Raw genomic sequence first — 121,896 nt, 5'->3', positions numbered from 1 at the left:
GTCCCTGCTGGGGCAATACAAGCTCAATAGCACATTCTGATCTGCTGCAATATCTCTTAATAATGAGTTGATACAAAAAGTAAAACAACACATTATTATTCTTTGCATGCTAGAATAATTCAATAGACAATACTGTACAGTACACATCATTGTAAGTCAAGATGGCAGCAGAGGCATCTGGAAAGTGAATTCATGCAAATTCAAGATAGGCATGCATTATGAAAGAACTGCAAGGATGAGGCTGCACATCAAAAGATTTTTTTTTAAAGTGGGGAAGGGGGACGCAAAGGAGGTAGAGTAGACCAAGAGGGTGCCTGTGAAATGCGCTTGTGTAATTGTAGTGACATCTTCATTGAGAGCCCTCCATCTCTTTCCTGTGGGCTCCAAAGGGCGTCGCTGACGCCGGTCGATGGGGAGAGCAACCGAGGCGCTGCGTTTAGCATAATCCCAGAGGCCATTGTGAGAGCAGCTAGTGAACGACTCACAGTTGCCAGCTGAGATTTCACCAAAACACAGCAGATCGCAAGGAGAAAGGGATGAGACAGGAGAAGCAGAGGTGGTGGAGGGGTCGGAGCGGGGGGAAAGACTCAGGCCAGGGACAAGAGGGTTGGTAGCAGCAGGGAAGAAACAAATGCAGATGTGTCAAATATTACATGATATACGACATGGAATCTAATGAGTAGTATTTGGTGCATCTTTTGTATAGTATTTTGTTAGAGAGACGGCAGCAAGACTGTAGGATCAGGGTGGTAGTGAATGTCTGTGGTGAGCGTGCAGCTTGCACAGCATCAAAGAGTATAAACTGTGAAACGCGTTTTCTCCCAGGTGGACTGCACCTGTTGGCACTCATTCAGGACTGTAATTCAATAATCTTCCCCTTTCTCTGCTCTTAAACAACCCCTTACTGTTTTGACTTGTAATAATGAGGCATAAAAAGATTAAGCAAAAGTGTCACATGGCAACATCTCGTCTATTGTGCAACGATCATTACCTTAAGCTACAGCGTGAAATCCTCTTTGATCACTGTTTCACGTAGGCAGTTTTTGAGCTAACCTTTGGTAAACAATTTGGTCTCCTCCTGACATGTTGCAGAACACACTAAGGTGAGAAAGGAGATTTGTTGCCCAGACAATACAACAGGGTTTATGTTATTGAGTTTTTAAGGCATAAACTGCAGAATCTCTCCAGGTGATTGTGAGAATATAAAGCACCATCACAGTTGCCTGCAGAGATTACCCAGTCAGCCTTCAGATCCCTCACTCGTGCCCAGCTGCTCTGTCGTGGTTAGTGTTTATATCCATAAGAGTAAATTGGCAGCAGACGGTTAGCACTGATCAGGATAAAGACCAAGCATTGACCCCCACCCCCACACCATACCAAAAGGTCCTATGTTACCATGGAGACAAGGACAAGGCACGTGCCTCCCATTGTTGAGCTGTATCCTCCAGGGTCAGCCGTACACCCAGTCAGAGGTCAGATGTCATCCGGCCTCTCGCTCAGGTCAGCACTCACCAGCCCTCAGCCCTTGACCCCACCAAACACTGAACAAATTGAGAGAAAGTGGAGAGGGGTGGGGGGGACAAGATGGAGAAATCAAACATATTAGCTTTACAATTTGGCTTGAACATGTGACAGTTAAAGATATTCTGACAAAATGTGTATATTTATTGTGCTTCAGGCCTTTGGAGTGCAGATTAGTAGTGTAATCCTGTGTAGGACATGTACAGTATGGTCAGGATCCCTCTGTTACAGTATGTCTCCCTCTTGTGGGGAAATAGGATGATTGAATTTTCAGTTTATACAGACTTCATTCAACGCTTAGCATAAAAATGCAGAATATGTGGCGTTTAGGATGAATACCATATAACCACAAAGACACTGGTCTGATTGTCCTCCATGCAATCCCCTTTACTTTCCCAGTGTTTCATGTCTAGTCTGTAAACGATTTTAAAAAGTGCAAAGTTCCCAAAAAGGCCTGATGCTATATTTATGCTGGAAGTTGCTGCATTAGTGCTTCATAAATATAAAGATACAAACTATAGTGTAAGGTCTTCTACCCTTGACACAATGATTTAATGTTGGATTTAAACAATGTCTTTATAAGTTTGATAAATATCCACATATTTATCATGGTCATTCATACATCTTGCTAAGGAAACCCCTCGACCAAACCTTTTTTTGTTTATAATAAACAATACACTGAGAGCTGTTGCAGTTTTGCTGACCACACATTTTGGAAAGTCTTTGGCCAGAGGTGTGATCTTCTCCATTGAGCCTCGACGCATGTTGGGATATTCAGGTCATCGAGTTGCTAAGTGTTGCTCAGGCGCTGACAAAAGAAAAATCTTAAGTTTATTAAACGGAACAGGCTGACAGTCCACACTTTGTTAGCCGGTGAATGAACAGAGTGGTTTTGACAGGCCTAACCTCTTAAGCTTTGGGTCCCACTGAGCTCGGCACAGCTAGAGCTAAATGCCATCTGTCCCAACATCATGAGGCCCCCCCGACCTGTCCCCCAACAGTTTAGCATAAAGAAATCATGCAATTTTAGCTGTTAAGGGAGAATTTATTTATTTGTAAATATGATTAATGACCATAAGAGACCTAAATGATTTTATGTTGCATCTCTTTCTGCCCACACCTGTCGGGGGTTTCCACCAGCCGTGTCTTTAACTTAAAAAATAAAGAGCAGAGCAGGCAGACCACTGGACGGGAGGAAGTTAAGAGTGAGTAGGACGAAATGGTGAATCTACACTTATACTGGTGACCCCTGAAGTGTCTTTGCTTCTCTATAACTACAAATTACCAGTTCGTACTCAATTAAGAAACTTTTTCTCTGTGAAGTTTAACTTCAACAGTGCTACACATACCCTGTACTGTACCATATAGAGATGGCATGGGAAGGTTAGGGTCCTGAACTTCCTACTGGTCTGACACTGACAACCAATTTAATCCACAACTCATTGTTTTCGTCCGTTAGTCTCTCACTGTGACTGGTCAATGGCCATTTCAAAATTCAGTTTTCAACAAATTTGTTTTACGCTTTACTGACTTCCACACACAATCTGAACAATAAAATAATGATATCAGCATATGAACTTTAGTCCCCAGACTTTCACAGCATTGTCTGCTCCGTTAGCTGTCATCTAATGTTAGAGCAAAAATCGACCTTTGTGCCCGGTAGCTTTAGCACTTCATTAAGGCCCTGGACCTTCGCTGCACCAGTTATTGTCTTCCCCTAACAAAAAGACTGACGCATTGTATCAGTTGGAGGTAAATTATCAAAGGAAGTCGATACAATGGACAGTACAGCCCAATTTATGAAACAGGTTTGTAAGGGGCGTCCTGCTGAGCCATATTGTGCTGTTTGTTGATGGTTCAGCTTGGACTGAATGACATGTGCTGAGATTCATATAGAAAAAAAATAGTGTGAGGGTGAGAGGACTGCAAATGTACATTGTACAGTCTTTAAATCTGAGTGCATTGGCAGCATGGTGTGCAAGAGTTGTCTGAAATAATGCGGGGTAGTGTTTCTGTATTTGAGGCCATACTGAGAAACACAGGCAACCCGAAGACTTCTGTACACTGGCTAAAAACAATTGGGATCTCCATGAAGTGATGTGACATGTGTATTTGTTCCAGCCTTTCCATTAGAGGAGGAACACTGTAGAGGTGAAAGAAAAAAAAAATGCACTAAGAAAGGGAGGGAAAGAGCGATAGTAGGATGAGGAGGGGGCACAAAAGTCTTTGGCATAGTGAAAGGCATTAAAATGCAACTGTCCAAGCCATTTATGCCACGTAAAACATAAAAGGACTGAAGAAGAAATGTATTAAACTAAACATATTATCACTGATTCAATTCTGATTCAGTCTTTCACATTTCTAGTTATTTTTTTAATGAATGCATTCATACACCATTTTTTTATTCCTTAGGGTCGCAATGATTGGTCGATTAATTGGCCAAGCAGCAACTTTTTTTTTTAATTACTAAGGTCTCTTTTAAGCAAGAGCACTAGACATTTTCAATCCTCTTCAAGGTGAGAGTTCACTGATCCATTTTGATTTTCGGACTGTTGGTCAGACAATTGAAGCGTCTGAAGATTTCTTTTTTTGAAGACATCATCTTAGACTTCTTACTATATTTTTGACATTTATACAGACCAAGTGATAATCAGGAAATTAATAAGCAGATTGATCAATAATAACAATTATCATTAGCGGCAACACTTGATTTACACTAGCTATCATTTCTTAAGCAACCCTTCTCCATGGTCGTGTGGAGACCAGGTTTGATTTGCTATTGGTTTCGCTGAGGGCCTGTCTGCCATTTAGCCCTGCACTGCAGTCCTGGGTGAAATGGGCCGATAGCACATCTAACTACTGACTGTCCTGACCATATTTACATCCCATCTCGGTTATTGGACACATAATTCCTCCGCACATCTCTTCAGTCTTATATCACCCACACACACACACACACACGCGGCTGACTACAATTATAATTTCATATGCCCCAGTGTATCAGCCACCCGAGCAATTTTCAGCAATTTAAAATGTGAATTTATGTCTCATGTAAATGAGTGGGGAGTCGATTTAGGCCCAGTGGAGGACTGGCCTTTTCCCAGGGAGCATTGTGCTATAGCCCTCTGGTCATTTCAAGGTCCCCGTTCATCACCTTGATTTAACAGACGGCACTGGAGGAGGCCTCACCGTCTTATCAAGTTCCCTCCTTACTGAAATGCAGTATTAGCAAACATTACCTGAAGGAGTAACTCTTTTTTAATAGCATGATAAATTGAATCTACCGAAAAGAATATCCTCCTATAACATATCTCCCTACGCTCTTCAAAGGGCCACCTTTAATAAGCTCCCTTAATGAATTTGAAAAGGAATCACTTCCTATGGTATTTCTGACTCACAGAAACAAGGGGTGCAATATTTAACTTCAGAAATCTTTATCATTAGGTTGTTTTCACTGTATGTAACAAGTAGCCTAACTGCACCATTGTGTGGGTGTACTACTGTGTGTGGCCTACTGTTCGCCTCAGTGTTAGCACATGGCTCACCTCGGAATATGGGGGTAGAATTTCAGACTTGCAGACCCCAACATAAGAAGAAGGAACTACATTGATATATAATCTTTGGTTTGTCAATCAAGGTCTGCATGTACAAGGTTTAATATGTGTGAATAAAAAGTGCGTAGTTTCACTGATCCATGAACAGTCTGAAGGATTATTTGATATTTCTTGAAATGGCATATTTCCAAATCGTGAGAATAAAACCCTTGACAAAACATTCTAATTAGTGCATGTTTCACAGGGTCAGTTATTGGCTATTTTATAGACCGCATCACAACATAACAAGCAGTAATATGTGACCTTTACTGAGAGCATTTCTTGACAACCCGGGCAACACATCACTTCAGTTAGAGCAGGTTTCTAGCCACACTCGTACAGGGAACTTCTGTAGGTGTCTTAATAGACACTTCTTCACTATAAAAATAAACATTTTATTTATTTGTATACTTTTCTCTACTTATTTGCTGATGCTCTATACATTTTAAGAGGAGAAACAACAATTAAAATATAGTATGCACACTTAAAGACTGTATACACCTAAGAAATGTACTCAACCTAAATGGCTCCTATTTAAGTATACGGTTTGCTTTTTTCCCCACATTTAAGTTCGCCACTATTGTAGTTCAGGGAAGAAACATGAAGTGAACCTTTCAGCTGATCAAACTATGTCTGGAAAACAAGACCTTGACAGCATGATCGATCACCTGCTCTTATCACAACAATAACCAGTCCACCTGCTGATTATCACACGCTCTCCGCAACCGCCGCCAGTATTGCAAAATGCACAGAGCAGTCAGCTTACTCACCCTCATGTCTTATCCAAAGCCCAAGGCCTTTACGTCCATCTATCAAATACAGTTGGCTTTTGCCCGTACCATAGAGCTTTAGTTCATTCGATTGTGACTTTGCTTAGTGTGATAAAATATTTTTCTAGTTTTCTACATAATTCCTAACTAAGAATGGGGGAGTTTAGGAAGACGGTAAATAAGAAATGTGCCTGTTGAAAGTATTTGTCAAACATAAAGAGAAAAGAAACAGGTATTTGATGAGGGTGAGGCGCATGTAGAGCTCTTTAACAGCTGACATCAGGTACCTGCAGGGAAACGAGATGTCAAGCGGTCGGTGAAGCATCGTTTTGAGGCTAATAAAGGAGAAGGTGCAGCAAGGAAAGGGCCTTCAATAACATACGCTGTACTCATACCGGTGTTTTAATCCAGCGTGGGAGCCAGGAACATTACAGACTTCCACCTTTACTGCAACTACAGCATCAAAGAGCTGCTAGAAACAGTGTATATGTGCCTGATTTATAACTCACACCCTACAATTTCACCTCTAGGCATAGTTTAAAAAGACATGGCACCGCACAAATGTGTTGCTTGAGTTACGGTGCAGGGTTAAGACACAAGTCCAGAAAAATGCAGTGTTGCAGGTAAAGTGCTGTGTAATTCCGGCCCCGAGAAAAGGACTTGAGGGACCAGGAAAAGAGCAATGCGGCTCACAACGCGTTTGTGATTGATGGCCTCTGTCGGTGCAATAGCTGACTGAGCAACATGTACATCTCTCTTATTCACACACTAAATGGCATGCACACATCCTATGGTGGACTCAGTCTCAACATTTATACACCCCAACCTATATATGGAACGTGTAGCCTTCCTTAGTGTATTACACTTCAGGTCTGTCATGGTGGCACAAATGACAGAAAGGACATACCATGCATGTACCTCATCCTCTTCTGGAGTCAACCTGGGATCTTTGTTGCATGACTTCTTTCCTCCTCTGCCCCCTCCGCTCGTTCATCCTGCTTCAGGATACACTGTTGAAACCAAAAGAAAAAAACAGGGGGGAAAAATCTTTAATTTTTTCATCCTTCAGGGATGTGCATAATATATATATATCATTGTACTTTGCTGGTAGTATGGATCCACAATACTGCATGGGCAGATTTTTCCCCAAATTCTTGATACTGTCACGTCTCTATTGTCTGGTGCAAAGACATGTCTGGTTTGGCTTCTGGCCAGGCTGGGCCGGTCGCCACCACAGCCCAACAGCCGAGCATGCAGGCCTAGCTTAATGCTGACACATCGCTAACATCAGCCAGGGAGAGGAGACCTCTGGGAGATGCTGAAACATCAGCACAGCACCATTTCAGATTTACAAGGAGGGATACACTTGCTCATCTGCAGTCCGAACATGAAAGAAAGTCACACTATCATGTTGGTGATTATATTGGTAACCTCCTCTCAAAGGCTGAGTAATTAAATGTATTTAAAGACACCTGTGAGGCCAAGATATACGAGCACAACATTGTGCGAAAGCACTAAAACGGCCACACCCCTAAAAATAAATCTTTGATCATTCGCATAAAGCCACCATAACACGATCATTGCAGTTTTTCCCTAACAAGCGATCACAACAAAATATTGATAGAGTCCTTGGTTTTCAGCGGGTCACGTTCAATGCACCATGTATTTAGGGTGTAGCATGCAAGAGCTACAAACAAACAAACAAACAAACTCCATTTTGAAAAAATAAGTATATTAGTGGCTATATTTTCTATAATTTATCAAATTATAAGCATGAACAAACATTCAAGGTAGTAATAAAAATAAAACAAAACACCCGAGTCTTGCAAAGAGATTTTTTTTCCTAAGGAGAATTCGACTGAGCAGCGCAATCATTTTGCAATATTAATCAGAAGAAAGGTTAAAAATGGATTATTGTACAAGCTGTATCAACATCTGACACCACACAGCCTTTTCACAAAACAAATGCTTTTTTTCCATCCCATTTACATGATGATCATAATGACGGCCCTTTGTGTTTAGAGAGCAATGCAAATGAGATCGTTTGAAAGGAGGATGTGCCATCGATACGCGGAGATATAACCAGGAGTGCCACTGATTGATGATGCAAACCTTCTCCCTATTGCCTTGTTTGTGACCTCTGACTTCTCACCCCTCAAGGGGTTAAACTTATTACCCTTTGACTCGTTCGACCTCTGCTGTGAAAGGAGGCTAGATTGAAGGATGACCACAGCTTAGGTCCTATTGGCTGCTTTCTGACCAAACTGTGGCCAGAGGGCTGACCATCCAAACCCTAGAGGGATGTGACCCTGGCCCTGCCACACGCTCTGAGGATAATACTATTAACAGGTCAATACAGGCCGAAAACAAACGGGGGAAGAGAACACTGCTTTAAACCAAAAGGATGAGCTAAAGAAAGAGATGGGGGGAGATATAGTGGAAGGAACAGATTTAGCAGGATGGATTTGGAGGTTATATGTCAGGTCTGTTTGAACAAATGATGTCACCAATGCCATTTCCAAACAGGGATGCAGTGACCTGGATGCATTTTGAATTCCATGGATTCAGAGCAAGGCGGTCCTGAAGAGTTCGCATTGTTATAACTCTGCTGATTTACAGAACGTACGGTCATTATCTTCCTGAACAAACACATAAGGAGCGCAAGTGAGCCCAAGTCGGGGAAGACAAACAAATAATAAGACGAGCATTTAGCCTCGTCATCACTGTAAATATCAAAATAAATAAAATAGATGTTGTAGAATTATATCAAATTTGAAACTTAAGATACTGTAGCTTTTAGAAATCAAATGTCCATAGTAAAAATTAGTATCAATATGTTAGAAGAGTGCTGCTCCTGTACCTCCATCTGTACTATGAACAGAAGAGGGGTGTATTGGGTCGTCGCCCATACAGCACGTTACACGAGAGACATGTGCTCCCTTCCTCACTCCACGTTTTAGGATTACAAGCCTTTCTCACTGCCATTTCCCTTATTTTCCTCTATCAATGAATACAATACATTTCAGCCTTGGACTATTTAAGTTTTTATGTGACAAATAAATCGACTCTTTTATGATGAAAAGACAAACAATATGCAGGCCACAACTCACTGTATATTCTGTCAGAACCACTAAACACAGGAAAAACTTCCTCTTATTCACACACTCAAGTCTTATGTGTACTATCACTTCCAAAAAAACATAATACCTGGCTTGTAAAATTTCCTCCATGCTTTTTTACTAGATTTGATTTGAAAGCCTGTACCAAAACATCATGAATACGCATATATAGGCTGTACACAGAGTATTCATGCGCGTTTTTTCCATCTCCACCCTTCACAGTTGAGCACAAATACAAAAAAAACCCCAACTTAGTAATCTTACAATCAGCCGAAGCCGTGAAGTCCGTTAAATCTGTTTGAAAAAGGGAATTACATCTAAATAAATAAAGTCAAGCTCAATCACATGCAGCTAACAGAAACCACTCTTCTAAAGTTGTCAGGTCTGCGGCTACATCAGAGCTTGTAAACAACCATGCATCCAGTCTCACACTAACGCACATGCAATCTCACACACACGTATAAGCAGCAGACGCTCACAAATTACTCTAAAAAGCGAAGAGACAAAATCTGCTAGCTAAGGAGAAACTGCAGACCTGATAAAACTCAAGAAGACTTGGGCGAAATCGCAGAAATGAAAGGAAACAAATGGAAATAGTACCTTCTAAAGCATCTGTGTGATGAGAGAAGGGTGGGACACCTGCAGAACCTCGCATGGTCTATCCAGAGCTCTTCAGCGACTGCTCCCTCACGGAGCAGAGTGTGTGTGTGTGTGTGAGCCAGAGAGAGCATGTGTGTGTGTCAGTGGCTGAGGGAGGGGATCCTACCCCTCCTCCTTAGGACTGTGCCTCTTTAACAGGATGGAGGGGTAGGTGGGGCCACTGCAATAAAGCAAACACACACATTTTTCTATGGTTGTTATGTCCTCGCTTCTTTGGCTGTTTCCCGCCTCCAGTCTTCCATCTTTCCTTCTCTTTCCAACACTTACTCTCAACCTCATCTTCTTGCAGACTTGCTCTCATTCCTCCTGCTTCGTGCTTCCCTCTGATTCTCGTCTGTCTGCAAGGCTCTTACACTCTCCCTCTACCTTTCATACAACACCCCCTCCTACTCCTTGCCCCTATCCCTCCCTCACCGACTGTACAGTAATATTAACATGCTCCCATTAATCTGGAGAGGAGAGGGGCATATGTTGTTATTGGCTGGTGGTCCACAACCCGCTAAACTCCTGGCGCGCGTGTGTGTGTGTGTGTGTGTGTGTGTGTGTGTGTGTGTGTCGTTTGTTTTTCGTCTCATAATACTACAGCGCTAAGATTAGGCGGGACGGTCAGAGCATGGTGTGTTTGAAAGATGAAAAGAGAGGAGAGGGACAGCGGGAAAAGGAGGAGTGGTGCCATGATGAACAGAAGGGAAGCACTTTTTTTTTACATTTTAGAGTTCTTCTTGCTCTGGCTCTGTGCGCCACCCCCCATCCTCCCCTCCACTCATCCGGCCACCAAGCACAAATCCCATCGGATTCGAAGAGTAGCCATCCCATTATAAATCATTCCCTTATTCCATTGGCCGCATGTTACATTGAAAGTATTGATTTCCCCCCCCCCCCCCCCCCCTGCCGCAGCACTGATTGCAAGGAAACCCTTCACAACAGTCACAAACAGGAAGTGGAAAAACAAACCACGGGTGTATTTCGATTGACCACAATGGCGGATCACAAAGCTTCGGTCATAACACTCTAGACAGGAGATATCTGCTTTCCTACACATAGCACTTTTTACATTGTGTAAAAATAACAAAAATGGCGGCTAAATAACAAAGAATTAGTCTTTAAAATACAGTGAGCAGTAATTGCCCCAGTATCCAAAAACAACCTAGGAAGAAAGAGTACGACAAAAGCAACCATTACATATCAATATTCAGTTTATCTAAATCAAATATGAGTCCAAAAAGATTCATATCTTAAGTTTAGCTTTACAGTATTAGAAAAAACATGGTTGATTTGGGGGTTTAAAGGCCTAAACACCAAACCTTCCAAAAAGGTGGGATAAAAAACAGAAAATGTAAATATGGTTTTAAAATAACCATCGTCATAAATAAACTGACCATCAGAAGAGCAAACACTGCTGTTTCCATGACAGCACAGCTGAGGATACTTTGAACTCTGACCTTATACCCCTGCCTGTGCTCTGAAGCAGTGACCAAACCCAGGGTCAATCAAAATGAAGGTCAGCAGGGGTCAAATGGTAATGACGTCTCTTTGGTTATGCAACCACACCGTATCGAGGCATCTTAGCATCATTCATCCTAATCAGAGCGGTGCTCCTTCCAGGGGTTCGAGGTGATGCTCCGTCTGTATAATGAGATAGACTTTCACCTGTGATGACGCATGTAAGAGCAAGAGCAATATACGCTAGAATAAGAAGAGATGATGAAGATACACAAGTATGAAGGATTGAAAAATATGAAGAATATAACATAATTGCATTCTTATGGTTAATTTGTATTAAACCCTAAACTGTATTGATAGCAACTTTGTTATTTACCTTAAGCTTTCCTTTCGGGGCAACTTCGATAGAATTCATTATTTCACAATGATTTACTATCAAATTCAGCGGCAAAAGTTTCTCTTTAGGTGCATTTTCAGGAGGAGGCCTACTGGATGTCCGATGACTCAGCACTAAATAGAGAAGGGTTAAATGACTAATGAGATAATAGATTTATCCACTCCATCAACACAATGTACTACAACTTTCAAAACAGCTGAATTGTCTGATAAAGAATGTATTTACAAAACATCCCAAGAGGAAGAGGGGACGATCTTTAAGAAAGGATGACACTGTCCTGGAGTAGAGAAACTGGGTTGGAGGAGAAGGGGGAAAGACAGATGAAGGGGTGGAGGGGATGATCAGAGGGGTGCCAGACACAAAGAGGCCAGGGCCATGGCCGGTGGCACGCGATGGGCAGATTAACCAGCGTTTCCTCCCCTAACTGAAGCATTAGGACACCTGACTGAGTCCCGCCAATGGCAGCCAGCCAAGGATTTGTGTGGGGGGGGGAACAAGCTTGGGCTCGCCTTTCAACACTCAGGCTCTTCAACAACACAAAGAGGGGTGGGGTGGTGTTCGTGGGGGGGGGGGGGGGGGGGGGGGGAATAGGGAGTGATGGGCTGGTGGCTTGGAGTTGGGAGGGGGGCTACAAGCCTTGCCCCTCACCATCTGCTGCCCAGGCTAAGTGAGGACAGGGGTAGGGCCAGAGTGCAGGGTGGGGTATACAAGCGCGTGCACAGAAAACACACGTGTATTTGCGTGCACGCACCTGTTAGTGTGTCAGTGGGTGGGTGGGTGGGTGGGTGGGTGGGTAGAGTGGCAGATGGACAGGGCAAACTCCTGGCATCAAAGCTTCGATGTTAGTCATCCTACGTTAAGGAGTATCCCCCTTCCCCCATATTCGTAACCCCTGCTACCTAATCCACAGTGCCAGCCAATTCTTTAGGTTTTGCTCCGTTTGATTAAGACATCGACGATGAAGAGACATTATGGGTTGGGTGAGAGAGGGTGTGTGTATGTGTGAACCGCTTATCCATGCGGCTGTTTACTGTAATCAAATCCAAACAGACGCTGCCCCTTTGGCCCCCACACAATTAGCAATGTTTACTATTAGACGCATTTTAACAGTCACTAATCCAGCTCTTGAGAGAGTGACGCAAAATGTTAAGAGGAAAAAAAATACTAAACCCTAAAGGGTACTAGAGCAAATACCTACATATGCCAGTGTTGCCCCAAACAAACTACACCCACATTCTTAGACATTATTTGACACAGTTTCCCACTGTGTTGCATGTTTATCTGTACATCAGTGAGCTTTTTCACCCTGTGAAAAAAGGGGTCAGAGCAGCAGACAGTTCAGTCTTGCTGAGCAGTAATCTGAAAATGCCTGTAATCCTCCATTGCAGTGCCCTTCTGGAGACTGTGGTAGCAGCTAGGAGAGGTGTAGCCTCATCTCCGTTTAGCAGCCATGTGTCTGACCAAGCTTGACACGCAACCAGAGCGTTACAGCTGCCAGGACACACACTGAGAGATGAGGCACAGTAAAGCTGCCCTGGTCACTCACTGGAATAATTATGCCATTTTTTTTGCCTTATACAATACATTGAGTGAGTGCAGGTCACTGAACTTATTCAATTTGGTGTTAAAACAAGTGGTAAATCTTAGAACCAATGAAATCATTGGTTAGTAAACAAAAATACAGGCTGTGGACCGTGTATTAATAAGCTCAATTTATGAAACACACCAAAACACATTTCAGGAAAATCTGTTTACTTGGCAACACCACCAGCGGCAAGCATAAGTCAGTCAATTAGGTCGTTGACACTTTGTTCGTGTAAGTACACGTGAATCTTCCCAAGGAATTTCTGTAACAATGAAGTGGAACAGAAGTTCCTGAAATAATTGTCAAAATAATTATAGTATTATTATACTAACTTCAAAATGACCCATTTTACTGGGGCAGCAAATAGGGAGCACACTTTCAAACTTTTCTGAGGTATTTTGGTCAGTTTTTTTTTTTTCAGTTGAGAGTGCACCACTTTCAATGTAAAACTTGCCTTGGAGTCAGAGTGAAACGCACATGGTGTACTGTCTGCAGTGTTGTTTCTCTTGCACACCGCACGTCCCAGGTGCATATCCAGGATGTAGTTTATCCCCGCGACCAACTATCAAACACAGCGGGACTCATTACCGACATATTGTTTATGGCATTTAATGTACATTGACCGTGACACAGTGAATTAAGTTTTACCTGGATTTTGGCAGACGTAATGTTCACAATAGTGTATGCAAACTGTTCTTCTGCTGCGTTGGCTCTGTTGAAACGTCGGTGCTGTTTACCGGGACTGTGTGAGCCTGACCGGTCATCACATGTTGTGCGGTTACAAGACGACGGGCCAAAGCACAAACGAAAATAACAAAACAGACGAACATCCTGAACCCAGCAACTTGCTTTGTAGTAGCTGATAGGAGCTCACTTTGCCGCTTCTGAGACGTGTAGTTCGCGTTCAAAGCATCAATAAAACATGCTAGAAACGCACACCTGTGTCCCATGTGTTGATTGACGATCCGAACTGAAAATACTCCGACCAGAAACTTCTGTGTTGCGAGGCAACCGCGTTGCTAAGGTGCCGTGAAGCTGCTGCTGCTGGAGGAAAACAAGAACATACATGTTAATAATAGTCGTAGAAAAATAAATACAAACATGTAATGATGGGACCAACAAGAGGAACAGAGCAACAACATCGGTCTACAATCAACTCTATCAGCCAACCTAAATAATAATAGTATGATAAATAATCAAGAACAGGTGTGCCCCCTTTGTAATAGTCCATGGTGTGATCACATTTGATCATTAAGGTAGCACCTTGCCTCCAATACTGCCATTTATTGTTATTAGACTGCCACATGTGTTATTTTTTTTTTATTCTACACTTATGAAGAACAAACAACAACTTTTAATTAGAAAAGTAACATAAACCTATTTTTCTGTATGCCGAAATCACCAATTATTTTTTTGCACCCATGTATTTAAGATGAATAGAGGTCACCTGTGTGGAATGCAAGTGACCTTACACACAGTCCTGCAGCTGGTTAGTACATTTCTCGGCAAAAACGATATTTTGAAGCCATATTAATATTCAAACCATTACATAACAATGCTACTGAAAAGTATCAGTCTGGGGAATGATATAACAAATTCCCAAAGCATTGAATATGCCTTGGAATATCCTTATGAGAGAGCACTGCTGTAAATCTAACTAGAGCAGGCCTTTCTGGATTCTGAGTGACAAGGATACTTATGTGGCAGGCAGCTACCACTGCAAAAAGTGTCTACAATCTCATAATACTAAATGCAATATTTGGCGTTAGTTAAATACACAATTAATTAACAGAATCACAGCATGGAGCTGGGTGGTAGAAGTGATATGTTGCAAGAATGATTTCTATGCAGCAGACCTTTTTCGACAAAATAAGCATTTAACCTTTATTAATGCCAGTAATGTCATTGAGACACATGATTTCATTCTAATGAGAGAACTATGAACTATACGTTTGAATTAATGACATTAAGAAAAGTCATTGTTTTTTTTAAAGGCAGTGAGTTATATATATTTTTTGCAATTTAGAAATCTTGATTTTCTTCCAGAGCAGTCAATTTCTGTACCTGTCTTTGTAAATGTCAGCATTTAACTTATTATTTGGGTCTTATGTCTGACAAATGTCTGGAGCTTAAGTTTACAGAGTCACACTGATGAGAGAATCTTGCAGTCAGGCAGCATCGATGGGAAAAGCAGGAGGTGCAAAGTACTGCGGGATGGGCAATAGACATGGGGATTACTAAGAAGCATTATCAGAGTTTGTTATTTGGATCTTTTTTGCACAGTAAAAATGTTTTAAAAAAAGACAGGCATTCATGTGTTGTACTTTAAGCATTCGTTGTTCACAATACTGATATCTGTGTAGCGTGGGTGGGAGTAGGCATACTGAAGGTGGGTGCAGGGTTTTGTTTGTTTTGTACACTAGAAACAGATCTCTTCATGGCCAGATTGGACAGAAGGATTAATTACCATAGTTCTGCAAACATTGTTTCATTACTAATAAATGATTTCCTTTATTAACCTAATTTATAGTTAAAATATTAATTAATTGAATTAATTAAATAGATTAAAGAAATTCTGTTTACTGTTTATGTGACAAGCAGCAACTCCTCTAAAAAGATCCTGTTTGGCATATTTGCTTGATAAATGACTTGAACAATTAAGTGGTTAACAAGAATTCTCTGCAAATTGAAAGGAGTATCTAATTGATTCAGCTCTCAATTACAGCAGATAGCTCTTTCAATGCACATTTAGACATATACATATTGTCAGGAGATTGATTGTGGGTTTATAAACAAATATTTTTGATAACTTTAAAGCAAACTCATCTCAGGTGTGTTAACAGTTAATTGCAATGATTTAAATAATTTAAATTACATTTCTTGTGTTCAGCATTATAATGTAGCATCAGCTGGGGGTGAAGCTTATTTGAACAACGTAATGTACATTTGGGTAGTTTAGTCCTTAAAAGTAGGCCTACAATATATTTAGTAAAAATCTAAAATAACAGATTTTAAATGCATATTTCTTTAGCTTTGAAGTAGCCTAACTATACAATTAAGATGTGAAACAAATGTGGAGTAAAAAGTCAATGCTAAAATTGGTACACAATACGAATTGTTTAAATGTAGTGGAGTAACGTAACAGTAAAACTGTGCAGTAAATGACAAATGTGACTTAAAGTTACCTGTTTATACTCAGGTATACTCTTACATGTTTTTTGCTGCCAGGTCCTACATCAAACTTTTTCTTACCAACATTTTAACTTTAAACTGAGGATGTTGGTTTAAAACTTCGAGGTATAAAAGACTGCCTGTTGACTGTGAATATTTATAATTTGCTCATTCACAATCTGTTTTACTATAATAAAACATAACATAGCGGTAGACAACAAACCCAGTTCTTGTTCATTGCGCTCCTTTCCAATATTTCTACGGTAGTCGGTAATAGCATATTGGAAGTGATCGCCACCTTCCGGTATGGAATGTGAACTGCTTTTACCAATATATGATAACTAAAATGTCCCTCGCTCACTAATGAAATATCCATTATAATGTACCAGCTTAAAGAATAAATTAAGGTTCTGGAAAGATGATGGTACAATTAATTTAATATAAATTATTTTTCTGCAAATATTGGTCTTTCCATAAGAATTTTATTTCACCCAAATCTGATTTTACAAGTATTATTACTTGACTACTATTTAGATGTTGGGCCGAATGTGCAAAACAAAACAAATATTAAGAACCAGAAACAAAAACAAATATTAAGACCCAGATATGTCCATCAGTATCAACTGTGTTTTTCATAACTCTAAAAAAATATTTAGACAAAAGTAAATCAAGATCAATATTGATTCATTTATTTAAAAATGAAACAAAGAATAAACCACACTAGACTTTAAAAAAACTCCAAAAAAAACAATGCTTTTGCCCTTTGCACAGAACATGTTAGTGTTGAGTACTTTTTCTAAATGACTGTATGTACACAATCATCACAAAGACAGGAAAATCAAATCATTGGACATCCAAGCTTCACTCATTTTTAATTTCACTGGGGAAGTAGGATGTGAACCCGTTTTCAGTAAATAATCCAGTCTATGCATTCAAAAGGGGCTCACTCAAAGCCGAAATATCTCGCATTTATTTTTGGACTGAATCTTCCCAACTCAGTTCTCATCATATCTAGCATAGCAGCTCTATAAGAGTAAAATACATCCACCAAATCATGATTTTAAACAATCCCTTGAAAATGGAGGAATGTATGGCTGGTTCACCATTTCTTTTTTATGTTTAGCATTCTAAATGTTGGTAAATGTACAGATACAAAAACACATATGAGAAAACGAAAAATCATCACCAAATACAGTTGGGAAAAAAACAAAGACTTGGATTTAGCTACACATTATTTGTTGAGTTCATCCATAAACAATCTTTATGAAAACTATATCTTGTTGTTTCTCAGAAATGATTGTATGGTCACGTTGGTCAAACAGGTGTTGGAACAACATTTGTAGTATCATACATGCCTGCTTTAAAAAAAAGCAACAAAAAACCAATCGTTGCCTAAAACAACTGCTGTGTAATATCTGCATACTAAAAAAAAATGTTCATAATTACTTTTCTTCTTATGGTATGTTCCTATGATGCATGTTTACCCCATCTAAGGGAGCATTGTATATGAGGTACCTTTCAGTATTCTTTCAGAATCAGAGGCATGGCATTCAAGGTTGTCGGGTCAAACGAAATTATGCCAAAAAAAAAATCCTAAATGTTTCTTCTTCTGGACCAGCCTCGACAGCACCAGCGTGGTTGCACAACATATCTGCTAACACTAACATCAGAATTTGTTTTACAAAAAAAGTACACACACACACACACACACACACACACACACACACACACACACACACACACACACACACACACACACACACACACACACACACACACACACACACACACACACACACACACACACACACACACACACACACACCTTTTTTATGTATCATTAGATGCCAATTTCTATTTTAAATGTCAAACCACAGCTGAATTCTTGCTGTCTGATACCACAGTCCTATACATCGGACATGATTAGTGTGCATGATGCTCGTCATTGAGCAAATAACGGCACCACAATGAAATAGGTCCAAAGTGAAATGGCTAAATCATCCTGTTAGAAAATAGTTTTGTGGCTCAATTAAGCTTCTGCTGAAGATAAAATAATGGTTAGTATGCTATTTTGAGATTGTCTCTTCCCACAATACGACAAAGAAACATACTTTAATATAAAATCCTTACTACTACTTCTTCCATACCACATTAATTGGTACGAGTAAAGGAATCAAGACAAAATGTTTTTGCAATAGGATTTAAAAAGGAATCTACAGTTATATACTTGCTTGCACAAATTACTGGTGAGACGATTTTATGACTGGTGTTGTGGTACATCAATGGTAAAATAAAGATGACCTATTGAGAAACAGAAGTGTGGACAGTCATGTTAGGGAGAGCCGCACTGCCCCAGCTGGAGGAAAGTGACGGAAACCCCTGTTTGTACACATAACTCTCTGCAGTCAGTATGAAGTCCATTAGAACCACTGTGTTCCTACAGGGTATTCTTCTCCGGTGCAAAGAGAGCTTCCAGGCCTGTTGCTTCACTGTTCAGCACTATATCCTTGTCCGGCTTCGGGTTTTTATAGAGCGATGGAAGATTCCGGATATGAACCTCCTTCCTGAACTGCTGGCACAGAGCTTTCTGTTGGCGAGAGACAAGAGAGGAGGGGTTAAACAGAGCTATGGGAATTTCATTACATTGTAGAGCCCTGTTGAGCTGCTGCATTTCTTTTCTGGCGAGCACAGAAGATTTACAGCACAGCCAGAATCACACACTGCTGAGTAATGACTTGCATTCTGAGGCCAGGGTGTCTGGTCACTTCTGATGAGTCTACAGTGGGATATAAAAGAGAAGCACTGCTCTCTAGTGGCTAAATGTGGCATTACCCCAACGGTTCCTTCGATGAGCTTCCTGAACTGGTCTTTCCTCTTCTTGTCTCCAACCTTTTGGGCATTAGGGTCCAAGAGCCGGTGATCATACTGGTCCAGAGCCTCCACACTTATGTTTGGGATCTGGGTCATCACTGCTCTCAGCTCTGGATAGCGAGCTCGCTATGGCAGATAAACAGAAGGTAAGGATATTAACAGCAAAGCATTCTGAGGAATCAACTAAAAAGAAATACAACTTCTATATCATACTGATAAAAATGTAATATGGGACTTAACAGCAGAAACAATTAGTCATTTGACTGCCAATGAATCAGAGGCTCGTTTGATGTTATTTTTTAGCAGCGCCATTCTGGGTCCACAAAAATATCCAGTATTTCTCACTTGAAGGTTGAAACTTGGCATGGATGTCAAGTTTTTGTGAGGCTGTGTGTGAATGCATAAATGTACGTGGTCGCAGCTTTTACGAATTTGTGCTTGTTCATGCTTCTTCCATTTCTGACAGTCAACTGAACAGTTTTAAAGTTTTGGACTGCAAGTTAGATAAAACCTGCATTTCAAGACGTCACTTTAATCATCTTACAATAAAAACAATCATGAGAATAATGGGAAGGGCAGTCATGGTCATTTGCAGCATTAGGGACATCTTAAACTCAACCAAACAAGGTTGAAATAAAGAGAAGATATAGCAGCACTTATCGCTTTTAGCCTCACCAGGTTTTCATAGATGTGCATGGCCAGCTGAGATAGGGTAGAGTTGCAGACTTCATGCTGCCCGTGAACCTGAAGGGCCCTGAGAACGCTGGTGTAAAACCATGTGACTGCCTCAGGGAGAAGATTACCCCCTACAACCTGAAGGGGCAAAGAGTAGATTTGAGAGGAAAACTTTAGAAAAACTGAACATAAAATGATACATTTAACAGCCACTGTTCACAGGCAATGAGTGAACCACCTGAAATCTTCAATCAATGAAAAAGCCTGACACGGTAGACAAGAAAAAGTGCATTAAATGGTAAGAAAGGTGTCAGAAAATACTTCCGGTGTATACAAAGCTGTATCAAGCATAGTCTTTTCATCCTTAGACTTCCGTTGTATTGCATGACATTTGTGGACACTTATAACAAACTATATGCCTGACTTCTATTTGGTACGTTTGTTGCTACCTGCCGCAGAAGAGTCCAGCAGACCATGGAAGCAGTGCGGTGACAGTTGGTGGTGTCCCTCCACGACAGGGAGGTAAAGGAGAGGGTCAACATGTTCATGTAGATGTTCTGGATGAGAAAAAGAAAGGTATTGAGCCTGTAAGCAGTATTTCATTAATAATTATACTCGTTTGTATGTTATGCATCTCAGGCTGACCTCGTGTTTCATCAGGTGTTTTCCCAGCTCACTCAGCTCGTCTGTGGGCTGGGCAGGAGACGCCGTATGCGCTGAATCCATCATCATGTCTTCCTCTATGAGAGAACAGTTCAAGCAAAGTGATAAGACTAGAGGTGTCCCAAAAGGAATAGGAAAGGAAACCTATGATTCAAGCATTATGGGGGTGCTGAATGTCTGATTTTGCATATAATTTAATGGTTTCTACAAGAAAAGCATGACATGAAGGCATAAATATCAGCCTGATCCAAATTTGAACCATGATAGACTATGCACTTTCCAAATGTTTTTGACAATCACAGAAGTACCATGGAGATCAGAATACGTTAACAGAAAGCGACAGTTAAATACAACTAAAAGTGATTTGACAATAGGCAGGAATAGACGAATCCGACTCAACTATGTAAATGATTATATATAAATTAGGCACACAATAGTCAGAAGTCCTGCCATCTTGTCATTGGGAATATTTATTTTGATGTGTATATTGTGAGGAATCCGACTAAAATCTTATAAATCCAAACAACAACAAAAAACATGAAACATCTGTTTTTAAAGTTTTATCTTACCATCTATTTCCTCTTTATCTGCTGCCGGTTCATTTCCTTTTTTGGAAATGCAGCTCACAACTATAAGAGAAAGAACAGAAATGATATGACCGCACGATAACTCAACTCCTCCTCCTGAACATTCAGTTGCTGCTCAATAAACACACAATATTTGTTTAGCACCTTCTCAATATGCATCACCAAACATCACCCTCATGGCGCAATATATTGGCTATTGTCGTTTTTGCATTCACAGTGAGGGTTTGTTATTTAATGTAGACTCTCTGCTCTATACAGGAATTATGGCTCACATTTGAATGTTGCTGATGTGTTTTTAGTTTGCCCATCTGGAACATACACAACATGACTAAAAGTGCATTAGCAGTAATAAGCTGTGATTTTCACCGTGCGCATGGCTTTAAAAAAAGGATACGTCAGGGACATTAAATCGCTATCATAAAACAAGTGCAACGTCATTGTTATAAAATATCCTTCTGCAACAGATATTTTACTTTGTAATCAATACCTCTGCCAGCAAATGCAAAAATAGCCGGCTCATTGCAATGCTAGTTAATACACTGCTGTTATAGGTGCATTCCTTAAGTCCAGTTTAATTAAAAAATAATCAGTTAACAGCAACATTAACATAAGAGTTCACTTCTCATTCTGAAACTTACAGAGAAGATCCAGCACCTCCCTGGTGAGCAGGCGGACCAGCTGCTCCTCCAACATCTCCTGCGTCACATGGCTCTCCTGACACACCACCTCCTCATCCTCACCACTACAAACCGGGAAAAATATGAAATAAAGATTGTATTTAAGTAAATGTATGACATTTATTTAAATACTGCCATTATTCTGTGGACCTGGATTGTAAATCTAAGGGCAGGGGGAACTACCCGTTCTTTACAATTTCCAGCTTATATACACAAACAAATACAGATACAAACATGAAGCCCCGTATAGAAAACGTACTTGACAGAGGTCCTCTGGCTGATGACCTGCCACTTGGCATTGAGTCTCTATAGTATGAAATGGAAACAAGAGGATTAAGCAACCAAAACAACACAGTCCGAGTGTATTAAATGTATGTAAATGGTGAAATTAGTGATAAATGTTTCAGAATGGGTTGGTGTGGAGATCTGACCTGCTGCATGTAGGCAAACAGAGGTCCCAGCAGGGGGCACAGTAGACTGTTGTAGTACTCCTGAGGACATGATAGCACCAACTGCCTCAGAAACACCCGTAAAGTTATTAAGGAAACTCCATGTCAACATAGAGCAACAGCTCAGCTTAGTTCCTTTACAATGATTAAAACTTGAAAATCAAATAAAGCCAAAACGAGGATATGAATCATAGGGCGAAGTCTGTGGTCCGGCATATGGTCCAGGGAGGAAAAAGCAGAGCCAGCTATTTCTTCACTCAACCTCTCAATGGTGTAAAACTCCTGCTGCAGGGAAACACCTGCGCTTCCTAGGATATGGAAGCTACAGAGGTAAAGAGAGTGTAAGTTACATTTAATCTGCAACAACATGTTAGGTTCAAACAACACCAAACATTTGGGGATATTTCTCACCAGTTATCATACAATGTGGAAAAGAATCCCTGCATTCGCTCCAGGCTGGTTCTATACACAGCAGAGTCATAAATGTCCAGAAGGTTCTGAGTGAGACCTGGAGAGAGCACATACTTAGAAAGTTTAACCATAATCCATTAGGATGATGGCTTACTGATGGTGAGAAAAATCAAAGCATGTGCTGGAAGCCCGTCTTACCAAGAACCACATTTTTCTCTGCGTCCATCACATCATGCGCCCTGGAGAAGGTCTCACTCAGACGAGCCATGTTCTCCGGTGTGAACAGACTGTTTTGAGTCCTGCCGTGAGGAATAGAGAAAGAGACGGGTCACACATCAGCATAATAGCAGGAAGTATAATTGGGACACTGCTAGACAAACTGATTACCAAACACAGAGTAAAGCACTGACCTCATTTTATCAAACGTTTTATGTAAGTGTAATTAAATATAGTAACTGCTAAACTATGTAAGTAAATTACATTAATTAAATAGAGTTGCTTATCAACATTTGCAGGAATGCCTTTTTTAAATTTGCACCACCTCTCAGCTGCCAATCAAAATCAGTGTGCATTGCTCTAAGCAGGCAAGTCCACCAAGCCTGCGGCCAGCTGATCATGTGAAGGCCTTTCCTCTTTATTTTCCTTCTGACATCAGAAAAAGGCTCTTACATGCCCTCATATACAGTGTAAAGCTTATTATCAGCTGTGACAACTGCCCAGGTTAAGACCTTGTTGAATGACAGAAGTAATACAAAAAGGATTGTGCTAAATAAAAAAGGCAAACCTGATTAGAACCAGCAGGTTGGGCAGAAAGGCCAGAAACTGGGCAGTGCAGGGGTTTCTGTAGATGGGAGCTCCTGCGGGGGTGAGGCCCACCACAAAGCCACCAGCTTTGGCTTCCTCCAGGTCGGCGGGCCAGCGCACCCGCTTCACCACCCCCATCATGGCATACAAGCAGAAACTCAGCTAAAAGGGAAAAAAAACAACAGATTAAGAGTTATCAATTGTGACATTATGTAGCTCACTACAAGCAATTTGTACCCATACTAGCAAGATGGCTCTAAGAATTTGTTGCAACAAAAATGACCCACATACTAAGAACACATACCCTCCCTCTATTATGTCCAGTTGTGCCTGCATCTTTATTCTGCTCAGTGACAACCTGATCGGCCCCAACAAAGGACAGGTACACGGCAGGGTTGGAAAGCAAACTGGAACACAAAGAAGAGATAACAGTCACGTTTTGTTAATGACTTTATAGCACATGTACAGATTGAGGAAAATTCATACGCACTGCCTCATCTCCTCCGAGGTCCAGTCTGCAACCACTGAAGCCATCAGTTCGTCTATAAAAGCCTTCTGCTTTTCGAAGTCTTTGAACTCGTTACTGATGAGCACCAGAGCCTCCATTAGCGAACTTTCCACCTGAGAGAGCGTGGCTAGGCTCGAGCACAGCTTCTTCACATGATTGTAAAACATGTCAAAACAAGGCTGGGGAGGAGAAAATAAATCATGTTAACTAGAGTATAATCCATGTCAGGCAATTTGACTTAAACTGGGTTAATTGGACACTTACCAAGAGGACCCTAGGGTAGTCCCTGCATATTTTGATGACTGAAGAACAGGCGTGCCTCCTCACGTTCTTCACAGCTCGGGACCGAGGTGCCTAAAGATAGATTTTAGGTTTAAGACATGTAGGATATGGAATAATCCCCGGTTATGTTTGATTAATTGGTTCTGTGAAAGACACTCACCTTAGTTTCCTGACCAACTTCAAATGTGACTGCTTTAAACAGCTGTAAGGACAAAATAATAAAGTACTGTCAGGTCAATGTTGAATATAATACCCGTTATAAACTTGATTTTAAAGGTTGTAGAAACTGGTGGCACAGCAACATTATGTGACATGGGATATTTAATTACACAGACAAACCACATTTGAAAAGGGTGATAAATATCATATTAAATAGAGTTTTTATCTACTTAACTATCTTCAACAACCACCAACAGCAAACCATCATAAAACTACTACATACTGTATTTATATCTATCTATCGATCTATGTATCTATCTATATAGAGAGAGAGAGCGATGATAAATGATAAAACATATATGGAAGTTACACATAAATAATATGCAGGGACCAATGAGGACTCGGCTGACCTTGTAGAGGACCTGTTGCAGGAAGTGCGGTCTATGTATGACAAACGGGAAGAGGGCAGAGACGTTGGTGAGGACACAGGACAAGATGAGCGGGTCTTTGGTGTCGTAGTTCAGCACGGCTTGCACCAGCTCCATGCTCTGATCTATGGGCAACTTCTACAGAGTAAGAGGCAGAAGGAGGGGGGGGGGGTTAACTTTTACATAATTAAAGTCCACATTATTTTTATCACTCCGGTTGTTCCGCAACTTCAAACGGATCCTCTTACCTCCTCCGCTACATTTTTGAAGATCTGTGTGGCCATACACTCCATGAACACGGTCATTGCATCCCACTGCACCACTGATGGAGACAGGAGGGAGCACAGGCCCTCTGCAGTCTTAGCTAGTGAGGTTTAGGAGGTACAAGGCAAGTTAATCAGCTGCTTTTAGGAATCTATGATCTAAGTAAAGCCTAAAGCGAGGTATAAGTTAGAATCAATTCAATGCTATGCGTTTTAAGTGTTAAATTATCCAATATCCACCACAAATGTACAAATAAGAACCTCCCCATCATTTGTCAACAGTTAGGACACTTACATGTGATAGCCCCAGTATCAATAGGGCTGCTGATCTGATACTGTAGCCATTCTGATGCTATCTGGAAAGCCTCCAGAGGGACAATGCGACATGCAAACCTCACCACCAGTCCCAGCTGCGCTCGATAAGCTGTTAAACATGAACACACACTGTTAAAGGGATCAGACAAAGACTACTGATTTTAAATGAGGTAATCTGTAATGCTTACAGTTGAAAAAGAAATTAAAGTCCTCGTCACTGTCAAAGTCCACACAGGAGTACTGGCAACTTGGGTTATCGTTTCTAGATGGAAATCCAGCCTGAAGAGAAAGACTGAAGAGTTAAACTTAAGACCTCTTGAATTATACCCTAAATATAACACTGAAAATCTTTACACCTGGTTGGCTTCCATGTACCCTGGGAATGGTAGCACTTACGTCCGTGTCTCACCTTGACTAGGTTGGTCATAGACGTTCGGAGGAATTTGGTGGCCATCTCTACAACTACTGCGTCCTTAGACAGAGTCTCGTGTCTGAACAAAGCTCCCCAAGTAGGCAGGGTGGTTTTCTTCAGAAACTGCAGAATATCAAACACAGAAAGAACAAACAGCTGAAGGATTCACGATCTACAGATTCAAATGCAGTGTACAACATGAGGGATTTAGAGGTCAACGCCATCAATCTATCTCACCTGACTGGAATGTGTAGTGAAGGCTAAAAGGGCTTCAATGTACTTGCTGAGATTTGCAGGTACTTCAACCTCTACATCTGAACCCTGTGAAGAGAATATATGATATGCTTATATGATCTTACATAAAATGTGTTCATGGCCAGGATAAAAGTCCATGTTAACACAGGAATTGATGCGCAGCCAGATTAAGTCACATTTACCACTAAACAGCAGAGCTGGCCTCCCAGAGCGCACAGCACCTGACACAGCCTCTTCAGGAAGATGTAGCGTCGTTCCACCACCTCCACTGCTCTGAAAGCAAACACAGGATAAAAGTCACAATACTGAAAAAAAATGTCTATGTTCTTTTATAGCTCTTTTACATCTTTTTGTGCTACACAATATGCAGATGCATCATATTACTTACTGTGATTCAGAGGATTTCATACATATTGCCAAACCATCTGCCGATCTGCAACCAGACAATCCATGGGTTAACAGTGACAGTGGTACGTTAAAGCCAGTAAAGTGGGACGGTGGAGAAACATGTACTTACTGGGCTGCAGAAAGTATGTAGTGGATGGCCACATCATCAAACAGCAGCATGAAGGGCTTCCTATCCTCCAGCTTGCCCTGTGGCAGAAAGACATGGCGTGTTATTGTTAATTTAATATAAAACGTATAGGGAGAAACTGAGCATTTTGTAGCATGACTCATCTGATCTACAGTTCTAAAATAAATGATAAGGCACTTTCATATTCCAACTCTAAATCAATTACTTTCACCAAGGCTGCACAACCCCCTAATTTATTTCCTGTATTTTTTTTATTCAGCATCTAGATCATCGTCAAATAAACATTGATATACATTAAAGATGATTGGCTGATGACTTATAGGCGTTTAAATGTATAATGTAGCCATAACATCATCAAAAGATTTTCCTTAAGACTTTAAAAATGATCTCTAAGTGTTGAAGGGTGCACTCAAAACTTGTTTGGACCTAACAATATATAATGTATATATTATAAATAATCAACTAAGAATCATTGTTAAACTAAAATTGAAAAAAGGGTAGTTTGTCTACAAGTGCGTTGAGCCAAAATAGTTGTATTTTCTTAAATAACCACAAGGTGGCCCTATTGCTCAGGACATGCACCACATCTTTCCATTGTCCAATTTTCCAATAAATTCCATAAAATATGTCTAGATGTTTCAAGCATATCATATAGTAACAACTATCGGAGATATTAAAACAATGGGATTTACAGCTAGCATTATAGCTTAAGCTACAGTCTATGGGCTTAACAAGGACCTTACATTGCTGTGTTTTGTCTGCGACTCACCTTCCGACTGATAGCGATGAGCAGACACTCTGCTGCCTCCAGCTGCAGCTCCGGTTCACTCAGCAGTAAACACAACATCTCCAGTAGATGACAGTTACCGGAGGTGATGTGCACCAGAGACACCCAGTCTATGTAGCCTGCGAGTGTATTCAGCGTAGCCACAGCAACTCTGCAGTGAGCCCTGGCCTGTGTATGGAAAATCAAGGTAAGTAATCAAGTTAATATGAGGTTCATTTTAAAGCAGAGAAGCAGTCTCGTGTACTGACCTGCAGTTCATGTCCGGAAGACCCTTTCTGGAAACAGAAATAAGAAAAAAGAAAGTCAGACAAACATTCATATCAATACTTGATTGCTACTCATTTCTACAAAATATAAAAGGTAAGGCCCCACTGACCAGTTTGCGGTATTCCTCCACATTAAGATGCAGAATGGCCATCATGAAGCTGAAGATGCTTTCCATGTTTTGGGTGAGTGTCTGCTGGATGTCTCTGCGTCGCTGGGTTGGCAACGTCTGGAAAGTGATCACATCCTCCGCCAGTCTCAGCAGGATCAACATCACCAACTCTGTCTGTGCCTCCTATGAAAAGACAGAAGTGCATTTTAGCTTCAACTTTATTTATTACATTCAACTTAAAAAAAGTCAAAGAACAACATTAAAGGACAGCAACTTTTGGTAAAGAAAATACTTTGTGCTCTACTACAATAACCAAGTGGGAAATATGTTGTTTAGGTTCATAGTTAATTATTTACCCTGCAATTGCTACAATCTTCAACTAGCCCAGTTGACACGATGACGCAGTTATTGCACAATGTTATTCAATTTGCATGCAATCTCACAGAGGAAACGACACATATGCAATAACAAACCATATGCACCCTATGAATTACTCACCCCGTTGCTAGTGAGAGCCTCCATCTCTTTCAGCATATCTGGCCAATGTTGAGGCCATTCTCTCTTTATCATTTCCACAGTGATTCGTGACAGGCCATCTTTGATGTGGCTCTCTTCCTCTAGGATAGAATGAGTACCCTGATAAGACGCAATAACAGCGGTTAGATAAGTATCCACACTGTGACAGTAAGATTCAGGCTAATTTAAACCAAAATACAGATAGATATGTTTTTAACAGCCTATTAATGTCACACACGTACAGTTGCTAACAGGTGCATGGCACATTCCTTCAACTGGACCTTCTCTTGTTGTGGCATGTTGTTCCATCTGAACCTGCAAGAAAAATAAGGTTTATTTAGCTTTTAGTATGTAATTATTTGTTATAAACATGACGTCTCTTTTGCACTCACTTGATTACGTGTTCCAGGATTTGTAAACCAAAGTGTCTTACAACAGCTGGCTGGGCTTTGTCAGCCAATTGCAAGGCACATGGGACACAGAAGGAGCTTGTCTCTTTAAACTCCTCGCAAAACTGAAGCAAAAAAACAAATAAAGCTTGTTATAACACAGACCCATATATAAAGTTATTGATATAAATGTTAAACATACGATAGTATTACCATGTTGGTCTAGTGAGTAAGTAAGAACGTGGTTTCAACAATAGCTGTCTTAGCAACTTTTCATTCAATACTTAATAGCCTAAAGCTAACAGACAAATTCGGCATTTAAGCTAGATACAGCGTTGCCATGGTTTATTGGACTTGTTAAACCGGGCTCAGTATTTAATAACCCTCTGCAGGACAGTAAATAACAATTTCTTTGAATGAATGCATGTCTTCAATGGATGTGTTGGTGAGATGACACTCATGGCATGCAGGGGCTAGCTCGCAAAACATCTGGCCATCATTATTTATAAGCGAACGTAGACAAACTGTGTAAGCAATTGTGTTAACACTAGACCTACAATTAAAATATTGGGTTTTTGTTATTCAGCTACGCAGTTATTTGAGTCTAATTTCACAACAGCTACAACATATGACATTCTCAGCGAGCTAGCAGCTAGTTAGCAACCCAAAACGATGCTACCTTTAGGGCCTCCAGTCGGTAAACTTGTCCTGTTTCTGCATCCATCATCACATTCAGAGCTTTGATAAGCTGATCACACATGGCGGCCACCTGGTCAGCCATGACTTCGGGTAGCGTCTTGAAAAACGAGGATCTCCCTTATGCAAAACACCTGCACAACAGTGAGCTGCGTATACAGGGAGGTACCAACGTGCAAAAAATGTGATGTCCGCGTGTTTGAACTGTTGGCTTTCCGTTGAATTAGAATGCTGGGAGTTGTAGTGTAACCGTCATGTTTGGGTTTTTTTTTTTTTTTACAAAAAAGATCGTCTATATACTGCAAGAGTTATCACATCAGGGTTAAAAAAAAAAGTCTTTGAACCTTTATAAACCAAAAGTGTTTTTAATTATTATTCAACACCATTGAATAAATGATCATAGGAATACCCAATCCATGTTCATTCATTTCAATTGTATTTATTTCTTAAACAAGTAAGCAGAAAAAAGCCACTGCCATGCTTTTGATTTTATCATTTATTCAACATTATTATTAATTGATTCATAACCCTAGCTACCACGAAAGCAATGAAAATGCAATGAAGAAAAACACACAAGGGTAACTTCTTTTGTGTTTTACTATGCTCGAAATCATTTTTAATTTGACATGATATCTATGTCAAATCCTGTGCCTACAGTTTCCTACCCTTAATACAACTCAAAATATTGCCCTTTTGATTCCTTGGCTACCACCAATGAGGCTTACTTATAATGATGATTTAAGTAAAAAACTTTATGACAGGGAAGTTATTTAATGTTTTGTTTTTATCATTTTTCGGCGTTGCCCTTTTTAGACAGTCGCACTCAGCAAATGGGAGTTTACCATCTCAGAGGACACTTTACAGTCTATGGGAGGACGGTCGGCTTGTTGTGATAGAAATGCGGTTGAAGCTTATGAGACGACGTTTGTTTATTGACAACTGTTTGTGTTTGAGTATTATTGATCAATCAAGCTTCAATCTAAATTAAAAAATATATATATTTCTAACTTAACCGAACTAGGAAAGCAAACTTTAGCTTTCATCTTGTGAAATACGAGCAGTGTGAGACCTCTTGCTTTTTTCTGTTCTACTCAGGTTGATCTTCACTTTTAATGCAAGTTTAATTTGCATCCAAAACATATTTCTGTCCAAATGAAGGATTTGATAGAAAGCTTAGGCAGATATTAACTTTTATTTCAAGCGACTGTAAAGGCATGTATGTACACCGGACAGGTTTAGCCATTGGGGGTGTTTTCTGTTCCAAAAGGGGGCGGAGCTTGAATTCCAAACTGGAATGAGTTTCCTCCCGATACGTCACTCTGGGATAGGCTGTGAGCTGCGGAGCAACACTGTCTGTCAACGGGGTTTCGGGCTGATTACCTTGGCGTCTCCGGGTAAGCAAAAACTAGAACGTATAAAATAATCTCTGAATAGATTTATGATTAGTTTTACCTTTACTTTATAATAAAAGAGGAGTGTTTTACGCTTCATTACCTCTCGCAACGAGCAGTTTCAAAGTTCGATGCTCACTAAACTACAAGGGAAACTTTTGTCGTCAAGGCCTTGTGTTATTTGTTGCAACAGGTCCTCGACACGGGATACCATTAATGTATTTTATATGTTGTGCATTTTAGTTGGACTTGTGAAATAATTAAGTGTTGTGTTTTGAATGCAGGACGGGACCCCCAAGCGAGAGAAAGTAGCCTTGCCCATCGCGGCTTTAGGCTCTGAGATTAAAGTGATCGCCAGTCCCACAGCTTTCGTCGAAACTGCGAGTTGGGGATTCATGCTGTGTTGGTTAGCTAGATGCGGTACGAAGCTAAAATGATGCCGGTGAGTTCATGTTTTAATTACTTGACTGCAAGTTTCAACGTTTTCCTTTCGCATAGTATTTCTGTTTTCGACACTATATCACCGCAATAACCCTGCATTGTTTCCACTGTGTATTACCTGGCCATTTAAATGGATGTTGTAAGTTGATGCGGTTGCTACTTTTGTGTTGGTAATTTGACAGCACAGGTTTCTGCTGCGAAGTTTACCATGTGTGACAGCAGTGTGTGATCTGTGGTTATGTCATATATTTGCTTTCCATGCATACGGTCTCTTACCGTAAGCTACCTACATGTACAGCAGACAGAGTCCCCTGCGTCAAACTGCCTTTTATAACCTGTCTCGGGACAGTTTACATTAACCTGAAAACATAGTCATTAACTTAACTCTGTAAACCCATTTATTATACGCTTTGTTAGTTTAATACACATCCATTATCCTGCTCAGAACACACAACAAGCAGGGGGCACCTGCCAAGTCTGGATGACACTAAACTAACCTCAGCTCTGGACTCCTGCCATGTCATCACCATCATCACCATCACCATCATCAGGGCTCCATTCCTCTTGCTGCAGTCAAAGCCTCTTTCTCTCAGCACTTCTTTGATGTATGTGGAGAGAGAACAGCAGACAGTGGTCTGTCTGTATGTGCTCACAGTAGACAAATAACCTTCCCAACAAATAGAATTTTAGACACGTTGTTCTATTTTAATAATGCAAGTAAGGATTCAAAGAAGTAGTGGATGAATTTGTAACTAGTAAGCATTCAGCCCAGCAAAATAATTTATTTTTTAAATCGTATGAATTAAAGTTCCCTTCTCAACTTTGTAGACATCAAGGATAACATTTGTTTTCATCATTTAATTGTACCAACAAAGAATATTAATTGCATTATCTAAAACAAAAAAGTAGCAACCTATGCTCAGCATTTCGTCATCTTAACTGACTTAAATGATTAATCTGTTGTCGAAATATTTGCTGGTTAAATTTCTTTTGATCGGCTAACAGTTTAATAAACTAATCTTCGAAAAACCAAAACTGGTTTAGCATTAGTTGCAGGGCTTTTTAGTTTGTAAAGAAAAGAACAGCCATTGTCTGAATGTTAACACTGCAGTGTTTTGTGTTTTCAGCTTTTCTGGTTATTTCTAGATCTTTGCGTTGTTAACAGATATTTTAAATCACATGCTGTACACTTTATTGACAAAGATGTAAACAACTAAGGACAAATCCAGCGTAATCCTCTGTGGTAGTATACTCAGGTTCTCCTAATGATACCCCTTCTGTGCTTCAACCTGCGCTTCCAGTAAAACAGCTTGATCAGTGAATTAATCATCTTAGCTGTGGAGACGGATTCCTATCTATTTGGTGCATGACCTCAGTCTGCTCCAGGCACATGGTTATTTGTTATCACCAAGCTCCCATCTTGTCGAAACTAATATAAATTGTCACCCTTAAACCCTTTCAAACAAGATTTGTTTCTTTATATTCAACATGAGACCTTGTTAACTGCCCCCTTTATCCCTATTCTGACTCCCTGAGAATATCTGTGTGTGTGTTTTGTCGCGTTTGAATGGGACACAGCTTCTGGTGTTGGTCTGATAAACACAAAATGGCCTCTATATATCCATGTTTGATGTGAGGTATTGTCTTAGAAATTACGCCCATAGCCCATGACCCCGCTTGTACATGCCAGGGGCTCAGGGGGTAGTGAGAATGTAGTGTCGTAATTACTGCTAGGATGATAAATAAGGGGTCACTGTTTTCTGAACACAATGAGCTGCAGGGACTCTTTAACAGCTTGTTGTGGAGAGCACATTGTGTGTTTGCCTGACTGAGTGTTGTGGCAGCACCCTGATAAGGGTTGCTCACCCTCTGTTGAACCATAGAATACATTAATTCATTTCTAACTAAGCTTTGTTCTGTCGCTACTTAGTAATGACACATTTAGTCTGGGATTCTCTGCTGGTTTTTAAGCTTATATTATGTTGTCCTTTTTGTTAATATTGATTTATATTCAACACATTGCTCTGGCAAGATACAGTAACAGAAACCCAAACCTGTTAACATCAATAGGGAAAGGTTTCTGCATTATTTTTGATGCAAATGTTGCAGGTATAAGGCACTTCCTCATTCCTCTCCCATGACATAAGTTGCTTGCTGTGTAGATTTCCAAGCAGATAAACTCTTTTGTGCCCATCCTGCATTATTGAGTTTTTTGTTCTTCGACCACACACATGTCTCAATTATACCACAACAAATCTCTCTGTTGCTAGACTTTGTGGTGGGAAAAAAATGAATTGATGCTCTGGGAAGCCTGATTTTGCTTTGTCTGTCAACAGAAACCTGAGAAAGCTTTCTCTCCGGCCACCACAGGCTTTGTGTGTAGCCTGTGGGAGAGTATGTTGTTGTTACGTAAGCAGCCTCATTGGTGATAGCCAAGGCCTCACAAGGGCAATGTTTTGACTTTTATGTTAATAATTAAATAGATTTGACTGTATAACATCAAAAGAATTGTGCAAAAATACACTTATCCCCCAATTTAACAAGCTGGTTATTTTATATAGTTTTTTTTTTTTTTAAGATAGCTTAGAGTAATAAACCAGAATGTAAACAAGCATGATTTTTCATGACAAAACAAAATATTTGCTGAGTCAATTGATGATATTTCAAATCATTTCTTTGATGCACCCTGTTAGACTGCTGGATACTTATGTTATCAGCCTCACATTAGCTAGGTTTCTGAGAGGAAGCACACATGAGTCACCTGAGCAGGTATTGACTTACCATAGATTATTGAGTGACTTCCATCTGGGGGAATGGAGGTGAAAAGCAGAACTACACACTGAAGTGGTACAACTCCAGAAAGATTCAAGCAGCAACAGGATTATGTACGGTTCAAACAGTCTAGCTACTCGGAACATGGTGGCCATGGTTCAGACGTGAAGCCTAGGGAATCAGGGTGGGACCCTTTACCATTAAATATTCCCAGGAAGTAAGATAAAGCTGGGACTAAGGTCGGGGTCGAGTTTACATTTTTGCTTAGTAGTTCTTAACTGAGTAAAATGTTCCGGAAGTACTTAAGTGGCATCCATGATTAGAGCATTTAGGATTCTCTGGATGCTTCCTTTTTAATCTGCTTTAGTTTAGGACACTTTGGTCCATCCTTCACAAAAGGAAACAAGCTAATGCGGTCCAATTCCTTGTGGATGCAAAATATATCGGGACACAATATATGACTGTTCACAGAAACAACCTAAGTATCTAGATGCACTTATTGTATCTCGCAGTGCAGAACTTTGTAGTTTCTGACGGCAGAAGCACATCAATAATATCTTGTTTCCCCTCCTGCCAAATCTGAAGAGCCAATGGGATATGGTATATTAGAATAAGAGCAGTAAGCAGTCCATTTTTCCATTTAACAAGGTATGATTGCAGTTGATGCATTATTCTGTATAATTTACTGCTGTGCAACCCTGATGTTTTGTTGTTTGTTTGTTTTGAATGTCCGACAAGTATTGACATTAAGGCATATGGGGTCCAGAAATTGATACTCATGCTCTGGGAGTTGTACCCCTGGCTCACAGACTTTTGTCCAGGAACTAAATTAAGCTCTAGCCCGTTTGGTCAAAAAGTTCCTGGAAATGTTCCTTCATTGGAAAAGACCTTTTGTATGATGCCTCCTCCAATCACCCGCTGTCCTGCTTCAACAAAGACTCTTTAGCACATGACAACAAAGTGTGTGTTTTTCAATTAGTGTCACATTTTGAATTGCTGGCTGAAGTGTTAGAAAGATGAGTTTTGCATACAGTAAAATCTTATACCACGGACAGGCAGACAAACTATTTAAATAGCAAAGTCTGGTATCTGAAATAGCCTCAACTTTGCTGCGGCCTGGTTTTTACTGTGAATTATCTCATCCGACTGTCGAGCAAAAGGATACATCCACTCCCTTCTGGTTCCTTTTGAATGCCATTTCCCCTTATCTGTCAGATAAGCACGAGTTGGAAAGGTCTTGTAGGCCAGGAATGGAAAGGTATTGTGCAGATCGTAAATGATAGGCTAAGTACTGCAGTGCAGACGGAGAGAAGGGGTTGTCCTGATCGAACAGTCACAGCTCTCTGCAGCTTCAGTGCGTTGTAAAAACGGCTTGTATTTTTTTTCCCTCAATGCCGCAGCTGAATGAGGCTACTGTGTATTCTGATTACGCCCGTGTCCTCGTGTTTGTTACCCCTGACCTTTTCTCCCTCACCCCATAATCCCTCCTAATGCAGCATAAGAAAGTGAGAGAGATGAAGAGGAATAATGCATAATGCACATTTCTGCTGCCTCGTCTTTTTGAAAGACTGCTATGCTGGAACTGTGTCAACTTTTGAGGCTGTGGCAGAGAGAACGGAGACGAAGATGATGCTGCAGTGTCTTACAAACCCGGTGTAATCAGATTCAGAGGTGACTCCCTTCAACAACACCTAGTGGCATCGTTTGCTTACCACAGCAGAACGTGTAATTGAAGTGTGTCTGGACAGAAGGCCCCTAAGGTGAAACCCCTCAGGCATGGTCGGAGATATAGTCCCTGTTATCTTCTGCTGCTGCCACCCTGCCTCACACTACCCAGTCTCCTCGTAGTCCCAGTCCTCCTCCAGGCTTTAGATCAGATGTTTTCTCTATGGTAGTCAATCTCACGGTATCATATCAAGCCTGTCTGACACTCTGCCTCATTGGATCTGACTTCATCCAGGCTCCTTCAAGGCAGGGATACATCTGGAATTTGCTTAGCTGTTTATAAAGTGTAGGTATATATAGTAAAACTAAAGGACACTTAAATATCGGGCTCTTTATTGAGCATAATGCAGGTTTTCCACAGTTGTTGTTCCCTTGTGCCTCCAGCAAACTGTATTATTATACTATACTGTTGCCTTCACTTTAAGGCAAAGTTTTACAGCCTAGGAAATTAACATAACTGATAAATATTTATCACTCTCTCATCAGCAGGGAGTTGCAATCAGGTCAACCTGATTACACGCGACGCATGGGTTTACAGGTTTCTTTGTTTGAGATTAAACAGACTTTGACACTTTGACAAGCCGAAAAAACATGTAAATGCTACTTACAGAGAAAGATAATCCTTTGTCTTCCCCTTTACATCACGTTTTCTTTCTATCTGTTTACTTTGGTTGGATTAGTGCTCATTGGAATGACAGAAAATTATTATTATAAACACTTTATGTTCCTCACTTATAAGTATTTACCTTTAAATTAAACTTTGTGCATATGGTTATTTTGGGTCTTAGTTAGATTATTATTAATGTCGGGCTGTTCTTTGAGTTGTGAGTCAGTTTCTTTTAAATCCATGCAGTATACTCTGAACAATTAATCAGTTAATTACATAAATAATCTGATGCTTTATCCGTAATTAAATGAACATTTTAGCTTTTTTAATTCAAATCATCGTGTTTAGGTAACATTTCTGAAATGTCAGCGTTGAACAAGTTATATTTCTATGAAAAAAAGCTATTATTGTAAGGAGATTTGAGAATAAAAAGTCCCTTGCTGATATTACAGCAAACATCAGTAACCATATGTTATCGGATTTCGTTTAAACAGCAAGCTCAGATAATGAATATCTAACATATTGCAGTATTGACGGGAGTTCTCAGTAACAGGACGGTCTTTCATTTGCCTGTTATCCTGACATTGCAGAGTAATTCCATTACAATCCCTCGTGTTTGTCTATTCCTGGAAATGGGAAACTGCAAAGGCAGACAGTTTGGATCAGTCTTAACTCAATATGGGACCAATTGCATTTAGACAATGATCTTGACAGCCTCATGCCGACAAATTGAGCCTCAAAAGGAGAGAGTGGACAATCAAGGTGGGACACAAAACATCATTCTATTTTTTCTTTCCTTGGGACGGTACACGTGCATCAAGACTTTTTCCACCCACCTTATCTGGGCGATCAGTGGGAGTGTCGCTTACACTCCAGCAGGGCATTCCTGCCTGTAATTGGCTACGGGTACAGTGTTGATCTTTAAACTCAAGACTCATCTCAGAGTCCTCTGTCCACACAACTCAAGAGGCTCGAAAAGCCTGTTCCCTGTTCAGGTGTGCAATACATGGCATCTGCTTCATGGCAAAGAGATCCAAGTTACACAGTAAAGAGCCGCATCAGCAACTAAGAGGCCCTAGGCTTTGATATCTTCAGTGTACAGTGTGTGGCTTAATAGTTCTGAACCTCCCCACAGGGACGCCTTCTTGTTCAATTTCATACAGGAGAGAACTATTGACAAAGAGCCCTGTTTCCTTGCAATAACATCTGTTAAAGTACATCTTTGTTTGTCTTTATTCTCAAGCTCTCTACCTACAGGTCAAGTATGTGCTGCCAGCTGCAGTCACTCTCTCTCTCTCAAAGATGTTCTTATTACAATGTCTTTGGTCTGAGGGTTTGATGTTACTGCCTTTCATCTCACACACACACTGTGTTGTTGTGTCCAGAAAAGATGTTCTTAAGCACGACAACATCACAACGGCACCTAATTTGATTTAAAAAGCAGAAACCAAGCACTTAAATGTGAGTTGTGAATATAAACAAGTGCCTACTCTTGGGCTTTGGTTACCCAGAAGAATATTCTCTTTTAAACTCGAGATGTAGCGTCTGTAGCCTGGCTGCAGGCGATTGAATTTAAGCTGATGATAGTTATACTGAGCCAGTGGGTCTGTTGAAAGGCTATATTTTTATATAGCGGATTAACTTAATCCCTGAGATATAGCCCCAATGACCTAGCCTTATAGCTGCTCTGCTGTTGAAAGTATCTACAGTGCTGGCTGCAGTGTTAACAGCCACATTTCTGTCCAATACATACAATTGTCAGTTTGCAGTTCTGAGCTGTCCCAGTGCCACACTCTGAGAGACAGCTTTGGTTTAGCTGAAGCTGTGATCGAATTAGAAATATATTTTTATAATAGGCAGCAGCCGAGGCAGCCCGTCCCCCTTCTCCTTCCCGAAGGCTCTCTCTTCGCCCTGTCTCAGGTAGGCAGGAAGTGCAATTCAGCAGCTTCTGTCACCCTCTGTGATAGACGGAAGGCAAGCACAATTATGTCAAACATCGGGACACTGCAGCTCCCCGTCAGTGTAAGGTTACCTGAGACGCACTTTCTGGTGAGATGTTGTGCGACTGTTTTGTAATATCAAGTTGTTATTGAACTGTTTAATTTCACTCGCTGTTGTATCAATGAATATTTAATGAACTCTCAAGTCATTTGGCTCAGGCAAAACGGGGGTGGGGGGGGGGGGGGGGGGGGGTCAGGACTTTTCTTACCTGTTTCTCTAAGAAGATAATTTGAGGAAATTCCCCTGCAGTATGACAGGGCATTATGGAGACTTTTTCACCTATTAATATATTGAAATAAACCTTTTATGAGTAAAAATTCACATGTGAAGTTGTATAACACACTAGTCTGCTTACAATGGAAAGTCAAAGTGGGCGTTCTGCCGATAATAATTCAATACTAATGCATTTAACTAAGCAATGTGCAAGATGAATGCAAATATTCCTGATTAGTTTAAATAATTCTGAATAGGGTAACCATATTGGAAACTTTCCATTGGAATTATGGGAATTCATGGGAACTAACTGGGAATTAATGCAATGGCTTGAACAGATATATCAATAGTTAGGCTAGCTAAACAACTGGAATGATGTTCAAAACATCTTGCAGGAGACGGATAAAAACAGCATCACATTTGAGGGAGGTAGCATCTTTATAAGAGTGCCTCATAGATGGTTAATGAAGTGATGCTAGCTATGGCTTATTTACCATTTAAGTTATCAGCTAGCTATCTACTAGATGAATACATTTGTATGTGATATTTGCAATTTAAACATAAATAAATATATTACTCCATAATATCATATTGTTTTTTGTGTTTTGTGCTACGTGTTTTCATCCATGTACAGCACTTTGTTTCAGCTGTGGCTGTTTTTAAAGGGCTTTATAAATAAAGTTGCTTCAATGCTCTTGTGCTTTGGGCTCAAAAGTGTGGTCCAGTCTTCTAGAAATCATATGTGCATGTGATGGAGGAATGCACAGTGCCTGTAGGGGGTGTGGTCTCAATAGCCACGCAGTAAGCAGTGTGCTATGTACATGAGATTGAGGAATGGCATGGATATACTCGATCGATTTGGCATCTGTTTGTTTTAGTCAAGATTATGCTAAGATATACTTTCCCCAACTATATTTAAGTTCCATATGAAGAGCCAACCTTCAATTTAGAAAATTCCCAGTTTATTCCCATAATTTCCCGTTAATTCCCATGGAAAGTTTCCATCTTTCAAAATTCCTGGAATTTTGCAACCCTAATTCTGAATATGTTGCACGTGTGTGCGTGTCCCAGCCTATAAGCAGCACCCGCACGCATTAGGTGGATGAAGGTCGGCAGCAGAGTGCTAACTCATCCAGATGGAGGCTGGGCCTGGGTAGTGCTGGACCTGGATCATTAACTTTAGTGCTGAGGAGAATTGGCTTTCAGTGTAGGTATTGCCACCCCGCAAGACTCCAAACCCCCTCCCATCTCACTCTCTTTCAGCCCCGTTCTCCCCCCTCCTCCACCCCTCTCACTTTGTTGTCTCTCTTCCACTCTCCAAATATAAACAGGGTCATTTGAATGTCCTGCGTTGCTGGGAAGTTGTGATGATGTCAGCTGCTCTGCGCTCATCTCTGAAGGCGTCATGAAATGGATGCCAGTTGAGGTTTTATTTTAATTACTGGCCCCTGACGGTGTAATTCATTATGTTTACTGATTCCTGTTTGTTCCCACCTTCCGCAAACAGTACAACTACTCTGATAAGGGGACAGGAAGTGAAACGTTTTGGCTTTATTCTCCGGGGTGGTCTCTCACCATAGAGCTGTTAGGTCCTGTATGGCCTGTGAGGAACACGGGGGAAATGTCTGCCCTGTAGATTACGGACGGGATGACTCACTGCTGATTCGCTGTATTGATGGGGATCTTCAATTTGCATCACTATGGAACAAAACAGTTGACTCAGCTCCTCTGAGTCAGACTGCTGCCCGTTGTTTGCACCTTTACCTCATCACCAGGAAAAAAACCACCCAGTTCGGTAAGGTTCATTTGAAGAAGAAAAGGGGGATAAAGCCACTCATCTTCAGGCTGCTGTGCTGCTCAGTGCAACCTACAGTTCAAAAGCTACTCTTTGGCTGCAGCTGCTCCGCATGCTCGCCCCCCCGAGCCCTTTGTGCTCGTGACCCTGTTGACCTGGTGTTCCCACAGTGGCCCCTTAGGCACAGCAGTCCACGGCAGCGCGCTTAGAAAAAAAAACCTGTCAGTCCAACCTGGAAGTTCAGGAAGCTAACAATACAATTCTGACAATGACACACTTTCCAGGTGATTCTAGCTCTCTGGCTGCAGCTTTATTGGAGTCACTGTGTAGACACAGGGCCAAATACAAACGTTTAATAAGTGTGTGTTCGTGTGACATGCCCCAGGGCACCCATGTTATGTCACAATATTAGTTTTATTACAGCCTTTTAGAGCCCTCCCCCTCCTTTCGTGTGATCAGATTACAGATGGGAGTATATTCCAGCTTGCCCTAAAAGCCTCTTAAACAAACATCTGTATATCATCAAAGAGACAGGGTTTTTCACTTCCTGTTTACTGACCGTGTTTGTGTATTTATATGGTATTACATAGGCAGACTTTTGACTCCCAGATGTGCATTTTTAAATTGACTATCAAGGGTTTAGTTTGACATAAGCCTTCTTTCTTTCATTAAACTGGACTCCCAACACCTACTATGTAAATATAAAGTATTTTTGATGAGTATTGATTTGAGAATCCTTTAAAATGTTTTGTTTTAATACAGAAGCGGTTTTATTGGAATTGAGAAATGAATTCCACCTTTGGGAGGCTTGCTGTAAGACGGATCTATTTCCTGCTCAGTGTCAATGTCTTTTTTGCTGCAGTAGCTAAAGGCTTTCACTCTCCGCTTTTAATGACATCTCAATAGATTTCTTGATAGTCCTTGACCATTCTCTACTATCGGTCAGTCTAACACTAACATACAGCTCTGGAAAAAATTAAGAAACCACTCCAATTTTTTTCTTAAATCTCAATCTCTACATGTATGGCAGCCATTGGTCTCTTAATTTTTTCTGTGACTGTACACATCCAGCGTTGCCAGGGTCCTCAGTGGGCTGTCTGACATGACTGTGTGTGTGTGTGTGTGGGGAGAGGGGGGGGATTGAGGGATCTCTCACAGTGGTGACAGCACTAGTTAACAGTAAGATGGCGTTGGGCGAAATAGAATTCTGGGCGCTGGCCTGTGATTTCTCTGTTGACACAGAGGAATGAGGACTGGGGAACATACTGCTCTCTGTAGCTACTATCAGACATGCACCCCCTTTTCTAACGAGAATTTAACATGTCGCTCTTAGGTCTGAATAAGTATGACAGTCCTTTTAGGCTAGACCTGGTAACATTTCTGTGTAACTTTTAAACTCGGTAACATTTGAAGGCTGATGGAATAACAATGACTGCAGCAGTTAAATGTTAAACATGCAGAGAGAAACATTCAATACATGTATTTTAATGCCTCTTAAAATGACTGCATTAAATGTGTTAACTATCAATAACAAATCTGGCTCACGGTCTCTATTCTTATCCAGTATTCACTCCTGCCAAATGCACTCAATGAATAGCTAGCAAAACTCTTTACATACAGCATGTGAGCTTAGAGAAATGAAATGAGTGTCCCAGCTTGATGTCTTGCCATGTAATGCTGGTGCGCTGTGAGATATTCTAAAAGAGGCAGCAGAAATGAGTCTTGAACAACATTTTTATACGAAAACAAGCTGTGAAAATGCATCTGTACTCTCACTGTTAGGAATGGTGTCACGGTTTTGCTTACAATGGTCATTAAATGCTTAAAGACAACATGTTTTTTTAAATGTAATTGTGCTGAATAAAGCAGTTTGAAGCTTAAACATGAAAATCTACTATGTATGAATGACAAACTTATACAATTAACAGATGAGGACTAATGTTACTCCTTCCCTGTCTGAAAAGTGATAGTTCGACCAGATACCACATACACACACACACACACACACTTGTCTCTTGTATTGTCTCTCTATCTAATGCCTCTCTCTCTCTCGCTCTCCTGCTGTCCCCAGATGTTCCTGACAGTATACCTCAGTAACAATGACCAGCATTTTACTGAGGTCCCCGTTACCCCGGAGACACTGTGCCGGGACGTGGTGGAGTTGTGCAAGGAGCCGGGGGAGGCCGACTGCCACCTTGCCGAGATGTGGCGTGGATCTGGTGAGTGTCAGTGCCGGCTCACGCACCTGATCCGTCTACACACGAGGAACGCCATGAGAGGCTCAGTAACGGCGTGCTGAGGAATATGGATGTATCCTCAGGGACCGTGGGCGGACACTTGTTTGTCCTCCTCCATTTAATGAGAGGGAAATTGCTTTTTCTGAAGTAGACCATATATGGAGATTAGCTTTGTGGTCAACTGCTTGGAGATTTCTTTTTTTGGGTCTGCAATGCAAATGAAGCCCATAATCCCCGTAACAAACACAAGCATCCAGACATCTCCCTCATCAGGTGAGAGGGGACGGGTGGGGGGAGGGGGGTTAAGATGTTCCCCCTTTTCCCCCATTCTCTGTGAGTCAGGAGGTTTTCAGAATCAGAACTCAAGGAGCCTGGCTTCGTAGCTGTTTCCATGGTGATGCTGCCATAAGAGTGAATATAGTACCAATCATTGAGTACTTCCACAAGTAGTTGAAAAGATTGTCACATTTTGCAGCCATGGCTCTCCTTGAAAACACAGCAGTGACATTTTTGCACGAAGATGTAGATGCAAAGCTATAAATAAGCTCAACATTACAGTCAGCGCAGATTTGTTTTGCAGGCACGCCATCACAATAGATCATTGTCATTGACCTCTACTTGACTGTAATGTGTCAGTCCATTTGTGTAATGAAATGGTCTTAAGCAGGCTGAACAATATGTCTGAGGAATGGATGATGAGCTCTCTGGCTCAGTACCAGCCAGAATAATTGACAAGACATCCCAGTTGCTTCCCCCCCAAGGTCAGAAAGGTCCACTAGATGTCGAAGGTGCTGGTGAAATACAAATGGTACCACATTACAATAAGACTACCCTTATAAAGGATTCATAAAGTGTTTATAATTAGGTTATTAATTAGGTTGTAAACACATTATTAATCATGAAGAACCATTTACATCAACACAGGCTCACTATTTGGCAAGATGACTAACTCTCGTATTTGCTACCTAGCTTACTTCGTCTTCTTCATCAAGCAAAATCCTCTTTATCTGTTGTTCACTGAGTTGATCCCCCCCATCCACCTTGATGTTTTTTGGCATCAAAGTGTGCTAAGTAGCCAATATAAGGCTTAGCAGCACAGATAAAAGTGGGCTCACTATTTGGCAAGCAACCATTCACAGTTGCCCTGTTTATCTCCTCTTATAAACGCTTACTAATGATTTATAAAGTGTTCACAACCTAATTAATAAATGAATTACAAATGATTCGTAAACCCTTTATAAGGGTAGTCTAATTGTAAAGTGGTACTGTAGAAATAATGTCAGTGTAGCCTAGCTGTGTTGGGCTAAAGTGTTTGCGCAAGATTATACAAAGCGCACCTGTCTTGTGCACTTACATCCCTATTGTCACATGTTTCCAACCATGCCAAACTAAATATAACGAAAACGTTTCAATATTGATTTTGTAGGTGCGTCTTTTCTAGTGTGCTGACGTAACTCTGTATTCTGTCTGCAGAGCGAGCTGTAGGGGACGGAGAGAGGATGCTGGATGTGCTCCAACGTTGGGGACAACACAGGGCCGAGGTGCGCTTCTTTCTGCGTCACAATCGAGCCCCGAGCAGGGAATCCGGTAAGTGTCCTAGCCCCACCACAGATACAACAGATTATGAAGCAGGAGCAAGGGTTTCTTAGTCCTCTCACTCAAGGGTCATGGTGCAATCCCCAGAGAAAAGACATTTGACACCAACGTAGTAAACTCCAGAGATGCCTGCAGCCTCCAAAGGCAAACACAACTCTGGTGTTAAGGGTTCATGAAAGGCAGTTAACTTAAACAGCTGAGAATAAACCAGACCACCTCAGCTTGTACTCTACAGAGGGTTTTATATTAGTAGGCCTTAAATCAAGCTTTATTTAGCCGTACCGTTTGAGGCCAGGGCGCCCAAGGTACAATGTCATAAGCCTGTTACTTCGCAGTTTTCTTAGGAACACAGAAAACGCTAGTATTTTTGGTCGTGCGCTATCCTTTCAGCCCCCAGTTGCGTAACTAAGTCCTTTTACCCCTCACAGCTTGAGTCAGGCCCGGGGATTAGATGGCTGTTTTCCCTTCCTGTTATCTTAGTCCGCTCTTGTTTTCCCACACTGTTAACTTAGCTCGGCTCAGTGTTTGCAACCCAGTTGAGCATTACCTTTTTCTATGACTACTTTTTTTTATTAAGGACTGGTGCATTTGGTGTCCTGTTTGTCCATGTAGTAACACAGAGCTAGTTAATTGTTAACCCTTCCTGATTCTGTGCAGGCTCTCCCCAGGTCAGAGAACAATTATTCTCTGCTGAATTGAGCTAGCAAAGTCATGTTATATTCAATGTTGCTTATAGAGTCTTACCATGGTGTTATATTTACAGCAACACTCAACCAGTGCATGTATTTAACATGCATACTGTATGTCAGGGGTCATCTAAGACCATTATGGAAGCTAAAGGGCTTTGGTAATGGGTCAATGCTTTAAGATCTGGACTGTCAGACCCCCACCACTCTGAGCTGTTAAAAGCCAGTAGCATGTTTGGATATTAGTGCACATACAGTAAATATACACACTGTTGTGGAACCCGCTGCCAGACGGTTATGTATGAGGTATAATCCTGAGATTACTGCAAGTCACAAAGACCACTGATCCCAGTTGTTTTCCCAGGGCAGCTTAGATCATTTGTTCTGTTGTGCCGAGCCATCTACTGATCTACACTCTCTTCTGCAGCTAGTCCAGAGAAAGTGGTTCAGTAAATGGCCAGAGAAAGCTCCAGTCATTCTCACAGTTGTCTGTCTAGGCTGATAGTTTTCATGGTTTGGACTTAGATGAAGATCCACACTAGATTTTGATGTCTGAGGAAATGTTCTATGTTGTTGGTTCCTCAGGCGGCTCAAGAGGCTCAGAGCAGAAAAGGAATGGAGTGAAGGCACCCCCAGACAGACGCATGGAGAATGGGGTGAGTTTGTATATGTTTTATTTTTAAGTTGAAATGCATTCAACAGCGTGCTTACAATTTAACAAACATTTTCTTACCTAAGAAAAACATCTGTTTTAATGCATCTCATTGAAATAACATTTACAGAATTACAGTCATATATTCCTTGGATCACTGCATTTCTTTTGAAAGAAATGTTGATGCAGTACGAATAGTTTCCATATATTTGTTTTATTCTTGTTGCACAGTTCATAGACTTTATTATTTAATAACCTATTTAATAACCATATGACCTGATTTGTTGTTCCCTTTTAAACTGAACAACAAACCCACTTTGCTGAGGGGTTATCATTAATTCACTTCAAAACACCCTGAAGTATATAAAAGCAAATGAAAAATGAATCAGTGCATCATAACATGGACTGTTTTCTTGAATAATCAAGTAGAAAATGTAACTTGTAAATAAATGTTGTGCTGCATAACTTCCAATCATTAATGTGTTCTCTTTTATCCTTGTCCCTTTTATTCATCCATCCATTCCCAGGTGGTGACACCGCGGATGGACATGACACTGGCCGAGCTGCAAGAGATGGCTTCCAGGCAGCAGCAACAAATAGACGCTCAGCAACAGCTCCTTGCTTCCAAGGTGAATAAAGAGGAAGTGCAAGATGAAAGGAGCGATGGTAGAGAGTCGGGTGGATACTAGGGACACGAGGTTCAAGTGGTGGAGATGAAAGTAAAAGCCAGAGAGACGGAATAATAAAGCAAGATGAAAGGGGAAGTTATTGGGACAAAGTGGACAGATAATACAAAGGTGCTATAATAAGTCTAGTGCACTCATGGATATAAAGATGCTTAGATAAGAACACACATGATGGTTGTGATAGACAGGTGTGATGAGTTGTGTATGGCTGCAGGTGTAGTGTTTATAATTTGAGAAGCCTGAGAGTGCAGAGGGCCTTGGATTCTCACACTGCTGTATTTCAAAATCTTGGTTTTTTTCTTAGTTAGGACTTGTCTGTTTTTCTCAGGAGATTTTTGTGACAGCAGGAAAGGCATTTGACAAAAGCAGGCGTGATGATAAATATTGTGACCATTTTTCCTCCTCCTTTAGTCCTTGCTGATCTAAACCACTCTCCCTAGCTGATTTTTTAAAATAAATATGTTTTAATAATGCCCCGCAGGCTGAAACTTGTCTGTAACTCACTGTAGCATTCTGATCGAAGCAACTGTTGCCTGAGGATGATTTAGGAAGCCAAGGAATGCAGCTACATGCAGTCATAAGCACTTGCACAATCCAGAAAACAAACATTACAATCAGCACACATCACCTGGTACAGGTAGAGACGCTGCTGTGTTCATCTCAGAACCGGTTTGAATGGTCAGGTGCACACACTGTTTCATTGTTCAAGACTTATGATTGAACTTCTCACTCTTTGTCACCGCACGCAGAGTTTTCTTGGCTCTTATAGATATTGTCCCATGAGAAAAAGCGATGGGATTTTTCCTCTGGATTTTGGAATATTGCAGAAAATAAGATCTGTGCTGGAACTTTAATGTTACTTAACATATTTTGATCAGCAGGATATTTTCCACATACACTGCCCGGCCAAAAAGAAGGCTCACAAGCCTGTGGGGGGCAGTGCTATGATCTGGGGTTGCTGCAGTTGGTCTGGTCTAGGTTCAGCAACGTTATGTGCCCAAAGAATGAGGTCAGCTGATTACCTGAATATACTGAAGGACCAGGTTATTCCATCAGATGGATTTTTTCTTCCCTGATGGCACGGGCATGTTCCATCGGGCTCAAATTGTGAAAGAGTGGTTCAGGGAGCATGAGACATCATTTTCACACATGGAATTGCCACCACAGAGTCCAGACCTGAACCCGATTGGGAATATTTGGGATGTGCTGGAAAATACTTTGCTAGACAAGACAGAAATAAAAGTTGTGACATTGCAGAAGCTTGTGGAAACGATGCCACAGTGAATGCGTGCCGTAATCAAAGCTAAAGGCGGTCCAACGAAATATTAGAGTGTGTGACCTTTTCTTTGGCCTGGCAGTGTATTATCACCACTATATGATTTTGATCTAAAGTGAATTGCTAAAGTAGCTATAAATGATCTGCATCATGGTCACTGAGGTGCTTGTCACCACCTCAAAGTTAATCCAGACTCGTTTTTAGCAATTGCCCCTTTGTAAGAAACAGAATTCAGTAGTGGGGTTATTAATGATAGATTGTATGTCTTAAATTAAATGTCAAATATGTTTTGCTTTTGTCACAGATTTTATTTCAGGCATCTAATCAAAGACGATAAAAAAAAGTGTTAAAATGCTCACTTATTTCAGTGTTTTGAGATCCATTATTCTACCAGTCTATTTAGCCTGCGCGTTGATATAAAAAGCATTCCTAACAGCCTGCAAGAGCTGTTAGAGGGAAGGAAACTCAGCACTGGATTACTCATAACTTATAGTTAACAGGGTTGTGTCCGTAAATAATGTTCCTGACCTTTGCTCCCTCTCTCCCCTTTGCTTTTTCTTCAGGAGCAGCGTCTGCGCTACTTGAAGCAGCAGGAGCAGCGTCAGCAGCAGCAGGCCTCTGAGCAGGAGAAGCTGCAGCGCCTGCGAGAGAACATCGAGAACCAGGAAACTCGGCTCAAGAAGGTCCGGGCCCTCAAGGGACAGGTGGAGCAGAAGCGCCTCAGCAATGGCAAACTGGGTAAGCTCATCATGCACCTAAAGGATTTTATGAATGAATTCCTCCTCAGAATATTAATTTTAATCGATTATTTCTCTGATTTTGTGATGTTCTATGTCCCTGACTTCTCTGTGGTTTCCTCTCATCTGTATTCCACTTCCTTTCCAGTGGAGGAGATAGAGCAGATGAACAACCTGTTTCAGCAGAAGCAGAGAGAACTAGTGATGGCTGCTACCAAGGTGGAGGATCTCAGCCGACAGCTGGAGTTGCTTAAAAATGGCAAAATGGATAACTTCCATGACAACCAGAGCTCTGTGGCGGAACTAGACCGCCTGTACAAGGAGCTACAGGTGTGCAGAAACAACTTTCACTAAATTACATTAATCAGCACAACACAGTATTTATTTTAATGAGCACAAACATTGAACCATCTCTTCCTTTTGTCCTTCTTGGCTGTCAGCTGAGGAACAAGCTCAACCAGGATCAGAACTCTAAGTTGCAGCAGCAGCGAGAGGGCCTGAACAAGCGCAACATGGAGGTGGCTGCCATGGACAAACGCATCATTGAGCTCAGGGATCGGCTGTGGAAGAAGAAGGCAGCACTGCAGCAGAAAGAGAACTTGCCTGTAAGTATCAACACCATAAATACACATCTGTGACCTGATACAGAACCCTGTGAGGAGTCTTTGTTGTATATTTTGTGATAAGATGTTTTTGCAATTTCCCCAAGCCACAATATTTAAAAATGCAAATAAATTCTGGAAAAGATTTTGATCAGAGCTCCCCCTAGTGGCCTCATATTAAAGGCTGTTTGTATGTCTCTTTCCCTCCGGAAGCCTCAGATACCGTGGCATTCAGAGCTCACCCATTCCAACGTAAGGCTCCTTGACTTAAAATCTTCTGTGTGGGAAAACCTAGTGATGCCCTCACTCGCAGGAGATCACTCCTATCCGCCTTTTTTCCACTCTTTGATCTCTTTGTCTGAGATAGCTGGTGTGGATTTGATTGTCATTTTGATTAGAGTCACATCTGAGTTTACACTCCCGCTGTTTCCAGTTCCGTTTGGTAGAAACAACTTCTGAAGAGAAAAGAGGAGGAATGACATGTCAGGCTGGCAGGAATGTCAGGGAAGATGCTATCTACTATGACTGCCCAGAAACAGGAAAAGACAAATAATTGGTTTACTGATGCAAACAAACTTCTTACCAACACCGTTTGCTTTTAAAAACAGAATTTAGCAGATACCAGAAATTAACAGGCTGACTAACCCAGTCTCTTTACTAGATCTTATGGTGTTATAAGTGTTGGCTCTGAGCTCGCTGCCTGGTGTCTCCCTGCTCCACTCTCCCTTTACAGGAGTTGTTTTGAACACATGTTGCCATGGGACTGTAAAGAAGAGTCAACAGACTGTTAGGAAGGAACATTAACACGTTCACTGCTTGAGATCGAATGCTTGTGAAGGGATAGCAGAAGATGTCAGGGTGAAACAAAAATGAAACATAATCATCTGACCGAGTGATGGATGATTCTAGGTTTTTAAAAACACAAGTCATTTTACTTTATCCTTAAGAGGTTGTTTCTTTATTTATATTTACTGATCAGGTGAACTTCCTCTCAGACATAATTTAGGCGTTTCATTGGCCTTCACAATTAACTTTCTGTCTTTCAACCAAATTAACATTCAACCAATTAACCTCAAATTTTGTTTTTCAATATGTCATGCTGATTCATAACTTTGTGATGCAAATCAAAAAGCTCCTTCTATTCCCCCTGTGTTGTAGATGCTTTTTGAGTTTGCAGCATGCGATGTTTACTTATGCACTGTTCCATATCTAAAGTGACCTATAAGTTGGAACATAAATAATAAATGTTATTACATTTAACATTCTCTGCTGGAAGAGAAGGATATGATCTGCTGGAAGTTTTTGTTCGAGATCAAGTAACAACCTGTCCCCTTTATCCTACTTTAGGGAACTTGTCTTTTAATTCTCCCTCGACAAATCTAATAAAGTAGGATCAGAACGGAGAAAGATGTGCCCGTGCGTGTTTGTGTTTGCATATGTGTGTGTGTTTTAGAGATGAAGGCCTGGAAGGGCCCAGTGAGGAGGTTACCCACACCCTGCCTGGAATCATAATGAGTGGGTCTTTTTCACACTGGCACAAAGACTCTCCATCCCAGCTGCCTCTCTCCTCCAACCACACAGCAAGACTCTGTCTGACATCACCCAAAAACCCTGTCTAACCACACTGACTGAAGAGAGGTAGCCTGAGAGCTGCCAGCCGAGAGACACCCCGCTCCTTATTATGATGCATAGTACAGGAAACTAAGAAGAGCCTTACAGTATATCAGAGTGAACAGAGGGATACTTTGGGTTTTTGAACTGCTGTTGCATGTTTGTGCTTTTGTTTTTTCAAGAATGGCTATCCTGGTAAAGAGAGGGCTTCAAAAGACACTCACCTTCAGGTAACTAAACTAGCATTGAAGCTGACCCTAAAGTATGTCTTTTCTTTCTGATGATCTTGTTTTCAAAGGGACAGCTTGTCATCGTGACTTCAGGAGGATACTTTTTTGTCCAGGGGGATGAGCTGTTTTTAAAGACACGGTTTAAGTACTTAACCCGAGTCTAAGGGGCCGTTAGATCAGTCTGTCGGTTTGGTTTGGAAATCAAAAGGGCATTTAATTATTCTATAAGATATGGTATTCATGACAAGCGTACCCTCTTTCAACTTCAAGCGTTCGCTCATTCAAACCTGGAATTAGTCTACAGGATTTGAAAAGGTTGTACTGCCAGCGTAGATTTGAGATCACTGTCCAAGAGGGAGAACCCACAACCATCCAAGCGGCTTTGAAATCACTGCACAGTGCTCCATTGCAACATGTTTTAGAAAAAGCACTATAGGAGTCAAATCATGGGTTTTAAATATTTAATAAATCTGTGCAAGCTAAATCTTTTATAAATCAGCAACTGTAATGCATGAGTTTTCTTGATGTGGTTATTCATGGTCCTCATGAAACCATGACTCATCATCAGCCTTACAAGGAGGTCTCATTCGCAACTTTCACTTCATGACGGTACACCTTCAAAAACTAAAAGAGTGTCTGACTCTAATGCTAATTCTTCATGACTGCCTTACAAATCTTTGAACACTTCCGAAATAGCCAGGAAAAAACCCAGTATTTGATTAATAGCAAGACCCTGTTCTGGCACCACCTTTAGGCCACAGTTAGCACTATCTCAGCATCTTTCATCCATTAGTATATTATACAACTCAGTTTGTGTTGTAACTTATTTAACCGTCGAGCCTCAGAGGGCTTATATAGACTTTTAGTGTTTTTGATCAGTGCCCAACATTTTTATTTATTAAAATATTACATTTTAGCATGCTCTCTGGGATACTCAATGTCAACAATGTTTTACACATTCTTAAGTTGTGGTTACTATTTTCTCATCTACGTTTAGTTGTCTGAATAGTGTGTTTTATCTCTTATGGCCATATTTGTGTACCTCCATTCTTGAGTAAGCAATGGGAAATTCAGAGCACAGGAAACTATTGTACATTGATTTAAATAATAACAAACATGGAAACTCCTTTTGGAGCACAAAGGTTTGATAAAATGAAATCTCTTTTTCTTGGGTTATTTGTCTTAAAAAATATAATTGATATGCTTGCCAAATGTATTTTCCTGTGCTCCCAAACTTCCATTACAAGCTCAGGAATGAGGCTCAAATGCGATGCCATACTCTCTCTGTTGTAACACACACATTTGAAATCAGTCCCTCAGATCTTAGCTCCTCTAACAGACTCTCTTCTCTCCCTCTCCCTGTACAGGTGCCCACAGATGGCCCAGCCGGACAGCAGTCGGGTCCTTCTCGCGTGGCGGCGGTCGGCCCATACATCCAGTCGTCCACCATGCCCAGGGGCCAAGTGAGGCACGACCTGCTCGTAAAACCAGCATACCCAGACGGCACTGCAACCCTTCCAGCCCACGACCACCCGCAGAGCAAGGCCGGTCCAGGTGAGCAGCCGGAGACCAGCCTTTTACTTCTGAAACCAAGCCTTTTCTTTTCTCCAATCTCTGACTTTGGAGCGGGCCTTCAATACGTTTTACTAAAAATTGAGGCAATTGCTCAGTGAGTTCTGTACCAGCTCGCTCAGCAGCAGAGTTAAATAAAAGCTTACACTTAAGATCAAAAAGTGTTTTCAACTACTATTCCTGGTGTTGCTTTGTGATTGTGCTCTTTAAATTGGGTCTTTTCTTTCTTTACCATTAACTTTCTTTTTACCTGAAATGTGACAACACTGTCCTGCCTTCATTCGGAGCAGTGGATTCTGGGACACCTGCAGATTGCGATGTCGATCTGAGCTCAGAAGGTAGCTAGTTACCTCCTGGGTGGTGTGTTGTGGCCGAGTTTTGCTGTGAACTTTGAACTCTTTATCCTCTCTTACATTTCCTGAAGAACTTGTGATATGCTTTGCAGTGAGTGAATTAGTTTTTGGAACCATTGTCCCTATTGTGCCATCTGCTTTTTTTCCTTTTTAAAATCAACTTTTACAGCCAGCACAGAGTAAGCCGCTGTTCCACCAGCCCTCTGTTTCCACAGACGGCAGTAGCATGTGTTCTGTGTAATGGAGTGGAATGAAGTCTGACCAAACCCAATGAGAGACCAGAGCAACATTTCACATTTAGAAATGTTCTTTCCTCTTTCTTGGTCATTCTTTTTCAGAGGCTCCATCTCTAGACTCGGCCAGCAGTGTGCTTTCTGTTCTTTTATACACCAACATGAGTAATTACAAAACAAAAGCACCAGGGACCCATCACCCCCTCCCTCATTCAGTCCCGCAAATCTTTATCAGCCCATGTTTTCCTATTTAAAGCAATTCCACATACAGGAATTAAAAGTAACATATTTTTTTCTCCAGTCTGTCATGATGTTGCACGCAATAATTTCTGCATGCTGAGTTGATTTGCAGTATGGAAAAAAGAGAGATAGGGATGGGTGGGGAGGCAGAGAAATCTGCTCTGGTTAAAAGACCATTCCCGGTTCTTCTAGCAGGAGTGTTAGAGGCCGACTCCTGGGGGTTGTTCTGATCTCTGCTTGGCCCCTCAGGGGGGCCCCTACCTGGGCTATGCCAACAGCATGACTCGAGCAAAGGGAGATACGGAGCTCTAAGGCTACTTTTTGTTTTTCTTGTCTTTTGAATGCATCTTCCTCAGAAGCCATGTTCTTGCTTAAGCCTCTGAAAGAGCTGCGGGCTAAGAGAAAAGGTACACACTCGTGTTTGTGTGTGTGTGGTGCTTGTTTTTCTCTCCACAGCTTTGTGTGGTTCTGTTTATTTTTCATGGGGGAGATTCTTAGTGAAATAGCTGAGATTCTTTATAATTTGCTAGCTACATTATTAGTCCTTCTTGCTTCTTTTGCCGCTGTTTGTTAAAGAGTGTTTTTGTTTGTTCTCAGTTCTTTTTCTGCCGCTCTAAATGGGTCAGTTGGAACAAATGCATAACCTTCAGTTGAACTGACATTCTGAGTGGATCCTGACCTACGCAATCTGATCTCGATGGCAGAATATGTTTGTCGTGTCTTTGTACGGCGCCTCTTGAGAGCAACCACTAAACTATAAGTCTGTGGAAACTGCAGTAGATAATCCTTATGTTTGGCGGTCTTTGATGTGATGCTAATCTTGCTAGTTGCGAGAGCTCCATGCTTTTGTGGCTCATTTGACTGCTGATGTCTGCGGACATGCATGGCTACTGGCTGAGTCTTAGTCAGTCAACCAAAACAAATGATGAGTAAGGATGGAGGCAAAGTGCTTAAAAAGCTCTGCCTGTTTTCAAATGACTGTTTGCTCTGTGTGACTGCATACCAGGCAGCTTTGTGCTTATGTGGGACAATTATGATTGAACACTTACATTGTTTATCTTTATTTGTAATAATATCTTTTGGTTCATGATGACATTAAAACATCCTCTGCCTCTCCCTTTTTTCCTTTGTCTTTCCCTCCTCTCCTGCTGGTCCCACAGGCCTTCAGCCATCCAAGCTGGCAGACTGGGGCTCTTCGGGTCCAGAATCCAACACCAACGGTCATGGTTCAGCTTCAACACTGCCCCGAATGACCTCCCACTCTAACATAGAACAAGGTTAGAGCAATACACGCATGCAAACACCACACACATACAACTCCTGCACAGAAATTGTTCCTGGAACTGTGAAAACAGTAATGAAGGCAGAACAGAAGCTTTGAAAGGGGCTTTTGTTCTGCCTTTCTATAGAATCACGCTGGCTCTGAACATGAGGTGAAACTGATTACTGCCTCCTATATGTTGTGTGTGTATAGATGAGACTGAAACGAGGAGGGACAAGAAGGTGCGTCCAATTTCCATGTTTGAGTCAACGGACGTTCCCGCCACCTCCCTCCGCAAAAACCAGAGCAGTGATGACCTGGTCAGGGACGCAAAGGTGAGAATGAATGAAAACATACTAGGAAAGTCTTGATTGAAATCCATGCATCTAATTCTCTCTCTCTCCTCTCATCTCCACAGTCGGCCCCCAAGGGTCCAGTCAAGGTGCCTCCTCCTGTTCCCACCAAACCAAAAGGCCCCGGTGTCGTTCACTATGGGAAACCAGGTCTCAACACAGGCACCTTCCCCAAAGCCAAGCCCCACAGCCAGCCGCCCCAGCCCGCCCAGGGCCGCAGCCCTCTCCCACCCTCACAGAGCCAGACACTCCCCCTACCCTCCAAGCAGGACACTCCACCTGCAGCCACCGTGCGGCCCTTCACCCCGGAGCTGCCCTCCTCCAAAGACGCCAACATGACTAAGCCTCAGACTTTAGCGGCCAGCTCCATCTACTCCATGTACACGCAGCAGGCCGGCTCAGCCAAGCCCTTCCACCAGCCTCCTGGAGTGCAGGGCGCTCTCAACCGGTCTCAGAGCCGCACCAATGGATTTGTCGGTGGTAAGAATACCCAGACATTTTGGAGTTTAGCACTGTTGTTGAGGTAACACACAATCAAAGAGCATATGTATGAACACATGTCAATCTTCAGGTCTACATATCACTCTCAGAAGTAAGTGTTTTCTTACCGAGCATTCAATCTAAAGACTAATACTGGAGTAGAAATGTAGGTAAAACTTAAATCTAAATTTAGGAGTCTAGACAGGTTTTTATAAAAATAGAATATTGTGTCACTTGCGATATATTCACTGTTAAGTAGTTCTGCCCTGCTGCTGTTCTGTTTAGCATACTCAACAGGAAAATATTCACACACCGTTGACCAGAGGATGAGCTAGAGCCTCTACACCATCTGTTACATCTTCCCTTTTCCAACGAAATAACAAGGAAACCGTACCTGCTGCTTTTTGAGTTGTGGAATTGAAATGGAACACATTTTTCTCCATGCCAACTCCGTAAATTGCAAAAACATTAAATTGAAACAGTCAAAAAAGATAAGATATCACATCCTAAAAGAGAGAGATGCAAGGGAAGTTTTACATGAAAAGACAAATTACATCCTTAAGTAGGCATAGAAAAAGTCCAATATTACTGATACATATAGGAACATTATAAATAAGTACACAGTTATTAAGACTGACCTAGTATTTTATTTATAAAAAACTAAAACAATGTATTCTGATGTTTTTTGTGTGCGTTGCTTTACATCTCAAATTACCAGAACCGTATTCTACTGCATTCATAATTAATATTCCCATCTGGTGTACATTCTTGACCAATGTTCCCTTTAAACAATCATTTATATTTAACACAAATGTGACTTTGAGCAGCTGATTTATAAACAGATACAATCAGGTTTTTCTAGCCATTGACAAACATAAGCAGTATCTTAGTGGAAAGAATGTATTATTTGTTTAATTTTTTTAACCGTTATCACTGCATTGGTTGCTTGGCACATTGCTGACCTGAGCATCTTGTAATTTTCACATTTTAATATGTGCGAGACAGCCAGTGTGTGTGTGTGTAACCCTTGTTTCATCTCTGTGTGTGTAGTGTACGGTAAACCAGTGTTCCCCGGTGGAGGCTCCCTACATCCAGAGAACCCTTACATGGACCGCCGCTCCCCTGCCTTTGAATCTGAGGTGGACCACAATGGAACCTACAACGTGGGTCCAAGTCCATCTGAGGTTCCCCAACCCGAAACAGAGCGCACCCCCCGGCCCCTCAGCCCCACCAAGCTGCTTCCCTTCATTTCGAACCACTACAGGAATCAGAATGATGGCGACCTGGAAGCCCTGAGAAAGAAGCTCTACAATGCCCCCAGGCCGCTGAAGAAACGCAGCTCCATCACTGAACCCGAGGGTCCTGCGGGGCCCAACATTCAGAAACTCCTCTACCAGAAGACCACACTGAAAGCTATGGAGACTCTTACCACACCAACCCCTCCCACCTACGCTGGTGAAGCAGAGAAGGCAGCGGAGGGATCTGTGGGGCCGCATGTTCCTCTGGGTGGAGCAGACACCCACCCATCAGAGACGGGACAGACTCTGGAGGGAGGACAGCTCCTGCCTCACATCCCTGCAGCTAATGTCCCCATGCCAGGTCCTCCTGAACACACCAAACCATCTTCAGCTTTCCAAGAGAGAGAGGACATTATCCCCCCTCCTCCCCCATCCCACCCAGCTCCCAGGCCAGATGACGGTCACTTCCCACCACCTACGCTTTCTGGCTCCGAGGACACAAATTCCAACCTGCCCCCCCCACCTCCAGAAGGCTTCCTGGAAGAGTTTCCCCCCTACCCACCACCCCCATACCCCAGTGGAGCGGAGCAGGACAGCTTGGGAGAGGACACCTTTAACATGAAGGCACCTGAGGTCACCGGCCAGGTCACTCTGCCACCAGTATGTATTACCCCCTAAAAATAGATCATTTCTGAGGCTGAAAACATTTAACAAATCTTAGTTTATTTTTTTTTAAACCCAAAACCTTTTACAGATAACAAGCTTGAAATAAACCCTTCTTATCTCCCTCTATTATAAGCAATCTGAGGCTCCTGTTTTACGGAAGGAGCTGCCAACAAAATAAATAAAACCCTACGGGAAGCTGGGATTTTTTTCTCTTAAAGCCTATACAAGCATAATTTACCTTCATTTAATTCATTTTGCTAACTTATAACTTCACTTATAAGCCAATATACCTCACCTCTAGTGAGGGGCCCAGCCCTTCGTATGTTTTTCTGTATGTGGCCCTCAGCGGAAAAGGTTTGGACCACCCTGCTCTAAAGTCTGTGGATAATCTTGTGTATCCGAGTCATGATAAGGGGCATTGCTCTTCAGTTTGTCAAATGCATTGATTTGACTTTTTGAGCACCACAAGATAACTGCAATCTGAGAATGTCAATATCTTACGTTCTATATCTCCAACACACTGCAACTTAGACCAAACAATTCTAAATTGATAAATATCACTAGAGGAAAAAGTTTATTTTAGATTTTGGGGTGAACTACCGCTTTATAAAGCTGCTTAAACACAAACATTATGCAACACTCAGTCTTCTCTAGTTTGTGTCTACAGTACAGTACAGACGACCCTTGTGTGCTTGTGTTATTAAATCCTCTCACATGCTTGTTTGTTAGCACAGTCATGAGGTACAGTTATTGTGCGTTCTACTTAATAAAGCTGTGCTGGTAAACAGCGGTGACCTAGTCTGTTATATAATTCCTGTCAAGTACTTCTATTGTTTCTTGAGAAAATGGACCTTATTCCACTTAGAGTAAGCGGATACCCAGCCTACTTTCCCCCATTCAGTGTTGAAAAAACAACACAAGTTCACATGTTCTTGTTGTTAAGCTCTTACTGAGACTTCTTAAGTGGGTTTTATGGTGAGGTGACGGGTATTACCAATAAACCAATGAGAAATAAGTGTTAAGTATTTTCCCACCTAGTTTTCTCCTTCTGTCGCCTCCATTTGAGGACCAATTGTTTTTGTAATCATGGTTTTAGAAAAGTAAATGGATAAGCAATGCTGTTAGAGCTGGGAAACAAGTCCCTCCTCTTCTCTCAGTCCACATTGAACAGAACAGAGTGGACTATCAGGAGGAGAATGATCGCGTCCTCGATTTTATACCTTCCTTCTTTGTGTTTAAATGGCTTTTTATGATCACTGACGTGCTACACGGTTATGATTGTGTCTCCAGGGAAAAAGGACTAACTTGCGCAAGCTTGGCTCTGAACGCATCGATCACAGCATGAGAGTGAAGTTCAACCCACTGGCTCTACTGCTGGACTCTTCTCTGGAGGGAGAGTTTGACCTGGTCCAGAGGATCATCTATGAAGTAAGACATTTGCTTTTGTGTTCTTTTGCCTATTGTTTTGCTGTGTAAGTCGGCTACCATTTTGTCAGATATTTGAGAAATTATAGTTAGCTTTTTCTGTTACTCACACTACCCCTTTAAAATGTCTCAATCACAGGTGGAGGATCCCAGTCTGCCTAACGATGAAGGCATCACTGCTCTACACAATGCTGTCTGTGCTGGACATACAGAGATTGTGAAGTTCCTGGTTCAGTTTGGTGTCAATGTCAATGCTGCCGACAGTGACGGCTGGTACGTTCACCGCTGACATGGCCGATTACCTGAGTCAAGTCTGAACTATCATTAGTTTTCAAATTGTTTTTACTTCGTAACTCAACTCTCAACTCCTTCCTCCCTCTAATGTAGGACACCTCTTCACTGTGCTGCATCCTGCAACAATGTGCAAGTGTGCAAGTTCCTGGTGGAGTCCGGTGCAGCGGTGTTTGCTATGACTTACAGCGACATGCAGACGGCTGCTGATAAATGTGAAGAGATGGAGGAGGGCTACACCCAGTGCTCTCAGTTCCTCTATGGTCAGTGATTTTTATTTTTGCTATAGGTTATGAGTGCTTTGTTTTTTATTAAGTCTTGTGTATGTTTTGCTCAAAAAGTCTTGCACTTGATACCTTTGTGTGCTTCATCTTTTCAAACCTGTCTACCCTCAGGTGTGCAAGAGAAGATGGGCATCATGAACAGGGGAGTGGTCTACGGTCTGTGGGATTACAATGGTGAAAATCCTGATGAACTGGTGTTCCGCGAGGGAGACTGCATGACCATCGTCCGCAGAGAAGACGAGGATGAGATCGAATGGTGGTGGGCCCGCATGGGCGACACCGAGGGTTACATTCCCCGCAACCTCCTTGGGGTGAGTCCAAAGTCACTGAAACTGCAACGATGACAAAGTCTTTTTTTGTGTTATGAACAAATGTGCACTGTTAACATTTCCTGTTGTTTTTCTCTTAACAGCTCTACCCCAGAATTAAGCCAAGACAAAGAACGCTGGCTTAAAACGTGAAAAACCCTGCACATTACGGTCTGCCAGAGCTCTACACAGACTCAAATACACACACACACACACACACACACACACACACACACACGCTTTAACAGACTGGGACAGAGAAGGACACTGCTGAAATGAAGAGACAAGGACAGACCAAACAATATGAAGGATTATCTATCTCTTTCCTGGCACTTTTTTCTGTATCTACAACAGAGGGATTCTTCCCCGCATACTTTTCGACGCCACACTGTGTACCGTGTACTTGAGACACTTTTGGCATTGCTTTCCTTTGATCCACTTGTTTGTAATAAGTGTCTGAAACTATTTCCTACTTGACAGAAACTCAAATGTTGGGATGTAAATAGTTCAAGCAGTATTTTTTATTGCGCTACAGTCATTTTTACACTTTTGAATAGTCTTTTAAAACTTGTTTTCTGGGCTACTGATTATTTCCTAACACTTGAGGCTCTGCATTGCATGAGGTGAACGAGTGGAATATGATGATGCTTTTGACATGCTCTGTTACCATGACAATCTCTTTGGGGCTTGTTCCTCGTCATCTGTGTTGAGTGCCTCTGCTACCTGCACTACTGGGGTAAAATCAATTGTGACCACCACTGTTCTTGATTTAAAAAAAAGAAAGAAGACAATGATATGATTGGTGGAAAATACTTTTGATGATCTATTAATGTTCAGTCCGTGGTCTATGATACCCACAAAGCCAGTCTGCTCTCCTGCAATGGCACATGGTTGAGATGCCATAGATAATGTGTATACATGTATTTCTGTTATAAACACTAGCGAGAAGTTACTTTAGGAATTATGTTCTTATCAAAGTTTCCAACTCTTAAAATGCCCTTTGATCCGGAAGGAGATTTCCATCCGTATGAATTTTATATTTTATTACTGCCATTTCATGACAATAATGTAAAAAAGCAAGCGTAATACCAGACACTATGAATTTCTGTTATAACCAGTTGTACCATTTATTGTAATGTCAAGACGACTTCTCTAGTAGAATCAAAAAATAAAGATGCAACTTTTACAATATCGGATGAGTTCCTGAAACTTATCACATATCTCTGTCAATGCAGATTGTATTTATTTTTGTTACTTTTTCTTTAGCCCTTTTGTCAGAATTATAACCACAATGTACTGTAGTATTTCCAATAAAATACTTTATACTAAAAGCTTAGTCTTCTTTTTTGACCATACATGCACTTTTCTCATCATTGTTAATCAAATTGAATAGAAATGTATTGGTTTCCATGTTTAAATGCACGATATTTGCTGCTCTCTGCTGGACATAAGGTGACAATTTAACCTCCGGGAACATGAATCCAAATCAGATATGGAAAATAATCAGAGGCGTACCAGCAGATTCAAAATTACTAGACTAGAAATACTTTCCACTCACATGGAAACTTTCTTTGGTCTCAAAGACAAATCAAAATCAGAATCAGAAATATAAACTAACCTGCCATAAAGTTATAAGTTACAAAAACAACTGATCTGGGGCCAAATTGTGTGGATGAATCTGCTTAGATATTGAACATAAATGTATGTCTGTAAGTTGTAGTATTGATAAAAAGCATGGCCGGTGTCATCTAATGTCATTATTAATTAGTAAGCATTTATTTTGTTGTGTAAATTATACAGTACAATGAGTTGACTCAAACAAAACAAATCTTCATCACAGTCTGGGATTCAATGATTAGCAACAACATTGATTTTTGACACATTATGCATGGTTCTGCGCTGTAATGGTCCTGGGGAAAATAATTATCCTTCAGGATATGAGCGTATTTTAGCAGCACCATTTATTTTAGACTTGTTTTAAAAGCTCAGGTTAAACTTCCAAAACTCGGGGTGAAACACCTAACACTCTTCTCAAAATGTATGCCGTATGTGATAGCCAAAATGATTTAAAAAGAAAAACGACTTGAAAAAGGCTAAAAATGTCCCTAGTGACACAAAAGTGTTGCTAATGTGCTCACCATTTACTTAAACAAGCAGATGATTAGGATTACCAGTCCTGACATCTTAACCGGGTTAGTATGCTTACATTTCTAATTAGAACTAAACAAAATCAGCAGAATGTCTCCTCTGGGGACCATCAAAGTCTGTTTAAAGTTCATGGCAAGTTGTTGATATATCCCTGACCAAAGCACTACACCAATAGACAATATTTTTTACATTCACTATCTTATAAACTGTTACGTCTGCATGCTGTGGTTTCTGTTCAGGTCCCTTGGGTCTCTGTATTGTACTGGCTGGCAGAGTGAAACACTTCAATCCATCTTTATTGTTATTTTTAGCAAACACATACAGGGAGAAAAACAGATGTGCTGCACCTTGTAATCTAATCTATAGCATACTGTATGTTCATACATGCACAAACCACCAATTCTTCTGGTACCCCTGTTGCCATGGTAACCTGCAACAGTGACACTCCTTCCTCATTAACTCAATTGTTAATCTGTTGTGTCTCAGTTTTATGGGGTTTTTAACGCAGCTAAATGTTTTGGAAAAACCCCTTTACTGTGTGTATTTCCTGCTGAATTGCAATGAGTAGTTGAGATAAAAGGCTGACTTCAACATCAACTCTGCCCACTGAATATGACTAACTCCATTTATAATTAATAAATACATTTATAATGGATTAAGAGTTCTGTATAAATCAGAGGACACAGGCATAAATGGGATGACAGATAGCAGATGTTTTTCTCTCTTCATAATCAGAGCTTTTTAATCTCAGCAGCACACAAGCCCTTCTTGTTTTGATGAGCATTGTGAACACCTGTAGGGGGTCTGCACACAGATACATATCTGATCTGTGTTGTTACATAGTCATTATGATGCATAAAGTTACAGTATCTCCTCTGGGCCTGTTATTTCATTTGGTATGTGTTCCTCTGGGGATAGGAGCAGTGGAGAGGGATGGGGGTGGTTTTCCTCTCAGGCACCATCATTAAGTGTTGAGCCCATGGGCACATAACATCCACATTTACTGGGATACAGTGGTGGGCCGTCAGGGCCAGCAAGGCCTTCTCTGCTGGCCTAAACATCATCAGAATATAAATTAAATTTTGATATATTTTTTCCACAAATACGTATTAAATTATTCCCCATAGTCTATTCTCTTCATTTTATAGCGTTCGTCTTGGCTGCGCTGCTTCCAGCCTCAGAACGAGATTTGGAGGGCTGGCCTTTATGTTAGAGCTTTTATCCAATCATATTTCAGCCATAATGTGTTGCTAGGGTCAAAGAAATCTGCCCTTAGGCCTTCAGAATCAACAGTGCGGGCAGCTGTAGCTTAAAGTGAACGCAAACAAAACTGTGGCGTTAACCAATCAGATTTCGAGGTGGCGACAACGGGCCAGCTAGCAGGCGTACGCTAACGTTAGCACGTGCACATCTTCTGATTGGATACGAGGCAGAGCTAGGCAGTAGGCAGAGCCAAACAGTCTATAGAGCTCCTGCGGTCACGTGACTTTTGGTTGGGAGCCACCATTTTGGCAGTCAACATGACCACCGGTGCCAGTGTTTTCTTACCGAGCGAGTATACTTCTCATTTTAATTCAAGTGAAATTCGGCTTTATAGTACAAAATTAGAGAGATTAAATATAAGCGACCCATATAATTCACCCGGTGTGCTTTTCAAGAGCATAACCTCCTGCTCTGAAGACGATGTACCCGACTTGCGCTACGCAGACATCCACAGCTATCTTGTAAGCTTTCCATCAGTGTACTCAGGAGACTCCCTCAGAGCGTACAAAAGCTTGGAGGCTTACAAATGGTGTCAGTCCGGCTTCGTAAACAACATTCAACTGTGGAGTCTTACATCCAAAAACTTCGGCATCATCACTGCAAGGGTAAGTATTAAATTATTCCAGTTTGATAGGCAGTGTCACGTTAGCATTGTTTGTTTATTAGCTTGGCTAGCTACGGAAGTGTCACGTTAGCATGTTTTTTAGCTTGGATAGCTACTGCAGTGCATCTGTAACTTGCTAGTTTGTATTTTTGATCGTACTCAACCAAAGTGGCTGGCGTTTTTTACCTTTATTTATCTGTTTTGGAATTTCATATAGGTTAATCACTCCCAAAGGCTTAATGAAAGTCAACTCAATATCTTTGCCTGCTCTACTTTGTGCAGTTTAGCCTTCTGCCTTCTGTTAAAAACCTCCAGTCTCGTTTTATGTCTCCTCTTCTCTGGAGATGGAAGGTAATCGAAAATTGAGGGGATAAAATCCGGACTCAACGGATTATCACTCTTTCTCCCTACAAAATAAGAAGGAATATTTCAACACGGGTTTGTTTACCACTAGCTTGCTACAAGCTAACTTGCTAACTGGCTAGGCTGCGCCAGAGCCACACTTGTTGAGTTAAAAAGGGACATCACAGTGTCCGTTAGCTATAATAACTGGGTGCTACTTCTTAAATTAAACTAATTAAATTTAATTAAACTGACCAGAAACTTTTTGTAGCATTGTACTGTATTCCTTCACCCACCTGATATGAAGTGATCACTGCATAAGCGAAAGCCAACGGCCGGGGGGTCCCATCTTTCAGTCTTTTTCTGAAGGCTCCTGGCTCTTTTAATCGCTCCAATCCACTTCTCCCTCCTCTCCGCGTCTTTAGGAATGCGATAATATGATACACCTTTCTTTTTCCCACGCCTATTTGTGCAACCTGGTGCACAGCAGTTATCCACCATCCTTGACAGTCTGCCAGTGCCTGTCAATTTACTGCCGCGATGACTGCCAAAATGGCTGCCCCTGTCGTATCTCGTCACGTGACCAGCATATATGACATCATCTGCAGGAGCTCTATGGGCAAAGCTAGCAAACAGAACTAGAACTTGAGCGAGCTAATTTGTGTAGATTTCTACAAGCTATTTTTTTCAACCCACAATGGCTGAAGGAGGAGAAGAGATCAATTTGGTAGAAGATATAATTACAACGCCATTTTCAAAACGAACTTTTCATGTAAAGCTACACATCTTGAAAAGGGAACGACCAACTCCAACGCTAGCGAGCCTAGCACAGCAGGGAAACTACGAGCGGTACCCCTGGCTCTCAGCCTCCGAGAGGCACTGCAAATTGTACTGCCGGGAATGCCTGGTATTTGCAACTGATCGATTTGGTGTTTGGAGCCACACTAAATTTGCAAACTTGAGTTGTCTAACCAAGGCAGCAACGAGACACCAAAGCACAGCTGGGCACTTGGAAGCACTGGTGCTTTTGAAAACCTTTGGGGACACCCGAGTGGATCTACAGCTCAACGAACAAGTGCGCAGGGAAACGGAGCTCCACAACGAAAGGGTGAACAAAAATAGGGAAATATTGAAAGACTGATTGATTGTGTCCTGTTTTTGGGTAAACAGGAACTTTCATTTATGGGACACGATGAAAGCGCCGAGTCCAGAAACAGAGGAAACTACGTGGAGCTTCTTTCTTTTCTTGCTGAGAACAACACAGATTTGCATTACCACCTGTACACAAACAACATGTTTACTGGGACGTCAGGCAAAATACAAAACGACCTGATTTATGCTATTGCTGAAGTGATGGGAGAAGAGATCAAAATGAAGATTAAAAAAGCACCCTTTGTCGCTGTTATGGTGGACGAGACGTCAGATGTGGGTAATGTAGCACAGCTGGCACTTGTCCTGCGTTATGTGACGGACACAGGTGTCAAGGAGCGGTTTGTCAGATAATCTGATTAATTAAGTTAACTGTAAATGCTGATGTATTGATTATAAATGCTTCGGAAATATTAATATAACTCTGTTGTACTTGACTATGTTAAGGTGATGCAACGCCCGGTTATACTGCGTTTCTGTCTAAATGTATAGTTTCTACAGCCATGGCGTCATAATGATGGTATTAAGAGGTGGAATAATTCAGGTAGGACTGTGTAGGACATCACTGAAGGCCTAGGTGTGAAATGCACGGCCCGCCACTGCTGGGATATGAGATCTGCTACACCAAGAATTATACTTAAAATGCAAAGTACAATATTATAGGAAGTGGGAGGCAAGGAAACAGAGTTATATGAGTCTGACAGCACTGCTTTGTATCTCTACCATCTCAGAGTAAGGTAGCTGCCCTAATTGGCCAGCGTTCCTGTGGGAAAAAAAAATCACACAAAAGAAGCAAAAGCCTATTTCTCTAAACTTAGCAGAAGACCATAACTGGTGGTTGCAGTATAACCAGTAAATGTTGCTATTGTTTTACTGAATGGCTATGACTTACTGGTAGTTATTGAATTACTTTCCTTTAAAAATACTCTACGAAACTTAAGAAAGTCACATTGGTTAAATGTAACCAGCAGATCGCTAGAGCTCTATAATCAGCACACCTGGCTGTGTGTGCTTCCCTCTGTGCACGCTAGGTGTCAGTGTGACGTCACCCTGGAGCGTTGCGGACAGGTTGCATTGTTGCACCTTTTATACTTTGCCTCACAACTAAAACGGTCACCACTGTATGAAGCTCATTTTACTTACTACATAGAAGTATTACAACGAACCAGGAATGATCAAATTACAACAAAGTAGGAACGGACAATTTATGTGAGAGGTTCGTTGAGAAAAATAAAATACAAAGTTTGCGTCACAAGAGCTGGGCGGGCCGCCACCTGTGACGGCAGATGAGCGGAGCAGTCCGGCTGTCAGTGCTGTGTGAGAGTGTTCGAGAGTGGGGTTCTGCGGCTAAAGTCCACCTGGATTATTTTGAGCTCAGTGTCTTTCTCGTCGAAGAATTTGAACAAGATTCAGGTAAGGCATACTAAAACGACACGAACGTTTCTTAGATAGAACCAACAGAAAAATGTGTTTTCTTAGGAGTTTATCTTCGTATTCCGTGGTACCTTTTAAAGTATTTCTGCTGTGGCCATGCAGTAATAGTGGTGTTGCATACTCTTGAGTCGTCGTGGTTCACCCTATTTGCAATCTCCTAATATCTTTATGATAGTTATTAAATGGTTCCAGTCCCATGGACTGCTTAATGATATTCACCCTCATAAATATGGGGTGGTTTTCGTCCTATTATAAGGGAATTACCTGATAGTTGCACCAATTCCGACAGGTGTAAGATCTGAGGAAGGAATGGTGTCATTAATGTGTGTAAAATGAGGTGATTGTTGTATTTGAAACACCCAGTGACACATTATGTGAATTATTGCTTCACTTTACTGCATTACTGCGTTACAGCTCACCAGGGTTCAGTGGACTTACTTTGAATGCGTAAAATATGTGGGCGAACTGAGCTATATGCAAAGTAAAGCTGCAGCCTGTGATTCATATAAAAAGCATGTGGCAAGAAGAACAGCTGTGGTTAGAGTAGATCAGCTGTACAGATACATTGATGATGTTGAAGGTAGAAGAGATGATTGATTTGTTGAATATGGGTAATCAGCCATTTCCTGTCAAAGGTGATACTCTTTGAAACTGTGATCTAATCATTCCATGTCAAGGGAAACCCAGGGAACCAATCTACCTGCTTGGTCCTGAAAAATAAGGTGTAGAGGTATGGCATGTGGAAGAAAAGGCTTGTAAAATATGCAAAGATGTTGCCATTAGACACAAGCAGATCATGGTTATGTGGATAATGCCCTTGATGTTTTTACCTCATTCTTTAAAGGATACTACTAACCAGTTTTCAGCCCATATTTAATTGTAAGTCTTTAATAATGATGCTTTTATAATGACTTCACCTAAGCTTTTAGTTGTAAGTAACTCAATATTCAGCTGCAGCTTCTCTTTGGGGTTAGCACACATGAAGAAACCACAATACTTCCTAATGAAATCTAATCTCCTGGCTACATCCACACTGCAAACATGCTATATGTTCTGCAAAATAACAAAATGTGGCTCACATACTAAACACATGTTTGTAGTTAATTTGTCTAATATCTAATTCTCTGTCTCTACAAATGCTATGAACATCTATTGCCTCTCTTTAGTAGAGGTGGAATTCATCCTCTGTGTTTTTTTTTGAGGGTTTGCTTCTCATTTACATATTCACAAACACATTCATACACAGATGGTGGGGGAGCAGCCATGCGAAGCGCAGGGTTTCCCATCAGGAGCAGCTTGGGGTTCAGTATTTCGATCAATGACACTTTAACATGATGACAGTAACAGCCAGGGATCAAACCTCAAACCTTGTGATTATCGAAATACCTATACTATATTCAGATTTAATTGTCAAGCCGTTATACCTAACATCATTCACATTGATAGGAATATGCTGACCCTAAAGACCGAAGGTGGTGTATGCTGCCCAGACTGAGAAGCCCTTTGAGGCAAAGGTGGGATTTTGGAATTGAGTGTAAGCTTTGAGTGAGATTGAATCTGATTTAGGAGAGTCTAAACTTTTCTCTAGAGACCTAAAAAAACAACAATTATAGACTTTAGACTCTAAACTATTGCCATATTTGGACGGCCCTAAACCCAGAGAGAACCAGCTGCAGAGTGGAACGATTAAAACAGAGGAGCAAATAAGCCATGAGGTTGTGTTATGTACAAAAATAAATGATAGTGACAATAGTTCTAATGTTGTTTGTGAATAACTACAGTTTCTGTTTAAAGAGCCTAGTGTTGCATTGACACTGGGACTGTATAAAGTATAAAGCGACAGTACTGGGAAGATATAAGATTCAATTCAGTGGGCTTCCTGTTGTCTGTCTGTCTGTGAAACAAAAGTGTTTTAAAGCAGTATGCATGCAGCTAAAGCACAGCTCAATGGCTTTGACTGTCATCATTTCTACTATTTGTCTCATGCACACACATATTCAACAACAATCACTGTCTGTTAATGGTGCTGTCACCGCAGTGCTTCCATTCAGGCAGGTTTATAGTAACTTTATAATTGCCTGATAAAACCATCTCTGTGAATAAATGCCATGGGACTGAGAGCTGGTAGTGTGTTTCGGAGGCAGTCAGATTAGAAAGGTTAGGTAGTGTTAGAGGCTCTGTGATTTCCTCTGGGTCAGCCCGAACTTTCTTTTCAACATGTCTCGTTCCACATTTTTGACTGCTGTACTCAGCGGCCAATTAACTATTGAAAGGTTCTGCATTTAGGGGTCTGGGGTACACTGATAAAGCTGGGAGTAATCTATTTTAGATAAAAGAGAATTGGGAATGACACAATTACTGGCTCTTTGCTCTGCGCTGCTGGACTTTCCGCTAGCATTTTACCTCCTGCATCGCTGCTTGCTCTCTTTCATATTTTTCTTTCTCTCTATTATATTCCCGTGAAAAATTACCATCTGAATAGATTCTTATTCCTCTCGGGATTATAAGACCACACCAGCACCCCTTAGGTTGACTGACAGACTGATTGACTGAAAGGGTTTAGACCCTGACAGCCCAATTGAGAGATTTGATGTGCATCAGTCAGATAAACAACTTCTGAAGAGCCCCTAAGTGCCCCTTCTCTGCCACGTTTTAAGGGAAGCTTAGAAAAGACTCGGAGGGGGATTGACACACCTTTACGATGTTTGACAGTCCGCCCAGGAGAAGCAGCACATCCTGACAGAGAATCTACGACAGAAGTGATTGGTGTCCCCAAAGTATAGTTTCCACCCTGGAACAACATAGAGCCATAAAGACATTTCGAAAGTAATTTAAACCGGTGAAAGTTATTACTTTCCCAAGGGCTACATTTCATTAACTTTTGAAATCAGTCTTTTTTTTCACTATGTTCGGAGATGTTCATGATGCTTGGAAAAAAATAATAATTAACTTTTCAAAAGATTGAGATTGATTTCCCACCTTTTTAAGCCATGGTTTTGTTGACCCCCTTTGCTGACACCTGAAATCAATCAATGCTTGAGAACTTAGTTGACACTTTTATCTCAAACATCCTTTCTGTCCAAATGATTTACCATCAGGGTTGTTTATTGAAAAATCCTCCTTGCCGGTGTATTCCAACATCCAAGACTTAAGGTTCAGCTGCAAATCAGTCACATTTTTAATGCTAGAAACTAATCAGTTAATTGCTTCAGAACAAAACTGATTCACTTTTCTGTACTCGCGTTTACGTATATTTTTTGATATGCCTTTGTATTCTTATTTTCTGACAATATAACTTGGGACTACAATAGCTTTTTGGCTGTTGGCCCAGCACAGGTGTAGGAGTAAGACGTTGTTTTTGTCTAAGTTCATGTATATAGTGTTTGGGAGTACAATGCTCCATGAAAGTCTAACACAGTTCTTGTGTCCTGTGGGTGGAGCAGTGGGCAGTAAGAGGTGATAATATCATCACAGTGTTTACAGTACTTACAGCCCGTCCTATTGTTACTACCTATTGTTGAACTACTGTAACAATTAATAGAAGATCTCTTTCCTTCACGCCTGCATGCTGCTGTCCGTTACATTATGAAAAGGCTCAAGCCGGCTGTTGTCATGGTGTCAGCCCTGAGGGACTGCTGTGACTTTCTCTGACTTTCTCTTGCAGTCAGGGACACTTGTGCTAATGGCTTCACTTTTCAGCCCTTTTTATTATTGCATCCATGCGTGTGTGTAAACAGGTTTAGTGTTAGTGTGCATGCATGTGTGTGTGTGCATGTGATAAAGGAGCAAGCAGCCTTCATGGATGTTCAGCTCTTTAGTGTGACAGAGGAGAGGAAAGCACCAAAGAGTGTGACTGTTTACATTTGTAACCGGTGAGGCGTTTTAGAGACGAAGGTTGAGTTTGAGGAAAGAAATAAAGAGGGGCCGATAAATATACGGTTACTGTTTGACAGATGAGGCTGAGACAGAAATGCATTCCTAAAATGCATTCAATGAAGTAAGGAACATTTATTTTGACAAATCCTCTAATCCCAGATTTCAAAGAATTTTAAGACGTCTCGAAAATTTAAAAATACCTCAAGGAGATGGAGACTTGCTGCCCGAAAACCTATTGGACAGTGAATTATATAGATACACGCACACACACATCAACATTCCTCGATATAAAAGTGGTTGCGGTTAGTGATGCACCATTGTATGACGTGTATTTCCAATGTTGGTGTGTGCACTGGTGCATGTGATGGTGACACAAACACACTCCCTCCATTCCTCTCCTCCACTTCTATAAAAAAAAGGTCTTGTCCTGCAGTAACAACATTGGCATTCACATCACATCACACACACACACATACACACACACACACACACACACACACACACACACACACACACACACACACACACACACACACACACACACACACACACACACACACACACACACACACACGTCATATTTCACACTTCACAGTTATTCTTCTCATGAATTTTGCTCCCCTCAGGTATGTCAGCAGCTTGATCTGGTTTCACACTTTATCGATCTGCATTGCTCCACATCTTCAGTTCAATCCTCAAGTGTTTGCTCGTGTGATATCGGCATGTGGCTCTGTTTGACAGCCAATGTTTAGTTACAGATAATTATAATGATGTGTTTAGAATAGGCAGCTGCTGCTCACACACTGCAAGACTTTGCAACATGGAGAGCCGGCCCCAGTCTCACACAGCACCATTGATCTACGAAAACACCCCAATATTTCATTGAGCAAACACTCTTTGTGTGTCTCTTTTTGTATTTCTGTCGTCATCTTATGGAATCCTCCTCATCAGTGTATTTAATGTGTTGCCCAACTTTATCAGTTATCCTTTTTTTCACTTCTTTTTTGTTGATACTTGCAATCACAGTGACCAGCATTTTGTGTTTCATGACATGACTACTAACACTGTGGTTTTTTTATTTTTCAGGTTCCTTTGGTCCTGTCTACAGCACCGGGAGAGAGGGTTGCCAGTACCAGCGTGTGTGTGTGTGTGTGTGTGTGTGTGTGTGTGTGTGTGTGTGTGTGTGTGTGAGTGAGTGAGAGTGTGAGTCGTAGGTTGAACATGTTTGTGTGAGTGCATTTGAATACCGTGGTCGGAAAGTGTGTGTCCCATGAGACGCTCGGCGGAGATGCAGGGAGCTGGATCCTCTGCGGTGCGACTCCTGCTGCTGAGCTGCTGTGTGTGTGCCGCAGCTGGGTACCCGTTCAGAACGCCTCTGGACCTGGATGTGACTCCACGCGTCACCGTGTTGAGCAGCGGTAAGCACAAACACAAGCAGTTTGTCAAATCTGCATATTTATGAACAGTTTACAGTACACCAAATGGTTGTCGTCTGATCATCTGACCCTCTAGCTTCTATCAGGTTTTTGGTGTAACACCTTTAAATGACACATAACTCGATCATTAATGCAGTGTTTTATAGGGATATGTTCAGCCTCTTCCTGTAACCAGTGACCCTACAGCTCCTAGTCCAAGTCCCTACTGACTGAGCCGGACACAGCTCCCTTTTCTTTTCCCTCAGTCTTTTTGCACTCTGCTTAATCTCGAATGTTGGTACAACAGCTTGCTCATATTCCTGTGTGCTTTGCATTCTGACACCTGCCTCTATTTTACAAACTGCGATTCTTCTTCATTCACCCTGTGTGAGCGATGGCATGAAGGCTGAGGTGTTACAGTAGCAGATGAGCGATGAGCTTACTCTTGGATCCCTGCGGAGCACCAGGGAGACTGACACCACTGTAGGAAGTTCATAAGCAGTGTAACCATGACAACTGTTGTAGTATCGTGCAAAACGGCCTTTTACAGATTTTGTTGTGTGTGTGTGGGGGCAAGTGATTGTTTCTCCTCCTTTTAAAGAGTGCTGTTATCTGATCCTGTACTTTTATTGTTGGTTACACAGACATGTGAGAGACATTCTCGCAGATTTCTACTTTGACTCGCTGGCTGCAATTCACCTTATAAGATCTACTTGTAGAAAAATATCCCCTCTCTCTTCTTCTCTTTGTCTAAACAGATGTCTTTCTTACAATAAATTACCCACTTACACTCGTTATCTATCTTTCCCCCCCTTCTCTTGCTATGAACCTCTTGATACCTTTATCTCAGTTTCTGTACATCATCTGTTAGTGCACATCCCTCCCACAGGTCCGCCTACACCACTCGGCTCCGTCACTCTCCTCCACTCCCCTCCTCCACCATCAATCTCTCTACATTTGCACCTAAGCTCCGTCTCTTATCCTCCATTTTTTTCTTCATTAGTTTGTACTTTTTGTGGTTGCACTGCCCTCGTTTTAATCCCACTACCTCGCCTTCACCTCTAGTCTTTGTTTCCTTTTCTTCCCTCCTCCCGATGAGAAGATTTTGGTATACAAACTTACCTCTAATCCATTTAATCTCTGTATTTATCAACCCCAAAAGTAAAGACTCCTCCTAACCTGTGTGGGGTAGTTCAATCACACATGCACATTCAAACACACACACACACACCCTTGTTATCGCCTCATTGAAACGTCAACATAAAAATGACGGTGAACATCTTTGCATGAGTATTTTGATTCATTGAATTCCAGTGCTCATGAGGGTAAAAGATGGAAAAACAAAGATTCAGCAGGTTGTGAAAAAGAATTAAAAAACTGTTCAAAATCAACCTTCTCAATCAACACACTTTCATCCCGACAGTTTTTGTCGGGGGAGAACAGTCTGCGGTTTACTTTGTTTATTCAGAACCACCTGTAGGCCCGTCAGAAAATTCAAACGGTAAACAGTTCCTGACAATCGAGTGTGAATTCGTATAGAAGGCATTCACGCCACAGTCCGTCACCGAGTGTGTGTGCTTTCATGTGTGTCCCTGAACATTGTGTACTTTGCTGATCAGCTGAGGTCCCTCCAAGTGTTTGCTCAGTAAATAAGATCATCTGGGCTTCTCTCTGCCCTCTTTTTCTTTCCCCTTATCAAATGGGCGTTTTCCTGCACGGTTTAATAAGCAAAAGCTAAAATGTGCTGTCAAATAAAGTTAATAAATCTTGCTCTGCTGCGTCACACTTTCTGTGAGGTAGTTTTCAGTTACATGGCTCCAGCTGTCAGGCAATGTGTGTCCTAATACTTGGATTACACCGAAGAAAACCCAGGCTTTGTCTCTGCTATAATGCATTTTCCCCACTAACAATGAGGAGCTCGTATCACTTAGGAAAAGCTATTGTTCCGAAAATCCTGTAAACATAAGACTCTCCTTCCTCCTGCTGAGAATGAAGGAGGAAAAGTAAACACCTGTTCACTCAGGAGGAGTCTTGGATGGAAACTGACTGCTGCTGAAGTTAGAGGGGAGGATTGTGTTGTGCAGCAGCTGATAGGAATCTTAATGAAAGAGCACTTGATAACCAGGCAGTCTTCGGTGAGGATGTTGAGAGGCTGAGGTTTAAAGAACTTTTCTTTTTGGCCAAGATGAGCTACGGCACTTAAGAATAGGCAGTAGAAGTGACTAGCTTTCAAGTTTCATCAGCTGATAATGAAGCCTGTTCAGCACAAGTCACTTCAGATATTAAAATAAGACATTTGTTTTCATTTCTTTTGTCATTTTCTACTGTTAGGTCACTTCACAGTTGGAAAGGTTGTGGTTTTAACATGTGTAGAGGTTCTTTATAATGTGTGTGTGTGTGTGTGTGTGTGTGTGTGTGTGTGTGTGTGTGTGTGTGTGTGTGTGTGTGTGTGTGTGTGTCTGTGTCTGTGTGTGTCTGTGTCTGTGTGTGTGTGTGTTGCCAGTGGTGTCATGTTTACACAAGCTGAGTGGAGTCCTGCACGGTCGTATGTTTAGAACTTACGTAACCCTCTGGCATCTCATGATCGCAGCCTGTGACTTCATAATATGTCCTGCAAGCGTTTGTATACTGTATATGTGTGTGCCGTATAGCATGTCTTTTTACCGAGTGTTTGTTTGAGTGAACCTCATTAGTATCTTGTCCTGTCAAAACAGATGCATCCCAATATAGCCTGGAAAACTTGACGGGGGACATGCACTCAAAGCAAAGAAAACTCGAACCACAGAAACCCACATTAAGTGGACGTGGAGCTCTGAAGTCTGATGTTGTGTCGGGCCTCTTTTCATTATCTTCCTCTTCCTCAGCCGAGCTGTGTAGGATGAGCTTAATCCCTTGGCTTGTATTGTCCATGGCTGGGTTTTAATTTCACTCTTGTCAGGGCAATAGAGCTATATATAAAACTGAGAAGAGCAGAACATTATTTGGTTTGTGATGCTGGAACCATTAGATGTGTGGAGATGTATTTATGCTAGCTGCTGGGCTATTTCTGTATATATGAAAATCTTTTTGTCTTAGCCACTAGTGACGTTTTTGGTTTTAAGTAAAATGTCTCCACAACTACTAGATGCGTTGTAAGGAAATGTGGTCAAGACTTATATGTTCATACTGATACTGAATGTGCTTTTGTTCATCCAGTTATGAATTTGCTCTTTTCTTTGTGTCTGGCTTCCTTCATGTTCCCCTGAAGAAGATGTTTTGGTTTATAACTTGATACCTGTGAAACTAACCTTTAGTCATACTTTTTATTATAAGCTTGATGTTTTTTTTAATATATAAAATAGGAAATCAAAATGAAATGGTACTGTCTGGGTGTTTAGATGGAATGCCAGTAAACGGGCAATAAGGAAATGTCTACTTTAAAACATCGCTTCTGTCAAAAAGCAACTATTGATAGTATCTTGCTTTTCTCATTTGTGTTGGTACAGAGTATTTTTCCTATTTCTGAATAAACACAGGGAGCTTTGAGGTCATATAAAGCAATTTTCTATGCAGCTGCAGTATAATGGAGTTTAATAGAATTCTTTTTTTATAGAATTCCAAAGTTAGTCCCTGAACTCAAAGAGCGGGGCCTTCTTACCGCTTTGCTCTGACGTTTGGCAATCATACAGCGAGAAATCCATTACAGAAGATGAATAGATTTCTATTCCTCCTTTTATCCTGATACTGTCAGGTATCTGATAGAAATAACTTCATGCATATTAAGGGGCTTTCCAACGCAGTCAGAGATGGGTTAGTGTACGGATATCTAGCAGTGTCATTACAATTATCCATCAAAACCTGGATGAAATTATTTTCTGTTTATAGCTAAGCATAACAACCCTGTATCTCTCCAGCATCAGAGAATGAAAAGTCAATATCAAGAATCTGAGAAGATGCCAATATGAACAGAGGATGCATTTCCTCTGAAAAGTGTTATTTCTTAATCCACAGCTTTTCCCAAAGAGACAAACCATAATCAATGGCAGCAGTGGACAGTGTTTGTGCTGGGAAATGCCCAGGTGGTAGTGTGTGTGGCCATGAGACTGAGAATCAGGCTGTTTCTAACGTTGGCATTGTCCAAAAATCACACAGTGGATACAATACTGTATATAATATGATTTCTGAGGAAGAACAATAAAAGGAGAAAGACTTGATCATTTCTATTGGTTTCTGCGCACACTTCTATTCAGTGTATCTCATTGGTGATTCAACCCGTGTGGTGTATGTCTGTAATGCGTTTTTGAAATTACATTAGAAGCTACTTTAATAAATAGATGTAGCGGAAGCAGCCAAGGGGTTACAGAAGATCACATTCGTTAAAAACCAATTCTCCTCCACTCTCCTCTCCTCTTTTCCTCCCCCTCCTCTCAGGTCTCCAGGGCTGCAGGCGTTTCCAGTCCTCTGCAGCCAACTACAGCACCATGTTGCTGGAGGCTGACAGTGAGCGTCTCTACTTCGGGGCCCGAGGGGCTGTAATTGCTCTGAATGCCTCTGACATTTCAGCCAGCTCTGCTCTCACTGTGAGTTTTTTTGTTTGTTTCCGTGTTGCTTCATGTTGTGCTCCTCACGCCAAAGCTGCCACGGCTTCATTTGCATTCAACAGCGCAGGAACTTTTTGAGGCAACAATATCTCATTTTGAGGAAAAAACAATTTATTCCCATATCACCCCCCGCTTGAGTCTGTGTGTAGTCACATTACTTTTAACTAAATTACTCACAGTTTCCCCACAGGATCATCTTGCTGCATAAACTACATATTGATTAGAAAAGAAAACAGACTAGTGTATGTTCTCACTGTAACTTGAAATAGATTTGTGTTGATATCAACCACATGCTGAAGTATGTTGACACAGAAATAGTTTCTCATTTATGCAGTAATTAGCATACTACCTCAACCCAGTGTTGCCAGTTTAAACTTAACCCCCCACAGAGCCAACAAAAAGGAGGCTGGTTTCAAATCTCATGACAAGCAGGATTTATTCCAAAAATAACGCCTCAATGTGCAGAAGTTCACTAATGACATAATCCAGAAGAGTAAAACAGCCGCTATTTTGTATTTATTACAAGTAAGGGTTAACGTTTTCATCATGATCTTCCAATATATTGTATTTCTGCGCATTGTAGATGCAGAGAGCCATGGTTACCCGCCCCCACTGATCGATAAATGTGTCCCTTTGGTGTCACCAAGTCAACTACAACTAAAGTCTTAATGACTTATAAATAATAAATCCTGTCCTTTGACAATGGCATCGCTGCCTGTTTCCATTTCCTTATTTTTTTTTTCCTGGACTGCAGCATTAAGTGTTGTTGTTAAAGTAGAGCATGCTGCATATCTCATTGCATTTGACCGTCTCTTTAAGCACCAGCAGAAGCTAAAAATCCTCTTTCATTTGTGGTGCCGCTGTGTTTGTTACTTGACGATAACCTGACGTTAAGCTGATATGCTAATTATGTTAATACAGCATCTGTGTGTGTCATAAAGTATAATTGCTGATATGTGCGTCACATTCCCTCACAAACACTTCTGAGTTGCCACCTTTAAATACGTTTCAACTTTCTGTGTTACATAAGAGTAGAAAAATATGCCGCTGTCCAACAACAAAGTCAATTCAGATGCTGTCTGTGAGATCAGAATTGTTAATAATATGAATTATTAAAGCGGAGAAGAGATTAGTCTCTGTTTATCTGATGTATTTTGCTAAAATGTATGCAGGGCAGTAATATGGAACCATCTGACTTGCCTCTTTCTGTCTCACTGTATGTTATGTGATGTGTGTTAGATTGAGTGGGAAGCCTCCCCCGAACAAAAACGTCAGTGTCTGCTCAAGGGAAAAGACAATAAGGTAGGCATCTAGTTGTTCTTTCTCGTGGAGTCTTTTCTTTTCTACATATTCCTCACCCATATATTTTTTCTGACTTTCTCCTCCTTTTCCAGACGGAGTGTTTTAATCACATCCGCTTCCTCCAGAGGTTCAACTCCACTCATCTCTACATGTGTGGGACGAATGCCTTCAGACCCCTCTGTGCATACATTGTATGTCATTGCAACACATTACAACCCCTCCAGTGTTGTTGAATATATCTCATATTTAATTTCTTGTTTGATTTGTGTGGAGATGCTCTGTAATTACTCATGTCTGATTCAAGGGGTTGAATATATTTCTCTTTCACACATTTTTTTGTAGGATGAGGAGAGGTTTGTGATGTCATCTCAGCCTGAGGAAGGCAGAGACAAATGTCCTTACGGCCCGACAACGGGCTACACTGCTCTCATCATTGGTAAGTCTTTCAGCAGTTCTGAGTCACCTCCAGAGTTTTACAAAACAATAAAGCAGCTAATTCATTGGTTTTCATTCAGACCAGCAGATGTATACAGCCTCCCAGTACGAGTTTAGGAGCTTTCCAGATATACGCCGCAACTCTCCGTCCCCCACACTGAAGACAGAGGACGCCCCCACACGCTGGCTTAATGGTGAGTTAATCTCGGGGGAGAAAACAAGCCCTTTTAGCATGTTTGGTCTTAACTGCAGATATAACCAAAGAAAATCAGACCCTGATTCTTCATCACGTTATTCAAAATAAATGTTTTCCCTTTACTTACCTCTTGTACTTGATCCCTTGATCTTCCCTCTAATGCCACCAGTTAGACATTTGTGGCCTGGCCTTGAGGACAGCCTCAAAAAACCACTAGCTTACTGCAGCCACTTATTTTTGAGAAAGAATATCCCTCCACACACTTAGTTTTAGGATAAAATGACTCAAAAATGTGATGTTTTGCAGATAACTGAAGCATCTAGCATCATCATCTTTTATTGTTCTACCATCTGTTCAATGGATTCAGAATGTGTTGGTACTGGAATTTAAATTAATCTCCCCCATTTTACAAGTACCCGACAGCTTAGTTTAAAGTCCTTATCGACGTTTTTCTCACTTTTTACTGCTTTTTTAAGACACCTCAGGTAGCATATAACATCAATAGTTTGTTCAAGGCAACTCAATACCCACTCTCAGGTCATAAAAGCAGTATGTCTTTGTAATGGATTTATCAATAGGAAATAAATATATTTTTTGCTCCCATACAGAGGCAGACTTTGTGGGCTCGGCGCTGGTGAGGGAGAGTGTGAGCAGCAGCACGGGTGATGATGATAAGATCTACTACTTCTTCACAGAGAAGAGCCAGGAGCAGACAACGACCTACAGCCACAGCAGGGTGGCACGAGTGGCTCGCGTTTGTAAGGTGAGTGCCGATTTAAAAAAGATGTAGGATATGATTTACAACTTGGAGCAGAGCCTTGCATCAGAATAGCTTGAGTGAAGTCCTGGTTGATGATGGGAGCGGCTGCTATAATAGATGAGGGGCTGAATGGGGAATGCATTTGTAACAGGCAGACTGTGTTGCTGATGAATTTGTGCACAGGCAGTGTGGCTCAGAGTGAGAGGGATGGATGACTGCAGGGGGAGAGACTGCTTAGCATCCTCTGCTGCCTGAAATGTGAATGATTTGAATGGCGTGTTGCTCAGGAAGGAGTTAGGAATTGTAATGACTAGCTGTACAGTGTAATGACCCTGTTTTTCTTTCCGGTGGCACGTCAAAAGGAAGTAAGGTTTCAATGAAGTAAGCTCTCTGTGAATGCTTGGAAGCGTATTTGCTTTTTTCATCTTTAGAGAAATGCCTTGCGGTGACATGTGCAGCATTTGCAATTGCCACAGGCTGAATACAATTAAAAGTTAAATTCAAAGGGCAAGATGATGTCAGCTCAAGGATTTCCAAAATAACTGTGTCAAGCTTTTCCCTTCTGAACCTATAAGTGTTCAACCTTCAGCTGTGCTCAGGTCAATCGGGACAAAAACACACATCCATAAACCTGTAGATTACTGCGGCGTCTAAACTATGGGGAGCTATAATCCTATTTGAAGTATTGGTATTGCTTTCCATGCCATCTGTTGCGCTCTTCAGGAGGTTTACTTCCCCTTGTCTGCCACCTTGAGTCGAGTGTGCAGTTTGTTTTTCATTTACCCAGGCCTTACCTCATATAACCCTCTCCTCTCCTCTCTCTCCTCCTCCTCCTCTGTTCTTCTTTCTTCCCACTCTTCTTTCCTCAGGGGGACCGGGGAGGCCGTTTAACTCTCCAGAAACGGTGGACTTCCTTCCTCAAAGCCAGGCTGACTTGTTCTCTGCCAGAGTACGACTTCCACTTCAACATGCTGCGCAGCGTGTTTGTGATGCCTGGCCGCACGCCGCAGGACACGCTTTTCTACGGCATCTTCGGCCTGGAGTGGTGAGTGATTTTACAATCTCTGGCTGGAAATGCAAAGGTAAAAGAGTGAGATAAATGATGAAAGGCACTAATCAATACCTTGAGAAAGTCGAAAGGAGACAGGGGAGGGGGCATAAGATGAAAGAGAGGGGCATGGCTAAATGGAGAACTTTTTCAACTGAACAATATGAGAAAAAGAAGTTGGGTGGAGGAGTTTTACAGCAAATTGGAGAATACTAATTAGAAATGCAGGTTTTGAGAAAGGACAAAAAGTTACATAGAATTAAACTAATTTACTCCTCACTGTAGCTGATAATACAAAATAGAAAATTATACATTTTTAGGTGAACAGCGTTACTTAACCAAAGTCAGAGATAAAGGCATTTCTGGTTGCTTCTTCACAATAAAAGCCTTTCCATGGTCCCCAGCTTCATGTTTTTGATGTGAAGCCGTAGAAGCAGAAAATGTTAGGTGTAACTGGAACGTAAGAGGTAACAGCCAGGCTTTTATGGTCAAGTTGGGCACCACAAGAAAAACTAGTACAACACAGAGAGATTACAACTGGAAACATCAAATGCAGAGAGTTGCAGACTATTAAAGGTAGAAAATGTTTGGATTTCATAAAAACTTGTAGAACATAACTGTTACATCCCTTTTGAAACTAGTTATTTTTCTTTCTCTATCTGCTGAGAATTGAAAGTTATTCCAAAGCAAAATGTTCTGTGGTTTGTAAAGCATAAGCAAACACTGATTATCTTTTCTCAGCTACACCTCTCTGAAACCTTTTTGTAGTTCCCTCCTCCTCCCCTCCTACACTTCACAGAGATGTTGGACTTCTAATAATCTCCGTACTGTGTCTCGACAGTACTCATCCCCTCCCCTGTGCTTTCCTCCCATTTTATCTTTCTCCATCTTTTAGGTGAGCCACTGCTCTGCTGTACATCTTCTGCCGTCCCTATGGCAACACTGGGTTTACTGCTGTTATTGTTCGCTGCCTGTGCTCTGGTCTTTTTCTCACTCTGTGTGTGTGTGTCGCTGTCTTTAGGAAAAACGTGAAGGCATCTGCGGTGTGTCGGTTTTCTCTGACTGAAGTCCAAGAGGCCTTCCAAGGACCTTACATGGAGAACCAGGACTCTGGCTCTAAGTGGAAGGAATACACTGGAAAGATCCCTGACCCGCGACCTGGATCGGTAAACACTCATTCACACAGACGCTGCGCTGCTGCCCCCTCAGCAGCAAGCACAACATAAAGCACAGTCGAAATGTCTCACTAGTCAGTGGCCTTGGAGGATACTCACCAGGAAACTGTAACAGAGAGCAGATTAAAGTAAAGATGCAAAGGGAAGATGGAGGGAAAATGATAGCATGAGGCTCGACACACAACCAGCTTATGTCACTGAAACCCATTTCCATGGCGATTAACTCCAGCCTGTAGCTTTGGCGACAATGGCTTAGTGCGGCAGTCTGGGCCGCAGCATCGTTAGCAGGAGCAGACATTATCCGCTGTAGTGTCACTTCAACACTTTGTAGGACTTAATGATAACATTGCTATTAAACGGAAAGGGAGAGACGGTCAAATGCTTTAACTTGGGAGCATGAAAGCCTCTTAGAGAAGCCGTTCTCTTAGTCAGGTGCTGAGAGAGCTGAATCGCCCTCATGTCAGCTCAAGCTGCCTGCTTGACTTCCACAGTCTCATTGTTGTCCATGTAAAAAGCAGCGTTTTCCCCAGACACCATTTTCAACAGGCGCGCGTTTTCCTCTTGATCCTTTAATTGTCCCAGCAGACCAACTCGCTGAGACTCATCACAGCCTCCCACCATCCATCTCTATTTACAGAGAACTTTATTACAAATTAGATAAAATGTCTCTCTTCTCCCTGCAGCCCACGTTGTTACTTGTTCATCACCCTTCCTCTCATCGCTTTTTTTGATTTGTTTCCCCCGCAGTGTATAACTGATTCTCTGAGGGCCAGGGACATAAACATCTCCACCTCCTTGCCTGATGATGTGCTAAACTTCGTCAGGAGGCATCCTCTGATGTCCCAGCAGGTCCAGCCTACAGACAAACGGCCTCTTTTGTTCAGACGGACCACAGACTACACACACATGGCCGTACACACGATCCAAGGCTTAGATGGACTTACATACCACATATTGTACATGGGCACAGGTGTGTAGGACTATTATTGTCGGGTATTCATTTGTGCTAAACTGAAAGAAAATTGATGCCACTCCCAAGTTTTAGTTTGAAAGGTTTGCAATTTCATTTATTTAGCATACTGAAAATAATATAGATCAATTCTGACCTTATGGAAGGAATATATTGTGATATTTTTAACCTACTGACATTAATGTGTGTAATATTCAGCTTGTAGTACAGGCTACTGAGTGTTTGTCCTTTAAATGTTTCTCCTCTTTTTTATGCGTCAATCAGATGAAGGCTGGTTACATAAAGCTGTAGAAATCGAGGGTCAGCTTCACATTATAGAGGAGTTTCAAATATTTGAAGAACCTCAACCTGTGAACAACTTGCTGCTCTCTGAAAAACAGGTAGTGTGTTTAACCATTACATCCACACAAACAGTATAAGGAGGATCTTGGCCCTTCAGTTTTTAAATCCTCTCTCCTCCCACAGATGAGTGTTTATGTGGGCTCTCCGTCCGGCGTGGTACAGCTTCCTCTCTCTAACTGTCAGAGATACACCTCCTGCTACGACTGCATCTTTGCCAGGGACCCTCACTGTGCCTGGAACGGAGCCCATTGTGTGGACGTAATGGCACAAACAAACAGGTGGGTATTTGTGTGTGCGAGATCAGGTGACAAAAGTTACCCTTTTGTGTGTTTGATTTGTCAAGTGTCACAGCGCCCTGTCAGTGTCAGCTCTAATGTGTCGCATAATCACAACACTGGAAACTTGATACTTGCTGTGGTAGAAAACAGAGCATGCGGTTGTGTACTTAAAAGCGACTGATTAAACCAGGACAGATTTGCTTACTCAGTACAAATCTGTTATTGAGGCAATACGTTATACAACTAAATATATAACACAAGTTGAAGTAGGAGGAGTTTGTGTTTATCCTTTGGTCGAATACACTTTTACTATGTGTTCTTCCCCTCACAGATCAACTTTAATCCAGGACATCCAGCAGGGTAGCAGAGGATGTGAAAACACACAAGAGGGTATGTAGAAATCTCATCTGCAGTTAGGTGTTGCTGCTTAAAATAAACTTTGCTATTTAATGCGGTGAATGACAAAAGGGAGATTCAAAATAGAGAATGTAAGGAGGGACTCAAAAGATGCGTGGTTTTCATCAGATGGCATGAAGGCTTTGAAAGTTGATTATACACACTGCGTTGGCAAAATCCTCCTTTCCCTTCTTTAATCACATTTATGCCATCTCTGGAGAGAGTTCTGTTTGATATTCAAGTCATGAAAATGCCTTCTCTCGCATTACAATTTCAATCCGATAGAAATGTAGCTTCCTTTGCTTTTTCATTGTTCGCTCTCTGTACAAAGTAACACACTGGCAGAAATGAGAAATGAAACATATAGAATAGAAGTTTATGCCTTAATAACTTTAGACAGCCTTTTTGGTGTTTCGTAATCGACATATAAGAATTGAATGATATATAGGCTAAAATCTTTATAAATTCATGATGGTTCATTTCCATTAATTGGGATGATAATGAATGGTCTACATCGCTATCACTGGAGAACAGCGATAAATCGAGAATTATCACGTTAGAAAGAACCAACTTTCCTGTCTGTGATGCAAAACTATTTTTCTTTGGAGCATATAAGATAAAATGATTCCAGCTTATTTTGCGCCATTATAATAGCTTTAAGCAAATTTGATGATTATCGGAATAATATTGTGAATTACAATTATTTCCTGTAAACCTTATGCTAAATTAGGCTCTCTTTTTAACATGTGTGTTGCAGACGTTATGGTGCGCAGCCGCTCTGTGCGTGTGGGGGATGACGTGCTGCTGCAGTGTGAGCTCAGCTCCAACCTGGCGACACCGGTCTGGACTCTGGACGGCAGCGAGCTGCAGGGCTATGGCCTCCACTCTGGTTTCAGAACCGGCACCGACGGCCTGCTGATCATCGAGGCCCGGCAGGACCAGAGCGGGCTCTACACCTGCTACGCCGTCGAGAACAAAATCAAGGTCGCTCTAGTTGCCTACAATGTCACCATCCGCCCGGACCTGCCCCCTCCTCCACCTGTTGCACCAACTCAAGACACTTACAGTTTGTTCGCCACCCTGCCCGAACCCACTGAGCATCCCTCCTCAGAGAGAACCCTCCCACCCAACCCGGCCCCTCTCCTCCCCCACTCAGATCTGCTCTCCCCCCCGCAACATGGAGGCCATGTATCTGTCCCTCATCACCATCCTCGGAGGCCTGTGTGTGGTCCTCACCGTGGTCCTTGTCTACGTTGGCTTCTGCCTTCGCGTGGGCAACAGAGGGAAGTACTCACTACGAGCCGCAGCTTCTGCCTACCCCAACAATAAGAGGCAGAACAGGAACAGGAAACAGCACAGAAACTCCGCCCACATGGAGCTGAAGACCATCTCAAGCCACTGTAATGGCAACGGTATTTGTAATGGCGGTTCAAAGCAGCACAACGGTGAGATCCAGGATGGTGGCTTCCTCCAGATCGTCCCCGGTGAGGCCCATTTAACACCCAATAAGGAGCCTCCTCCCCCGGCCCCTCCTCTCCCACCAACCCCACAACATTCCTCTCCGGAGTGTGTCTTCCCCAACGGGCTGTCGGCCACGCTGCCCAGCGTCCTGAGGAGGATGAATGGAAACAACTACGTGCTGCTGAGGCAGAGCGAGTCCGAAAACACATCGCCGCTCTGCTACTCCTTTGCTGAGGAGCTCAACAGGATGTTAGAGAAGAGGAAACACACGCAGCTGACGCCCAGGCCGGACGAGAGCTCTGTGTAGAGAGATGTAGCTCCCCCTGTGGTGGGAGAACTGCTGTGTTCTTACCTGGTGCTGAAGTGCCTGTCATTTGACTCATTATTGTAGAGGACTAACGCAATGCGAGAGTCATAACTAAATTCTTTAGTTTGGATTTTTGTTGTCCAAAAAGAGACGCTTTTTCTTTTCGAATCTTTGAGCTACTTGCCAACCTTGATTCCCAAATTTCCCAATGCATAACAAGTAAGAATGAGAAATGACATTGAAGGACTGAGCATGAGAAAAAAGTACAATCTACCTCACCTCAATACTGCCCATGTGGACCTCTGCAGTTAGTAATCAGACCCGCAAAGCACAAAGACGCACAAGGCACACCTACTCCACCGAGGAGCGGAGCCCCAAGGGAACATAAATACATGTGAAGACTTCTGCTGGTGGCCATATTTGGCTCGTTTCAAACTAGAGGGCAGCTAGCCAAAGTTTGTTTGCTCTGACAAGTGCACAGATGGCCTATTCATTTTTAAAACATGACATTCACACGTTATAAATATTGAGGGAGATGGATGTGGTGCGCAAGGGAATATGGTTTGCAATTGTTTCACTTCAATACTAACGTAATTACTTGCAATAACCGTTACAAAATAATATACAGTAACTCATGATAGCACATAACACTTAACACCAGGCATTATTAAGAAATGGTGAATTAATCATTATTTAATATGACTATTAACCATAATTTTGAATTAAGCATTCAACCAATATGAATGTATCATTATTGAAATAATGTCACTTTTTTAATTATAAATACATAACAATATTAGGAAATATAACAGTCAATAATTGGTGATTAAATTCATTTTTTGCAACTATTAACAATTTCTTGGTAGAATATTTACAAACAAAAATAAGTATAACTGTAGTTTAAAGCTGCAGCTGAGGCTCACAATCCATCATACAGGGATATAAATGGTTAAGCCTCACAATGTTTATTCAACCTTTAGATGATTGAAGAAATATTAAGTAGTGATTATTTCACCAAGGGGTCGTCGACATCCTGAAGAACTAAGACAGTATTATTGATTTAAATGCACTTTAAATATCAGTTTTAAAGTGCTTTGACAAAGGTATGCACGCTATTATGGAATTTGAGTCTGCAACATGTCGAGAACCAGCAGGACGGAGGAGCTCATTGATTGATTTATGAAGAACTGCAGCAGTGAAGGCCACAGCTCTGCGTGCTGGACCCCGTTTGACACGAGTGGATTAGAAGGAAAACACTGAGTATGACTCAGCTGAGCCTCAATCCACCCCTGCATGAAACCAACACACAGAACGACAGACTGAGGGGCCCAGCGTATTCCAAGAAGAATCAAAGGTAAACTGTTTTCATATCTCACCAACACATCTCCTTCACTGGCGCTTTGCCAAACTAGCACTTAAAGAAATACATCATGGAGTGAAAGTGTGGACCCGCTCTTGTGTTTTAATGACTCGTAACATACAGAAAACAATGTTATCTCACAGTTTACTGGGCTTTGAAACATCTTTAAAACATCTGTAAGCTAACTGCTGGGTTGTTTATAATTTGTGAAAAAGTTTAGGTTCAGAGATGTCTAAATAAAAACAGCCTGATTCACAGATATACTGTATCACCTCAAACAGCGTATTTACATTAGGAAAGGAAACTAACCGTCGAAGACTTGAAAAAACCCCTCAAAGGTAGAGCCGCCGCAATAACCCAATCAAAGACAATAAATGCCAACAACTTTGATAGTTGCTTAATCATTTAGGTCATTTTTTTAATGAGAAAATGGCAATAAATGCTGTTTGCAGTCCATCAAATATAGAGATATTTATTCTTTTAAAGGCATATATGGTTTCTGGGATTTTGGAAAGAAAAAACAAGACGTCTATAAACATAATCTTGGACAATTATTTTATATTATATAATTATATAGACCCATTGAATAATCAGTAATGAAATTCATGGTTTGTTGCAGCCCTTCTCCAAGAAATCAGGGTGACAGAGGAGCTACATGCTGACCCTCTCAGGCTCTCATTTTCATTCTAGACATTTCTTTTGCAGCTCTTCTTGACAAAATGAAGATGGTATTTTAATCTTCTACTGATATCAGTATCATTTAGTATCACACTGTTTTGTATTCCTCATCAGTTTTCTCTTGCTGCATCCCGCTGTTTTGCTCCTGTCAGAGGGCAGCATTAATTAAACACCCGTCCGACCTTATTGCTGAACGAGAGAGAGAGACAGAATGAGTTAGAGATTTACAGTGTGAAACACGTGCGAGCTCAGAGTTATTTTCTCAAACCCTCAGGGTCACACTGCTTCTGTATTTTATTACTGTATCTGAAAAAAGACACGCAAAATAATCTCGAATACACAGTTTGATAATAGAGACACATAAGGATTCATACAAAACCATAGATGATCCTGAGGCTCACTTGCCTTACCGCAAGTCTGATTGAATCTGGCAAGCCTGTGATGTCAGCGTGTGAGACGTTGAGCGTGCTGCTCAATATGCCAAGCCTTCAAATCAGCAGCTCTGATCAAAGACATGAAAGAAGAAGGGTGAAACTGCACACTTTAAAGCATTCATTAAAGCCCGTTGACCTCATTTTTAGAGACAAGATGAACACAGCGGTTCTGGTTATATTATTTGTAGAAGTTTTCATTCCCTGCTCCTGCGAGAACACTTCAAATCTGTGTTGCATAAATCTAAATACTTTGAGCAATGTTTAAAAGTGCCCAGTCCACATATAGAGACACACATTGTGATGTAATTGGTTTTAAAAATAACATAAAATAGAGACACATTTCTGACATTTACTGTATATGTTATCCATATTTCTCTTTATCTGTGTGCACAGGTCAGTTTGGGTTTCTCTTGATTTCATTCCCGGGGACACCTTCTCTCCACCAGCGTCAGATGGCACGACCCGCTGCAACAATGCCCTTTTAAATGAGCAGCGAAATGAAATTCAGCATCATTAGCGGACTGCAGAAGAGGAAGACTAGCTGGATAAGGGCTCCAGCATGACTCTCTCTGAACCTACATCTCTGCTTCCCCACAACTGGAATAAATATGGTTGGTTGCCGTGTCTTACCAGACAGGGGCTCTTTGTGTGCAGAGAGCATCCTCGCCTGTCTGATGCAAATACCAAACTCGTCGTATAATGACCTTTTTTCTCACACTTTCTGCATGAATTATGTTTTAACACTGCTGATTATCCAAGAAACAACAATGACTCTTAATATTTAACGAAAAGTGCCAAGGTTGATGTTCAAAAAGATCTTTTGGAGATTTTTTTATTTGCAGAAGCAGAAAAGATTTTAAAAAGAAGCGTATTTATTTTGTTATTTTGTACATTGTGTTCTGGAAGTTATTGTCAATGTTGCTGGTTGTTTGGCACATGTGAGACACCTTCCTGACAAATGGGAGGATCACAAGTTTCCCGTGTTGCACAAAATGTGATAAATAGAAGCACGGTAGCCAAATGCATGCAGAGGCTGCTTATAACCTACCTACCTAATAGGTGGAAGATTGATCAATACACTTATTCACACTAACCTACTCATTTAGCTTTTCTGTCACTGTAATGTCCACTTTTAATATCTCTATTTGCATGTTACCCCATGCGTGTGCACACAGTCATTATTTTACATTCACAAAGAATAACAGGGCATTGGGTTCCTTCACATTTCAGTTATAATGAGTTCAAATAAAACTTTGTACTTCAATCTTTTCCTTTTCTCATACTTTTTTGTGCACATTGACAGTTTGCCTAATGACATTTCAGAAAGATAGTTAGATGAAACAGATGTTTTGTTAGTCAGAGAAAGCCAAGCAAAGAGGTGGGTAAATATAATCTCCTGCAGCACAGCCTGAGGCAGCAAAACAGAAAGGTACAGAGTGTTCTGGAAATTGTGGGTCAGATCCACCTGGAAAACAGTGTTGATGACAAAACTCACACAGTAGGCCCACATGTCGTAAGCCCTGTGAGGGCATTACGGGAGGATAATGTAACCTCAGCGTTTATAAAACTGCCGCCGTCCCCTTTTTTAATCTGAGCCTTCTGAACTGATCTTTAAGAAATGCCACAGTCAATATATAACACAGATTTTCCCATCATCCATGTGACCTTTTCTCATGTTCCTGGGTGTGAGGCCAACAGGCAGCTTTCAGACAATAACTCAGCTGTTGTAATATATTAACGGCAGCACGCCAACACGCCCATAAATAGGGACAGCCGTGTCATGCACACGCAGTCAAACACAGCCAAAGGGCAATTTGTAAAAGTGCCAGGTACCTGCAGTGCGTACAGCTCGACTTGTGATTAACAAACTGTCATGGTGTGCGGGATATTTACGTAATGCTGCCTCAGTTTTAATCAGGGTCATCAGGATCTTGTTTTGCCGTGGCAGAATAGAATAAATTCATTTATTATAATTAAAATGGGAAGATTAATTAAATACTGTCGATTTAATGAGTTATGTGCCACGGTACATAACATTCTTGTTTTACTGAAGGGATGAAAGTTGTGTGTCTAAATGTACAAAACGGGTAACAATGGAGATGTGTATTTTCTGAGAACAACCCCACAAGCAGAAAAAGATCAATCTGACAGCACTACATCAACATTTACTTAATTAATTCAAATGTATTTATGTTCATGACCCCACAGATCTATCACCTGTGTTACCTAAGTGGCCCAAAATATGATATACTATTGTTTTTTAAAATGCATGAACTCCAAACTTGTATTTCATCAACAATTAATTACTTTAGCATTGTCATTGAAAGCATGTCAGCATGGTGGCAGTCTCCATCTTGGTTCAGTTCTCTACTGAATTACTGAAAAATGTATTAAATTAAACAAGGAAAAGAAAAGGAGAAGAGGTTTAACCTGAATTAAGGTATAGCTTCTCAGGCTGAGATATCAGACCTGCAGAGCAGTGGTGGCAAAGTCCATAAGGACTTGGCTTGGTAAACTGGAAGGTCACCAGTTCAAGTCCCCGAAAGACAAATTGCTAGGTGTCCCTGAGCAAGGCGCCATTCCCTACACTGCTCCCTGGGTGCTGTGCATATTGCATCCCACTGCTCCTAACACTAGGATGACTCAGATGCAGGACGTAAAATTCCTTTCTATGGGAAGATTGAGGGTTCCTTATAATTCTTTAAACAAGCTTTACAAACTTATGATAATGACTTGGTTAGGTGAGGAAAGTATAGAACAAAATTACAGTTAAGGTTGATGATCGAGGGACACTGTACAACAGACATTGGATTGCTGAACATTTTACATTTAGGTTGTGAACACTATCACTCTGATCATGTATTATTATTCAAGTTACAACGGTTTCTTATGGATAGGGTTGGGATTTTTCATTGTTCAGACACACTGATAGAGATGTATCTGCCTGGGCTTTTTTTAAACTCTCCATCTCGCACAAAGAACCTAATCTAAGATAAAACATCTATTCCTGGAGTCAATTTACATCTCAGAGAAAAAATATTTGAAAAGATCTTTTTTTTCCTACTCCAAGCTTTAGAAACAAATCCCAGGAGAGACGTATGAAAGGGCTGTCAGTGACAAAGGCAAGTGAAAAATAAGATCTTAGCTTTAGTCAATCAATCGTGTATCAAGGTTACCTTCACTGAGTTAAAGTTGAAAGTGTAGCGAGTAGTGATCATCACGTTGTTGAGGTTGCTTGTTTCCAATCCTTTGGTTCTTCTTTTTCGGTCCTGCTGGCCCTATTATCTCTGCTTTTTTTGTCTCATTGATTTGTGGTTGTATATGATCATTAAGACGTAAGCAGCTCTGCTTTGGTTCTCTTGTGGTAACAATAGCAATGAAAAGACGCACCCATACAAGCATGTGTCCAAATACATAATATACTACAGATGATACAGAGGAAAATGTCATATGGAAAGAAAGCAGAAAGCAAAGTTAGTGTGAGTCATTAAGATTGGCGAAGGACAAACAGCTATAACAACACTATTGCGCAAATCTTCTGAATACACTCACTGCTTTGTGATGGAGTTACAAATAACAAAGAAATGACAAATAAAGAGCTGAATTGATTGCTTGATTTCCAAAGTTTATTTTAATGTTTTCTTTCCCTCCATCTACCCATCAAAAGACACTGTAATCTTTATTCCATATATTGGGAAGATCTCACAGGCAAAAGGCATTAGAGTTTGACAGCCAGGATGATTTAAGAGGATCTGGAGCCTCAGTAAAATAAAGCTAATGTTGCTGGAACAAGCATGACACTGTCTTTTCGTCCTACACTGGGGTATCACATCCCCCAAAAAAGAGAAAAACAAATGTAGGATCCATTTATTCTGTAGATATTGTAACACTGACGGTGTACTGTGTGTATCCATTCTACTTCTACACAACAGGCTTGTATATAGTTACTTGCTGTTTTGTACTTCTAAATGGATGTCACCATTATGGAAAGACTGTCTATTGATCTGACAAAAGGAAGCGTGTCACTGCTCTTTTCTTCCCCAAAACAAACAAATACTGTTGCTGGTGCATGCAAACAGGCAGCTCCTCTTCCTCCTCCCTGACCGGTTTGACGCCAGAGAAGCCACGCGCCTCTGCTGTCACACACAAACATACACACATACACACACACACACACTCCCATATCAATCAGCCCTTTTATCTGCTTCCTCAACTCGGCCCGACTGGCTTGCTGTCTGTCTGTCACATTGCTTCAAACAACATTCATGCCTGTCAAACTCAGACAGTCTGTCATCTGCGGATAAACCAGATAAACCTGTATAGCCTTTTTTAAATGTATCCTTAAACCCCCAATGTCAAACTGGATTAATTATGGGAGATACATTAACACTAGCATAACAAAGTTTATTGGTTATACTGTGATGTAAGCTCAGCTCAATAGACCAATTCAGGCTTTTGTTGTAGTTGCCTCAACAACAGCCTATTTTTTTATTCCTTCTGACAGTAGCCAACAAAATCAATACAAAGGCAGCCTTTGCAAAACAAGGATATCAAATAAAAAATGCCCTGTGGTGTTCTCATGAAGCTAAAGGAGTGGAAGAAGTGACAGGAGAAGGAAATTAGATTGTGAGGTCACAGACACACCCAGGTGACACGTCACACATTCTCAAACACACAAACATTGTTTGTGTCTCAAGTGATATGACACCTTCACTCTAGATAGATGTTTTGATTGCAGCTGGCTGTAGTTTCATTTGAAACTTTGTGAGCAATAACACCGAAACTGGCACTGTCATGTGATTTTTTGTTCCTCACTTTTGCATTATACAACAAAGCAACAGATTCAGACAAACAGACTGCTGCTCAGGTGTTGTGTATCTATAAGGATGTGTTAAGAGGACTAGCTACTGGGAACACACGTAACCTGGAGAGAGGCAGAGACAAAATGTCTTACCTTTGACCTTTGGACTTTTGAAACATTGACAGTGTGTAAACATCTTTCAGCACTGCACACGCATACCGCTTAGCTTTGATGTTTGAGAGCGGTCTAACAGAAGAGAGCACTTGTTTAAAACTGGGGCAGCGTGTTATGATTGCACGTGCATCTTGTGTGTTTTAGTAATTACTGTGTTCTCCTGTCTGTGTGTGTGTTTGCCCAGGGCCATACACTGGCTTCCCTACTGGACTACAGTATGATCTCATACACTGAATTCATTATCACGCATGTGGCGCCACCTAGTGACTCTCTTTAATAACGTCTGATGTACTTCTGCTTTTTACCACTGGAGGTCATAGACAGTCTACTAATGAAAAAATCTTTCATTATAACATCTTAAACCACAAGCACATATAACAATACACATGCAGAAGGTTGCAAGCAGAACTAGTTTTCTGCCTCAATTAAGTCATATCTTCCCCGTTGGATAGACACATGGCGCATACTGAAATCAAACAGCTGTGGAGATAATCTGAAGGAGACAGAACAATCCGACCTGTAAGCAATCTAATCGTGCTTCATATAGTATAATGAGTGTACTGATTCACAGTCCAGTGGCCAGTTAAGCTTTCACCGCCTGGCTGACTGGATGACATCTGGGTTGAAGGAGCAGGATTACGTCTATCCATATGTTTGATGTAGCATGCATTGTGGCACATACGTGAGTCAAACTGCCTCAATAAGTGATGAAAGTCTTTGTTTCAACGGGAAAGGAAAGTTCAGGGTCTGTTTTTTCTGTATGTGAGGACAATTCAGATTGTGGCAGATAAGCCTGAGTTGATTTCCTTTAATTGTACAATGTTATTTTTGTTCTGCTCTATAAGAAAACACAACCCTGTCTAGAAAACTAAAACCAGCCTGCAGGTTGGGCTGTGTACGAGAATGACTTTGACCCAGAAAACCTGGCATCAGTCCTTCATGACAGCAAGCATCCAACATCATGAATGTGTCATTGAACAGTGAGGCTGAACTCCCGCCAGCTCTCGAGGCGCTGTTCCACTGCTGACCGTGACCTCTGACCTCCCTGTGTAAAAAGGAGGTTCCCATTAGATTTGCATATATTAAACACATATCAATATGATGGAAATATCACTGTCACTCAGTGAAACAGAGTAGATAGTATTCTTTCATACACATACAGTACACACCAATCTCAGTCTTATACAATCCCCTAAACGTTTAAAAGTTGTATGTTAATCTGCAACTACGATTAAAATACCCCAAAAGAAATTATAGCGTAAATAATGTACACTCTTTTGCAGTAAGACACATTGAATAGCGGCCAAAAGTGACTAGGAAAAACTAACCAGTAACGCCAGTGATGAAAAAGTACTTAAAATAGAAAGACTACTAGGTTTTATAAAAATTACTCCATCACAAATGAACTTCCTTTATTTCTTTCAGTAAAAGTACTTAAAGAAGTAAAGGACCTATTGTATCCAAAGTGTGCTGCAAGTGTATCCCTTCATATAGTGTGTAAATCTGAATCTGTAAACTACTGGAACCCTAACAACTACAAATGTCTAATTTTTACCTCTAAAATGTAATAAAGCATATGTTTAAAGTAGAATTAAACACAAAGTATTTGTTATATCTTCTTTCAGAGTAGACAAAAATTTGTCACTGTGAGAACAACAGTCTGTTAGTAACAATGCAGCGTTGCCAAAGTGCAGTCCCACCGTGCTAAGGAGAAGTCAGACCGGTGGCCGGTTAACTGAAAGCTCTCATGTTGAGCAGGCCGTACCCTCCATGCATAAATTTGATCTCACAAGCTGAATATCAAATCTCTTTCCAATTGGTGTTAGCGTGGCCCAAATGAATACGACAAGCTACACACACACACACACACACACATACATTGAATCTGTCACGGTGTCCCCGCTCTTGTTTCACTCACTGTGAAACACAATCAACAGGAAGGAAAGGCAATTTCAGGCTTCAACGACGAGAACACTTGTCTGTATTTCAGTGTCATTCTTGTTTAGGGTGGATGGAGAAGTCAGACTAAGTGTGTGTGTGTGTGTGTGTGTGTGTGTGTGTGTGTGTGTGTGTGTGTGTGTGTGTGTGTGTGTGTGTGTGTGTGTGTGTGTGTGAGTGTGAGTGTGTGTGTGTGTGTGTGTGTGTGTGTGTGTGTGTGTGTGTGTGTGTGTGTGTGTGTGTGTGTGTGTGTGTGTGTGTCTCATTTCTGCTGACTTATGCAATTTCCTCTTTCCATCATTTCGTCATTTATTGGAAGCACATGTTGGCAGCGTTTACCTTGCGTCAATGCACTGTCACATTTTTGGAGTATACTTTGCTGCTAAAACTTGCGTCAGTTGCTCCCAACATAATTAACACTTTGTAAAAACCCTCAAAGATAGACCTTAAGATAACAATGTCTTTAATACCATATTATTCAAATACATTTACCAAAATTGACACAGAGTAATTCAGAGTTTAACGTAAGGTTCAATGCATGATACATTTTAAAATTAAGGCATCAACCTGATAACTGAGTCATTAGTTAGTGCGCAAGTGCCATGAGCAACGAGTCCCTTGTTAATTTTCAAGCCAGCTGTTGTTCCAGAGTATTTGCTGCATATATTTGTTTTTACTTTTGCTGTTTCCCTCCACTATCGCATATAAAAAATAACATTAAAAAAAGAGATATTGAGTTGCTGGTATAATGTTTGTGTTTGGAACTGAGCAAACTGAATATGCTGATGAATAATATGGTTCATGAGCTCCAGACGCTGTTATTTAAAATAAAAAACATAATCTGTTTTTAGGACCAAATGACGGAAAAACACAATCTGTGACAGACTGCTGTTACATCACAGGCAGACACCAGAATGCAGGGCTCAGATGACACAGAGATATTAGATTTAATACTCTGACTGTGTGTGTGTTGGTATGTGCATGTGTGTGTGTGTGTGTGTGTGTGTGTGTGTGTGTGTGTGTGTGTGTGTGTGTGTGTGTGTGTGTGTGTGTGTGTGTGTGTGTGTGTGTGACAGAGAGAAAGAGAGAGAGAGAATATACATTAGTGTGTAAGACGATGCGTCAATGTGTCCATGTAAAGTTAAGAAAAAGGACAAGGTTAGTGTTAGTTTTAGGGTATTTGTGTTTAAAGGTGTGTTTACTTGTGCGTTTGTGCAAGTGTGTGTGTGTGTGTGTGTGTGTGTGTGTGTGTGTGTGTGTGTGTGTGTGTGTGTGTGTGTGTGTGTGTGTGTGTGTGTGTGTGTGTGTGTGTGTGTGTGTGTGTGTGTGTGTGTGTGTGTGTATGCATTTGTCTGTGTTTAACTGAGTTAGAGGATCCAGCTCCAATCCTGGATTAAAGCTCAACCCTGCTGTGAGGGGTTTGACCCAGTTGGACACACACACACACACACACACACACACACACACACACACACACACACACACACACACACACACACACACACACACACACACACACACACACACACACACACACACACACACACACACACACACACGAGCACATAATGATACACAGGCAAAAGCACAAGACTGTGTCAAGGTATATAATTAATAAATCTGGGTGGGTATTACTGCTCTGGAGATTGATTAATAGAAACAACAGTACCAGGTGTCCAGTCAGCAGGGGACAATAATGACTTTTTTTGTGTGTGTGTGTGTGTGTGTGTGTGTGTGTGTGTGTGTGTGTGTGTGTGTGTGTGTGTGTGTGTGTGTGTGTGTGTGTGTGTGTGTGTGTGTGTGTGTGTGTGTGTTTGAATCCACTTGTTACCTTCACTTCAGGCTCAGTGATGCATGTTTCCTGCGTACTCTGCATTGCAGCAGTAGCATCTGTCGGTACTTTCTCCCTTTCTCCTTCATCATCATCAATACCTGGTCAAATAATCATTTATGCAGTCAGTGAAGTGGCTAATGGGAAGAACAAGCATCATACTTTGCTTGAGCTTCATCTATTTTTATGAGGAAGCAAAAAGGCTATCAACTTTAATCACCAGTAACCGTTACGGGGTCTCACATTAGCAAGACTCAAGTTAAACAGCAGAGGAGGGATTGAAGAGAAACGAGCGGCTGTGCTTGATGAAAAACAATCAAAATCTCCTTCCAAAAGTCACATTTCTGAGATATTACTCTGCTTGTGACTGCTGGTTGTTTTTTTTTCTTTTTCTTGAGCTGAAAGTGAAGGTCAGACGGTCTCCAGAGTTGACATTAGTGCAGCTCTAGACCTTACAGCACCGGAGAGCCCTTTTTATTCTCCTTCCTTTCTGATCTCGGCTGCTGAGAGTTTTATTGGTGTCGCAGTTTAGTGTTTGTTCTGAGCCCAGGGTCGACCCAGGGGCCTCGGAAACTACATGTTCTTCTTACACACCCAGTCCTACTCTATCTCTCTCTATCCCTGAGTGAAATTTGAAGTACTGTGTGAAGATAAAATGATGTAGTCGTCTAGAGAGGCCACTTCAAATCCTGGACACAACAGAGGGAAATAGTTGCGGAGTTCACTGGAGGACATGGGAGGAGCACGACCAGCATGTTTTCAGCACATTCTCCTCCATTACACTGGAGAAATTAAAGGAAACGTGCAGGGAGTTTTTTTTTCTTCCTTTTTACAAAGAGCACAGTCCAAGTGGCTGAATTCCAACCACCATTAAATAATCTCTAAATTATTGAATGACTGTTATGTGATTGAGGTTGCTTGACCTCAAATCATCTCCAGATTTCTTCCATTTTGAATAGCGATGAGACATAAACAAGGGCAGAAGACTAAAACCTCCCTTTCATTTCCTACCAAGGCAACCCGCACATGCTAATATCTTGTAATAATGTTACACACACACACACACACACACACACACACACACACACACACACACACACACACACACACACACACACACACACACACACACACACACACACAGAAAGAGACACACACAGACAGACACATGCTTTGAATTATTTCTCAAGCCCCTGCCGAAATAACACTTCAATATTTCTATAGCCCTCTGATGTTGAATAGAGCAGTTCTGAGTGACCCTGGGCGGTTGAAAAATAACTCAGCCTTGCTGTCTCCGCCTGTCGTTATCCGACTCCCGTGGGAGGGCATCCTGGTCTTTGCTTTCTGACGGGGAAACACGGCTAGGTAGAAAACACTGTGGGCACAAAATCTAAGAGAGACTCAGAGAGACGTGCAGACGGGGGTCATGAGGAGAGGAGGCCGAGCACAGTTTAGAGACTCTAAAAACAGATGCTCCCTAGACTGGCGCTGTCTCCCCACATTAGTGCACTGTACCCTCCTTCCTCTCACATGTACGTCTTACCTCTTGACGTATCTTTCAGTCCCTGCCCTAAACTTTTCTGAGCTCTCGAATGCATTTTACAGTCTTCAAGTTCAGTTCAAGGATGCTCTTTGGCTTTGGATGTGAATGGCCTTGCCTCCTGGACATTTCTTTTTTATTGTCTCATGAATAACCCGTGTAACTAATAAAGCCTCTTTATTACAACTTTCACATTGCACCTGCCCCGACACGTCTCAGGGTTTTCTTTTTTCAGCCCTGCTGGTGGAGAGCGTCTATGAGGGCAATGTGAATCCAAATCTTTAATCCTGACAGAAATATCTGAATAGCTTTCTGATAGATTGTCTTGAAATTGTGAACATGCATTCAGGGTACCCACAGGTTGAACCCAACTAAATGAGGTGAGTTCTCCTTCCTCACCACCTGTATGTCAAATTATTCAATATACCATATAATATTTAAACTGCTTTATTGATTGGCTGCAAAATCCCATTTTGAAGAGACATTTGATGATTTCAACCCATTAGCATGTTTTTCTTTTGTGCATGCATGCAATTACAGTACATGGCAAATGGACTGCTCAAACTGCTTTTACATATACAGATCATCATACCAAGAGAAACTAACATTAACACACATTCAGATATCGTTGGCATTGCCATCGGGAGCAACCTGGGGTTAAGTATCTTTCTCAAGGATACATCAACAAGTTGGCTGTAGGAGCTGTTATCGAACCCACAATCTTCCAATTGAAAGATGTCAACTTAAAAAAACGTAACAAAAATCTGTCTGGGATTAATATCTGTCCATATAGTTCAAATGTGTGCTTCAGAGTCAGTATGCAAGTCTTTCTCCTTTTCTTGAAAACCCAACAATTACCTTTTGTTCAATCCAGATGCTGAGAGTCTTGTGAGTCAGGTATACATCTTAAATAATACTAATAATGTGCTCATCGCCTATTCTTCTTTCTGAGAATAACGATACACTTTTACTCATACAGTAATATTTTGACTTGCGCTAGGTGAAATGTCAGGGTGTGTTCTATTTATTGCTCAGTAGACACACACACACACACACACACACACACACACACACACACACACACACACACACACACACACACACACACACACACACACACACACACACACACACACACACACACACACACTGCACATCCTTTTAACAAACAGAGAAGTCGTGCATGACTGATACTGTGTCCCTCGAACTCAAGGACCCTGCAACATTTATGGCTCCAGTTTAGATTTACTGTAGGATTAGCAGGAAAGGCACCATAAATGAATTTGTGTGTGTGTGTGTGTGTGTGTCTGCTGAGAGTCTGAAGACAGTCATGCTGTTTGCATCATCCCAGCCAACCCAAACATTTCCACAGCTGCTTTTTTTAAATTAAGACCCCCTCAGTCGGTTTTCCACACGTCAACACATCTGTCTACAAGTGCGCTTCATTTAAGAAATATTTGCAAGACAAAGCTTTCTTTTATTGTTCTGTGTGTTGGAAATCAGTATGAAGACAAACAAAGGCATCTTTGTGTCTTGATCTTCAAACACGTGTCAGTGTGAAGGGTGTGGAGGTGATTTAAGGGTTGTGTGCTGTGCAGCCACATCCTTGACCTGCTTTGATATTGGAAACATGCTGGAAGCTAAATCTCGCCATCGTAACAGGAAGCAATAAGTCACCAACCATCAACATGTCACTGACTGACCTTCAGCATTTCCAATTGTGAACACACAGGCACAAATCCTGTGCATTTGCAGTTAGGTAATAAACCTAAAATGTGCACCGTGTATTCAATAAATTATATTTGCAGTATAATTATATTATGGATTTATAATGGAAACAAGGTAAAAAGAAAAGGAGTTAAATGTCTGACAACAAAAGCATTTGGTCCTGATTCAGACATTTATAAGGTCAGAAAACTTTGGTTTACAAGGTCACTGGCACATAAAATGTCATTACTCATGCAGAGCTGATGGCAAGGAATAGAAAGTTATTACAAGGGTTACTGAATTTAAAATCAAATGCGCTCGGCTGAGTGTTACATAAACATTTTTTTTTCTCCAGTATTCTCATTCATCATTTCTCAAAATGTGCAGTAATCTCTAAATGTACCTGCAGGGACGGAGCGTTGTCCTGCACCTAGATTTATGCAATATGACAGCGTGCTGCATGCCTGCAGCCTCTGCCTGACTAAAATAACCATCTGCACTGAGTTCTCCCGGACACGTGCAGCATAAGTCTCTGCCACTTACTACTTACTACAAACACAGACACACACAGACACACATGCTCTGAACTGGGTCAGTACACTTACTATGAGATGTGAGAACACAAAACAGTTTCATAACACATCAAAATACAAACCATAACCAAATTACAGCTTTTTGAGTATTTGAGCTGCATTTTATTATTATATATTTGTTTGTAGTTGCACCAGTGGTCCATGAAAAAAAAACCCAAATGCATAAATAGGCCCAGATATGCATTTATTTCTAAATATTCTGTGCAACTAGATGTCTCATGTTTGTGTGTGAGTACACAGATTGTTATAAGTCCTGTTCTGAATTTGAATAGGGTGAAAGATTAATTCTACTCAACCTCCCGTCTTATGTCACATAAAGAAATTAAACCTTAAAACCTAAAAGACTTATCCTGCCCTCACATTCTGCATGTTCACGCATGTCTGTGGCGGTTCCTCTAGTTACTATGACATTTACTCACTGTTTTTTCCCATATCAATAATGTAGGATTATAAATGCTCCCGTTTGAAGTGGCTGTTTAAATAATCCAGGGAGGATTGCTCTTGGCATCCCATTTTCAGCTCAGCAAGAGAAATGAGCCGCTGCAAAAAAAGAAATCCTGAATCTGGAGGTTGAGGCTGAGAAACGGTTTTGGTAGTTAGCTTTAATCTGCCAGCCTGGAAATCTGCTCTGCTGTGTTTGTTGCTTTCACTGTATTCACATCACAAGGAGGTGCAGAATAGTGATGATTCTCAGTATAGCATAATCTTTTTTACTTCAAAATTGATGTCTGTGTAGAAAGAAATCCTTGTATGTTCATTCTGACCAAAACAACTGTCAAGAAAACCTTGCATTCATGCTTTTAGACTGCCATCTTTTTACTGCGATTAGACCACATTGTACTGTCGGTGCACTTTAAATGTCAACATTAGCTCACATCATTTATGTTTGACCAACCAGAAAAAAACACCAACAAACCCACAAAACAGAAATGAAAGGCAGACTTACAACAGGGAGATTGCACTTCTTTGGAAAAGAAAGATACCTTTGTCCAATGGTTTCAAGTTGTTTAACGCCACTTTTTAAGGTGAACATTCTAAAAGATGTGCTTACATAATAGTTTGCAACAAAATCAAGACAAAAAAGATAGTAGTGAAATGATTTTTTGGTATGTAACTAAGCTAAAATACAATACGAGAATGTTTTCTCTTTGCCCCAAAACATGTTTAGTCTGAGGGACACAGATGCATAAAAAGTCAATCATACATTTATATTATGCACTAGCAGGTTACATAACCCTTTTTCTGAAAAGCGAAGCAAACTCTATTTGATTTTGATGAGGGTATGGTCTAATTTTCATGCTCTCACAGCAGTGTTCACATTGTCATTCCTAAAGGAGATTATCGTTGCATTTATATATTTTCTATATGAAATCCTTCCTGTATGCAAGGGTTGAGGCTAGGTCATAGTTCAGATGCAGTACCAGCTTTGCAGGGTATGGAAGAACATATGGGACAATAATTAAAATGTATGAAAGTGCATCGGGATGTGCAATAACAAGAACATCAAAGCGGTGGACGGCGACTCAATAAATTATCTATGTGGTAATTTTTGTTGCACAGACATATTCCTAATGAGCCTGTGCAGAACAGCGGTGTTAAATAATCATCTCCAGTGCGTGGTGTGAGTGAGTTTGCGCTGCCTTAGCCTTGACTGCAGCAGCAGAGTATTTCATAGAATTAGACAGAAACTGAGAAACTGAGCTGTCAGATAGTTTTTACACTCATCAAACAGACAGCGGTATCAGAAACAGAGATGAAGCTGTTTTCTGCCCCAGTTCCTCTGCTTCCCCTCCACACTACTTCAGCTTATAGACAAAGAATCCAACATTGGCTCAGCTCGCAGGCTCAGACCAGAGCTGGAATTTCAGAGAATAAAGTGTTTCATGCTACACTGCACTCTCCTCATTTGACCATTATGTAAATATGTAAATATTGCTGCAGCTCTGGGATTGGGGAGCTCTAATTGGGAACATGACAGAAACGTCTGAGTTATGAGAGGCATTTTTAAAAGACTAAGACAAAGACAATTTTATTCAGATTTGCTCACTGTTGTTTTGTTTGGTGGTTTCATCCTGAATGCACTTTGAGCTTTATTGTTTATTGAGCGACTAAAATTCCTATACTTGACAAACAAACGCATCATCATTTCCATTCATTAAACTAACAACGTTGAAGTGTTAAGGGGGCAATATTTAGAAACAGAAGCAAACAATAAAGCACTAGAGAGGAGTGTTGTCATTTCTTGTGAATCCTTTTAGATGCCCAGCCAGAAGCACTTTGATATTTCTGAATCATGCTGAGGCTGAGGGTCGGGCTCTGGTCAGGTATCTGGCTGTGGATGAAGACCCTGAGGGGACAGAGCATGTGTGAGTCATATGATCTGGGCTTTCGGCCTTCACACAGACAGCCACAGACAGACCAAAGCGGATTGGAAATAATGGCTTGCAGTGTATTATTTCTGCTGAGGCATGAGCGTGAGGAATTCTCCATTAATCTATTTCATCTTGTTTTTTGAAGCTGTTACACCAAACACGGGTGAGATGTGTTAGTGGTGTTGTTTCTCAGAGTCCTCCCTCTAGGAGTCCCGTGCCTGCTCTCACGTATCAGAGCTGCAGCGGAAGGTTATTCCTGTGTCTGCTTGGCTAACACAGCATGTGTATCTACAGAGGAGCATAATGTACTGTACATTACAGCAGGCGAGCAAGGAGAAAAAAAAACACCAATGCTTGATTTAACCAAATGCCCTTGGCTACATCAGTCATACGTGATTTTGATTAATACAGTTATTACATTTCTTTGGGGGAAAATTCATGTGGGAAGCAAATTTCATGGCAATCCTTGTTATAGTGAGGTATTATACCCAAAGCCACAAATAGGGACCAGCAAATGGAGCTGGAAGTAAAACTGGTCAGATCACCCAAGATATTAGGGTTAGATCTGTAAGGGGGTATGTAAGATTGAATGTCAATCCATGTAAAAATGTTGCAACTAAATTACATTGTCATCCCTGGAGCCACTCCGCCAAAGCTGTTAAAACAACACACAATTTTAACAAAAACATGGGGAAAACTATTTGAGCAGGACTTTATTTCTGCTTTGCATATGCAGCATCTCTCTCAGTGATTATGTAATAAAAAGTCTTGTCTTGTGCAAACCTCACATGTTGCCGAGGGCGAGAACTTTTTTTAGAATACACACTTGAGCAATCTGAGATCTACACACACACACACACACACACACACACACACACACACACACACACACACACACACACACACACACACACACACACACACACACACACACACACACACACACACACACACACACACACACACACACACACACACACACACACACACACACAGTTTGCATATTGCGTAAGAAGACAATAAACAAACTGGGCTTTTGTGATGCTTGAAACATTAAAGATTCTCTACGCACAAACATGAAGCCCCGAGTGTTCAACTTAATCTTCTGCAGTTTAGAAAAAAATCGTCATGACTAATGAAGTAGACTCCAATGGGAGCCCACTGGGGGAAAAGGAGAGGCTGCAGCACATTTACACGTTTGATTTCAGCTGGAAATCATATTAGCGTTGTGGGCTAGCGAAGCCTGAAGTTGAAATTAACCACGGAGACGAAGGAGAAAGGGAGAAAGGGAGTGAGAAAAGAAGGGCTGGAATTGGGAATTGGGAGGGCGGAGGCTGAAAGTGGCAGAAAGGGGAAGAGATGGAGGTCAAATATAGTAGAGTGCAAGAGATGAAGAATGGTTGATGGGGTAGGATTAGAATAAGAAAAGGTGGTCAACAATCTGGCAGGAGAAATGTGCAGGAAGAGAAACAGGGGGGAGGAGGAGAGGTGGGGTACCATTCTTGGCATTGGTGCAGGATATAAATTGGTGCGTTGTTCGCAGAGGAGGAGAGGTCAGCTGGAGTTCAGCATTGACAGGCCTCCTGAAAATCCTTCCCCTTAGGCTGGCCGCACATCAAAGACATAAGGTGATGCTGTGGAGTTTGCAGTATGAGATAATACTAAAAAAACTGCACTTTTCTCAATAAATGTTTCTACCTTCATGTTTGTTGGGTTTACAATCATATATGATAGTTAAGAGGACTGAATTCATCTCAAATCAGACAAGTTCGTAATGCTGCACTACAGAACCATTCACCTTCATGAGCTTTTCATTTTCATACCGAGTCATAGAGCATTTTGTATAAGAAGCAAAAGATATTAGACCAAATCAACAACAAAAAAAACTGACTTATATGGCTAAAATGTGCTATTATTTGTCAAGGCTGCACACCTTCTGGTATCTCTTCTTGTTACTGGCCACACCGACTGATTAATCAACCACACTGCCAGAGAGACCAAATACATTAAACAGTTTTTCCCCCATGAATACGAAATGTTCTAAATTTATCGTGACCACCCAGTCTATCACACCTGCTGAACGACTGGAGGCTCAGATAACTGGCATTAACATTAATGCTGCAGCTGCTGATTTTGACTGACAGGGATTTTTGCACCTTAAGACCTTGAGGAAATCAAATCCATACTCCCCTCTAACAAATTAGGTCATTCAGGCATTCACACAGCTCCTTTTTCAGGGTTGAATCAGGCAGGTGGCAGTCTATTGTGGTTATGAGAGAAGACCCCATATTGTGTTTCCAGTGGGTTTGAGTGGACAGAAGGCAGTGGGCGGGAATCTTTCAACCTGAGAGTTCAAAGCAGAGTAGAGCCAACAAGCAGCTCACCTGTAACCATCTGGCTCCCATTTCCTGGGTGTTCAAAAGCAAATTAGACTCATCAAAAAAAAATGTAGATAATGTGTTCTTTCTTTCAACATTATCCCTTGAACTTTACATGTTAAGAGTATTCAGGTCAACAGATGTTCATGTGTCTCAGTACTTTTTAGTACACTTGATTTAGATTGAGACAGAATTAGAGTACAGTCCCAAAAGTCCACTGCACTAAAATATATGATTTACTATATAAAAATACAAGACAGTGGGTCTGAACCCCCCTACAGGTCCAAAGATAAACATGGTAATGGCAAAAGAATAAAAGTAGTATAAGAAAGAAAAATATGCTTTCATTTTATGATAATGATTTTGGTTCTATTTAATGTCTCCCTTTGTAGTGAAAAACAATCCTTATGTGCACAAGAAAGTTTTATTTAAGACAAGAGGTCACAAGTAGTTATTGATTTGTTTTGTTTGGCCAAAGGGGAAAAGTGATGAAAACCAAGGGGTGAGACATGATTTTAAAAGTACATCTCTGAAACAAAACTTTTAATGCTTTATTTACCAAGAGTCACGTAAACCTTTAAGGCACTTGTTTTCAGTCAACACCATTGAATGGTGTGAATACAGTACAGATACAATTACATTTTTTAATGAAACAGTCAAATAAAAAAAAAATGTAAGACAAGAAAATGTACAATAAAAAAGACCTATTCCTAAATGATATGGCTGCTTAAAAGCTATTGGTTTTATGCCTCAGCAGCTAACAATATATTGTTAATATATTTAACTGTAAACATATGTTTAAACTTAAAACAGCATTGTTTTGCAAAGTTTGTTTGTTGTTGCTCATTTCTGATATAAATACTGTATATAAACAGTGTAAAAACAGTAGCTACTGGCAGTGATTTTATTTTATTATTTTATTTCGTAAAAATGGCAAATAGTAGCTCTGTAGGCTAAGTTAAATAAATACATAAATCAGAAAAACAAATCACCAGTACAAAAATGGCAGTAAGTGTAAAAGCATCGCTGAAGAATGAAGTATTGAATACAAATCCGCTGGAAAAGTGTCTTAATCGGTGGTCACAGCCCCCCCTTGCGGAACCCCCTGCCCTTCTTCCCCAGTCCTAAACCTCTCTGTTGTGGATCAGCAGCAGTTGCTTCTGGAGCAGAGAGTCAACCCGCCCCGCAGAGCAGCAGCCGGGCTCCGACGGTGACGGTACCGAACGCGCTCAGCCCGGACAGCAACGGTGGATCAGTCAGCAGAGGATCTACCGAGCTGCGGACCGGACGGGTTTGTGGGGAAAGGAGCAAAGAAAGAACTATAGATAAACAGGAGTACATTCGTCTGGCTTCAGAAAAGTTGTGCACGCACCGAAAAGGCGACTGGATAAAACATTACCGCGGAGGAAATATTGCTGTGCTATGGAGAACATCTTGTAAAGGTGAGTAGATCACGCAGAGTGAAACTGTGATTTAGTGGGACGGTCTGTGCGTTTGTGTTGTTTTCAGGAGGTTTAAGTTGAGGTGTTGTTTGTGTTTTAAAGCTTACCTTGTTTTTAAATATTTAGTTATGAATTAGATTGAGTTTTTTTCATAGTGTTTTTTATTGCGTTTGTGCACATTGATCCAAAAACAAGCGCGGTAAGTGGATCATTAAAAGTCAAAATGGAGCCTCCAACATACAGTCAATGGATCAGAGATATGATGCAAAATATACAACTGGAGAAGATTAGATGTACCCTGAATGGCTCTATCAATACATTTCATAAAACATGGGATCGATTTACTCAATATGTGAGTATGTTGCCTGGCCTGGAACTGTAGTTATATGCTGTCATTGTCCATGTGCTGTTGATCTGTCCTATTCATGTTGAAATATGAGATGCCCTTTTATTTTTTATTTTGTTTGGTTTTGTCTTGTGTTTTAGTTTTTTATATCAGTGTTTTTTAATTTATTTTATTATTGTTTCCCTTATGTCTGTCTAGTAGCGTGTCGTGAGAGATGTCTGTTTTTAGTGTTAACTATATGTTATACAACTGTGAAAGAGTAATCTGATATCAGTTTAAAATCACCATAAATAAAGTGGGGAAAAAAAAAAAAATAGTCAAAATGGAGGTTGAAGATATTACTAAGTTATTGGGTTGGCAGTGCTGCGTTCGAGTGAACATGGCTTAGTCTGAAGATGGTTAAATTGGTTATTGATAGTTTGCCAAAAGTACATTAATATAATGTGTAGTTGTTCCAGATGAATTCATTGCCTTAGACTTCCCTCCGGTTTCTTGCTGATTAATTCAGCTGTTAGTCCTGGTGTGTGTGTGTGTGTGTGTGTGTGTGTGTGTGTGTGTGTGTGTGTGTGTGTGTGTGTGTGTGTGTGTGTGTGTGTGTGTGTGTGAGTAGGGGCATGAGAGAGAATAAGCATTGCACTGTTATCCTCATCCAGCTGTTTCAGTTTCGGCTGTCCCCTTGCAACTGATACACACTCAAAAACGCGCACACACACACACACACACACACACACACACACACACACACACACACACACACACACACACACACACACACACACACACACACACACACACACACTGCTGCTGTTGCATATCGCTCATCTTGTTTTGTCAGTTCTCATAATATCTGCAGCTGGTTTTATTTGTATGGTGCAGACAAAGAAGGGAAGAGGATGAAGTGAATGTGATGAAATGCAAAGGTCACACTATACCTCTATCTATATTTATATAGTACAGAGAAAGAGAGAGAGATAGACCTTAGCGCCATTTGTTTTATGCTCTCAAGGCCCACTTTAAAATATGGATTAGGTGGTAGTTGAACTGGAAACGCCCAGGGTTTTATTGGATCATAAATAATCCCCACAGGAGCAGATACAAATGCTGAAGCATGCATATGAGTTGCTCTCCATCTTCTTCTCATCTGTGGTGAACCTCCTGCCTGCAGCTGATTGATGTGTTGGGCGTCATGTTGTCCTGACGTCAAGACTTTAAACTGAATGAGAATATTTGACTCAAGCAAGACATATATTCATGCATGCTGCAAACATCTATTCTTCTGGTTCTGCATGCTCCATCCTCTGGTGCATGGATGCTAACTTAGTGTTCAAGCAATAGACCACCCCACTGGGAGACCTATATCATCCTGCACTGTCACCACGGCACAGGCAGGACACATGCAGAGAGAGAGAGAGAAGGGGGAGAGGGGGATACGGTGGGAGGTGATAACCAAGCTGTCTGGAGATCAGGATTGGAGTAGCTGAAGAGGCGATGAGGGTGGGATGCTGAGGGATCATTATATCACATGGCTCCTCCACAGGACTAGAAGTGCGTTTGATGCAGCCGAGCAAAACATGACCAAAGTCATGGTTCAATGTGCTTTTGATAAATTTGTTCATGTGTTTTTTTTTCTGCTCCTGATAATGAAATAAATGTTCTTCAGCGTTCTGCTTCTGTGGAATAAACTGACCTCCCATCATCTCACGTCATGTCTACAATTGAGTTGACAAATATGTGCGAGTTGAAACTAGAACACAGCCAGAGGCACAATCACAGCTGATGCACATCTGCACAGTACTTGAAGACACTGAAACATTACTGTTCAACATGCAGCATGCAGCTATTGCAGCTTAATTTGCTCATTAGATAATCTCATCTGGAAATGGCACGTAAATGTGCACACGGGGCACATCTGTGCAATCGGGAGCTCCCTTACATAACACGTAAAAGAAAATCCCACATTAAAGTCATGTATAGAGAGAGCAATCCGATCCACACCTGTGAGGCTCAATTAGCAAAATGCGTCTCCAGCCATCTGGGACTGACATGATGACTTCCATTTCATTCTGCTGCAGTGGTGATGATACTGCTGAGTGGTGGATGTGAGCATGCATGTAGCATGTCAGCATGTTTAATTCATAGTCATCCATCATGATGTTACATAGATCCCCAGAGGTTCACACAACAGAAACTCCTCATACTGCTCTCATCAAACGCCACTGTAGGTACGTTTGAGATCATTCAGGAAGTATATTTCACTTCCTAACGTAATACTGAGCTTTTATCTGAAAAGTGTTGTCTTGTAGAAGCACCACAGGAGCCTAACACTCCTCTGAGGGAATCATTCACTCAAAAGAGCTCAACAGATGTTTTTTATTTTGCCTTTTTCTTTCCTGCTGTAAGCCGTTTCATGTCAGACAAGCACGTCTCTTTGTTGTCATGGTACAGTTCAGTATCGCCTGTGCTGTATTTTTTCTTTTTTGTAAGATACATTTCTTGGGCGTAATGTTGTTTTTGAGACCCGGTTTTGCTTGTGATTCTACTCAGCTGTGATGTGTCTAACAGCAGGAGCATCAGTGAGTTTTCTGTCAGAGTTTCTCGCTGTCAGCCCATTAAAGCAGGACAAGAGCGAGAGCACAGCAGGGGAGAGAATAGCTGTCAGTCAGCCAAACACACACACACACACACACACACACACACACACACACACACACACACACACACACACACACACACACACACACACACACACACACACACACACACACACACACACACACACACACACACACAAAGACTCCCCTTGTACTGTATGTGAGACTGTAATTAGTAGCTGCCTGGGTTTGCGGTGACCTTTCTTTTTGTACTTTTAAAGGCCTGCTCTGCTTTTAAAGTGTAGCAGCACATCACTAATAACTTTGCTTTCATGTTCATGCAATTTTTTTCAAAGTCATTGACCGAGTTATTATACAACAGATTAATTCTCTACATCTTCTATAATTAAGTCCGTTCCAAATGAACAGCATTGGGAGGCTGTTAGTTTACGCTTTAAGACAAACCAGCAGATTTAACTGTTGTGTGATCACAACAAACTTGTAAAGTTGGCAGTAAAATTAGTGTTCATTCAAATGAAACACGCACATGTGGTTCATTTGTAGATCGTTTCTTACATTTCCTCGACTGCCATTCCAGAGATTCTACTGTGGTCAGATATAAACAAAGAAACATGGACATACTCGCGTGATGGAGGAGAGCGTTCCTCTTATTTCTATTATATTAATTATTTCCAAGCATAAATCATCTCTTGCAATTCAAAGGCTTTAAGAGTTTAGTATTTAGAAGTTATCCATTGTGTCAACACTGTGAGACAAGCAATTACCACAAACATATTTCTCACAGGGTATTTAGGTTTGTTTGAACTTTTCTAGAGATGTTTTTCATGTTTACATCCAACTAGCTTTGAAACAGCAGGAAGTCATAAAAACACCAAGGCTTTCTAGTTTCATCCCTATTGGAGTTTATTGAAATTGAATGGAACTTGATTACTGGTGAGTACTTGTATTATCACCATACATCCTAGCTACTTATTAACATCAAGATAAACATATAACCACTGAGATTTTGTGAGAGTTTATGGAGTGCTCCAACGCAATTGCCAGCATATTTTTTGTGGACTAGTAAGATACGTGTTAGCATGCTGATGTTAGCATTTGGGTTAAATCCCTGCTGGGTCTCACAGGACAAAAAGTGTGGCTTACCTAACTCATCAAGAGGAATAAACAGCTAAATGAGCTACAAAGACATCTGCCCTGCCTACTCATGAGCTCCAAGGTGTGGCTGTGCAGACGCTGGTGGACCACTCCTATCCTCATCAAGCTGTCCTCAATCTCAGCCTGTCATTACACCCTTTCGACTTACAGACTTAAATACACCCAAAAACAGCTTTTAGTTGCTTCATGACCTTGCACACTGCCTGTCTATTAACATGCTTGTGCACAGACCTTTTTAACATGAAACATAAGGAGAGCTTTCTTGTGTTGTAAGTAGATTGCAGGTCAATTAAATTGCTGTTGGAATCTGATAGCCGAGATGGCAGGCGGAGATGGGCTCTGAAAGTCTCTACAGTCCGTAAGAAGAGACAGAATCAATGCAGAGTGGAGTAATTCTGTGTATTAATGGACATTAGTGGGCACAGCTCTGGCACACATCACATTAGAAGCAGGAGTACTGAAGGCTGCCAACTGCCCCAAACATCCATTAGTAGGCCAATCAAGCTGTGTCTGCTCAACACTTGTGTATTTGTTCCCTTTTGCCCCAAAGGCACTGCAGAGAAACTTCTAGTACGTGTTAAAATAACAGTTTTAGGTTCTCATTAGGTTATTAAAAGTAAAAAAAGAACAACGATTATGCAGTGTGCAAAATATGAGTACAAGCACTGCACATGGAAACGGTTTTCGTCCATTTGAGCACTGCCATGCCTTTCCCCCTCCTTTCTGTCTGAGGAGAAGGTAAAGTGGCCTCATATGTCACAAAGCGTCACTTCACTGCTGTCAGGAGGTTGATGTATGAGGACCCAAATGGCCAGTGCTGAAACAGCAGACCACACACACAGATACACACAAACACAAGATTGATGGTTGACACCAGTGTTAGGTCCTGAATCGAGGCACTTTGCCCGGTAGCAGAAGAATGGTTGGGAGACGACCTGCAGCTGCAACAATCGGATGTTTTTATTGTTGCAATCTTATCTCTTTGAGAGACATTTTTCTTCTTGTAGCCCAAATCCGAGAAGAACTCATCCGTTAGAGTCGCAACTTACAATGTTCCGAGGGAGAAGGCCATTAATTAGGCTGTTTGTTGATTTGATTCTATTGGAAACCCGGTTTAAAAGCTCATCGGCCCATGATGGTGTGCTGTAGCTGTAATCTTCCACACATGATTTTGTCTTTCACTCAATGCTTGTTGTGTGTAGTTTTGCACTAGCCCTGTCTAAAAACAACTACCTCAGAAAAATGTAACCATTGAGCTCCTCCCCCTGTTTCAGAGAGGCAGCTCTGAGCTAATAGCATAAGCAAAGATCTGTTGACACCCAGTTGTTTGGACATGTGTCTGATTTATAGATTACATTTCCTCCACCCTCTTGGCCAGCCTCTTCCCCTGTGTGTGTGTGTTTTGCTCGTCGGAGTGAAGCCAGCTCCGAGGATACGTCTGCCAGATGACCCCTCAGCAGAGAGTGTACCACACGGTGGCCCTCCCCCTTCCTGCGTCAGCTGACTGGCTTGGGAAAACTGTGGTCGGCTTGTCTCTGTGGAGCGTTGAGGAGAGGGAGGGGCTGGGAAGTTTTAACCATGAGAGTGTTTACATCATGACCTAAGCGCATCCCTGCTCACTGTTCTCTCAACGGGGAAACTATGTGATGGATTTTTGCTATATAATTGCTGACAGATGTCTCCCCCCTCATCGTCCTTGAATCCATCTCTTCCTCTCTCATACACACATGGCCCTGATGTTCCCAGAATTCTTCCGGGAACTTCTGGGATCCCGTCCCAGCCGTGGTTACACATTTCCCACCACCCTCTCATCCCAGCCAGCCCTCATAGGTCCCGTCACACGTGGATTGCCAGGACTGAGCTGGCCTTGAAGATGTCTTGTGACTGTAAAACGTTTGGCAGATTTTAAACATAGTTGCCGTTTATGAAGTGTTGCTGTCACTAGTTTCTGCTCAGTTTCAGTGGGACTTACACTGACAGAGCTGATTCATGGAGGTGTTGTCTGCCTTTGTGTCATGGCGTCTTTGTCTGCTCTGCATTATCCTGCGGAGAATGGAGGATATGGAGGATTGTGTCCATCTGCTAAGTGAGATTTCTTGGAAACAAGAGACACAGAACGGATAAAAAAGATGAAGGCCTGGGTTTTGTCTTGTGGCTGATCAGCAGAAAAGTGAAATCAAGTCCTCAGCATGATACATACTGTGTGTGTGTGTGTGTGTGTGTGTGTGTGTGTGTGTGTGTGTGTGTGTGTGTGTGTGTGTGTGTGTGTGTGTGTGTGTGTGTGTGTGTGTGTGTGTGTGTGTGTGGTGTGTGTGGTGTGTGTGGTGTGTGTGTGTGTGTGTGTGTGTGCACCCAGCTGAATTTTAAATGTACCAAACAATGAGTCCAGTGTGATTCACATACACGCGTCCTCAAGCCTCCCTCGGCTTCCCTCTGCGATTTGACATTCTAAAGATGTATTGTCCAGAACTGCCTTTGATATTCATATTATTATTAGAACCAGAGGGGGGATCAGCGTGAAGCTCACTGTGTTTGGGATCTTGGCGTTCCCCCCCCCCCCCCCGACCCACTCCTCAGCCCAGACTGAGGGCAGACAGAAGTAGGTCGAAGTTTAGAGGAGCGTCCTGTCTGAGCAGGAGGATTGGAGAGGTGGAGGGGGGGGTAATAAACAATTTCATAAAGCCAGATTAGCTTGAGTGTTTGACTGTCTGCCTTCTAGGGAAATGTTATGGCTAGTTGCTAGTCATCTTGCCCCATAAGCATTTATGAATGTTTTAACGATAACTGGATTGATGGCGGATTAAAATGTAGACTCATTAAAACCAATTACTAAATATAATTGAACTTGACTGGTGGCCAGGATTATTGGGTGATTTGAAATAAACACAGCTTCTTTGGCATTAATTATCCAATGAAAGAGAATTAACTGCAGCACTCAAACACCAAATATGTGGAGTTCATGAAATTTAGAACCATTCCCCCCCTGCTTGTAAATTCTAAAGTATGCATGTTCCTGGTGTCTATGTTTTGTGTTTATATTATAACTTAAGACACCCTGAAGATTTTTGCTGACCTCCAGTGGTTGAACTTCTGAAAAGTCCTGGTTATCATCATCACTGTTGCACATGGATACAGGTTAATAAATTACTACTCCAATCGGGAAAAAATGATTTGACGGTATGTTATTGCCCTTAACACAAAGAAATACACAATAGGTCACTTTAAACCAAAACCTTTCACTTGCTATATCTTTCCTCCTGAGATGTTTCAATAATAAGTTGCATTACCTGATCTGCAACCCCTGCTGACCTTTATGAGCATACCTCTACAGATTAGGATGTCTGGGTGAGTGAGGGAGAGGTCCGACTGTCGGCTTAGTGTTACAAGAGAAAGACTGGAGGGGTGCGGGTCATGTGGTCGGAGCTAAAGGCCTTAATGAGTTCCGAGGAGAGTGTTGTATCATTACGTGTGAAGTCATGTTGCTGTAACTCTACTTTTAGAAATCAAGCGTCTGCTGATTGAAAATACCCGCATTAAAATAGTCATTTATAGTTTTCATCTTAATGTTCCTTTCTGACTGAGAGAGCTTTCAAAAATCCAATGTTATTGTTGATTTGAGGATGAAATAAAGAGTCAGCAGACATGGATTTGCTGGTGTGTGTGTGTGGTTTAAAACGTAGCTCCTGCCTGCTGTCAAAGATCAAACGGATATATTAAGGTGGAGACGGGGTTGTTCAGAGTAGTGGCGGCGAATAGATGAACGGATGAAATGAGGCCAGTGTCATCCCGTCTCATTTACTATGTAGGGTTGGGAGGGGATTAGCCTTGCTTACATAACTCAGTCTCCCCCCCTTTTCTCCCTCTTAACTAGCCCTTCTCTCCCTATTCCCCATCCCACACACTCCTCTGAGATCACAAGATTGGTGTTGGCCTATTTGTCTTTTTAGTTATTCTTTGTCTTTTCTGTGAAACAAAAGACAGGAGACAGAAAATGGTGGTTTTGGAAAATGATGGAGAAACGCAAAAAGACAAAAAAGGAAGGGGCAAGTGTGTGCAGGGAAGTGAGGGAAATAGAAAAGCCAAGCGAATGAGATAAAAGGTCTGCAGATGCAGCAAAAGAGGAAACAGGAGTAAAACAGAGGGATGTGGGGGAAGTGTTGGGGGGGAAGGAGATAGTCTATTTATAGTTTATCCCTGCTGTTGGGTTAGACCGTCTGGCCCAGCGCAGCTCAGCTCAGCATCCTTGTCAGTCTTCGTGTCACTGTCCATTAGCTCTATATACACACAAAAACACACACATATACCCCGAGGCGCTCACAAAAAACGTGTGTACGCTGACCTTTGCCACTGAGCAAAAGAATATTACAAACTGTCAGATATGACCGTGTGTGTGTGTGTGTGTGTGTGAGGCGCTGGGGTGCTAGAGTTAACAGTCAAACAGTGTCGGACATAAATGTGCTGTGAAATTGTGTGCCACTCAGCTCAGAGCGTGAAAAGATTGGTCTTTGAAGCAAATGGCCCCCTTCGGAGGCAAATTCAGAGGACTAACCAAACAAAAAATAGCATCTTCTCCCTGGTTTTAATTTGCAGAAGAACAGTAGCACTAACTTCTACATTTTACATTTTTTTAGATGAAACCCAACCTCAGCATATTCATGTCCTACATAAAAATGTTGCACACTAAGTCAGACTTCACGGCGTGACCTTAATTTTATATATTCTTGGGAATTAATTAAGTGTGCACCCTCTCTGTTCTTGGATCACATTTGCATATATGTTTTTTCCTGTCCTCTCATTTACATACATCTCACAACACAACACATGCACATGCAGGTGAAAGCATGGGTTTTAGGGAGACGCATTGTTCCCTCATCCAAACCGTACTGTGAGCTTCCCTTCTGGCTGACGTTGATGACATCATTGCGCTCGTTTATTGTGCCCGCTGCAGGCCAACGCACACATTCATCACATGGGATACTTGAGTCACAGCAGAAATAAAAGCTCCTGTTTTAAACTAAACTCAGGACTTGTTCAGTGTTCATGCCAGTATTTTTTTTCGTTAATTCATATTTTTATATTTTTTTGTTAGTCTTTTACTGCAGCAGTGTTGCCTCAGGGTCATTTTGGTTTCAGTTTCATGCTTGTTCAGTCCCAGATTTTGCTCTACTACACACAAATGCTCTAATTTCCTAACATTAAGTCAATAACACAAAGTCTAATCACTATACATTTAGGTTTATTTGTGTTTTTTAAAAGGAATATGGCTAAAAACAAATGGATTTGATCTCTTTATCAGTCTACTTTAGGATTTGAAGTTATTAACGGTGAGCTGAGGGTGGCGAGGACTGGCCAGCTACTGTACCAGCTCCTGCATGATTCATGACACAGTCTCGAGGTTGCACAGGACCTCGTTTGTTTCTGCTGCTCCTGTCCCCGCTCACCCTGCTCCAATAACACACTGACTGTGGCCGTACAGAGGACACATATATACAGACACACATTCATGAGCACACACAGATGCAAGCATTCACAACATCCACATGTGCAGGCGTATGTGGATATACTCTCTATATAAATATGCATCATTTTTTACTCCCTCTATGTAGTGTAAACAGTGTAGTAGAGGCAGACCTTGGAAATTATCTCTAAACTTTATATGAATATAAATAATTGGGAATCTGTCGCAATCTTGTGCTCTTTTTCTTAACTCTATGGTGGGTTATTGAGTGTCGTCTTGTAAGTTTCTCTCTCTTATCCACTAAATGTATAGTTTATGCCTCTTAAACTTCTTCTCCAGTACATTAAATAAAGAACTATTGTACTATTAGGCACTATATCTGGCAGCTATACTTACTAGTTCCTTTTAGGTCAAGATCTTGTAGAACACATGACGTTGGCTAGTTGTTGTCTCTTAACCCCTTACAAAAAATGTATCTACTTGGAGTACATACATTTCAGACTATCCAGTGTACTGTAATGAGACATTGCCCCTCTCTATGAGAGAAATAATGATCCAATATTTTACGAAATTCCCAAAAATCAATATATAATTGTGTGGCTAATCTTCCTAGATAAAGTTAATGCAACAAATTCACAAAGAATACAATATTATAGTTAACAACAGAGCCGCAAGAGTTTGAAAAAAAGTTACTTTCTGTGCTTTAAGTCTGTTTATACTCAATTAACTTAAGTTAATACAGTATTTCTATGTAAGTAGGATTTACATTACAGGGCTTTTACTTGTGATGAAGTATGTTAACATGTGCTTTTTTTTAAGTAAAGAGCACTTTCAACCTCTGGTATATGAATTACACTTGCATATCAGAATGGTTTCCATGTATTCTTCTTGTGACGGCACAAACCACCCTCCGGTAGTCATGGATGGTGAAGCATAAATGAAAATCTTTCACTCTCTTCAACTGGTGGGAAGCGTGACAGCAGCGAGTCTCATTCTCTGTCTCATTTCAACTTTCTCTGCATTGAGGTGCCATGCACAGTGAAAGTGCAGCCATATGCTGACAGTTGCTTCAATATGTCTTCATAAAATATGAGCAGATATCTCATCTGGCAGCCCTCCCGCCCCGTGACAACTTCTCCACAGACGCAATGTTGCTGCTCCTTTGAGCGGAGAAAAGGGGAATCTGGGCGTAGAAATGTACTTGTCACAATAGAATAAAAGCTTAAGAAATGGAGATGTAGAATTATATGAGAGGATTCACAGTGTGTAAATGAAAGGAGATGATTCAAATCCTCCAGACAGACACATTGTTACAGCTGCAGGCTGAGCGGCTGGAAACAGACTGAAGCCAAGACCACATTTAGCTTTTGACAGAAGTTGAGCACTGAAAGGCAAATGAAAACTTTCCTACAGTCTTTTCCCTCTTCATTTGTTAATGTCTTCTTGTTCTCTTTATTTCCTCAGTCGGCTTTTGCTCCTCCTGCCCATGTCTCCCAATTTCCCCACAGAAGACCCTCATTAGTCATCGACCGTCTCTGAACATACAACATCATCTTTTTTCTTGTAAGATTTAGTAGGGGGAGATGTTTGCGGCTGTGGCCTAGCATCAGCTGCTGCCCTTCAGATCGGTTACAGAGATAGATTTGACCCTCTGCTGCTTCTGCCACCCCCCCGATCTCATGTTATCTCATCTAATCCACAGAGGAGGAGGAATTTAGATCTGAAATCTTAGAGGAACATTACAGGGTGGAGAGAGGGGTGGAGAAAGGAGAGTAAGAGGAGAAGTGTATCGATTAGCCGTTTCACTTCACTTACTATACATTAGGCCATTCTCGTCTGCAGAGGTGGAAAGCAACACATACTCAAATGCTTTACTAGTTAAGTATTTCCATTCTATGCTTGTACACTCTATAAGCAGCCAAATACTCTCCTGCAGATTTAGATTTTACATTAAAAAACATAACAGGTTTATAAAATACAACACATTTCCTTTTTGATTGTGACCCAAATAAGCTGTGTCTCTTGTCACATTTCAGATAGAAACTTCTCAGTTTATTAACTGTTTGAGGCCCCAAGGGTTTAAATGATCTATTATCCTATAATAAAAGCAACAATTGAGGAACATTTGTGTACAAGTGGACACAACAGTTGTGTCCAAATGGATACAACCAAATGGACACAACTGTGGACACAACTGGGTGCAGCACCACTTCGTTTTTTCTTCTTTCCAAACCTCACAAATCATCTCGGATTAAGTTTAAATAGCTCCACCTCGACCAGCTAAACCAGATGCACAAGTATTAACAATCCTTAATCATTTAATCTTAAAAAGTTCTGTTCCTAGTAATGCTTCTGTACTTTGAAATGGCTAAATAAAAAAGATCGTTTTTTATTCAAACAACAACATTTCTTATATTCATTATTATAAAAACAGTGTTTCCCTGAGCTCTAAATATATGCCCCCGTTACACTGCCAGACTCAGACAGGCTGCCCTCTAGTGATCAGTCCTGGATGTGCAGCCAGCCTGACCTGAGCTCCTTGATCAGAAGTGAAGTGCAGACTAACAGGACTGGTGTTTAATGTATACAGCAGATAGATCCATCAAAGCAGGCAAATGCAGTTGTCATTGTTTTTCTTTTTTCGTAACCTATAAGATGAATTGCCCTCATTAATCATGGCCATTTGTCTTCAGTTGTAAGAGTAGAGGTCAGTGATTAAACCTTGTTTTCTGTATCGTAGCCAACCCTCTGTCTCTATTTCTCCCCTGCTCACAGGATCACAGGCAGGGTTGCATTTCGCCGCTGCTCTACTCTGCTTTTCATGGCTCTGATGTTGTCTGCCACCAAATCCCAGCTGAATAAAAGTCAGAAATTGAAGCAGCAAATCATGTTTTATGTATGTGTGCTTACACAATGAAAGCAGCCTGGAAAGTGGGCCAAGCATCACACAGGGTATATTGTGGCAACAAAGCAGCTTTCCACTTTCTTGGAAAAACGCAGCAGCCGGCAAAGTGACGGCCGCAGAGTACAATATGACGGTTTGGTTAATGACAGCGAAAATGGAAAGAGAGATACATAGAAATTGCATTACCAGACTGCTCTATTCCTGAGAAGTGTTTTATTATTCCCATTGATTCTATTCTAGTTTAGAAACTGTGATGTTGACTTGTAAGCTCAATTATTTAATAGATACGTCTGGGGATGAGCAATATGTGGCATACTGTATCCTGGGATACTGGGATTTACGACAGGCAGCTAACTCTTAAATATCTCTGGTTTGATCAGGCTAGGGCTGCATCTTTAATTGGTTTCATTATCAACTCATGAAGTGATTTGTTGTTTTAAATGAAAGAAAATACTGCACGACTCTAAATCACAAGTCTGCTTGACTTTTTCAGATTGCCTGTTTTGTCTGACAACAGTCCAAAACACCAAAACCTTAATGTTACATGATAACAGTGGAAATTAAACTCATTTTTTGAGCCAAAGCCCATTCATTTTGTGAGGATTCACTGCCTTTCTATGTTGTATATCATTTTAGGTTTATTTGTATGGGTTTTAGAGCCAGGTTTTGGACAAAACAAGACATTTCAGACGTCAATTTGGATGTTCATGTTTTCAGAGGTTGTTCGAATAAAACAATATCAAGCAATGTATGAATCAGTAGATTAATCAAAAAAAGAATATAAAGTTAGTTGCACCTAAATATGCTACTATACAATTTATTAATATTGCAATGTAAAATGCAATATATCATGAGATTTTGCTGTCTCTTTTGTCCTCCCTCAGGTCAGTCAGTGAGTTTTGTGTTTCTCATTATTTAAGGCCTGAACACTTTCATTCTGCAAGAGTCACCTTGGCACAGACTTCGCCACGCCTTCTGTTTGAAAGCAGCTTCTTTCTCCTTCACCCTCCTTTAGTCCTCCCTAATCAGTAGAATTGAGACGCAGTGGAGACCTGGCGTAACTCAATAACTATAGCGCTAGAAGCATTATAATTAACAGAGTGTACCGAAGGCACACTGGATGCATAACCTCAACGACACCCTGAAGTTTATACTGCAGCGCCCTGAATCATAGTGTCATTGTACTCGCATTAAGCGTGGTCCCTGCGGTGAGGACATATGCTGCTATAGCGATGTAATCTATCTCCAGTAATCTAAAGGATTAATAATCTCTATCTAATCTGCATGCATGGGTTCAAATCAGCCTATCTCAAAGGGTGAGATGTCATCTTCTGATTACATATAGTGCACGGAAGGGAGGTGTGTGTGTGTGTGTGTGGGGGGGGGGTTCATAAACTATAAGCAGAGATCATTACAGCATCACAGGTTGTGTCCTTTGCCCATAAGTGAAGGTTATGAAAATTAAAAGATGTAAAGCTCATCACAGGCTGGACCGGGTCAGATGTGGATCATGAGTTCATGTGTATGTGTGTGTGCAGGCAGTGTGTATGTGTGTGTATGCAGTGCAGCATGTGTGACTGTAAATCACTCTATGTAACTGTTTCTACTAATTTGTCATGCTTTTTTAAACACTAGCCGCATGGTTGTAGGGAAGGCGCTCTGTCAGTGTAGCACTTTGGTTTCAGATTGATTTCCATTCATTTTATATACACACTATTTTATTGTTCTTTATTTTTACATTTGTGGTTGGCGAAACACAAATGAAATTTCAAAACATTCATGTTGCCTTAATAATGGGTAACAATAACTTTACACATCACATCTTCCTGGTGGATTTCCTCTGTTTAGCTTTCAAGTTTCAAAATGATTTCGCCCTGGATTGAATTTCATTGATTCACCAGTACCACATTTTGTTTCAATGCAGATCTGTTTCTGGTCTGAATCCATGTTTAGCCTTACATTTAAGATACACTTTAATTGATCTCCTTGGGGAAATTCAGGAAAGAAAGCTCTCATTTCTCGAAAGGTCTGTGACCAAGAAAAGTAATCAACTTATAGGAGAGTGGGACATCTGAATAAACCCCCACCCTGTTATCTCACCAATTACACCCCAAGCACTTCCCTGCGTACCTCAGGGAAGACCTTCACCATCTGTGTTGCTGGGGGCTCCCTGTTAGGACAGACTGATGTCTCTGCATGCTCAGCTTCAGATGATCGAGTGTGGTGTTCACAGTATCAACTACAAGGCACATGGCCATCAAATCAGGCCTCAAATGGCTGGAACACAATAATCATCTAATGGCAGGAATCCCAGATTCTGATTGCCACTTTAATCAGTTGTTCATTGGCTTAAAGCCGAACTGACCTCCGGATTTCATGGAAGTCCATTCATTAATGTTTGAGATTTTCTGTTGACAGACTAACACAGAGTGGCATTTCATGTTTGTTTCATATTGACGCTATTTGAGCTTCTTAAAAACTTCAGACAGCTGCACCAGAGCTGTAAGTTTAATCAATTTATGTGACTAAATGTCCGAACAAAATGGATTGTATTGATTTAGTTAAAAAGGATATGCATTATGTCACGCTTTGAAAATTAAATTAGCAATTTTGTAGCATTTCTATAGCCAGTGATTCAGAGAAAAGCCTGAGCTTCTCTTCATTTCTGCTTGTGTCTGTACTGTTGTTTCCCAGAAAAAAGCATCTGTTCATGGTTCCTGAAAGCAGCTGTGAGGCTCAGGACTGACCCCTGCACTGGGAGACTGGTGCCAAAATCAATAATCGCATCGTATCACTTATCAGACTGTAACAAGCTGACTGATTACCTCATCGACTGTTTCTGTAGAGAGCAGAGAGAAAGGAGAGGGAGATCAGACGATTAAAAAGAATAAAGGAAAAATAGTTAATTGGCTTTTTTGGAAAGGAGATAAAACCCTCAAGTGTACAAATTGAAGAAAATACATTATGTTTTCGGTCATTGAACAGCAGAGGGAGGCAATACTGATGAAATCTAACTTTAGACGTTTTCTTCACAAAATACCTTGGCACTTCACAAAGAGATTCTGAGGATAAAACATTAGTAATGTGGACAAGATAAGCAAATACACAGAGAGGAATTCACTGCTCAGCTGAAGGCAGATAAGCTCAGAGACTTGTTTTAATTAACTCTCATGCAGCTCATAAAACCAGCACTAAATCAGGATATTACATAACAGCTAAAATCAATATCACCAAGCTTTACCGCCTTGTTACCTCCTTTCCTTTTATGATTTCCTCAGATTTTTATCCTCTCCCCTTCCCCTTCATATTCCCCCACATTTGGTAGGTTAACATTTGTATCAAAAAAGTCAGTAATGCAATGTTGTTTAGCTGTCCAGCCCTCAACTTTGCAAGGATGGCTATACGCACTTAA

The 121,896-nt window shown here is 41.3% G+C and overlaps 3 protein-coding genes and 1 long non-coding RNA gene across 6 annotated transcripts; 2 read left to right on the top strand and 2 right to left on the bottom strand.

The window, feature by feature from the left end:
- Positions 1-1,472: 1,472 nt before the first annotated feature.
- LOC134858613 (uncharacterized) lies at positions 1,473-9,768 on the bottom strand. The gene is made up of 3 exons (XR_010164987.1): positions 9,604-9,768; positions 6,792-6,894; positions 1,473-1,541 (listed from the first exon to the last, which is right to left on the bottom strand). It is a non-coding gene; the product is annotated as an uncharacterized LOC134858613 (long non-coding RNA).
- A 7,158-nt stretch (positions 9,769-16,926) lies between these two features.
- On the bottom strand, positions 16,927-29,495 carry LOC134859114 (exportin-5). Its single transcript, XM_063875442.1, has 33 exons — positions 29,301-29,495; positions 28,625-28,746; positions 28,475-28,547; positions 28,215-28,352; positions 27,717-27,899; positions 27,589-27,615; positions 27,323-27,508; positions 26,536-26,612; positions 26,407-26,451; positions 26,201-26,291; positions 26,001-26,084; positions 25,761-25,886; positions 25,540-25,630; positions 25,332-25,460; positions 25,022-25,137; positions 24,756-24,911; positions 24,347-24,388; positions 24,169-24,258; positions 23,887-24,083; positions 23,701-23,803; positions 23,377-23,558; positions 22,791-22,891; positions 22,593-22,689; positions 22,368-22,503; positions 22,164-22,262; positions 21,992-22,038; positions 21,694-21,797; positions 21,038-21,097; positions 20,451-20,545; positions 20,255-20,362; positions 19,806-19,943; positions 19,092-19,256; positions 16,927-18,846 (listed from the first exon to the last, which is right to left on the bottom strand). Exons 1-33 carry the CDS (start codon positions 29,400-29,402, stop codon positions 18,697-18,699), a joined length of 3,660 nt encoding a protein of 1,219 aa, XP_063731512.1. The 5' UTR covers positions 29,403-29,495; the 3' UTR covers positions 16,927-18,696.
- Positions 29,496-30,634: 1,139 nt separating this feature from the next.
- tp53bp2a (tumor protein p53 binding protein, 2a) lies at positions 30,635-60,610 on the top strand. 3 transcript variants are annotated; one of them, XM_063874814.1, is made up of 21 exons: positions 30,635-30,711; positions 30,993-31,150; positions 42,334-42,481; positions 43,973-44,086; positions 45,367-45,437; positions 45,961-46,062; positions 47,959-48,133; positions 48,281-48,462; positions 48,573-48,737; positions 48,948-48,986; positions 50,528-50,575; positions 51,943-52,129; positions 54,134-54,250; positions 54,448-54,569; positions 54,653-55,067; positions 56,118-56,965; positions 58,262-58,399; positions 58,536-58,669; positions 58,784-58,950; positions 59,083-59,282; positions 59,384-60,610. In XM_063874814.1, the coding sequence occupies exons 2-21, from the start codon at positions 31,124-31,126 to the stop codon at positions 59,423-59,425; spliced, it is 3,441 nt and encodes a 1,146-aa protein (XP_063730884.1). In that variant the 5' UTR covers positions 30,635-30,711; positions 30,993-31,123; the 3' UTR covers positions 59,426-60,610. The 3 variants fall into 3 exon arrangements, with proteins under 3 accessions (XP_063730884.1, XP_063730885.1, XP_063730886.1); XM_063874815.1 differs by lacking the exon at positions 48,948-48,986; XM_063874816.1 differs by lacking the exons at positions 48,948-48,986; positions 50,528-50,575.
- Positions 60,611-65,946: 5,336 nt separating this feature from the next.
- On the top strand, positions 65,947-88,496 carry LOC134858744 (semaphorin-4G-like). The gene is given in 17 exon segments (XM_063874827.1): positions 65,947-66,198; positions 71,182-71,513; positions 75,921-76,069; positions 77,330-77,392; positions 77,485-77,583; positions 77,735-77,828; positions 77,908-78,021; positions 78,632-78,786; positions 79,653-79,828; positions 80,853-80,997; positions 81,754-81,976; positions 82,241-82,356; positions 82,442-82,596; positions 82,928-82,986; positions 83,750-84,159; positions 84,161-86,114; positions 87,626-88,496. Coding segments are annotated over 15 exon segments (2,706 nt in total). The 5' UTR covers positions 65,947-66,198; positions 71,182-71,365; the 3' UTR covers positions 84,761-86,114; positions 87,626-88,496.
- Positions 88,497-121,896: the final 33,400 nt, after the last annotated feature.

This window comes from Eleginops maclovinus, chromosome 22 (assembly GCF_036324505.1).
Source record: "Eleginops maclovinus isolate JMC-PN-2008 ecotype Puerto Natales chromosome 22, JC_Emac_rtc_rv5, whole genome shotgun sequence".
Taxonomy (NCBI): domain Eukaryota; kingdom Metazoa; phylum Chordata; class Actinopteri; order Perciformes; family Eleginopidae; genus Eleginops; species Eleginops maclovinus.
The sequence above is the reverse complement of the archived record's forward strand: the minus strand, read 5'-3'. Positions and strand labels throughout refer to the sequence as shown.

Coding starts and splice junctions, on each gene's coding strand:
- LOC134859114 (XM_063875442.1), bottom strand. CDS start 29,402: ATGGCTGACCAGGTGGCCGCCATGTGTGATCAGCTTATCAAAGCTCTG. Junction 27,509..27,588: donor CTTCCGGACATGAACTGCAG/GTCAGTACACGA, acceptor TTCCATACACAG/GCCAGGGCTCACTGCAGAGT. Junction 24,389..24,755: donor TGCAACAGGTCCTCTACAAG/GTCAGCCGAGTC, acceptor TTGTCCTTACAG/CTGTTTAAAGCAGTCACATT.
- tp53bp2a (XM_063874814.1), top strand. CDS start 31,124: ATGCGGTACGAAGCTAAAATGATGCCG. Junction 44,087..45,366: donor AGCCCCGAGCAGGGAATCCG/GTAAGTGTCCTA, acceptor TTGGTTCCTCAG/GCGGCTCAAGAGGCTCAGAG. Junction 55,068..56,117: donor CACCAATGGATTTGTCGGTG/GTAAGAATACCC, acceptor CTGTGTGTGTAG/TGTACGGTAAACCAGTGTTC.